Source organism: Dreissena polymorpha, chromosome 1 (assembly GCF_020536995.1).
Source record: "Dreissena polymorpha isolate Duluth1 chromosome 1, UMN_Dpol_1.0, whole genome shotgun sequence".
In the NCBI taxonomy this organism is placed as follows: domain Eukaryota; kingdom Metazoa; phylum Mollusca; class Bivalvia; order Myida; family Dreissenidae; genus Dreissena; species Dreissena polymorpha.
Genome location: NC_068355.1, coordinates 76,059,795 through 76,177,925, shown reverse-complemented (window position 1 = coordinate 76,177,925; position 118,131 = coordinate 76,059,795). Strand labels below are relative to the sequence as shown.

Here is a 118,131-nt window from a genome sequence, read left to right as displayed (position 1 = left end):
TTCTGAACAACATATCAGACATTGACAGAAAACCAGTCTAGACTACGGCAGCAAGAACGACAAAAAAGAGACAAAACAGCCCTTTTCAAATGTAAAATAATAGTGCTATGCAACCCATGCTCCTGATCATATAAACGCTTCTTATTTTGAAGAGTGCATTATAAAAACTTCCAATGACCGACGAGATTATTTGATTTCGCAATATAAAAAGGGTGGCCATTTTTATTATATCCGATTTACAGATCTGTTGGTCTTTAATTATTTTTGTCTCCATTTTAACATGGGGCGCGCTATATGCAGTAACTTTAAAACCAAGATTTTTCCCATGGCAATTAAAATGAATCATTAAACTTTTAATGGATGCATTCCATGAAAACTACATAGCAAAAATGTTTGTATAAACATAAAAACAACAGCAAGCAATGTGTTTATGAAACACGATGTCCCCATAGATTTGACCTTTGACCTTGAAGGATAACCTTGACCTTTCACCACTCAAATGTGCAGCTCCATGAGATACACATTCATGCCAAATGATCAAGTTGCTATCTTCAATTATGGCAAAAAGTGTACGATAAATCAGTGATTTTGACCCATAAATTTGACCTTTGGACCTTGAAGGATGACCTTTAGCGTTCACCACTCAAAATGTGCAGCTCCATGAGATACACAGCGTGCCAAAATATGAAATTGGGCTATCTTCAATATTGCAAAAGTTATGGTAATTGTTTTAATGTTTACAGGTGGTTGCACAAACAAACAAACAACCATACCAACCAACAGACAGAGACAAAAAACAATAAGTCCCCCACTATAAAATGCATAATCTTGCACGACTTACTTGTTTCGTTTAACTGGCGGGAGCACTAGCTGGTCGCTGCATCCGCAAACATTTTCTCTGTCACAATTGGCGTATACTTTTCTGTGCCTTCATCCCCAATCTAGGGTGGCTGGGTCCCACATTGTGGGGGTCTGCATAAACTTGGCATCGATTTTCGGCTTTCCTGCGGAGCTTATGTTCGAGGCAGAGCTGGCCGGCGGCGTTGAACACGGACTTGAACGTGTAATCTGAGTGCGGCAACTTCTGAGTGTATGGTGACGGCTTGGGGAATAAGCACTGAAAACAGGTATGAATTTGGTATGAAATGTTTACTATTCTTAACATTTGTTTTCATCAATAATCAACAAACAAATGAAGTACTGTAACTGTAACAATAAAATAATATATATATGAATATTGTTTTCTTTGCGCACACACTTAGAAGAAAAACATTTTTTCAATAAATAACAAATAAACATAACAAAATGAAAAACCAATTTAAAAAATCAGGCTTAAAAAGTGTAACAGAAGGAAAAAGCGATGGTAAACACTACTGGCGGGTATAAGTTTATATTAAAATATACTGGTATGCTCACTTCCAATTAATACACAACATTAATCTCATCTGAAAATATATTATAAAATTGAAAAGATGTGCGTTTCACAAAATAACAAGATGATTCCTTCATCTCCTGTCAATATTTTTTTAGAGAAAATCTAATCTGCAAAACTGCCATACTCATCAGCTGGTTTTCCTTTCCGCGCGTTTCGCAGCTCGTCCCAGATACTGTGCTATCAGCAGGTCCTCATAACTGACCAATCCACACCTGGACCCCCATGAGTCTGACTCTTCAAATTTACGTGGTTTGTAGATGTCACAAGTTTCTCCCTTGACGGCTTTCTTCCCACTTCCTTTCCGACATTTTGATTTCTTAAAGTAGACAAAATGAACATGGTAATATCACAAAAATTGCTTTTATGATTTCATTCATTGTTATTGCTTACTCATATCTAATAGAATAAATACTATAACTCTTACATGTCACAAAAATATTTTGTACCAAGAACAAGAAAACCCAGTGGCAAAATAATCAATTTTGCTTTTTATACTCAAAAGAAGTAAATTATAGTTGCAATTAAATCATTAAATTTTGTCAAAGCATGTCAACTTCCCATAATTGAGATTTAGTTTTGTTCCTTCATTAAATGAGTTATTAATATAAATTACTATGGATAAATATTATGAATTATAGACAAATATTTTGTCAAAGATGATGCACACAATCTACACAACCAAACATGTATTTATAGTACTCGATCAGATACCGCCACATGAAACTTTCAGTTTTCACGATCACTATAAGCCCAGGGTGGGAAAATGTTAATGGTCGACTCCAATTTTATTTTAGTTTCATACCTGTATGATTTATTATAACAGGCTATTTGAATATTTGTGCAGAGTTTTATGGTCAATTTTCCTTTTGACCTCTAAGGTGTCCTTGACTTTGAGGTAAGGAGAAGGGTATTACAAGTGACTATTTGTTTTTGATGGTTTACATTTTGTGGGAATGTAATTTCAAAATTCATCATTAGATGTTATATGGCAAATCTCAAGCATAGACTAGAAATTCTAAAGTGAATTTTGACTTTGATGTCTAAGTGTGACCTTGACTTTGAGCGAAAGAGACAGATGTTACAAAAGACCCCTCATCTAATGATGGCTGACATTTTTGCATAGCTGTTTCACAATTCATATTTCAATAAAATCTGAAAGCAGACAGACATGAAGTTTGGCGCAAACATTAAGGGAAATAAAATTGAATTACAGTCCTGGAATACCCATTAGGCAACTGCCTATAGGCCCCGTTAGGAAAGATTTTTTAACTTACTTACTTATGACTAATTTTCTTAACTTCTTAATCTAAAAATTATGTCAGCACATTTTTTCTTCTTCAAAAAGCACCTGAAAACGGCACTTTCCCAATGAGGCAAAAACTACAAATGTCCCCATGGCTGTAAAAAAAATCCCAATTGAAGGTTTCTTTTTTTTTTAAAGTGAAACATTCAGTTTACCTATGCAGCTCTATAGCTTGGACCTATGTATATAATATTGCCAACTTGACAATATTAAGTTATCAATTTTAAAGTATTTGTAGGAGCAAAAACTCAAATCCACCAATTTCCCAATGAAGACTTATGGCGCAAATTTCCCTAATTTCAGGGTTTTTCGCGCTCAATTTCCCAATTGAGCTGGTACAGGTACTTTTCCCAGTCGTCAAAAAAAAAATCACTGCATTGTCATATGGTATACGGAATTATATTGACACTTTTTGCCTATGAAAGGATACTGCAGGGGGTTTTCTGCCTATTTTGGGAAAAGGTCAGTATGACCAAATTGGGAATTTTTTATCGACAAAATTGGTCATTTTGGGAAATTTTGCTTCGATGTAACAGCTCATTTGGGGAAAAATTGTGAATTTATCATGCTAAAATAATTCAGTGGTTTAACAAATAAATTGTTTTTATTTGTTATTTTGTCTTTTTATATAAACAGATGCAATATTGGGCATGTTCAACGTTTATTCAAGTACTGCAGTTTTGTTTTCAGTTACACTCTGAGATAAGAACGGTTACTGTACAGTCAAAACCTTATAGCAGATATTTTTTACCAAAACAAACACTGGTTAGTCACACAAGTTATGAGACACACTTCATTCTTAAAAAAAAAAAAAAAATTTTTTTTTTTTTTGGAAAATTGGATTTGTTTTTAAATAATTTCGGTTTGGGATTGAGTCCGTTTGCTTTGGGATTGCCACCGTTTTCCGGAGGCGCAGACAGTGCTGAAAAACCCCTGTACTGTTAGGCTAATTTAAACCGACCAGTGACATTGACTGAGCACTGGCGTTCTAGTTGGCAATGAGTCGACTTGGAGCCAGGGACAAAGGCCCAAAATTTTAACTGCCTATGTGCCTCCATGGTGCTTATCCGGCACTGGTATTACATTACAGGTGCATATGTTATTTTCGGTAAATTAACATTTTACATTGATCTGTTACGGAAAAGTAACATTTGTACTTCCCAGGATAGTTTTGACAAAGTCTGATTTACTGAGAGAATGTGTTTTTAAGTTATAAAAAAACATGCCTTAAGTTTCTTATTTTTAATAGACAAACAATATTAATTTAGAATCAAAATGTCGAATTTCAAACAATAATGCAATAGTTTAAAATTTGTATTTATTCAACTTTCTAAATTTTTCCCAATTGCAAGGCTGAACTACCAATTTGATTATGAGGAACATTTCCAATAAGAATTGACAAACATCATAGCTTAACAATGACAACTACCAAAAATTCAAAGAGGAGTATGCTAACCATTTTCCTTCATACTACTTCTTTTACAAACTTCTTGAATATTAGAAAGTCTCCTCATCTCAACAAATGATCGCTTCTTAACACTTTCCGGAACAATAATGTTACTGTTGAGAACTCGCCTGTTTTACTGATGGACGATTGATTTTTTGTCTGTGGAACACAGGGTTGAGGAAGTTCATGGTGGTTTAACAGAAAAGCCTGATTGGCAGAATAATGTTTGACAAAAATTGTGCATTTTGAAATTGCACAGACTTGTCTCCTTTCTTTGTATCTTCATTTTCTTCATCCCCATTATTTTTACAACATCACTGTCCTCCACCTCAATGATTACATCATTTCCTGGACATATGCTATTATTTCTGTCAACATCAATCTCAAGCATGTTTTTTTCAACTCCTAGTACATGTGTAGCCAATTGTAATGCTGAACTGTGATCCATCCTTTTGTAATATGTGTACTTCCATTTCCATTTTTGATAGTTGACATTCGTCATGACTAAAAGATTTATCTTCAAACTGATTCCTGTTAGTATTTGCTACAATGGGTTCCTTATCAGTAGTTTCCAAGGATCTGTGCAACAAAGATAATCCTCAACATGATTAACAACTGGTCCAAAGGACACAGACTTCTTGGCCGGTAACTCATTTTCATAGATTTCAACACCATACTTTTCTTCTGAAGAATCACTTGATGACCCTCACCTTTTGGTTCATAGCCAGCTGATGATATTTCATGATTATTTTTAACATTTTAGATTCATATTTATTCAATTGGGACCACGACAAGCTGTTCGTGTCAATTTTTCCAGGTGAATTAGCACCTTTCACTGCACATATCTTTTCACTATTGAACATGCTGTACAAGTATATTGGTTCCATCACTTTAAGTCCATGCCAACGGCTTGACCGTAGCTCCAAACGAAGTGAGCTCAACATTGTGATGCCTTTGAAAACTGAATCATATAATTTTACACTGCAATTTCCCTCTTTTTATATGCAATAAATTCTTGCACAATAACCCATGTTTTTCTTTATTGCCTTCATAAAATAAGTGGCTATTTTTATCTTATTTTAACTCTAAAGAACTGTTAAACCCAGCACAATTAATAAATAAAACTATATGAAAAACAACTATCATCAATTTGTAAACCATTTTCAAATATTCATAACTCAAATGTTCACTTTCACAAGGCATGAAATAATGGCTTTCCAATGGACGCCCTGTCAAGTTTGTGCGTACAAGGTATTACAAATTCTATTTCGAAAATCCCTTGCTGGATACATCCATATTGATGTTATTGATAATTCATAAGACAGAAACTTCAATGTGTGTACAATTAATATAAGATAATCAGACTTGGTGATAAACTTTCACCTTTGACATTAAAATCATTAAAAACTTTCACGTTGTAAAATCGCAAACATGAATAGATTTTTACAATTTTGTACGGTGAAATTATTATGTGTAGTGTCTTTATTTCTTGCAAATGCAAACAATTTTAATTAAATTTCAATGGAGAAATCAGTGATCCACACTTAAGAGATGTCATTGTTATCATTCAATGTGGACTCGGTAGGTGTTACTTTGCACCGTGTTGACACATGTCTTAGCAAATCTTGACCAATTCTATAGCAACACTTATAATAAGCCTAGAAAGTATCAAATACAATGCTGCAGTATACGTAAAAAGAGAAATGTCTGAAAATTTTGTTTCATACTTATGATAAGTCTTGTTTGTTAGTTTGTTAATATTCCCTAAAAAAATTGATAATCACTAAGCTGCAAAATATATGGATCAAAACAGAGAAAAGAAAAGGTGACACTTTTTGAAAGTAGGACGTAAAACATGATTTTTTCAACATTTTTTTAAATAAAATGAAGACAAACTAAAAGCAATATATCATAATAATTTACCTGCAGCACTTCTCACAAAAAAATTCATATACATGTTTAAAATCAAATTTAGCAAATCCACCAAATATCGATTTGAAGTACCCACCATTAATAAATGATGCTTAAACAATGGACAAATTTTAAGACAGGTTTAAGACCCTATTAAGGTTCATTACAATACAAAGACCAGTTGCCCAATACTAACGTACTAAAAACTTACTTACATACTCAATACTTTCGGAAACAACTAAATTCTAAACAAGTGATTGCTTCATTGAAGATTATCACATGATTGAAAATTGTATTCACAGTGTCAATAAATTAATTAAATATATACTCCAGGAAACTATTATATTTGCATAAATATTTCATTTAAAGCTGAACTATCAATAACCAAGTAATAATACAGTGACAAAAATGAAGCAACTGGAATTTTGGAAAAAAACTGTTCAAAAATACTCTATTTACGAACTTTGTCAAAACATTTCAATAGAAATTAAGCATATACTTAATTGCCCTGTTTACATAAAAAATTAATTTACAGGTAGGGGGGGGGGTCTAATTTATTCATTACAATGTATTAATATATTATCCTTTAAGCTGGGTTCCCACTGCCGATCACATCAGCTCGATCAAGCCCTACAAGCGGTCGGGTTCTGGTCTGGTTCGGTCGGACATGAGTGGTCGGGTGCGGTCGGCATTGGTCGGGCTTCCTACCCGATATTTTTTTACATGTCAAAAAATATCGCGTAGCGGTCGAGTAGGAAATGGATCGAGAAGCGCTCGGGAAGTGGTCGTGCATTAGTCGAGTAGAAGATCGAGTTGATCGTGAAGCAATTGGTGGCGATCGGATTTACATCTTTACACGATCTGAACCCGATCCGCTCGACCTCTACCTGAGTTATGTTAGATCGCAACATGACCTCACTCTTACCTCTATTCGATTTGATATACAGATTGACTAGACTTGCTACCTAACTGCAACTCACCGTACACGATCACTTCTCGATTGCTATTCGACCTATACACAAGCTCTGTACCCGATCCGCTCGACCTATACTCGAGTTATTTTAGATCGCTTTGAATGACGGTAGTAACGACCATCACAATCTGGTTGTATGAAGATCTGGTGGCGATTGAGCTGAGGTTCACTGGTCGAGCTGAGCTTGCATAGGGCTCGCGTATAGGTTGAGATGATTGATCGTTAAACTCGGAAAGATTGGTTGAGTGGACGTCGTGAATGAGTCGTGTGGGGGTCGGTTTTATCGACAGATGTCAAAGAAGCAGTCGGTATACCTTTTTAGTCGAGCTTGGTCGGGTTGCCGTGGAAATTTCGGTGATGGCATAATGGAGTTGATCAGATCGGCAGTGCACTGCAGTGGGAGCCCACCTTTATGCATTTGTGTAGTTACAAGCCATATGAAGCTTAACGTTGGATCATTTTTGACGATGCTGCTTCAGCCAGCAGCTTGTCCAAGTTTTCATACAATGAGCAATTTCTTCACAATGGCGACCTATGTAAAAGACCACTGATTGAGTTAGCTAAATTTTCTCAATCGGCATACCTCGCTGATTATCATAATGACATTGATAAAGGTAAGGGCAGCTTGGTTCCTGTCCTCTTTCAAATTTATCGAGAGATTCAGGACAGGAACCAGACACGAAACTGCCAGGTTACGCTGGGAAAACCCCAAATGTTACGAGTAATTTTAAGATTTGATCGAGAATGTTACCACCCGCCCTCCCAGTTTCGCTGAATGGGTCAAGTTCCCCAAGGGTACTACTTTCCTGTACCCCCAATTTTTTTTTTCATACCCAATTTTTTTTTTTCGTACCCAATTTTCTTTTCGTACCCATTTTTTTTTTCGTACCCAAGTTTTTTTGTATCCCAAATTTTTTTTTCATACCCACATTTTTTTTTGTACCCAATTTTTTTCGTACCCAATTTTTTTTGGCGCACCCATATTTTTTTCATACCCAAACATTTTTTTGTACTCAATTTTTTTTTTTTGGTATCACAATTTTTTTTTTCCATAATTGTTTGGTACACAAATTTTCGTACCCAATTTTTTTTTCGTACCCACATACGCAATTGTGGTGATGTAGATAAACTTAAATTGATGATTTCATATCATCCTTTTCAAAAGCATTGTCACACCAGTACTGTCAGTACTTTAATTATAGGCAGGATCTACTTTATGATAGTGGTGTAATTTTTAGAATTGCATATTGTAGGTTCTATTGATAAAGTATCTGAGACCGTACCAGAATTATAAATGGAAACAAGGTCTGGATAGTAGGGCTGCAACGGGTACCCGAAATATCCCATGATATCGATCCAACTTCAGATTCGCGGGCTTGCCTGGACCCGGACAATGTTGATATGTTAATTTTTGTGAAAACAAACATCAAACTGTATGAACAGTGAAATGTGTATGTTAACTAGCAAACTTTTAAGTGAATAAGTTGGTTTCGTTTGTTTTTTTTTGATATTGCTACAATGTTAACAAGAACTTTGTTATGTTTTTTGTTTATAAATGTTAAATGTTTTTTAGTCAAATTATACTTCTAAAACATTGTTTTTTTTAATTTAGACAGAAAATTATCATTTCAGTGTCCGACATATCCATTGCCCGGAGCCCGGGGGCTACCAAAATTTTTCATCGGGCTACTAAACTTTTCCAGCTGACGCCCGCCGGGCTTCTATAAATCTATAAGAGCGGTAGCCCGTTTATTGACAGACATACGTAGAATAAACACGCTGACCATGTATTTCTACACTGTGTATTGCTTATAATCCGATAACAAAGTGCAATCAATTATCTAATCAGTCACCGATCACTTGCGGTAATGTCGTAAACAGTAACAGTGTATTTTAATAATCCAATCAGAATCAACATTTGTCGTCTTCTAATAATATAATTAGAGCCGGTTGGATAGTTGGCGCACATGATGCAACATCATTTCGCAGTTTGGAATTCTTTGTTAACCGCAACAATGAGTAATAGCGACAGCGTTTTTGATGTCGTTAAATATCCAAGGACGCCGAACATTAAATAAATCAAAACAATAGCGGATTCTTCAAAACGGTAACGAAACCGAAAATGAATATTAATAACAACGGTGTGAACGCGGTTAACACCTGCTAATTAGTTTGCATTGGCAATTAATAATAGGATTAATTGCCTGTTAATCAATAATCCCATATATGCCCAATTTATATTTATTCAACCAAATTATGGGTGTGTAATGTAGACGATAAGAGTCATAAACACAAAAGTTTGAAATTTTCTAAAGTGTCAAATGAATTTCGGCATATGGTTCTATTTAAAGATATGATGAAATAAGCTCCCAAGCAGGGCCGTTAAATTGCAACATGCATAAATCACCTGCCACGGTTTGCACGCGTTGTGTACAGCTATTCCAGGTTACAAAATTCTACGTTTAATAAATGAATTTCTTTGTCCAGATAAAAAGCGCGCAAAAATTAGCATGGGTGTACATTTATTTGTAAATAAAAATTTCGTAGCGGGTACAACATTGAGATCATTAAATTTCCATTTAAAGTTTCATTGTGAATTTCAACTAAAGTACCAGAGTATCTCGCGAATTATTTGGCATTGACATTTCCTCTAAATAAAATATAATGTAAACACGCTGTATCGTTACCGTTACACTGTATCAGTTCCTTCATTATTGAAACAATTATTGTATTGTATACTGACTGCACACAAGTGTCGTAACATACGGATGCAATACGTAAATTCGGACAGTACTTAAAGACGGACACAAGTAAATAAATGATTTAATACTCTTGATTTCTTGAAATTCGGTATTTGTTGTTAAAAAGAGCAATTGCATTGATTAACACCATACGAGTCAATTGTATTGATCATCTAAACGCTTTATTTACGTTTCCAACTTCACGTGCTGTCCGAATTTAAGTACACATACATGTAATATCTGCATGTAGTATATGATTTTCTTTGTTCCATTTACATTAAAGTACACGGTGCCTGTACTGTAACATTAATTAACGAAATTGACTGTGTACATGTACATCAGACTACTTGCTGTATTATGTATATGTATGTATACATATTATGTATATGTAAATGAAGAAATAAAATAAAGATGAAAACCTGCCTCTTATAATTGTGTAGGAAAATTTTATGGGCTACCAAATATTTTTATTGGTAGCCCAGTGGGCTACCTGAAAAAAAAGAAATTTGTCGGACACTGTCATTTTCTCTTATCTGAGGGATCTGGATCAGAAAAACTGTAAGAAACCATATTTGGTTTCCGATTCGGATCCGAACAAATTTTTTGGATTCGTTGCAGCCCTACTGGATAGTTATTACTATCCCAAATTCTGAATCAATTTTGCCAGTCAACTACAACAAGGTACATGGCCTGTCTTTTTTTTGAATACCGGTGCAACCGGTCCCAGCTCATAGCTCTAACGTATACTTATAAACCATTATACCAAATACATTTAAAACATCTTTGTTTTGTTCTGACTGGCTGGTGAGAGGTTGAACAAGAGTTTTAAAATTCTAAACAAGGCTATTGTCAAGCAATATGGTCCCCTACCGACTCCAAATTTGTCAGAAATTTCACCATTTTCAGAAATTTTAATATTTATTTTTTTTGGTTGCCATAGACACCACAATTTTTTAAGTAAGAACAAAATGAAATGACGTGCATAATGTCCATATTGCCATCTATCCATGTTGCAAGTTTCATGAAAAAATATTAAGAACTTTTAAAGTAATTGCAGGATCCAGAAAACCACCATTTTCAGCAGTATTTCTAGATTATTTGTTGCCATAACAACCAGAATTTTTGACGTAGGAACAAAAAGAAATGACGTGCATAATGTCCATATTGCCATTTATCCATGTTTCAAGTTTCATGAAAAAATATTAAGAACTTTTAAAGTTATCCCAGGATCCAGAAAAGTGTGACAGACAGACTCACAGACAGACAGACGGACAGACATAGCCCAAACCATAAGTCCCCTCCGATGAAACCGGTAGGGGACAATAATAAAGTGAATTACTAGCATTCAGAATGTCAAAACATTTACAATCATGTATTAAAATGATTAATTATTTCATTGAACAGCTTATTTGCAGAGAATCAATCTTTCTACATCAACTTAACATTTCAAGCATACTCAATCAGCCACCAGTTATAGGGTTTTCCTACAACAAACACTTTACCCAGGCATACTTTGTTTGAACAAAAGATATTAATTTTCCAACAGCTCAATACTGAAAGGCCATGCTGATATTGGCAGGTGATAGATGGTTTAATGTTGTAAGCAAACTTACAAGGGTTTACAAATGACTGACCTGTAATAAAACAATCCATGTGATCATCATCGTAACTCATGCAATATTGACAAAGCTAACATATCTGCCCACGGGTGTTCTGTTGAGAACAGATTTATTCATTGTGATTTCTTTCTACAGGGTAACTGCAAATGAAGCATGTTCTTGACACATATGCACTTTACATCTAAAAAGGCACATTGCAAACTAGATGCTAAAATGGTTCACAAATACATGTAATATTAAGTTTTTGAGAGTTTTTTTTCCAAGTTTCGACTTCTTTTTTTGTTTGTGTTTTTAAAATACATGTTGTTGTTTTAGGTTCCAGGCCAAAACACAGTTTCACAAACCATTGAGTTAAGAATATCGTGTCTGTCTAGCTTCAAGGTCACTGGTTCCATTCCCACTGTGAAAGCTTTCTCATCTTCCCCAAAAACATCAAGTTTTGGCTGTGCCCAGGAAAAGGAGTCGAGACCGTTTCAATAAACCTTAATGAGCAGATGAGCAGAACACATTGACAAGCAAACCTGAATAATGTCATAGATTTCTAGAAATACAAAATATTTCAAATAAGGTAATTCTACATATTTATGTGCAGTAAAGTTGGAGCTAAACAATTTAACAAAGCAGTCTTTCCTTTTGTCAAAGTTGGGACCGTAATTAGGCAAAATTCTCAATCTTGAACAAGTCTAATTTTTTCCTAAATGACTGCCCAAACTTCCCAATCAATGGTTTGACTTAAGTATTTATAATATTGGAAACACTTTTATTATCAATTTTATTGTAGATCTATTTGCGAGCATACAAAAACAAAATATTCCCAATTTAAGTAAAAAAAGACGCCATTTTTCCCAATACAAAGGTTCTCAGTCCCATTCTATAGAGGTGAAAAAAAACTGAAAATATAATGTTGTAAGTCTTGCCCCCTTATTCTGTTTCATATCATAAAGAAAGACCATTTTCAAAATTCGAACAATACATTCTTATGTTTAGGGACAGCAAAAAAGCCTCAAAGATGAAATAAAAAACAATTCCAAACCATCAATGAGTATTTCTCTAAATTTCTTTCAAACAACATTGAACAAAGTATTTTTTTTCAAAACAATCCTGCATAATGTTATTTCTTGTTCATTTTTTCAACAATAAATCATAATCTCAGTATATGTCCAGCACACCATATATTTATCATATTGATGGCTGTCCATGCAGAGTCTATATTTCCTTCTTTCTGGATACAATCTACGATGGTCCACAACAACTGGAACAAGGATATGTGTTTCAGCAGCCGTACAGCATTACAGGTTATTGATCCACCTTACACCTAAATTAGAGCAAAATTCAGCTTGTTTTTTGACATTTTAATCAGACTCAGCTATGACTTGCCCAAAACCATCACTGTCCTGCCACAAGTGTGGATCAACTGGCAGAAATCCTTCCAAAAGTTCCATAGTTTGGATCAGTTTCACAGATTTTGCTGATGAATCGTACTCCTTATGCATAGAAGACCTGCAACATGGTCAACTGCACTGTCTGCTAAAACTTTGCTGTGCCAATAAATCCACAGCATTTCTAGCACTTTTTGAAAAGTGGACCCTTTGCTAAAGACATGCCTCCCAAACACTACATGAACTATCAGTTCCATAATGTGGTGCCTACAAGCCAGCATAAAGAGCTCTGTCTCAAGCGTTTTACTTAATTTAAAAACAAAAATTTGCACTATTATTTCATTTATTGGCGTAGAATTCAAGTTCAGTTTACCAAAAGTATTACAACATTTTTAATATGCGAGCCGGACTTAAAACTCTCTATAACAGCTAAGGGAGATCACTAATAATAGAAAACTAAGGGAAGTTACCAAGCGGTGTCCCTGTGAGAATTTACACCTGAAATGCGTAAATTGATTATTTGTTTGTTTATTTTCTCTGATTTTTTTTTCCATCGCAATTCAGGCGATCTATATTCAATTTTTCTATCGCCAGAGCCGAGATTTCATCGCTTTGGCGATCAGGCGATAGGGGAATTTTGCAGACTGATACATTCCCAACCCATATTTCATCAAGATTAACATTCTTGCCGAATTTCATAAAGATTGGAATAAAACTGTGACCTCTATTGTCTACAAAAGTTTTTTTAAACTTTGACCTAGTGACCTAGTTTTTGACCCTAGATGACCAAAATTCAATCCCAACTCAGATTTAAACAAGACAAACATTCTGACCAAATTTCATAAAGATTGGATGAAAACTGTGACTTTTAATGTCTACACAACATTTTCAGGGCCCTCACACTACTTTGGGGGAAGGGGTCCGCAGCCCTAGGGAGGGGGAATTTTTTGTAAATGGGGGAATTTTATAAAAAAACAACAACTGTGTTTAACTGTTATATACATATATTTCTATATGTGACTGTCTATAGGACAGAAAGGTGGACTTTTACTCAATCTATAAACTATATAACAGTAATCTAATTTAAATGTGTGTGGGTAGGTAGGCTTTTTTATCTTACCACAACACTTAATTGAATATTTAACTCAATGAGAATGTCATTATTTTCTGGTATTAGCAGTGTGAAATGCATGACGACATAGTACTAACTTTTAGATATAATTCTTAATAAGAAGATGTTTGATCCAGATTGTCATTGTGCCGATTTTATGGGGTGTGTTTTTCGACTGAAATTATAGATATGGGTATGGTTTTGAGCATCTAAGTACAGCATAGATATGGGTATTGAAATTAGAAATTTGCTTGTATATAAATGCAATGATTTGAAAGTATCAGTATCAAAATGGGTGTTATAAATGTCATTCTTGTATATAAATTGGTATCAAACAGTAAATTTCAGTAACGGGAAAGATGCAGAAACTTGACTGTGTCCACTTTATCAAATTCAAGTATTTAAATGGGTCCAATATATAAAAATTCTTGTATTGAAATGGTTCCACTTTCTCAATGGTATCGTATACAAAAGGGTATGCTTTAAAAAAATCTTGTATCAAAATGGGTCTACTTTATCAGGTTTCCGGTATAAATAGGGGTCACATTTCGGAAGTCTCAGCGGGACACCCCTACCCTAATATTTGGTAAGTTACCCCCCCCCCAGATTGTCTTTCTCTGTAAATTATTGTACAAATAAATATTATTTTAAAACTTAAGACTGCATTTTGAATAAAGCATTTATTGACTAGAATAAATGTCAATGAATCAAAACATTAACAAAGATAACCGTTCTGAACGATCCAGACGTTTTCCGCAGTTGCGTAAAATTTGTACATTTAATTCGGATGCGTATTTTATAACAGAAACAACTTTTGAGTCGGCGTTTTTTTTTTTTTTTACTTATAGTGATGGGGAAAAAAATCAGTTTTAGGGGGAAAAAAATATACTTTTCAGGTGGGGGACCGCAGCCGAAATTCGGCCGCAGATTTTATAGATTGAAGGCCCTGGTTTTTCTATTATTTGACCTAGTGACCTAGTTTTTGACCCCAGATGACCCAAATACAATCCCAACCCAGATTTCATCAAGATAAACATTCTGACCTAATTTCATAAAGATTGGATGAAAACTGTGACCTATTATGTCCACACAAGGTTGTTCTATTATTTGACCTAGTAACCTTGTTTTTGGCCCCAGATGACCCAAATACAATCCCAACCCAGATTTCATCAAGATAAACATTCTGACCAAATTTTGATAAAGATTGGATGAAAACTCTGACCTCTATCGTCTACACAAGGTTTTTCTATTATTTGACCTAGTGACCTAGTTTTTGACCCCAGATGACCCAAATACATCCTAACCCAGATTTTATCAAGATAAACATTCTATCCAAAATTTCATACAGATTGGATGAAAACTGTGACCTCTAATGTCTACACAAGGTTTTTCTATTATTTGACCTAGTGACCTTGTTTTTGACCCCAGATGACCCAAATACAATCCTAACACAGATTTTATCTAGATAAACATTCTGACCAAATTTCATAAAGATTGAATGAAAACTGTGACCTCTAATTTCTACACTAGGTTTTTCTTTTATTTGACCTAGTGACCTAGTTTTTGACCCTAGATGACCCAAATACAATCCCAACTCAGATTTTATCAAGATAAACATTCTGACCAAATTTCATAAAGATTGGATGAAAACTGTGACCTCTATTGTCTACACAAGGTTTTTCTATTATTTGACCTAGTGGCCTAGTTTTTGACCCTAGACGACCCAAATACAATCCCAACCCAGAATTCATCAAGATAAACATTCTGACCAAATTTCATGAAGATTGGATGAAAACTGTGACCTCTACTGTCTACACAAACAAATTGTTGACGGACACACGCACACATGCACGCACAACGCAACACCGGACATCACACGGTCACATAAGCTCACCATGTCACTTCGTGACAGGTGAGCTAAAAACATAACAAAGACTTGCTGGTTTTAAAAAAAGTGTTTGCTGCACATTGGCATTAATGTATCATGAATGTTAGCACAAATATGATGTAATGTGTTAAGCTTGAATTTCATTTTAGCGAGCTTTTTCTATTTAGGTTTAAATATGAAATGAATCAACATTTCCTTTTACATTATTTCCCATACATTTGGACCGAGAACATGGCATTTTCAATCGCCTGTCTTTAAAGCGTTCGTCAAGTCTGATGATCAACACTTTTGGGAGTGTCTTAAAACTCACAGGGTCACGAAACTAATATTTCAATGATATAACAAAAACACATATTAAAGGGGCCTTTTCACGTTTTGGTAAATTGAAAAAAAAATAAAATGTTTTAGATTCACAAATTTTGGTTGTAGTAATGATAATTGTGAGGATACAGTAATCAGGGCCCTTGCTACACATTGGGGATTGGGGCTGGGGCCCTTAGAGGATTTCGCGTCGTTTTGGGCGAAAAGGGGAATTTTAGAAGATCTTTTCACCAACCAGTCAACACTTAAAATTGCTATATTTTAATGTAATTTACATAATAATACATTTAATCAAAGGTTAATAGCAAGATACCAGCTGGCAACATAGGTATAAAAGTAAAAAGAAATAAAAAAAAATTTGGAGTTGGAGGGGGGAATTTTTAGCTGAAATAGGGGGGAAAAAGTATACTATTTTAAGGGGGGTATGGGGCAAAATTTCGGCCCCAAAAACGGCCAAACAAGGGCTCAGGTAATATTTAACATTTACCATGCTCTTAAATATCCATTATATGCATCTGTTGACAATTTCAAAACCTGAAAATTATATAGCGTTGCATCACGAAAAGATTGCATAATTTGGAGAGTTCTGTTATTGTCATTATATTTTGTGAAACTACAAGGACTGCTTATATTATGGGCAAAAGCCCGCGAAGCGGGCGTTGACCGTTCATACATATGGAAATTTAGACAAAATAATATGCAGAGGGATGCATCTAAAAACAAGAGATTTGTTTGTCAGAAACACAATGCCCCCTAATGCGCCGCTTTTTTTTGTTGTTGACCTTTGACCTTGAAGGATGACCTTGACCTTTCACCACTCAAAATGTGTAGCTCCATGAGAAACACATGCATGCCAAATATCAAGTTGCTATGTTCAATATTTGAAAAGTTACTGCAAAACTTTACTGTAAGGTTACAGTTTTGGGACAGAATGACAGACAGAAAGAAAGAAAGAAAGAAAGAAAGAAAGAAAAAAAGAAAGAAAGAAAGACAGGCCATAAACAATTTACCCCCGATCTATCGATCCGGGGGCATAAAAATTTGCCACTCAACATATATTTTCGCGATGCAATTATCTCCCTTGAATACTTATCTTGTCCATGTTCTGCCTCCGTTTGTTTAGTTGCGAATTTATTTGATCCGATTAATACAATATCTTAATGTTATTATTATCCTCACAAATCATAAAACTGTTTAAACAAGGGCTGTTTGTAAAACATGCATGCTCCCCATATGGGCTGTCCATTGTAGTGGCAGCCATTGTGTGAGCACGATTTTTGTCACTGTGACCTTGACCTTTGACCTAGTGACCTGAAAATCAATAGGGGTCATCTGCGAGTCACGATCAATGTACCTATGAAGTGTCATGATCCTAGGCAAAAGCGTTCTTGAGTTATCATCCGAAAATCATTTTACTATTTCGGGTCACCGTGACCTTGACCTTTGACCTTGTGACCTCAAAATCAATAGGGGTCATCTGCGAGTCATGATCAATCTACCTATGAAGTTTCATGATCCTAGGCAAAGCGTTCTTGAGTTATCATCCGAAAATCATTTTACTATTTCAGGTCATCGTGACCTTGACCTTTGACATAGTGACCTCAAACACAATAGGGGTCATCTGCAAGTCATGATCAATCTACCTATGAAGTTTCATGATCCTAGGCGTATGCGTTCTTCAGTTATCATCCGGAAACCATTTTACTATTTCGGGTCACCGTGACCTTGACCTTTGACCTAGTGACCTCAAAATTGATAGGGGTCATCTGCGAGTCATGATCAATCTACCCATGAAGTTTCATGATCCTAGGCGTATGCGTTCTTGAGTTATCATCCGGAAACCATTTTACTATTTCGGGTCACTGTGACCTTGACCTTTGACCTAGTGACCTCAAAATTAATAGGGGTCATCTGCGAGTCATGATCAATCTACCCATGAAGTTTCATGATCCTAGGCATATGCGTTCTTGAGTTATCATCCGGAAACCATTTTACTATTTCGGGTCACCGTGACCTTGACCTTTGACATAGTGACCTCAAAATCAATAGAGGTCATCTGCGAGTCATGATCAATCTACCCATGAAGTTTCATGATCCTAAGCGTATGCGTTCTTGAGTTATCATCCGAAAACCATTTTACTATTTCAGGTCACCGTGACCTTGACCTTTGACCTAGTGACCTCAAAATCAATAGGGGTCATCTGCGAGTCATGATCAATCTACCTATGAAGTTTCATGATTCTAGGCGTATGCGTTCTTGAGTTATCATACGACAACCACCTGGTGGACGGACCGACCGACCGACCTACCGACCGACCGACATGAGCAAAGCAATATACCCCCTCTTCTTTGAAAGGGGGCATAAAAATGATTCCCTGAATTCATGAACATCGGCGTTGATTTCGAGCTCTCAAATTTTTAAGGGGAGCAAACCACTGGGCATACAGCGTCCAGTCAGAATTCGTGACGCATTTTCCATTTGCTCTCAGACAGCAGTTTTTACGTGTGATCATGAGCAATATTCTGGTAAGTTGTGGTTGTTATCCATCAGAAACACATTTATTTACAAAATTTAACGATATTCCGATGTAACTTTTTAGTCTTTTAGCTTATTTTAAGCGTATTTACACCTAGTCTGCTCGCACTTTGCCGATATCCCGAAAGGTTACATATCACTGTATAAAGTTTAGGCCTATAACCACAAAATCTTATGCCGTTGGATTTTCGTACCAAAATCTTTCGTAACAAATCTCCCAGATTCAAAATCAAAAACAAAACAAAGACATTTATAAATTGTCTGCATCATTTATCAAATTTTTAGATAGTTGCTAGTTTTCGTTTTTTTTAGAAGCTGTTCTGCCAATGCAAGAGCTGGGCATCACACAAGCAATTCTATCGAGCAAAACTGACTGTTTTTGTTTCCAGAAATCAACAAAGGAGGGATTCCTGAACTATCAAAGTTTCAAAGCTAGTGCATGAATGTTAACACACAGTTATTAGCTGTGGTGATCTTATTTATTGGTTCTGTTGGTTTGCTTGGATGGAACATGTGTGAAGTTGTAGTATAGAACTTTGAAAGTCTATATCTGTCTATCTATAAATGATCAGCTATGACATTATAAGATCAGATGTGCAAACATTGTCAAAGGGTTGTTAAATTAACAATTTGAAGCAATTATGCTGAAGAAATATGAAGGTTCCCATGCAAATCAATTCTGTACATCAACAAGTGTCTGCCAATAAATGTCAAACTAGTAATACAAAACTTACCACAAGTATGTAAAAGCACTAAGTACCTGTTGTGATCTTAAATAAACTGTTGACTTGACTTGATCATTTTTAATAAGACAGTGTAATTTTAAACAGTAGGAAATAGCGTGTTTAGTTAATGCATAATGCCATTAATATGATTTCCTTTCTATTGTGTATTTAATAAATGGGTTGTTACTTGTTGTTCCATGATAAATGTTTTATGCACTAGTAAAAAACCGGCATTGTAAATTTTGTAAAAGGTAATAAAATGTTACTTCTTTGAAAACACAGTTTTTCAAAAGATAACCTCACTTTGTAATTTCATATATGTAAATATTCTTGTAAGTTGATGACAATGTTTTAGTATTACTGAATTATTGTGTAACTATTATTTTATGTGCAAATAAATGATGTGAAAAGTTTTGTATCTCCACACAATACCACATACATTTTTATATATGTACTGAATATATATATACTAACATCATTTACATGCTTCTTGCGGCTTAGCCAAGATTGACAATGACTGACATTTAAATAAGCTCATATGATTGCTGATAATCTATGTTTTATTGTATGTGTTATTTGAATGTTTAAATAAAAAAATACGGATGATATAACATTTTGTTTATTTGCATTCAAAATGTAACTATCCAATTAGCGGTGTTAAAATTTCCCAACAGCAGAAATCATTCTGCTGATGAAGTCCGTAGTACACGGGCAAAAGCTCCAGGTATGGCTTTCAATACTTAGTGCAGGGGTTTTCAGCCTTATACAACAGAGGCCTATTACAGGCTGCTTCCCAAGTGAAAATTTCTTTAAAATCATGCAGTTTTCCCAAAAATCCTAACTTACACCAGCTTTTTCATTTTCCAAAGCAGTAATTTCAGCGAGAATTATTTCCAAAATGAGCAATTTCTTCCCAAATCCATAGGCTAGGGCCTTTTCCCAATGAAGCGAGGAAAACCCCTGTAGTGTGTTTAATTTGATAGTCTAAAACTTATTGGATAAAAAAAATCCTGTCAATCAAAATTGATTTTACACATAACATTATTTTGATTATGTTAAATCAGTGTATGCTAAAATCAACTGCTTTAGCAAGCTGTTAAGTTGAATTGAGACATTTGATGAAACAAACTGTTGAGGCCATCCTTAAAAAATTGTTTGTTTGGCATAACCCGACCCAGGTAAATTTTGGTGGGTAGGTAGGCAGGAATTTTAATTTTTTTTGTATTTTTTTTTCTGAAATTGAACTCCGACATATACCAAACTGAAAGGTAATTATCAAATAAAGCTCCAAGTCTTCTGCCTCATGAAAGGAAATTGGTAAATATTTTTCTGCACCGTCCGTATCACCACATGTGTATTCGTAAGTCTATTTTTTGTATAAAGATCAAAAATATAATATAATCGACAAAAATACTTTATCCAAAAACGAGAGTCCAAAAAATTGTACGCATTTTGCACATGAAAATGTGCATATCGTTTGACTACAGAAAATGAAAACAAGTAACCTAGCAAATACGTAATTAATATACTATTTGGTTGACATATTACTTTACAATAGCAAAGTTTGTGAGTAAAAAACAACAAAGTAATTATAACATTTTAATTTCAATCAAGAACAGAAAGGTGTAACATCTTCGACATGTAACTAATTATTTAATTATCATCCTTTAATTAAGATCGATAGATGGTAGAAAGTTGTAAAGTGATCAGCTTAAAAATAATTTATTGAGTGTTACGCTTATTTTTATTTGCTTATTTTTTTATACGACTTTTGCCATCGGCCATTATATTGCAGGCAGACGACAATTTCAACTGTGTATCCCATTATCTGCGCATGAATGACCCAATATTACCCCATAGCAAACTCAATGTTGATTGGCCAGCTACCATATGCACTTCAAAACGTTCATGGAAACAATGAGAAAAAAATAGTTAAAAAAAAAAAATCGGATTAAAATGGCGGATGTTTTCAACAAAATTGTACTAGATTTTCGAATTTTCGCAATTTAGATTTTTCTTGAGCCAAATTCGCTATATTTTCGCAAATGGCGAATGACAGCGTGAGCCCTGAAATAGTGAGCATTTATTCCAATAATAACATGTTTGCAATGCTCGTGCTATCGTTCGCCATTTGAGCCATCTGCGCCATTTGCAAAAATATTGAGAATTTGGCTCAAGAAAAATCTAAATTGTGAAAATTCAAAAATCTAGTAAAATTTTGTTGAAAACATCCGCCATTTTAATCCGGACTGGTTTTCTATATTTGTCTCTTTGTTTCAATGAAAGTGTTCGCAATTCAAACAATTAACAAAACCCGGTCTGTACCTGATTAGACATCGCTTGACCCGACCTTAATTTTATTGAAGTGCACATGGTAGCTGGCCAATCAACATTGAGCTCCCTTTCACATGACATGACGTTGTCGAATGAAACGTGAGGAAGGGTGGAGCTATTGGATAATATTGGGTCGCCGGTCGCTAGAGATAAACAAATGAAACAAAAACGTGACAATACCCGTCAATAAATATTTCTAAGCTGACCACTTTTCATCTTTCATCGGAATATTTACCGATCTGAATTAAAGAGTGATAATTAAATAATAAGTTATAAGGCGATAATAATACACATCGCTGCCGATTGCCGAATTAAATTGAACGGTGATAATTAATCAATTTGTGTTTTACACCCAAACTATCCTGAACGACAGCAGCGTATTTTAATTAAAGGGATACAAGAAAAACAGGACCGGTTTAATTGTATTTAAAGTCCAATTAATATGCATATGTCAAATAAATAGGCGACTCAAATAAATATTGGTACGCGTTTTGTTCATTGCTATTCTAGATATCCTTGAAAGAGCATTCAATTAAATGACGCAAATAACCGGAAAGGATAAAAAGCGGAAAGGCAAAATTTAGCGGAAAGAATTTTCAGCGAGCAAACAATTATTTTTTTGGAAAGTGACAAAAAAATTTCAGTCGAGCCGATTTTAGTGGGTCGGTCGGGTTATGCCAAACAAAAGAATTTTTAAGGATGGCCTTACTGGGTAGGACCAGGGTGATCTAATGAATGCTCCCACTTAAGGGATCAATACCAGTGACTAAGCCAGTAAGAAGACACCATATCCACTATAATGCAGCCACTGAACCAGCTTTAAATTCCTGCGGCTATAAAACACAAACAATTATAAGATGCTAGATCTTAAGGAACATGTTACTCGTTTGAAGATTGATTTTTTTATGGAAACAATTATAACTACTATTTTGAACACAATAATGTTCATATAATTATTATAAATACATGGTTATCAAAAAAGCTTTTGCCTGTAAATTAGGTAGCACCCTTTAATCATATTAAGTATAAAATACATCACTTATTGTATAAGCACGGATGACCGAGTGGTCCAGGCGATAGACTTTTACTCAAGGAGTCAGTGTAGTCCAAATAATTAGACGTAAGCTACCCCGCTTACGTCTAAACGGCTACTGTCGTTTTCTTATAGCAAATTGAGTTCAACTTAAACTTCAGTTTTTCTCGTTAAATCTTTGCTAATGCATAAAATTATCATTAAATAAACATAAATGTGAGCGATTACCTCTTAAATGTGTAAAAATTGTGCTTTTAAATCACTTATGTACATTTTTTTAAAATAAACATACACAACACACGAAGTGTGTTTGTCGTTTATAGAATTACATTGAATTATCTTGAACGAAATTATTTTTTGAATAGGTTACACATAACCAATTGTTGTTGTACAACAAACCACATCACTTTTTAGCTTTCTGTACTTTTTAATTAAATGAAACCTATATGTGTGTGTTAAAACTACCAGTTGTATCACATAGTGTATATTGATAGGAGATGAATCGAGTATTTGACCCTTACTGTAGTAAATTCAATCTTATGCAAAAACTATTCATCCGATTTTATTGGTTTATACGTTATCTTGTTGCTTATTAATTCCTCTTTCAAAAAATATACGTTTTAGTATACTCCCGTTGTTATTAATGGATTTATAGCGAGATAAACACAAGAAATACACATTTTATGTTTTACCACCGCGCGTTTTACCGTGTTGTGGCTATCGATCTTGTACAATTAGCGTACAGCGAAGCGCCGAGGTTCTACATTTTGATGTACCCACTCACGTCTTTTGTTGAATTATAGTTTCATTTCTCGGCCGATTTTGACAAATTATATATCATTAGAAAGCTTACGTTACGTAGTAAACAGATATATAAACATATACAGCGATTTTCCTCCTTCTTTATAAAGTACCGGTAAACGGTACTTTCCCAATCAAGCAAAAATTCCCAAATTCCCAAATCGGCATCTGAAAAAAATCCCAATCGACGTCTGAATTTTTTCTCAAAACGACCGAAATTTTCGTAACAAAACCCAACTTTCGGCGAGCGAACAAAGAAAATCGTATAGTTGTGTGTAACCACGCGCTCGATTAATTTGGGGTTTTATTATTCAGCGCGTGCAATCTATAGTGTCGTTACTGTTTCCGGTTCTTTTGTCAGTCAGCCAGCGTACTGTTTTATGTCAGTTTGTAACCTTGCCTCTGTGGAAAGGGTGTTCAGTCTAATGAACAATCTTTGCACAAACAATCGGGACCGTCTATCACACGACACATTGACAGCACTAATGATGCTGTGCAGAGAGGTATGCCAGCAACTTATAGATGATCAAACATCAAAGATTGTTGAAATTTTCAAAAAAATGAAAGACAGAGACATTGCTTAACAAGAGATTAAAACAACTTGTAATTGATTTTGTGTGTTCTTTATAATATTTTGTTATTTATTTCAACTTAATTACTTAATGGTCATTAAGGCATGCCTGCAAATGATTCTTTTAATGGGTATGTTCAATTAAGTATGAACTGTATGATGTATTCAATAAGACCCAAACTTCACGACGCGATTTTCCCAATTTAAGGATTTCACGACTCGATTTTTTCCCAATTTTGAGGTTTTCACGACTCAATTTTTCCCAATTGGACCGGTACGGGTACTTTTCCCAATTGGACAAGGAAAATCGCTGATATATTAAGTTTTTCTTCTGATTTCGACAGCCCGGCGAGTTATAACTTTAACTTTTGCAAATATCATACCGTATTGGAGTTTTAGAATCTAGATTTACGGTTGTTCGTACTTAATACCAATTTGTAGCGTTCTTCTGATTTCGACAGCCCGGCGAGTTATAACTTTAACTTTTGCAAATATTACACCGTTTGGGAGTTTTAGAATGTAGATTTACGGTTGACATGTTCGTACTTAATACCAATTTGTAGCGTTTATATTTGGAGTTCAGTTTTAAAAATTACATCTTGCTTAGGAGAATAGAATTCTGTATACGATAGAAAAAAAATTGTTTAAAAACGTAAGTAATTAAGAAATGAAGGCGGAAGAAAGTAGCGCGCGTTCCTAACGCACTGAACTGATGCTACGGTCTTGGCGATTATGCTTTTGTTTAGTAACCTGCCATTGAATTTCCTTTGCCATGATTATTATATTTTGTATGGAATATATTGTGGTTTTTTGTTCACGAAACATATCAATAAAGCTTATTATAAATAAATCTTAATAAATTAACGATTTCAGCTCTTGTTTATAACACAGAAAGGGTGATAAATTTATGATGAAACAGCGTATATAGCGGACCCTCTCGATTTTATTCGGCTTTGCATGCATACTTAAAATAAAAATGGGTGTCAAAAACATTCATCGTTTGCTGTTAATTATCAACGAGGGAATTATGTATAATTATATGAAATGTTATTTACCTTAAATTATCAATTTATTAAAGATTCTTGAAAATCACGGTCGGTGTTACGCGGGTCATTTCGTATTTTCAGCTGCTGATATTCCGATATGAATACCTAAACTTATTCAGACCTTATTCTTAACCGTTGCGCGTTTTACAATATCGGATTTTAGGCAGGAATACAACTCAGTGAAACTATTCAATTTCGTATACAACATTAAGCATATTAACAGTTATTGAAATTAACAATATCAGTGACATCTTTTTAAAGACTAAACACCTTTTCAAGTATCGAATTTAACATGTCAATAAAATATATTAATACCAAAAAAGGTTTCATTTAATATTGTTCACATTAAACCTTTAAATGAAAGTGTCGCTCTACTATTTTCCATGTCTTATTAAGCCGCGAATCGTTTGCTAAAAACAGATAACAAAAAGGGCTACACGTTCTAATTCTTAATGAAATACAAAAATAAGTATAACATAATTAATAACGTCCATAAACAAACACGGCAGGATCAAAGTTTTAATGGAAAACTAATATGACATTCCACGTAAATTATTATTTTCGTCTAAATCGAATACTATATATAGAGAAACAATGTATTTATAACCGACCAATGAGGTAACATTATGCAACTTTCAATTTACACAGTGCTATATGGCAACAATATGGAATTTGAACAGTGGTAGTGTTTTAAGGTCTGGACTATCATTACTTGTAAGTTTGTATAAACATTTTTCTAATGCAATTAGTAAAATAATGTTTATATTTTATGTTTAATAATTTATTGCATGATTATTCTGCGCTGTTATATGAATTTGATGCCGTTAAAGCTTTCGACATGAATTCATGTTGGAACGATGCTATTGCAAAATAACGTTAAACGATATGAGGTCGATGTAAATCGACCTCATATTTATAGGAGTAGGAGTCAGTGGTTCGAGCCCAGTTGAGTTTTTCTTTCTTCCTTTAATTTTACTTTTTTTTTATTACTGGAGCTTTTTAGATCCAATATTTACATTTATCAATACATATCATTTAATGACAAACTTCAAAACATGCAAAAACTGTGAAAAGACCCCTCTAATTACTAGAAAATTAACACCAATTTTATTTTTAGTAAAATAAACCGTTAGAAATATGTCATTTTCAAATAATTATTTGTTAATATTTCACAAATCAAAATTTAGTTCATAACATTTTGCATCAGAACGTGCAAAAAATTTGCATTTACAACATGTAAAAATAATTTGCAGCAACAAGCACCTGTTAATTGTAATTGACAAATTGTATCAAATATTTTTAAATATATGAGTTGTGTGCATAAATACAATAATTTAAATAAAATGTCATATTGAATAATGTAAGACCTTACTTGATAATTGAAGGGCAGACGATGATTCGATAAAATCTAGGTGTTTGAGTTGTTTTATTTATAATACACATAGGCCGCCATATTGAAATATTTGGGAATCACCTTGGAGATGACGTATAGCCATCGCGAAGAAAATATTCAAGATTGAAATAATATATTTTATTTTATTTCTATACAATTTATAAATAATTCGACAAATCAACGTCAATTAATGCCAATACCAAATTATACTAATTTTTCATCGACTTGATATATTTGTGGGTGTACATTACGGCCTCGTTTTCGCTCCTTAATCAAATTGCAAATGGCTGCCATTTGTGAAGGATGATACACCTCCCACTTCAGCTTTACACATATACACGTTAATTGAGCTGTTCTAAGGATTGTGGTCGATCGTAAAGGTGCGTATAAGGGGTATTGTATCGACTCGAATCACTGGGAATTTTATTGTTAACTATGGGCGATCAAAAACATGACCGGCTTGTTAATGTTATTGCCATTCAATTTAATTGATTGCTGCACTAAATTAACTAATGGGTTGCACGCAACGGAAATTGTGAATTAAAACAGCTAATGGTGCACTCTGACTCGATAAAATTTATTTTCTTTGATAAAGAATTATCTAATTTTAAATGTCAATTCGATATTGTATTATTGATCTAAGTAAATGTTTAATTCACTAACATTAAAATGTCATTTTGACTTCTTTACATTATCGTTTTTATCACCACGCTATTTGAAAAGTAGGGCTGCAACAATATACCGGTATATCGGTATATATCGCAATACGCAATCCGCATATTGTATTGCGATATGATTTTCATCATACCGGTACGAAAATTTTACAAAAATTCATTCACATTTCGTCCAGAAAAGCCATCCGAAATAATGATAAAAAGGTAAACAAAACAAAGCAGTGTAAATTATTTTTTACGTAAAAAAAGCATTCTAAAAAGTGTATTATACGGAGTAGCATTGTTACATGGGAGCATTCATTCGATGCTTTTGAACAGATTATCGTTGAATTAATTGCGCACAGCTGTAAATGTTTCGTTCGATTCTGATTTGAGCATTATTTGTAATCCGAATTTCGGAAACACGCTTCCAAATTTGAATGCTAACGCGACAATAAAAAATTATAGCGTCAAATAAAAAGTGCTTAATCCTTTGTCTCAATAAAAAGCGCGCGAAAATTATGCAGACATGTAGAACGTCGCATGGAAAGTATGGGTGTATTTTGTGTTGTATAAAAACGGGAACATCACGTCAGCTGAATTACGCGTGTTCAGTGGGAAAAACGCCCCGGTTGGACGTTATTTCATCACATCTTTAAATAGTAACAATTGCAAAAATGTATTTGATGCTTAAGAAAATTTGCAAATGTTTGTGTTTCTTATTATTCTTGAGCACATTTATAGTAAATATTTACCAGAATTTGCTTTAAAATTGGAATTTATGGGATTATATATGAATTGGCAAGTTATAATTTTGGTGCAAGTTAGCAATATATTGCGATATATTGCAATACGGGTTTTTGAACTGACAATATATTGCAATACGGTTTTTGGCGTATTGTTGCAGCACTATTGAAAAGCGTGGGGGTATTGTGGTTATTTCCGCCATACATCTGTCTGTCCGCCCTGGCCACTATCTCCTCCTACACTATGAGCACTAGAACCTTGAAACTTACATACATGGTAGCTATGAGCATATGTGCGACCCTGCACTATTTGGAATTCTGATCTGACCCCTGGGTCAAAAGTTATGGGGGTTGGGCAGTGGTCTCTCGCTAGTGGGTGATTTGTTCGCCCAAGGAATATTAATTTTGCACATTAAATTTATGAAGGCGAAGTAACATCTCCCCCTTTAAATGATTTACTTTGTGCCAGGGCCAAAAAAAACCTTCTTCGAAAGGGGCCTCTTTTTCTTCCCCTTAACCAAAAAGGCCCTTTCCGCTACAGAAATTTCTTTAAAATTATTGTGAAAATACTGAGCTCAGGCCGGGTATTGAACCTACCACCTCCAGAGTGGTAGTCAGACACTTTTACCACGTTGCTAAAGAGCTAGCCCAACAGCAAGGCTGTTTGAAGTGACCTTATTTCACTACACTCCTCCCCCTTTTAATGTTTCAAGCATCCCATCCCATCCTCGTCGCCATTACTGTGAAAATACTGAGCTCAGGCCGTTGATTGAACCCAGGACCTCCAGAGTGGTAGTCAGACACTTTAACCACGTCGCTAAAGAGCTAGCCCAACAGCAAGGCTGTTTGGAGTGACCTTACTTTTTACTACAAAATCATGCATTTTTCTCTAAATTTCCAATCTTCCTGAGTATTTTTCATTTCCCAAAGCCAGAAAATTGTGTCTTTTTTCCTCGAAAAAAAGGCTGTGGCCCTTTCCCCAAATTGGTGTTTTGGCCCTGTGTGCCAGACTTTGACTGCAGTGTTTTTTCATTAAAAATCGGGTCCGGTAACCGGACCCATTCCCAATTGAAAATAGTATTTATTTTTCCCAAATGGGAGCTAAAAATTCCCAATGGAAGGTTTAAAAAAAAACAAAAAAACTTTTTTTTTTTAGATGTAAATATTTTGTTCATCTCCCAATTCCATATAAGATCAACCTTAGTAAATATAATACTGGACACACTTGTATGCTCAATTTTGAAGCATTTGTTAGCAAAACAACAACAATAACACTAATTTCCCAATTTTAGTCAAAACGCCGCAAATTTTCCCAATCCAAAGGGACCCGGCCCCATTCCCAAAATGGTGAAAAAAACACTGGACTGATTAAAATCAATTTGATATGGAAAATTAGACAAAGGAGGATTCTCCGCCATAAGTTGCCCCATTTACAGGTCATGCAAAGTTGAACATTCAAAAAACAGTCTTGAGCTTTTAGACTTCTTGAAAATTTTTCATAGATAATGCCTTGATTAATTGCCTTGTGCTGGCTACAAATAACTAAGCTTAAGCAAAGCTAAATGTCCCATTATAAAAACAATACTCAAGAATGATCAAATGGGAAGAGGTAACCTAGCTCTGGCAATAAATATGCCTTATGGGGCTCATTAACAGGTCAGATTTGAAATCTCTGCTGTCAAATGAGATTTTAAATGAATTTTTAATTAAAAACAAATATTTGTAACAAAATTTGAATTTGATTTAATGTTGAATTGCTTAAAATTAACAAGGAAGTAAAACGACTCTGAACATTACTGGTTTGTTACAATTGAAGTTTATTTGATACACCTGTTCAGGAATTTTTTTAATATTAATTTTAAAAGTACCATCATTATCAACAATCAATGAGAAATAAGAAAAATGCAAGTTTTGTACACTTAACATGTCTTAATGTATAAAACAAGTGAAGAGTTGATTGGAGAAGTGACTTCTCCCTAAATGTTGAACTAGTCACTTCTCCCTAAATGTTGAACTTAGCTAGACCCCTGTTGGGGTGGGACTGGGTCAGAGATTTTCACTAATTTTTAATAAGCTTCAAAGGGAGGTAAGTAATGAACCTGCCAAATGATAATTGTTTTATAAATAAATCAAAGCAGTGCAGGAGGGGGCATTGTGTTTCTGACAAACACATCTCTTGTTTTATGCTATTTTACATTAACTTAATCATTTCTACACGGATTTACATCAAATTGATACTGAACATCTCTTATGACAATACGGTCAATATTAACTATGCATGGCCCCATTACCAACCCTGGGGTACCCCTGGGTCAAACATGCGGCGTAGGGATACGCGTCGGCCTCTGCCGCGCCATTTCTAGTTAATTAATAATAACATATTAACATATTTTACAGTTTCAATTTAAAAGTTATGCTTATTTAAGCTTTTATAAAAGCAATATTTGTTTGTAGTTGTATTTGTTTCTTCATACATCTGTCACATTGTCTTGAAAATATTAAATAAATCCATTTGTACTTTTGTAGGTTTCCTTTATAGCTTGTCAAGATGCCTACAGTCAAAGGAGATGGAATGCGTGGCTTGGCAGTTTTCATTTCAGATATAAGAAACTGTGAGTGTTTACATGTAAATGCAATTCTTTAAGTAAAAGTTTTATTTAATAATTGAATAGCATTTGTTTGTATGAGTGTCTACACATTTTAAACATTAAACTGAGTTAAATGAACAATGACAACGCAACATGTTTGTAAGGTGTAATAATACCCCCACAAATGAAGTTTAGGGGGGTATATAGGAGTGAGCTTGTCTGTCGGTCTGTCAGTCTGTCGGTCCTTATTAAGTGTCTGCTCTCTTATTGAAGTTGTTTTCATCCGATCTTCACCAAACTTGGTCAGATGTTGTATCTAGATGATATCTAGGTCAAGTTCGATTATGGGTCATGCCAGGTCAAAAACTAGATCACGGGGTCACTTAGTGCATTTTAAAGATTGTCTGCTCTCTAATTCAAGTATTTTTCATCCGGTCTTCACCGCACTTGGTCAGAAGTTGTATCTAGATGATGTGTAGGTTAAGTTCGAACATGGGCCATGCCGGGTTAAAAACTTGGTCATGGGGTCACTTAGTGGGTTTTAAACATTGAGCATGGTGTTCGCTGTTTTTTGTGAAGACAACATGCAAAATATTCTTTGTCAATGCATCATGTGTGGGAATTTGTCACGTCTGTGACAAAGCTTTAGTTTTATTATAAGAGTCACAATCCGCATCAATTTTGCTGGGTTATAAAACTTTAATTTTTGTAAAAACGGCATATCTTCAAATCTTCAATATTCACACCAAACAACTATTTCATTTTGCTATGGAGGAATGAAAACCTGGTTGTGGAGCTTAATGGATAACAATTTCTTCATTTGGTAACCTGCTAGTCAAAAAGTAGCTAGTGATTAATATTGACAATGTTAAACAGATCATGTTGGGTTATAAGTATTACTCAATCAGAATGATAAGAATGCAGGGTTAGATGAAGATGCAAAATGTTTTATTGTTAATATTTTACTTTTATTTTCTAGTGTAGACTTATAGTTGTAAGCAATTGTAAGACCCATTGTAAGTAATTAAAAAAACTGAGTTTAATAAATTGTGAATACATGTACATGTACTATATTTTGTTTTGTAGGTAAAAGCAAGGAAGCAGAAATAAAAAGGATCAATAAGGAATTGGCCAACATTCGTTCAAAGTTCAAAGGTTTGTAAATAGTGTTGATTCTAAATTATGTTCTATACTTCCCGCTACAAAATCTGAATTAGTAGTTAAAAACATGCTATTTAGAAATTGAATCTCAGAATGCATGTAAATCTGCTTCCTTTTTTAAGAATTCAAGAAGGGCATTTAAGAATTGCAAGCCAAATAGCAATTTAATTTTCCCTTGAATCCCTTTACAATACAATAATGCACTGGTTTGTTGCTGTTGATCTTTCAGGGGACAAAACTCTTGACGGATACCAAAAGAAGAAGTATGTGTGCAAACTTCTCTTCATATTCCTGCTGGGACATGATATTGACTTTGGTCACATGGAAGCTGTCAATCTCCTTAGCTCTAACAGATACACAGAAAAACAGATAGTGAGTAGCACTTTCAGCTGTGCTCTGTGAAAAGATGGTTAAATGCATAAAATGTGTAAAGTATCATCCCAGATTAGCCTGTGTAGTCCACACTGGCTAATCAGGGGTGGCACTTTTCGTCTCAACTCGATTTTTGTTAATAAGAGACTTTTCTAAACGAAAAATATCATGAAAGCAGACAGCGTTGTCCCTGACTGCACAAGCTAATCTGGAATGGCACTTTACGCACATGCATTAAAACCCCTTTCCACAGAGCATGGTCCAGATAGTGAGTAGCACTTTGTATTCAGCTTATGAAAGTCAGAGCCATTTTGCTCACCGTAATGTCAGCATCTGGATAATGCTCCGGTTTAGGTTAGCATGCAATATCTCGATATCAATGTTCCTACTGCAGGTACAGTACACTCCACGCGTTTTCCCTAATTTCCCTCCATACTCCGCGGTGATTGACCTGGAGGGAGATTAAGAAAATCCCGCCAGACGCGGCGTTTGCATGATTTTTGACGCGACGGTTAACGATCGGCAAAACTGATAAACCGACGCGGCGGCCCTCTGCGTTGGCAACGTGGGGGAAACTCCGCGTTTTACGAGATAACGATCAATTTAATTTTGTTTGACTTCCTGATTTTCAAATAAAATTACATTTATAACAAGTACATACATGTACATGTGGTATAATATTTACAATAAAAAAAAACTACCAAGATACATGTTGATCGATCCCGACGTGGTTGTAGAAGTAGTTGTTGTTGTATAGAAAACTCGTTGATTTACGACAAACAAAACGTCGTCTTTTAACTAATACTTACCAATTTATATAAACACAGTTTGCAACATTGTTTTTATTTTGATAATTTAATCCAAAGTTTTCACGTTAGCGGGTGATTTTCTATACTGAACATGTAAACAAATGACCAAGGACCCTAAAAATCTCGCAAATCTGTGTGAATTGACAGTTTGACGTAATCAAAGAAAAGCCGCTTCCTGTCTAAAGGCATAACTTACTCAAGTAAACACGTTCAACGAATGCATAAGGAATGATTTTAATTGTCAGAACAAAGTCAATTCTCTGCTCGCTAAGGCATTTATTTTCTCTTTGAAGTTAGGTTATTCTATTGATTGCTAAGAGAAGGTGGTAACTATTGAGTTGATAGTTGCATTTAATATTCACAGTTGTATTCTTGTTGCGTCGACATTGAAAACAATGTTTACCAGTAATTATGGACCAAATCGGCAGAGTGACATTCACACATGTTTATCCCTTTTGTCAAAACACCGCAGACAGCAGTCTACACAATAGGTCAGTAGACAAGCTTTGCGTGTTTTCATAACGTCTAACACTTAAAATCCAGTTCCGCCCAGATGTCTTCTTTAATCAGTTTATAGTACAATTACTGTTAAAATAATTACTCTACTAAAATACCGTAATGATAAAGATTCGGTGTGTATGAATTGAAATTATTTTGGAGGAAATATCAACTTATTTGCGATATAATTTTGTTAAAAGATACCAAAGAAACTTTTAACCGAAATCAACCAAATTCAATGTTCTCTGCGCTATTAAGTTAGTATAAAAAAAATCAATACACGCACGCTTTGCAGGAGTATACCTTGTACATTGCAGCATAATTTTCGCGCGCTTTTGTCGGGAAATATACATGATGACTGTATATTGGAAGCATTTGTAAACGTCGTGTTAACATTAAAAATCGTATTGTGTTTCGGATTACTAATTATTATTCTCATTTGGAAATTTTACGTAACATTTATTCTTGTCTTATATGTGTTATGATTTAAATATTAATTTGTCAAATGTCATATATTCATTCATATTGTAGACGTACCTGTGAATTAAAAAACATAATTTTTATACGTATTAATTTTCTTTACAATTATCTTTTTTATACATGTACTGCAGTATTTAAACAATTATAACAATGTTTTTATTTTTTAGCATGCCCAGTAGCACACTGCTAACGCGGCGTTGCGCGGCGGTCACTGATAAGAACGGAAATTGTCTGCATTTACCGACTAGACTAGGGAATTAGCGAACGCGGCGTAACGCCGAGCGTTTTATAGAGTTCACCTCGCCATCTCAACGCCGCGTGAACACTCGCTAGCAGAAAAAAACCCGCGGAGGGAGCGCGTTTTTTGGGGAAAACGCGTGGAGTGTACTGTATGCATTTGAAACTTCATGATACATGTATTCAGGATCATTTTTCAATTTTTAGGCCACTGATCAAGGTCAATAACTCTGAATTGCACTTTAGCAGAATAATGCACCTATTTATGCCCCCAGATCAAATGATCGGGGGTATATTGTGTTTGGTCTGTCTGTCTGTCCTTCGGTCCGTTCGTTGGTCCATCTGTCTGTCTGTCTGTCTGTCTGTCTGTCTGTCTGTCTGTCTGTCTGTCTGTCTGTCTGTCTGTCTGTCATTGTATGTGTGTGTATGTCCCAACCTTGCTCATAAAATGAAAACTTGGGTCTATGTTCTTTATTCTTCACATGTGCATGCATCTCATTGAGATCTACAAGAAAACATGGTTTGAGGTCACTAGGTTAAAGGTCAAGGTCACTGTGACCTTAACATTCAAAATAATACCAAATTGTCTTACATAGCTTCTGCTCGGCTTTAAAGTGCAGTAGTGGGCATTGTGTTTCACAAACACAGCTCTTGTTGTACTTAGATTACCAGAACACTGTTTCTGCTTAAGGTATTTACAATGTCACATGTCTTCACTGTCAATGTCATGAGATCAGAAACTCTGATCTGTAATCATGCTTAATTTTGGCCCCTTTTGTATGCATTTAACAACTCCATATCTTTATAATTTATATACTACATGTATTGTAATTACAATTCACATCTAGATGAACATTCACTGATAAGACCTTATACTAATGCAAGTTGAAATTCAGATTAAGCATGCAACATTAGATATAACTGTTATCAAGGTGCAGGATCACATGACTTTGTGACAACCGGTAAGTGGTGCTTTTTTTCAAAAACTTAAAAAAAAAATTCTTAAGAATTTCAACTAGTGCATGAAACAGATTTTTAGCTCACCTGATTGCTCAGGTGAGCTTTTCTGACCAGTCTTTGTCCGTGGTACGTCCGTCCATCCGTTAACATTTGCTTGTAAACACTCTAGAGGCCACATTTGTTGTCCCATCTTCATGAAACTTGGTCAGAAGCTTTGCCCCAATAAAATCTCGGCCGAGTTCGAAACTGGGTTGTGCATGGTCAAAAACTAGGTCACTAGGTCAAAAAAAAAGAAAAACCTTGTAAACATTTTATGTTTAATATCATGTAACTTTGTCAAAATGTTTGTCTTAATGATATCTTGATTGAGTTCAAAAGTGGCTCGGTCTGTTGAAAAACATGGCCGCCAGTGTGCGGGGCAGTTTTCTTTATTTGACTATAGAGAAACCTTGTAAACACTGTTTCACAATTTTTGCCCAATCATCATGAAAGGTGGTCAAAACATTGATTTAATTGATATCCCGGAAGAGTTCGAAAATGGTTCAGATCGGTGAAAAAACACGGCCGCCGGTTGGCGGGGCATTATTCTCTATATGTATATAGTGGCAGTTTTCCCTTTTTGGCTATAGAGAAACCTTGTAAACACTCTAGAAGTCACAATTTTTGCCCAATCATCATGAAAGTTGGTCAAAACATTGGTTTTATTGATATCTCGGACGAGTTCGAAAATGGTCCAGATAGGTGAAAAAACATGGCTGCCAGTGGGCGGGGCATATTTCTCCATTCTATATGTGTATAGTGAAAACATGTGAACACTCTAGAAGTCACATTTTGGCCCAATTTTCATGAAATTTGGTCAGAAAATTTGTTTCTTTGATATGAGAGTTGAGTTTGAAAATGGTTCCGGTCAGTTGAATAACATGACCGGCAGGGGGGGGGGGGGCAGTTTTCTTATATTAATATAAAAGCGTGTGAACACTCTAGAAGTCACATTTTTTGCCCAATCATCATGAAACTTGGTGAAAGGATTGGTTTTATATATATCACATAATTAATGCCATAATTATTTCCCTTAGATTGTCCAAATTTTCATTATATTATACAAAATCCTTGTAAACACTCTAGAGGTCACAATTTTGTTTCAGATTTTATGAATCTTGGTCATAATACTTATTTTTGTAACTAAAGTTTGATGTTTGGTAAGGGGGGTCGACTCAAAATATAGGCCACCAGGTCAAATCTTACAAAAACAAAATCACTCCATATTCCAGAGTTTTGGTTCAATAATGATGAAACTTGACCAGGATGTTTGTCTGGACAATATCTAGGTCAAGTTTGATGTTTGGTAAAGATTGAATGAACTGACTCCTCTCAGGTGAGCGAACTAGGGCCATCTTGACCCTCTTGCTATGCTGCTTATGGCAATGTGAAATACATCAGAATTACTTTATTATGCTCCCCCAAAATTTATTTTGGGGGGAGCATATAGTCGCCGCTTCGTCTGTCCGTGTGTGTGTCTGTCTGTCCGTCCGTGCACATTTTTGTCCGGGCTATTTCTCAGCAACTAATGACCGGAATTCAATGAAACTATATGGGAAGCTTCACTACCAAGAGGAGATGTGCATATTATCAGCAGGTTCTGGTCGGATGATTTATCACATAGTTATGGCCCTTTGAAATTTTCTATAAAAAAGTTTTTGTCCCCCCAACTACTGTGCCCCATTTTTGTTCGGGCTATTTCTCAGCAACTAATGACTGGAGTTCAATGAAACTTTATGGGAAGCTTCACTACCAAAGAGGAGATGTGCATATTATCAGCGAGTTCTGGTCAGATGATTTTTCACAGAGTTATGGCCCTTTAAACTTTAAAAAAAAATATGCTTGTCCCCCCAACTTCTGTGCCCCATTATTGTCCGGGCTATTTCTAAGCAACTAATGACAGGAATTTAATTAAACTTTATGGGAAGCTTCACTACCAAGAGGAGATGTGCATATTATCATCGGTTTCTGGTCGGATGTTTTTTCAAGGAGTTATGGCCCTTTGAAATTTTCTATGAAAAAATTATTGTCCCCCCCAACTACTGTGTCCTCAAGATGTTTCCTTTTATCTGAATATATAGTGCAATATTGTGACAAAAAAAACTTTGGGAGCATCACCCGTCTCTGACGGTTTCTTGTTAAATAAGCATGTGTTCTTGTGCAAAAATTCTATGTGTACTGAACTCATTTATTCGGTTATGCTTCACGTAACATGAAATTTTGTCACCGATTTTAGACGTTATCAAGGATTTATTCTTATACCCTAAAATATCGGCTGAAACTTCAAGAAAAACTGTCTTTTATGCACTAAAGATTTTTGCAAATGAATTTCAGAAATTTGAGATATTTGCAAAAATACAGCTCTTGTGTTAACATTCTATCCAGCCTGTGTCTAAAACCCTGAAAACCCTGTTTATTCTATAACCTGGAAATAACTACAGATATTCTATTGAAAGTTAACACATCTCTTCAGAATCATTTTGGGAGGTTGCTTTATGGGAGTTACATATTAACAATAAAAGAATAACAGTTAATATTTTTTTTACAACAAATATACAGTTTGGTTATTAATTGGAAAATTACTGATGTTTAAGTACAACAAAGTAGAAAGTAAACAGCCTTAAGTCTTTATTGTTGTTTCAGGGCTACTTATTTATTTCTGTGCTGATTGGGGCCAACAATGACCTGATGAAGCTCGTGATTCAGGCCATTCGCAATGACCTGGCTGGTCGCAACCCCATACACATTACACTGGCCCTGCAGTGTGTGGCTAACATAGGCAGCAGAGAGATGGCCGAGGGCCTGAGCGTGGATATACCAAAACTTTTAGTCTCCGGGTAGGCATTTGTTGCTTTTTTGCGTCTATTGTATTTCAGGCTTGTGCTTTGTCAACCCCTTTCAATACTTGACTACTTTTACAAATAGTTTACAAATGGGTCTATTTTAAAATGATGGGGTTAAGTTAGCTCAGTAAGCAGGTGTCAGTATTTATCTTCCCTAAGTTGGTTCCGAATTACCACCTAATAGGAAGGTCCTTATCTTCTTGTCACAGGGAAGACATACATAATGGTATAATACATGGAGGATATTTGTTGGATTTGGTGGAATATCGATTTTGATTCGCGATTGATCATAGAAAATATATGTTTTCTATAAGTGAATTAAAATTGATATTCCACCTATTCCAACAAATTTTCTTTGTATTTTATGCTAACAAATGTTTATTTTTTTAGTTTTTCCATTACCCTGTTATGTCATTGCATGTATGTTCAACTTGAATTGAAGCTAATCCGTATGTTGTTATAAACATTAAATGCAGAGTAGTCACCCTTGGTAAAATTGGGGTTCACAATGGGGAAACAAAACGTATCTCAAAAAGTTGCGGTAAAACAATGAAAATTATGGATAATTTTCTCTTTGTTTTTTCACTGTTTGAAACAATTAATTATCTGTTTGAATTCACTGATATTTCTCTATAGTCCGCAGAAAAGCATAACATTTATTATGGCGTCCCAGAGATCATGTGATTAACCTTAAAAACTAATTTTCAGCTTGGCTGTCATTTCTTAGCTTTATTAAAAATACCTCTTGTATCCTCACAGTAGGCTTATATTGGACAAATCCGATGTGTTTGTACAACTAAAGATTGTTTTGCCCCTCAGTCTTGCCATAGTCTAAATGTCTCCTCTGGTCATTAATAATGTAAATGTATGGGAAGTTGGTTTTTACTTTACAATAATTATGAAAGAGTATAAATTGTGTATTTAAACTTTCTCAAATACGTAAGTAATAATGCACGATGATGGTTTAATGTCTCCACAGTTCTATTGAAGATACATTGCAATATGACCTCTTAATAGAAAGGTATATGTTAGTGAGTTCTTAAACTGTTGTCTAGTTCAAAGTTTCTTATTTGATTGTTTCTAATTTGGTTATTTGTGTTTCTTTACAATATGCGTGACCGAGAAACAACGATAATTATGTGCTTAAATAAAAATTAATTGAGCAGATGCAGGAATTTCATGCTCAATCCTCAATAATGTACTGTACTCAACATTATCAACAAAACATGTTGAATCAATGATATATTAAAAATGTTGTAAACAAAAAAGTCCTACCGCTGTTTGTCTCACTATATGCTATAGTCTGGTTGAGTCGTGGGTAATTTTCATAAAGTTGTTACATCGCAAATATTTTATAAATATATGACCATGAATCATAATGAAAATAATTATTAACCTTCTTTAAGATGTGTTGCTTTTTTCCAAATGTTTATCGTCTTTAAACATCAAAATAATCGACTGTGTTGATAGTGTCAAACTACCATCATGAAAATAAGCGTCCGTTTGATCCGTGGGTTCTGATTGGCTGCCAGAATTTCAAGATTTGCATACTATAAATAGCCTTTAAACTGACCTTGCAGGACAGGTTAATTTCTTGTGAAAAAATGTCAACAGACGATGTAGCATGGTAAATACTCATAAATAAACAATTTTGTGTTACTTTGAAACACTATATGAACAATACATAAATGAGGAAATACTTCATAAGGACCTATCAAGTTATGATGAATTACACTATTTACTTGTTTTTGACGCATTTTTGATCGGAAAAAAATGGTGACCGTGTCAAAACATTTTTTCGTAACGAACTGCATCATGTGCGAACGTTCTATCACGAGATTTCACGTGATTTCTATACCCACGAATCAAACAGAACCCACGACTCAACCAGTAACAACCATATTTGGATGATGTTCTTTAGCAAATTGTAAATGCCTAAAAAAAATTTGTAGATAAAACAAATAAATATAATTATATGACAAAAATAATTATGATGCATATAAAACTTGTTTAAAAGCAATACGTCTTACAAGTTTTAGTATTTTTAGTCCCTGTCTGTTAAGGGTTATTCCCTCATGCACCTTATTACTCTTTCCTTAACATTTGTTTGTCCCTTCATATCTTCATATCTCATACCTTTGAAGAATGTGTATGAAACTATTTTCAAATTGTTGGGTCATTGTCCATTGTTTGTAGTACGCTTATGTCATTCAAATCTCCACTTTGTGGCTGCTTTATTTCTCCTATGGATTTTAAGAATTTTCATTGAACATGGTTTATTATGCTCCCCCTAAATTTATTTGGGGGGAGCATATAGTCGCCGCTTCGTCTGTTCGTGCGTCTGTCCGTCCGTCCGTGCTCAATTTTTGTCCGGGCTATTTCTCAGCAACTAATGACCGGAATTCAATGAAACTATATGGGAAGCTTTACGACCAAGAGGAGAAGTGCTTATTATCAGCGGGTTCTGGTCGAATGATAATGAAACTTTATGGGAAGCTTCACGACCAAGAGGAGATGTGCATATTATCAGTGGGTTCTGGTCAGATGATTTTTCACAGAGTTATGGCCCTTTGAAATTTTCCATTAACTGTACATATAGTGCAATTCTTGTCCGGGCTATTTCTCAGCAACTAATCACCGGAATTCAATGAAACTTTATGTGAAGCTTCACGACTAAGAGGAGATGTGCATATTATCAGCGGGTTCTGGTCGGATGATTTTTCACAGAGTTATGGCCCTTTGAAATTTGAAATTTTCTATTAAAAATTATTGTCCCCCCAACTACTGTGCCCTCAAGACGTTTCCTTTTATCTGAATATATAGTGCAATATTGTGATAAAAAAACCTTTGGGGAGCTTCACCCGTCTCCGACGGTTTCTTGTATGTATAGGTCAAGAAGACAATCATAGGCAATTTTATGGGTCTTCAGCCCTTGTAGAATGTCAATGTCGCACTTCAACTTTATTGTATATTTAGCTGCCATCGTAGTCTGTTTTTCACATCTGCTCTGTACTATTTATTTATTACCCTATGATTTTCACAATACGTGTCTAAAGGTTTTTCCCATGGGAGCATGTGCAGAAGATATGAGTCATTCTTATCAACGCAAGGTAAAGGTCACACTTGAAGGCTGAAGTTTTCATCTGTATATTCAAGTCTGCTCTTTACATGTATCTCCCTTGAAAGGATCTTCCTTAAACTTGTCTGATATGTTTATCATAATGAGACAATGTGCAGAAGGAAAGGGACAGTCTTGCCTCTTCCAGCTCAAGGTCCTTGCTTGATGGTTAAAATTCAAGGTGGGATATACAGCTCTCCTATTGGCTACTGCCTTGAAGCATTTGAGTACATTGTGCTCATTTTCAATTTGGCGTACTGTATAAAAAAATATCACATCTAGAATCTTAGTAAAGACAATTTTGGGTTTACAGGTTAAGAAATGTCTTTCTAATATTTTCTTTTTACGTGAACTGTAGCATTGTTTCAATTCCAGGGACACAATTGACTCGGTGAAGCAGAGTGCTGCCCTCACGTTGCTGCGCCTGCTACGCTCGTCCCCTGACAGCATCCCAATGGGAGAGTGGATGTCTAGAATCATACACCTACTTAATGACCAGCACATGGTAGGTGCTCTTCCAAGTTTGGATACGGATTCTGGGTTTTGATTAAAAATTAACAAGTTGTGAACTAAAATGTTACCGATCAAATAACATTATGGACTATACACCAACTTAGCCTACCTAGGAACAATCCACCCAATTTTTTTTGCACAAGTCAATGGCTTTGTACTACTTATCTGTGAGCAATACACTGGTACATTGGTTCACAGTTATGACTACAGCTTAGCTGAGAAAAAATATTAAAGATAAAAAGTAGTTCATGGTCGTCTTATGTGCAAACCCTTAACTAGTGCCTATATATTTCTCAAAATAAGTTCTACAAGTTGTGTTGAAAATGACTATAATAGTTTTATTGTAATTTTAATAAGTACACGCTGCATGACCTGCATTTGAGACTGTTTAAGCCGGGCTTTCCCACATTCTCTGTATTATATTGGTAGAATTATAACATTTTCATGGCCTGTAGTTGTGTTTGCTTGGTAGTGCAGCTAATGTTGATGGCTGGTTCTACACTTACAGGGTGTGGTGACAGCAGCAGCCAGTCTGATAGAGAACCTGGTGAAGAAGAACCCAGAGGAGTACAAGGGCTGTGTGTCCCTGGCTGTTTCTAGGCTAAGCAGGGTAGGGGATACATTGTATTCCAGTGTTGTTGCTTTTTTATACGCCCGTATAAAATACGGGACGTATTATGTGAAACCCCTTGGCGGCGGGCGGCGGGCGGAAGGCATCACTTTGTCCGGACTCTAATTCAAATTGTATTCATCCGATCTTCACCAAACTTGGTCAGCAGTTGCATCTAGTTGATATCTAGGCCAAGTTCGAATATGGGTCATGCCGGGTCAAAAACTAGGTCATAGGGTCAATAAGTGCATTTTCAAAGGGGCCACTTTGTCCGGACTCTATTTCAAATTGTATTCATCCGATCTTCACCAAACTTGGTCAGCAGTTGCATCTAGTTGATATATAGGCCAAGTTCGAATATGGGTCATGCCGGGTCAAAAACTAGGTCATAGGGTCAATTAGTGCATTTTCAACGGCGCCACTTTGTCCGGACTCTAATTCAAATTGTATTCATCCGATCTTCACCAAACTTGGTCAGTAGTTGCATCTAGTTGATATCTAGGTCAAGTTCGAATATGGGTCATGCCGGGTCAAAAACTAGGTCACAAGGTTACTTAGTGCATTTCAAGCATTTAGCATGGTGTCCGCTCTCTAATTGAAGTAGTTTGCATCTGATCATCACCTAATTTGGTCAGAAGTTGAGTCTAGATGATATGTAGATCAAATTCGAATATGGGTCATGCCGGGTCAAAAACGAGGTCACGATCGGACACATAATGAATTTCAAGCATTTAGCATGGTGCCCGCTCTCTAATTGAAGTAGTTTTCATTTGATCTTCACCAAATTTAGTCAGATGTTACATCTAAATGATATCTAGGTCAAGTTCAAATATGGGTCATGCCGGGTCAATAACTAGGTCTCGAGGTCACTTAGTGCATTTCAAGCATTAAGCATGGTGTCCAAAACCTCCGAACGGGCGTATCTTGTGACAGTTTGGCACTCTTGTTTCTTATTTGGGCGTGTATTCAGCTGCATTCCTTCTGTAGGGGTAGAAAAGTGCAGTGAACCCGCGTTTATCCTGAAACGTCCGTTCCGGGGGAAATTTCCGGATCAACGAATCTTCCGGATTATCGAACCAGTACCGTTTTGACAAGAGTTTGATACTTACCTTATGACATACACCTTACATTTATGTACATTTACATACTTATTTCGCATCAAGAATGATATTTTCTTGTTATGCAGACATTTATTTAGTTTAAAAAATCAAATGTTGTTAAACAATATAAATACAAAAACGCGTGACCGAATTGTAGTACATGTACATGAGAACTGCGTGTATCTTGTGTGATACTGCCGCAGTGAAAAGACGTTGCCATGGGTGGCACGCGAGCTGTAAGCTGGTTAAGTCACAGAGTTGCAAATCAAGGGTGTTGAAGGCAAATGAAAAAAAAAAGAAAACTGCGATATTATTTTAATATCTTTATTTATAACCTGTCTCGGAATGTTGAAATGATTAAACTAGCGACATGTTAAAAATCATAGCGAAAAGTTTTAATGGATTGTTTAAATAATCCTAGCACAACTTTTTACGCATAACAAGTTCATTTTGTAAAAAGTCCGTAACTTTTGTTTGGCGACACTCCTTGATGGTTCGGTCTTGAAGAACAGTCATCATTCCTGTTCCTACGCATTTTAATCAGCGTCTTAATTGGTCGTGTGTTCAGCTCATTAAAGACATTAAAGAAAATCAAACATCAAACCAAGTGTGTCATTTAAGATGCATTGTGTAATGCCGACACCAATTTAAGTTTAAATATTTTTAAAGTTGGAGTCGAATCATGTTTAGGCACGCGTATTAGCTATCACTCATAAACACAGTTATATTTCACGCCTCGGTGATCGCACTTTATTTCAACGACAGGTTGGCCATTAAGCCTAAAACAACAATACTTCACGCCTCGAAGAATGCACGTTTGTTTATTCGGCAGGGGGTCGATTAAGCCCCCATGTTGGGAAGCATCCGTATTAATGAGACATAATTACAGCTAAATACACAGATCAGTGTCGCGAAATATATGTCCGGATCCAGACAGCAGGATTTCGGACTTAACGAGGGAAAATACTGCATAATAAATCCGTTCCCCTTAACTTTCGTCCGGATCACGAGTTTTCCGGACTATCGAGTTCCGGATAACCGCGGGTTCACTGTATATGTTTTGACTGCCTTAAATTCCCAAGTAAAGTCCCCCCACACCTCAAAAGAAAGGGTAAATAAAATGCAATTTTGAAATAATTTCCCTAGGTAGGTCTTTTGGTTGAACCTTAGAAATATAATTTTGGAATTTAAGTCAAAACAACACTGTTTTCATGCCCCGGGTAGGGTGGCTATAGCAGTTGAACTGTCTGTCCGTTTGAAAACTTTAACATTGGCCATAACTTTAGCAATATTGAAGATAGCAACTTGATATTTGGCATGCATGTGCATCTCATAAAGCTGCACATTTTAAATGGTGAAAGGTCAAGGTCATCCTTCAAGGTCAAAATTCAAAAAATACAATCCAAGGGAAGTAATAACCTTTAAAAGGGAGATAGTATCTAAACCTGCCAAATGATATATTGAAATTTTATTTCAAAGTGGCGCCATAGGGGAATTGTGGTTCAGTTAAACACATTTCTTGTTGTTAATGTCACAAGGTGAATTCATAGAATAAACTTGTTACCCATCGAGAAGGCAAATGAATTACTCAATTTTAATGAAACTAAGTCAGAACGTCTATCTTGGCAATATCAAGGCTAGGCCAACTTGACATCTTGGTCAAGTTGAGTCATGAACTAGATGTTACAATTAGTATTCACATTTTTAACTCTTTTAGCTCACTTGAGCACAACGTGCTCATGGTGAGCTTTTGTGATCGCTTTTTGTCTGTTGTGCATCGTCTGTCGTGCGCCGTCAACATTTGCCTTGTTAGCTCTCTAGAGGCCACATTTATTGTCCAATCTTCATGAAATAGTGTCTCAATGATATCTTGGATGAGTTCGAAAATGGTTATGTTTGCTTGAAAAACATTGCTGCCAAGGGGCGGGGCATTTTTCCTTATATAGCTATATATGGCTATAGTAAAATCTTGTTAACACATTTAATGTTCGATCTTCATAAAACTTGCTCAGAAGATTCATCCCAATTATATCTGGGATGAGTTCAAAAATTGTGCCGGTTGGTTAAAAAACATGGCTGCCAGGGGGCGGGGCGTTTTTCCTTATATGGCTATTGTCAAACCTTGTTAACACTCTAGAGGCCACATTTATTGTCCAATCTTCATGAAATATGGTCAGAAGATTTGTCTTATTGATATCATGGATGAGTTCGAAAATGGTTACGTTTGCTTGAAAAACATGGCTGCCAAGGGGCGGGGCATTTTTCCTTATATGGATATATATGGCTATAGTAAAATCTTGTTAACACTCTAGATGCCACATTTATAGTTCGATCTTCATGGAACTCGGGCAGAAGATTCATCCCAATAGTATATCTTGGACGAGTTCAAAAATGATGCCGGTTGGTTGAAAACATGGCCACCTTGGGGGCGGGGTATTTTTCCTTATATGGCTACAGTACACTGCACGCATTTTCCCCCAAAAAAGCGACTTTAGGCCTTTCAGGCCCTCTTGTTTGAAAAAAATTGTTCAGATTGTTTATGCTTACTTTCAAATTTAGGACAGATGGGAACAAAGCGAGGTCAACAAGTCAAACCTTATACACCCTTTTAGCCCGACTATTATATATTAAATATATATATAGTGGAGCTATCCTACTCACCCCAGCGTCTGTGTTTGCGTTGGCGTTAGCGTGCAAATGTTTAAGTTTGCGTACTACCCCAAATAATTTCAATGTCCCTTGACATATTGCTTTCATATATTGCATACTTCTTTACCAACATGACCCCAACCTATATACAAGAGCAGACGACTCTATCGAGCATTTTGTAATAATTATGGCCCCTTTTCCACTTAGAATATGCAACAAATGTTAAAGTTTGCGTACTACCTCAAATATTTTCAATGTCCCTTGACATATTGCTTTCATATTATGCATACTTCTTTACCAACATGACCCCAACCTATAAACAAGAGCAGACAACTGTGTCAAGCATTTTGTAATAATAATGGCCCCTTTTCCACTTAGAATATGCATATTATTGATAAATCTATGTTAAAGTATGCGTACCACCTTAAATATTTTCAATGTCCCTTGACATATTGCTTTCATATTTTGAAAACTTCTTTGCCAACATGACCCCAACCTATAAACAAGAGCAGACAACTGAATCAAGCATTTTGTAAGATTTTTGGCTCTTTTTCCATTATAATATGCATATTACTTTAGTTACATTGCCATAACTTCTTTATTTATGATAAAATTTTATTAATACTTTGACAAAACAACACTTACCTGAATACCACAATGGATTCCACCCAAACAATACCCAAAACCCCAACCCAGAATCCCTGCCCCCACCCCTCTCCCCCCCAAAAAAAATAAATAAATACATTTTGTTTTCATTTTTTTATTTTAAAGATCATCTAATAAATGACCACACCCCACATTATACCCCCTCTCAACCCCCCTACCCCCCCCCCCAAAAAAAAAAAATATAATATTTTTTTTCCCTTTTTTAAGTTTTGAAAGATTGTCTAATAAATTATTGAATATGAACAATTTCCCCATGATGGCTTACGTTATGCTGCCAAACACTCGAATAGTCGAGGGCGCTGTCCTCTGACAGCTCTTGTTTGTAACCTTCTTACCTTGAAACATGATCTAATTGTTCATCTAGATAATATTTAGGCCAAGTATAAACCATTGTCACATAAAGTCCAAACTAGGTTACCATATCAAATGGCCTTAAGAGTTAGTTTTGTAACTCAAATGAGCACTTTTGTGCTTATTATGATTTTATTTTAAAAACTTGACTTCCTTGGTGCCCAACTGCTTATAGCTGTTGTTTTGCTCTAGCTTGGCTTTGGCATATATTTTAGTATTTAGCTGTCAGTATGTGCTCTATTTGTGCATTTCTTAAGACTGCCTTATACAAATATTAAGGAAACAAAACAGATACCCTTGTGTTTTAACAAGTATTGTTGTGAAGCTAAAGAAACGAAAGCAAATGCATTTATAATTTGTCTTGCAAACGTTTATCTCATTTTTGAACATTAAGGAAGTTTCAATTATAATTATTGACTTGAGGTGTTCTTCTTCAGATTGTGACCTCATCCTACACAGACTTACAAGATTACACATACTACTTTGTACCTGCACCCTGGCTGTCTGTCAAACTCCTGCGACTTCTACAAAACTATCCACCGCCTGGTAAACATAACAAGTACCATAATTACTCTTTAGTTTTCTGACACTAGTGTTCGGATATCCCCGTTTTTGGCCTTGGACTGTAGATGACCCCTGCATAAATTGGGGTCACTAGGTCAAAGGTCAAGGTCAACGTCTTTATAAGTGTCAAAATCATTTCTGATCAATAACTCCTCAACCAATTGACCGATTGGCTTAATACTTCCCATGCCCATTGGCCTTGGAAAGTAGATGACCCCTTTTAAATTATGGTCACTAGGTGAAAGGTCAAGGTCACAATAAGTGTGAAAATCTTTTCCAATCAATAACTCGTTAACAAATTGTCTGATTCTTATGTGCATTGGCCTTGGACAGTAGATGACCCCTATTAAAATTGGGGTCACTAGTTCAAAGCCCTGTTTTTTTTGGGGGGGGGGGGCATATGTCTCCGACCGCGGAACTCTCATTAAATAGAGTGTGTCTATTTTTTCCAACTACTATGTCTTTGTCTTTTAATTACTGGACACCTGTAAAAACGGCAACCTAAATTTGTTTAATACAGGTAAAATAAAATCGAGGTTTTCAAAATTTAAATATGCTGATGTGTAGGATATGTTTACCAAATAAATCAATTACTTTTATGAAGGATATGTTTGTTTAACCAATATATCAATATCTGTTATGAAGGATATGTTTTTAGAATAAATCAATTGCTGTTGTTTAGAATACTTTTTCAAGATAATAGCAGACATAATTATTTTAAAATTATATTGAATAAAAAATAATATTATAAAATTGAATTTAACAATACCACCAATAATATTAATATGAGCCGCGTTCTAAGAAAACCGGGCATAATGCATGTGCGTAAAGTGTCGTCACAGATTAGCCTGTGCAGTCTGCACAGGCTAATCAGGGACGACACTTCCCGCTTTTATGGTATTTTTAGTTTCAAGGAAGTCCCTCCTTACTGAAAATCAAGTTTTGGCAGAAAGTGTCGTCCCTGATTAGGCTGTGCATATTGCACAGGCTAATCTGGGATGACACTTTCCGCACATGTTTTAAGCCCGGTTTTCTCAGAACATGACTCATATGTTAATATTTGCGTGCACAGAGGATCCTGCTGTGAAGACGCGGCTGTCTGAATGCCTGGAGACCATCTTGAACAAGGCTCAAGAGCCGCCCAAGTCCAAGAAGGTGCAGCACTCTAACGCCAAGAACGCAGTGCTGTTTGAGGCAATCAACCTCATCATCCACATGGACAGCGATCCAAACCTTCTAGTCAGAGCTTGTAACCAGCTCGGCCAGTTCTTGCAGCACCGCGAAACAAATCTGAGGTATGAACGTGCAGTGATAGTGTTAGTGTAGTTTTTGTTGCTCTGGTTAATCATTGGTTATGGTATTCACATGTTGTTTTCTGAAACCGGACTAGGCCAGATGGCCCTCTCATACATAGGATAAACCTTTTGGCTTTCAGGTCATTACTTTTTATCTTTTTTACTGCAAAATGGCTGTTATGTTAGAAGTCCTGTGACAAAAAGTGAATGTTAATTACCTTCAGACTTATCTAAACAAAGGTTTTAAAAAGGAGGGTTTTTGGATAAATATTAATAAATATCAAAGTCACAGATGCTCTTTTTGACATAATAAATTACTGTTAAATTAATTTTAATAGTATCTGTCTTAAGTTATTCAAGTTATTAGAATATTCAGAAATGTATGCATTATTCTTAAACAAGGACTGTACCCCGTGTTTGCCTTTTTCAGATATTTGGCATTAGAAAGCATGTGTTTACTAGCTACATCAGAGTTCTCACACGAAGCTGTTAAGAAACACCAAGAAACTGTTATAACTGCTCTGAAGGTAAAATCTTCTTTTTTATTGGCCCATTTCTTAGCTTGACTATTAATATGAAATATATATAGTGGAGCTATCCTACTCATCCCGGCCTTAGCATGAGCGTGCAAATGTTAAAGTTTGCGTACCACCCCAAATATTTCCTATATCCCTTGACATATTGCTTTCATAGTTTGCATATTTCTTAACCAACATGACCCCAACCTATAAACATTAGCAGACAACTGTATCAAGCATTTTGTAAGAATTATGGCCCTTTTTCCACTTAGAATATGCATATTATTGATAACTCTGTGTTAAAGTTTGCGTACCACCCCAAATATTTCCTTTGTCCCTTGAAATATTGCTTTCATATCTTGCAAACTTCTTTACCAACATGACCCCAATCTATAAACACAAGCAGACAACTGTATCAAGCATTTTATAAGAATTATGGCCCTTTTTATGTCCCCCACCACTATAGTGGGGGCATGTTGTTTTTGCCCTGTCTGTTGGTTTGTTGGTTGGTTTGTTTGGTCAAACTTTAACATTTGCCATAACTTTTGCAATATTGAAGATAGCAACTTGATATTTGGCATGCATGTATATCTCATGGAGCTGCACATTTTGAGTGGTGAAAGGTCAAGGTCATCCTTCAAGGTCAAAGGTCAAATATATAGCTTCAAAGCGGCGCAAAAGGGGACAAAGTGTTTCTGACAAACACATATCGTCGCTGTCATTCGCAAACCTCATAGCTCCAAAATTTTCAAAATATATTTTTCGTTTTTTCCGAATATATGAAGTCTGGCGCGTGTTTTGTGGTATATCTCGTAGCTCTATGCCAATCAGAGCCCTTGAAAAAGCCACGTGACGTGACGAAATGTTGTAGAATGATTGTTGGCTTTTTTCCCAGCGAAAAGTCGTAGCGACGCCATTTCACCTATAGGTACGTCGTTTCGTTTGGACAAATTTGACAAAAACGTTTTTATAAAAAAAAAAATTTGCAACTACGAGGTTTCCTATTAAAAAAAATGATACGGTTTTTTTCTCTTGGAAAACTCGCTAACTATCATAAGGGGACTGTACAGGGCAAGTTGCATAACTCTGGTTGGCTTTTTAATGGAATTATGGCCCTTTTTTGTCTTTTAAAATTATTTAATTTTGTTAAAGTTTGTGTTTAGATCCATTTTACTTCTAAAAAATCAATGCTTTCAAACTTCAAATACTTTCTTACTATCATGATGTTACTGTACCTGGCAAGTTGATTTTTACCTTGACCTTTGAATGACCTTGACTCTCAAGGTCAAATTAATAAATTTTGCTTAAATTGTCATAACTTCTTTATTTATGATCACATTTGATTCATACTTTGACAAAAAACACTTACATGACATACCACAATGGACTCCACGCAAACCATCCCCCACGCCCAACCCCAGAATCCCCCCCCAAACCCCCCCCCCCCAAAAAAAACAACAATTTTTTTTTCTCTTTTTTTTAAATATCATCTATTAAATGACCACACACCCACATTATACCCCCCTCTCCATGATGGCTTACGTTATACTGTCAAGCACTCGAATAGTCAAGCGTGCTGTCCTCTGACAGCTCTTGTCTATCAAAACCTTAAATAGATTCCAACCATTTTTATTAGGAATGATCAATATTGTCATAAATAGATAGAAAAGATTGTTCAAGCTTGCTATCTGATGAAGCTGGACATGAACAAGGTTTTAAGGACACAGGGCTCAACATTAACCTAAAAATCAACTTGTCCTGGCGGGCAAGTACTTAGAAATTCTACTTGCCCTAAACGTAAAGCCACTTGCCCAAACATGAAATATCACATTAACTGAAAACCTCATATTTTTAAATAAAGTTCAAAATGATAAACCACAAAACCTGTTTTATTTTTGCACATTTAACAAAATGATTACAGCAATTAAAGTCTAATTAAAGTCCAAATGTAGATTTGTGCCAATATTTGATTATTAATGAAATAATTAGTCATTCTCCTCCACGTCTTCGTCAGCAAACAGGTCTAGGTTGCCATTCAAACTCACTTTTCCATTTTGGTAAAAAGTTGAGTTTTGCTTCAATTCGTACTTTTTGGCACTTTCGGATGATTTTTCTGTGCATTTTTCATTAGATTGTGCAGAGACTGTTACTTGTAAAGCCTAAGCTAAATAAACAAGACATTTCTCGTCTGCTACAGTACAGGCAACGTGTACTTTGACAAACGCCACTCGTCGCGGTGTTCATTTTACGGTGTTCGCTTACCAAACGACCCCCGCGATGGGTGTTCAGATCAAATATTCGCGGGGGCCGTTTTCAATAAGGTGGACGTCGCGAATCACCGCGGACCCATTATATCTACCGCGGTGTTCATCGTGTTCGCTAAAAATAAAATAATTAAATATAAACGTAAATTATTGATCCCTTTCATTTTAAGCGGGTATTTACGTTGTTGTCAAATATTTATGAATTTATATAAAATGTGTAATAAACTTATTATATATATATATTTAAATATAAATTAAAATAAAAGTAAAGAAGAACGTGTCGAAAAATGCGAAATAAGCCAGATATTTAATTCTGAAATTTAAAACGGCTGTACAGCCGAATTCGCTAGCATGTAAACCAAACATGTACGATGTGAATCTAAACTTAGTTTAACGGTTTATTTGAATTCCTGCAACGATATCTATTCATACGGCGCACGAACACTAACTCCGATCCTAATGCAAAGACGAATGCTTCGGTTATTGTAGGAAAATATGTACGTCACAATCGACTCGGGGCGCTAATTTTCTTTGCTGCATTTTATGAAATTCGGCTTTAATGTGTAATTTTTCTTGCCTATTTTGTGTTATTGTAACATATTTTATCAATGTATTACAATTACAACTAAACACATATAAAAATCGTATATACCCGCTTTAAAGCGATAATGAATACAAGTAAATATAGTCTATTTTTATGTACATGATATTTTAAGTATTTAACGTAATATTATGCGCATCTAACAATATATGCAATGTGTATAGGTGTCTATCGCAACCGTCGGTTATTTTTTGGTGTTGTCACTTTACATAAACTTATATCTATGAATGCAGCATCAACATTCTAAAACGATATCCCGGAAAAATCAAAAAATCATTTGAATATCAATTGTACTTTCGTTATGATTCGGGGTACGATGTGAACCTAAATTTCATTTTAGTGCAGATTCATTCATACGTCACAAAGACACAAATTTGTTTTACGGATCATTTCGGCTTAGAGGACTGAACTGTCATGAAAAATATCGAATATTATATTTTTTTATTAACCACTGGAAGCAAGACGAGTTGTAGATAATTGGTCAGTTACCATATTTTAACTAAATATTTTGACCAGTTTCCCTTTTTCAGCTCAATTCAACAGTCGAAAATGCGCATAATATCAATCTAAAACATATTGGCGACAACAAAATGCGGTGTGTTCTATCCAGAAGCCCTGGCGGAAAATGTATGGCGTGACAGTGTTGTGCCTAAGGTTAATGAACTTCTTCGCCGCCAGGGTAGAGAGGAGAGACGAATGAGGAGAGATGCGGGCACATCTGCCGACATCAACGGGTACATGGAGGACCTGCACGGCATGCTTCCCGAGATAAACACCTCATGCGACACTTCGCTTCTGTCGCTTCTGAACAACAGCATGTGAATACTTCTACTGAATGTAAATTATGTAAATACTGTATATATTTTTCTGTCGCTTCTGAACAACAACATGTGAATACTTCTACTGAATGTAAATTATGTAAATACTGTATATATTTGATATTCACTGTGCATTTCGAATAAATACCGACTTTATAATGTTGTTGTTATTACGTACATACATGTATATACAGGATTCTATCTATTAAATAATGCAATGTTATATGCTAAGGGGAAGACGCAGGAAAAACAAAAACATACAATTAATTCAACATGAACGAATATCACGAGTTGTTATCAAATATTCATAACCTGATATGTAAATTTATAACCGGTAACAAATCTTTATAAATAATAACTAACTTGAAAACGAAGGATGACATGGGCTACGTTAGAAAGTAAATATTGATTAGATCAATATAAAATATCTTACATCAGATATTGTTCACAACTCGTCATGCAAAGCATTGAGAACAAGCGGAAATGTCAGCAGAAAAAGTCGGGAAGAAGCACAAAAAGTTACAAACGAACAAAACAACTCTAACGAAAATACCGCATGAAAGAGAATGATCCGGAATATCATTCTCTATATACATGCTATATTTACTAATTTTGAACTTCTTTCAAAGATCTTAAAGAACTTTATTTCAACAAACGAGTCCAGTGCTGAAATGGAAGAAACCTGAAAGACACAAAATATAATCTGTTAAAATACATGTATATGAATAGAAAAACCCAACAGTTTACGATTGCAGTCGTTGCAATCGACAGTTGACAATTTTTAAATTTCGTAGCATACTGATGCAGTACGTTATTTCAGACAGTACAGGCGGACGCAAATAAATTATTTAATACTCACTTTCTTTATAACTCTATATGTGTTGTTAAAAAACGGCGATTGAATTGCTTAACACCATACCAGTTAATAGACTTGATGATCTAAGCGCTTTAATTACGTTTCCGACTTTACGTGCTGTCCGAATTTAAAGTGATGGGCATTTTGTTACTGTTGAATTGAGCTGAAAAGAAACGGGTGAAAACAATAAGTTATAATGAATGTGGTATCTGAAATTATCTACAACTCATCTTGTTACCGGTTGTTTATAAAAAATATATATTATTTTCGATATGTTACATGACTCACCCATCCCTCTAAGCTGAAATGATCCGTAAAACCAAATTGTGTCATTGTGTCGTATGAAAGAATCTGCATGAAAACTACATTTAAACTCGCATCGTACATCGATTCATTTCTGCCGTAAGTTGTCAAAACGAAAGTACGTTGATATTCAAATGGATTATTTTTCTTTTCGGGATATTGTTTAATTATGTTGATGCTGCATTAACAAATGCAAGTGTATATCGAGCGAAAACACAAAAAATAAACAACGGTTACGATACACACCTACATTGTATATTGTAAATACTGTTAGTTGCCCATAATATCACTTTAAGTACGCATACATTTGCACATACATGTAGTTTATTATGTTCATTTGTACATTGTACATGTACATGTAAATTTAAAACTCTTGAATGACCATCGCAGACAGGTATTACATGTATCAATGGCCGCGCGGCATTGCGGTGATCACGGGTGTTCCAGTTAATGATGACGTGCAATCGCGGCGATTTCGGGTGTTCACCGAACACCGCGGTCAGTAGCGTGTCCGCCCCCCGCGAAATGTCACCCATCGGCAAAATTGAACACCGCGGACACGCGTTTTTGTCAAAGTACACGTTGCCTGTACTGTAACAGTACTGTAAACAACACGTGAACCGTAACAAAAATGTCAATTGACGTAAAGCAAAAGATTGAAAATGTATGTTGCAAAAAAAAGAAATATATATATACCAAAGCTATTTGTTGTTGTTTTTATATAGTTATATAATTGTAGTAGTTTCTTCATTACTGAAAACACCAACTATGCTTTTTGTAACTGAATAGTAATGAAAAAAATAAACACAATAGCATTTGAAGCCGATTTTTGGAATTCCAAGCTATTTACGGCGTTTCTAGTTTGGAAATGCATGCGCACCATGCATATTTAGTTCTGACTTCTTCAAACAACAATCGTCTAGGTAAACTCGTGCATTAGGAAAATAATTTGTGATTATTTGTACTATTTTGTACTATTAAATCACAGAAACACGTGTTTTTCTTTGTGTTTTTTTTTGCACTTGCCCGGGTGGACAACTAGATTATAAAATAACTTGCCCGCACCCAACTTTTACTTGCCAGGGGCAATCAGACAACCGTTTATGTTGAGCCCTGGGACATTTCGACAGTGTTTAGCAAGTTGAACTTGTAGAATATATGTTATTTTCAAGTTACTATGTACACTACCATGATTTTGTATTCTGAAAGGCATGGCCTAATGATAATTTTTTTTTTATATAGTTCAAAATGAAAACATCTTCGTTTAACCCAAAAAAAAGTTCATTGTAAGATTCTACAATTTCTTGTTTTAAAATTTGGTTTAATTTGTTTTTTGCGGCCTGAAAACATTCCTATAAAAGTTAGTGTTGTGAATGTTTTCTTTTTAGCGAGCTTTTGTGATCGCTTTTTGTCCGTCGTGCGTCGTCCGTTGTCAACAGTTTGCCTTGTGAACACTCTAGAGGCCACATTTATTGTCTGATCTTCATGAAATTTGGTCGGAACATTTGTCCCATTGATACCTCGACTGAGTTCGAAACTGGGTCATGCTGGGTCAAAAACTAGGTCACTTGGTCAAACATAGGAAAAACCTTGTGAACACTGTAGAAGTCACATTTGATGCCCAATCTTCATGTAACTTTGTCAAAATGTTTGTCTAAATGATATGTTGGTTGAGTTCAAAAATGGTTCCGGTCCGTTGAAACATGGCCGCCAGGGGGCGGGGCAGTATTCCTTATATGGCTATAGAGAAACCTTGTGAACACTCTAGAAGTCACAATTTTTGCCGAATCATCATGAAACTTGGTCAAAACATTGGTTATATTGATATCTCGGACAAGTTCGAAAATGGTCCAGATCGGTGAAAAAACATGGCCGCCAGGGGGCGGGGCAGTTTTCCTTATATGTCTTTAGTAAAACCTTGTTAACACTCTAGAGGCCACATTTATTGTCCAATCTTCATGAAATTGGTCGGAAGATTGGTCTCAATGATATCTTGGATGAGTTCGAAAATGGTTACATTTGCTTGAAAAACATGGCTGCCAAGGGGTGGGGCATTTTTCCTTATATGGCTATATATGGCTACAGTTTAACCTTGTGAACACTCTAGAGGCCACATTTATTGTCCAATCTTCATGAAATTTGGTCAGAAGATTGGTCTCAATGATATCTTGGATGAGTTTGAAAATGGTTACGTTTGCTTGAAAAACATGACTGACAAGGAGCGGGGCATTTTTCCTTTTTACATTTATGGCTATAGAAAAATCTTGTTAACACTCTAGAGGCCACATTTATTGTCCGATCTTCATGGAACTTGGTCAGAAGATTCACCCCAATAATATCTTGAACGAGTTCAATAATGATGCTGGTTGGTTGAAAAACATGGCTGCCAGGGGGTGGGGCATTTTTCCTTATATGGCTATAGTAAAACCTTGTTAACACTCTAGAGGCCACATTTATTGTCCAATCATCATGAAACTTGGTCAGATGATTTGTCCCAATGAAATCTTGGATGAGTTGGAAAATGGTTCAGGTTGGTGGAAAAACATGGCCGTCAAGGGGGCATGGCATTTTTCCTTATATAGCTATAGTTAAACCTTGTTAACACTCTAGAAGCCATATTTATTGTACGATCATCATGAAACTTTGTCAGAAGATTTGTCCCAATGATATTTTGGACAAGTTCGAAATTGGTTCCAGTTGCTTGAAAAACATGGCCACCAGTGGGCGGGCATTTTTCCTTATATGGACTTGTAAATCTTCATGAAACTTTGTCAGTATATTTGTTTAAATGATATCTTGCATGTGTATGAAAATGGTTCTGGTCTGTTGAAAAACGTGGCTGCCAGGGTGTTCACTAGTCATGAAAGTTGGTAAGAACATATTGTTCTAATGACATCTTGGGCTGCACAGAACAGGTCAGTTCCTTTGAATCTCAGGTGAGCGACTTTGGACCTTTCAGGTCCTCTTGTTAAACTTTCACCTTTATTCACTAAACCAGATCCTTCTTGTTACTGATAAATATCAAACAATGCTTTCATGTTCAGACTGAGCGAGACGTGAGTGTGCGACAGAGGGCTGTAGACCTGCTGTATGCAATGTGTGACCGCACGAATGCAGAGGAGATTGTGGGCGAGATGCTGGAGTATCTGGAGTCTGCAGACTACTCCATACGGGAGGAAATGGTGGGTTCATATTGGGGTAGTATTGTTAAGTTAAAATGTATGCTCAATTACTTCAGTTTCAATAGAGGAATTGCTATGCAACTGTTTGTGTAGGTAGCATACATGCAGACTGAGTTAGGGAGTGAATTTGTTGACAGTGAGGTCAAAGGCAAGGTCACTGTTACTTAAAATAGAGAATAATTTCCAGTTATAAAATAAATAGAATTGCGACACCTGAAGGGTTTTGCGGTATGAAATGATTAGGAAGATCAATATTTGTTAAAAAACGAATCCTTCTGTGCGTTTGATTACAGTAACCATAGTGCTTGAACAGATTATATGCATGTCACTATTTCAATGTGTGCCATTGTAACATGTTTTCAACAATTAAAATGTTGTATAATAATGATTGATGAAAATTACATAAAATATAAAAAATATTTGTGTATGCTTTAACATGTTTATTTAAACTTGATGAAGTATAATAAAACTTGGGCTTGCTTATTGAAACACTCTAGTCTAAGGGCCTAACCTGATTACATGGTGTTGTCGTGTTTTGTGTTATTCCATGGAAATCGACTAATTCTAAGAAAAATTGAAATATCAATGCCCAGTGAGTATGGTTTCCAGTCCAAGGTTGGATTTCCTCTCTGGGACCCTCTCCAACAAAAACACCAAGTTCAAGTGCTTACCAATAAAAGGAACTCAAATCTCTTCATAAGGCAGAGGGTTTGTTACACAATCAAGCCTCAATTAGATATGGGCCTTGCTCTGTGAAAATAGGGTATAATGCATGTGTGTAAAGTGCCGTCCAAGATTAGCCTGTGCCGTCTGCACAGGCTAATCAAGGACGACGCTTTTCGCCTAAACTTGATTTTTGCTAAGAAGAGACTTTCTTGAAACGAAAAAAAAAAAAAAGCAGAAAGTGTCCTTCCTGATTAGCCTATGCTGACTGCAGAAGACACTTTACACACATCCATTCAACCCTCTTTTCACAGAGCAAGGCCCATATGTTTAAACAGTACTAATGCTTTACAATATCCTCCTTAGGTTCTGAAAGTGGCAATATTAGCAGAGAAGTATGCTGTCGACTACACCTGGTATGTTGACGTGATTTTAAACCTCATTCGTATTGCGGGAGACTACGTAAGCGAAGAGGTGTGGTATCGAGTCATACAGATTGTTATCAACAGAGATGACGTACAGGGCTATGCAGCTAAAACTGTTTTTGAGGTAGGATGCATCAAATTTTTCATTCGAATAGGCCCCTATTTTTTTCAATCTGAAAGGTCTAATTTAGTTGGGTTGAGTCTCACATTACCTTTGTACAATTTGCACATTAAATGGATTTTGCTGCTAAAAAATTATTTACTTTTCACATATTATTTTAATTTAAAGCTTGTTGTCCCTACTGGTGAAACCGGAGGGAACTTATGGTTTGTGCTCCGTGTGTCAGTCTGTTGGTCTGTCCGTCACACTTTTCTGGATCCTGCAATAACTTAAAAAGTTTTTTCATAAAACTTGAAACGTGGACAGATGGCAATATGGAGATTATGCACGTCGATTCATTTTGTTCCTACGTCAAAAATTGTGGTTGCTATGGCAACAAATAAAAAACTAGAAATGGCGCGGCAGAGGCCAACGCATATCCCCACGCCGCATGTTTGACTCAGGGGCGCCGCATGGTTGGTAATGGGTCCATGCATAGTTGAGATTGACCGTATTGCCATCAGAGAAGTTCAGTGTCAATTAGAATTTAATCGGTGTAGAAATGAAGAAATTATAGTAAAAGACAATTTTGGGTGGGTGTGGCCTATTATGGGTGGGGCGCCCCAGGGTTGGTAATGGGTCCATGCATAGTTGAGATTGACCGTATTGTCATCAGAGAAGTTCAGTATCAATTAGAATTTAATCGGTGTAAAAATGAAGAAATTATAGTAAAAGACAATTTTGGGTAGGTGTGGCCTATGTGGGCGGGGCGCCCCAGGGTTGGTAAAGGGGCAACACATAGTTGAGATTGACCGTATTGCCATAAGAGATGTTCAGTATCAATTTGAAGTAAATAGGTGTAGACATGAAGAAATTATAGTAAAAGGCAATTTTGGGTGGGCGTGGCCAATGTGGGCGGGGCGCCCCAGGGTTGATAATGGTGCCATGCATAGTTGAGATTGACTGTATTGTCATAAAAGAGGTTCAGTATCAATTTGAAGTGAATCTGTGTAGAATGAAGATATTATAGTAAAAGGCAATTTTGGGTGGGCTCGGCCCATGTGGGCGCCCCAGGGTTGGCAATGGGGTCATGCATAGTTGATATTAACTGGTATTGTCATAAGAGAGGTTCAGTGTCAATTTGAAGTGAACGGTGTCAGGGTTTTTTTCCTACTTTTTGGGAAGATAGCCCATGGCTTTGGAATTGGGAATTTTATCGGCATTTTCATGAAATTGGGAAAATAAATTCATTAGCCTGTTTTTTTTCACACTAAAAGTCCTTTGATTAGGGAAATACAAATTAAAAGAACAAAATCATATAATACTTTGTTAGATGTTATTGAAATAAAATTAAGATAAAATACGCATTATACACTTCTTTCCAAAAAAAATAAAAAAAATTTGTTTTGGTGGAAATTGGGAATTTTTGCCACATTTTGGGAAAAAAGTATACTTTTTGGGATTGGGAACATTCGGCTCTAAAATCGGGCCAAAAAAAAACCTGGGTGTAGAAATGAAGAAATTATAGTAAAAGGCAAATTTGGGTGGGCGTGGCCTATGGGTGTGGCCTATTATGGGCAGGGCGCCCCAGGGTTGGTAATGGGGCCATACATAGTTGAGATTGACCGTATTGTCATAAGAGAAGTTCAGTATCAATTGGAAGTGAATTGATGTAGAAATGAAAAAATTATAGTAAAAGACTATTTTGGGTTGGTGTGGCCTATTATGGGCAGTGCGCCCCAGGGTTGGTAATGGGGCCTTACATAGTTGAGATTGACCGTATTGTCATAAGAGATGTTCAGTATCAATTTGAAGTAAATCGGTGTTAAAATGAAGAGTTATAGTAAAAGACAATTTTGGGTGGGCATGGCCTATGTGGGCGGGGCGCCCCAGGGTTGGAAATGGTGCCATGCATAGTTGAGATTGACTGTATTGTCATAAAAGAGGTTCATTATCAATATGAAGTGAATCGGTGTAGAAATGAAGAAATTATAGTAAAAGGCAATTTTGGGTGGGTGTGGCCTATGTGGGCGGGGCGCCCCAGGGTTGGTAATGGGGCCATGCATAGTTGAGATTAACTGTATTGTCACAAGAGAGGTTCAGTTTCAATTTGAAGTGAATAGGTGTAGAAATGAAGAAATTATAGTAAAAGGCAATTTTGGGTGGGCGGGGGCGCCCCAGGGTTGGTAATGGGGCCATGCATAGCTGAGATTGACCGTATTGTCATAAGAGAGGTTCAGTATCAATATGAAGTGAATCGGTGTAGAAATGAAGAAATTATAGTAAAAGGCAATTTTGGGTGGGTGTGGCCTATGTGGGCGGGTTGCCCTAGGGTTGGTAATGGGACCATGCATAGCTGAGATTGACCGTATTGTCATAAGAGAGGTTCAGTATCAATTTGAAGTGAATCGGTGCAGGAATGAAGAAGTTAATCTAAAATAACATAAAAAAATGAGTGAAAATCTCTGACCCGCCCCCGCCCCAACCCCCATAACTTTTGACCCAGGGGTCAGATCAAAATTCCGTCACTGTCACCGTCGCACATATGCTCATAGCTACCATGTATGTAAGTTTCAAGGTTCTAGTGCTAATAGTGTAAAAGGAGCAGGTGGCCAGGACGGACAGACGCACATCAATACAATATCCCCACTTTTTCTTCGAAAAATGTGGGGATTAAAAAAAAAATTACTGACAAGGGTAGAGTTTCACCGGTAGGGAACAATATTGCTTGGCAATCTCTTGTTATATTTAAAAGTTATATTTTTGCACACTATTTGAATGTGAAAAAAAGTGAGTTTAAACGGACTTAATTAAGGATTTTCAAGAAATGGAGGCTAGGGTTTTGATTTATTCTCTGTTTTTTCCTTTTCCTGGCAAATAGTTCGTAATTTAAATGGATTAATCAAATAATAAAGATTTATCAAATAATCAAGAGTTTACCTTGTTTATTGGGTGCACAAATTTTCCTCCAATGATGAATTTCTTTAATAATATTTTAGAATTCACACATCAGTCATATATTGATGATTTTTGTTTATTATTACCAATATTTTCATTGACTGATTTAAACCATGTGTGATTCCAAAAAAAATATCACAACTACATGTATATTGTATTTAAGCAAAGGGCATTACAAATGTTTATGCACAACAATTGCTTCATTATCATTATCTTTTGTGACCACCTTTTGTCCGTCCTCCGTCATCAACATTTGCCTTGTTAACACTTTAGAGGTCACATTTATTGGCTGATCTTCATGAAATTTGGTCAGAAGATTTGTCTCAATGACATCTTGGGCAAGTTTGAAAAAGGTTCTTGCTGGGGGTGGGGCAGTTTTTCTTATATGGCTTTAGTAAAACCTTGTTAACACTTTAAACGTCACCTTTGATCTAAATATATATTAGGCTGCACAGAACAGGTCAGTTCCATTGTATCTCAGTTGAGAGACTTTGGGCCTTATAGGCACTTTTGCTATAATATATTCTCTCCAAGTATCTGGTTTTAAGATTAAAGCCTAAGTAATGGTTTTAATATAGCCTACAAAAAATAAAATATTGAGAATAGCTAATAGTTATTCAAGTTTTGGATGTAAATTACAGAATGGTAATTTTTCACATTTTCTTGAAACCATTTTTTTTTCAAAATGACAGATATAAATCAAATTTTGTTCTTGGCTTCTTTGTAGTATATTCCTATCATTTAGCTCTAAAGGGATTTGTTTCTCTTCCACCAGGCCCTACAAGCTCCTGCCTGCCATGAGAACATGGTGAAAGTGGGAGGGTACATTCTTGGAGAGTTTGGAAACCTTATTGCAGGAGACCCCAGATCAGGGTATGTAGTTTATGTAGCTCTGTTTAATTATCCCTTTCCCACTAAGAAGCAAAGTGGCAATGGCTATGTGCAAACAGCATAAAACCAGAACTGCCTGCGAGTAACTTGCAGTCTGTTCTGGTTTTATGCTGTTTGCTGCTCATCAGTATCTAAGGTTTAGAGTTTAAGCCTTAAAAGCTTGAATCTAGTTAGATGGGTATTTTATTATGCTCCCCGAAATATTTTCGGTGAAGCATATAGTTGCCAGTTTGTTAATCCTTACTTCCTTCTTTCCTTCCTTCCTTCTGTCGCACTTTTGTTACAGTTTCTCATAGCACCTTCAATACTTTACCGATCTCTTTCATATTTGGCATGTAGGTACTTTGTATGGACCTCTATCTTTTGATGAGGTTTGAGGTCACTGGGGTCAAGGTCAAGGTCACAGAGGCTAATAATATATTTTTTTAGGTGGTTATTAACACATACATTGACAAAGCGAATCATCGGGGAGCATCCATCAGTTTCACTGATATTCTTGTTAAATGTAACTTTCTAAGGGGCTACAAATGTGTGAAAATACGTATCAAAGTGGTAAAGGGTTATTAGCTGTTTTGCATGATACCTTTAACGAAATAAAGGTCATCTAGGCTGTGTTGATGTATTTTTATTCTGATGTCTTGCCTGTTGATATTACATGTTTACCACTGGTACCAAGATATCGCAAATTAATTAGACTTTTTGGGTAGATTGTGAAAAAAACAACCAAATTTTAACAGTTGCACACCAAGCTTACCAATTGAAAATATCGCCCCATTGCAGTGTTCTACATAAAAATTTCATAAGCCAGTTATATTTTAAAAGTAGCCAGTGACTAAGAACTGATATTAGCCACCATTACCCTGTCTTGAATTGATATTTTGAGGAAAAGTAGCCGGGGCAAAGATTGTTAGTAACCGGTGAAATCATCTGCTGCTGGTGCTTGCAGAGAACACTGCCATTTGTGCCATGCGACATTGAAATAAGAAGGCAAATGACTCCTTTTTGCACCAATATGGCAATATTGTTAAATCACTTACAATACCATGCAAAATATATGATGGAAAATTCTATTGGTTGATACCATGGGTCTGCATGTCTTTTTACGTACGCATTTGGTGGGTTTTAAGTGATACAATCTATTGTTTGTATTGCCAAACTTTGCACAGACCTAGTACACAATTTTATTATACCACCGCATTGATATCTGCCTGATATAACGTTGCCTGATATATTTTTATGCCCCCCTTCGAAGAAGAGGGGGTATATTGCTTTGCTCATGTCGGTCTGTCGGGCGGTCTGTCGGTCGGTCCGTCCACCAGGTGGTTGTCAGACGATAAGTCAAGAACGCTTGGGCCTAGGATCATAAAACTTCATAGGTACATTGATCATGACTCGCAGATGACCCCTATTGATTTTGAGGTCACTAGGTCAAAGGTCAAGGTCACTGTGACCCGAAATAGTAAAATGGTTTTTGAATGATAACTCAAGAATGAATACGCCTAGGATCATAAAACTTCATGGGTAGATTGATCATGACTCGCAGATGACCCCTATTGATTTTGAGGTCACTAGGTCAAAGGTCAAGGTCACGGTGACCGGAAATAGTAAAATGGTTTCCGGATGATAACTCAAGAACGCATACGCCTAGGATCATGAAACATCATGGGTAGATTGATCATGACTGGCAGATGACCCCTATTGATTTTGAGGTCACTAGGTCAAAGGTCAAGGTCACGGTGACCCGAAATAGTACAATGGTTTTCGGATAAAACTCAAGAACGCATATGCCTAGGATCATGAAACTTCACAGGTAGATTGATCATGACTCGCATATGACCCCTATTGATTTTGAGTTCACAAGGTCAAAGGTCAAGGTCACGGTGACCCGAAATAGTAAAATGATTTTCGGATGATAACTCAAGAACGCTTTTGCCTAGGATCATGACACTTCATAGGTACATTGATCGTGACTCGCAGATGACCCCTATGAATTTTCAGGTCACTAGGTCAAAGGTCAAGGTCACAGTGACAAAAAACTTATTCACACGATGGCTGCCACTACAACGGACAGCCCATATTTTTATATCATGGTCAACAGGAAGTTCTTATATCAGTCATGTGTGGAGGATAGTCATATTACTCGGAATCAACTATAAAGTACTCATTTTTAGTAAAATCCAATCATATTACACAAAACAAACAATTTGATACCAAGATGTAATATATTTGAAACACAAAATGCAACATAAACAGCAAAAAACAGTTTTTACAAATATTGGCACGCGTGCTCATGACGTCATTATTAACACGTCAAACGACAAAAGTCATATTCTTTCCCGCTAAAACTGCAGCTTTTTAGCGATGTTTTATTATTTCTTTAAAATTGGGGACGTAGAGGTATGATAAACAGAAAAACAGGTTACTGTCTGATCTTTTTGTAATATATCAGGCTCAGCGCGAATAAAATAACGGCTCAGCAAGCCTCGCCTTTATATTATTCTAAGCCTTGCCTGATATATTACAAAAAGATCAGGCAGTAACCTGTTATTCTCTATTGCTAGTATAATTATCTGCAGCCCAAGTACCACTGTGCTCTTGCCCATTTCAGGTCGGCGGTACAGTTTCAGCTTCTGCACTCCAAGTACCACTTGTGTTCACCAGCCACCCGTGGTCTGCTGCTCTCGGCATACATCAAGTTTATCAACCTCTTCCCAGAAATTAAGCACATAATACAAGATGTAAGTGCTGATTTTTGCTGTCTTCTTGGTACTATGTCACTCCATTTATAATTGAGCAGCACTCTGAGAAATGGGGGCTTAATGCATGTGCGTAAAGTGTTGTCCCAGATTAGCCTGTTCAGTATGCAAAGACTAATCAATGACAACTGTTTCCGCCCTTTTTGTTGAAAAAAATCTAATTAGAAAAAAATGAAGTTAAGGGGAAAGTGACGTCCCTGATAGGCCTTTGCGGATTGCTCAGGCTAATCTGGGACGACACTTTACGCACATGCATCAAACCCCCTTTTCATAGACCGCTGCTCAGTTTTGTGATGTGATCATGTAGACTCAGCTTTCTAGACTGTATTTACACTTACCAGATTGTTCTATATAAATGATCTTCCAGGAAGTAAGGCACTGTTTCTCAAATTATGTTTTCTTCTTGAGTAAAAATTATTTTTTTTTATGTTATTTACAAAATATATTCTCCAGTGTATCTTCTTAGAATAAAGCATGCTTCACATGTTAAAAGTGCTATACATGTTCATATAATGCTTATACATGTATTTGCTGGGTATTAAATTACTCAGTTGTCGTATATAGTATAAAGTTGTTTAGCTGGAAAATTTAGCCTGAGTATTCAGTTAAATTTCATCCTCGATCTTTCAGGTGCTGAGAAGTGATAATAACATGAGAAATGCTGATGTAGAATTGCAACAAAGAAGTATAGAGTATCTACAGCTTAGTTCAATAACAACTGCTGATGTGTTGGTGAGAATCTCATGAAACTGGGTCAGAACATTTGTCCCAATAATAGCTTGCCCTAGTTCAAACTGGTTTGATTGGGGTCAAAAACTTGGTCACTATTTCAAATATAAGAAAAAAGCCTGTGAACACTTGAGAGGCCACATTTTTTGCCCATTCTTTATATTACTTGGTAAGAACATTTGTCTGGATAAATCTCTGCTGATTTAAAAGTGGTTCTAGTGGAGTTGAAAACTAGGTCACTACAAATTTAATTTAAAAAATACTGAAAACTCTAGAGGCCACATTTATGGCCCAAAGTTCATGGAATTTGGTGAGAACATTTGTCCCTATGATATCTTGGTTGAGTAGGAAATTTTGTCACTTGTGGTCAAAAACAAGGTTGCAAGGTCAAGTTAAAGAAAACACTTGTAAACACTCAATTGGCCACATTAATTGCCCAGGCTTATGGACACTCTGGACGCAACATTTATTGCACAATCTTAATGAAACTTACAACTGGTATCATGGCTGAATTCAAAGCTGGGTCACATGGGGTCAAAACTTGGTCATTATGACAAATTATAGAAAGAGCTTTTGAACACTTTAAGTCACATTTGGTTGCACAATCTTCATGAAACATGCTAAGAACATTTGTTTTGATGATATCTCTTATTAGTTAGATATGATTCTTATTCATCGAAAAAGATGGCCACCATAATGCAGAAGTTTTTATGCTCCCCCAAAATTTATTTTGGGGGGAGCATATAGTGGCCGCTTCGTCTGTCCGTCCGTACGTCTGTCCGTCAATGCACAATTTTTGTCCAGGCTATTTCTCAGCAACTAATGACCGGAATTCAATGAAACTTTATTGGAAGCTTCACTACCAAGAGGAGATGTGCATTATATCAGTGGGTTTTGGTCGGATGATTTTTCACAGAGTTATGGCCCTTTGAAATTTTGTATAAAAAAATTCTTGTCCCCCCAACTACTGTGCCCTCAAAATGTTTCCTTTTATCTGAATGTATAGTGCAATATTGTGACAAAAATCCTTTGGGGAGCATCACCCGTCTCCGACGGTTTCTTGTATTTTTTTAGAAATTGGTTTGCTGCATCAGGAAACTTACACATTCTGTGCTAATTGGGACAAATTAGCGTCAAAACCCCTAAAATTGGGAAAATTCAAGTAGGGAAACTTACGATTTAGAATTATGGGTCTTTTTATGTCCCCCAGTCTATACATATATTTATTGTTTTTGCCCTGTCTGTTTTTTGGTTTGTTTGTTTGCGTCAAACATTTACATTGGTCATAACTTTTGCAATATTGAAGATAGCAACTTGATATTTGGCATGCATGTATATCTCATGGAGCTGCACATTTTGAGTGGTGAAAGGTCAAGGTCATCTTTCAAGGTTAAAGGTCAAATGTCTAATATATGGCGTCTGTCCGTCCATCCGAAAACTTTAACATTAGGTAGCAACTTGATATTTGGCATGCATGTGTATCTCCTGGAGCTGAACATTTTGAGTGGTGAAAGGTGAAGGTCAAGGTCATCCTTCAAGGTCAAATGTCAAATATTCCTGCCGTCCGAAAACTTAAACATTTGCCATAATTTTTTAAATATTGAAGATAGCAACTTGATGTTTGGCATGCATGTGTATATCCTGGAGCTGAACATTTTGAGTGGTGAAAGGTCAAGGTCATCCTTCAAGGTCAAAGGTAAAAGATAAATAAAAAAGATTTATTTCTCCATTCAATTTCTTACTTACTTCTCATGGAGCTGCACATGTTGAGTGGTGAAAGGTCAAGGTCATCCTTCAAGGTCAAAGGTCTAATATATGGCTTCAAAGCGGTGCAAAAGAGGGCATTGTGTTTCTGACAAACACATCTCTTGTTCTTATAAGTTTAATATGAAACTTTTTGAACACTATCTGCTCAGACAATTTAAGTTCTTCGGGTCTCAGTTGATCGCCTTAGGGTCTTTGGCTCTCTTGTTATACCCCCACTAAACGAAGTTTAGGGGGGTATATAGGAGTGAGCTTGTCGCTCTGTCTGTCTGTCGGTCAGTCCATGTCCGCTCTCTAATTCAAGAAGTTTTCATCCGATCTTCACCAAACTTGGTCAGAAGTTGTATCTAGATGATGTCTAGGCCAAGTTCGAACATGGGCCTTTCTGGGTCAAAAACTAGGTCACGGGGTCACTTAGTGCGTTTTAAACATTCAGCATGTTGTCCGCTCTCTAATTCAAGTAGTTTTCATCAGAGCTTCACCAAACTTGGTCAGAAGTTGTATCTAGATGATGTCTAGGCCAAGTTCGAACATGGGTCATGGCAGGTAAAAAACTAGGTCACTGGGTCACTTAGTACATTTTACACATGCAGCATGGTGTCTGTTCTCTAATTCAAGTAGTTTTCATCCGATCTTCACCACACTTGGTTAGAAGTTGTATGAAGATGATGTGTAGGTCAAGTTCAAACATGGGCCATGCAGGATAAAATACCAGGTCACGGGGTCACTTGGTGCGTTTTTAACATTGAGCATGGTGTCCGCTGTTTTTTGTGAAGACAACATGCAAAATATTATGTGTCAATGTGTCATGTAGGGGTATTCGTCACGTCGGTGACAAAGCTCTAGTTTTAGGTATGCCATATTGAGTTTCTGATTACTTATTCATTCATGCTACGCTAATTCAAATTAGCCTAATTAAATAAATAGATTGATATTTAATTCATTGGACAAATAATCAGTTTTAAAGAACAATGTTTTTGTTATGCCAGAGAGTGTAAAAGTGTTCAAAGACCTTTCCACATTGCAGAATATAGCTGTAATATATCTAAAAAAAAACATAAATAACATAACAGATATATTGGAAAATCTATTTAATTAGAAGAGAATATATATTTGTTTTGATTATTATGGAACAGATAAATCTTATGTTGAACACTGAGTCAGTTTTATCTTTTTCAATTGCTAGGCAACGGTGTTAGAAGAAATGCCACCATTCCCAGAACGAGAGTCTTCAATTTTGGCCAAACTGAAGAAAAAGAAGCCATCTAGTGTGCCAGAGGGCTCGGAACAAAAGGAGACAACCGCCTCTAAAATCCCTGCTGTGCAGATGTCAAACAACGTTGACATAGCCCCTCCCACCTCCATTAACTTGATGTCTCAGGTAAAAAGAACAGCTTAGATGTCACTTAAACCACACAAAATAATTGTTGGAAACTAAAACTTAAACAAATATGAGCAGCCAGGGCTAAATATATGTGCATTAATTGCCGTCCCTGATTATCCTGCGCAGTTTGCACTGGCTTATGGGGGAAGACTCTTTCCTGCTTTAAGGTAGCGCACCCCTAATGGGCACATTTCCAAATATAATCTAATTAATTATTTTCTTAATCAGCATCATTTCACTGAACTTCATGCAAATTTGTAGGTAGGCTTTCCATGCTTTTTAAAAAAATATACCTATTTTTTCAAAACCACCCCACACTCGGCTTTTGACCAGTTTATTTTCACCCCTGGGCAGAGCTCCAGATAAGGTTTTGTGAAATTCTTAAATTACTACCAGATTTTCAAAAAGAATTCTTAACTCTAAAATTTTATTTTTAACGTTACTACTAAGTTTTGGAAAATAATTCTTATTTTTTCTAAATGACCTAAAAATAAATAATAATGGTTATTTTCATGCGAAAAAAATCAAAATAAACATACTAGCAACTTTATTTATACCCGTCGTTTCGCGTTTTTGTTTAGCTTTTCCGACTGTGTAATTGAACATACAACATTGTATAAGATCTTTTCTAGTATGTCTTTCTATACATTTTACTTCGGCTCACTTTGCGTACAATATGTTAAAGCGTGATTTTGGGCGCTTTGCAGTTTTTTTAGGACGCTCTATGGGTGCCGCCATTGTTTTTTGACAGATAGACTGTATACGCCGCTTTTATTGGAAAAAATGCGCTTTGTTAAACAAACCCGATAACCTTTCTATATAAGCACCGCAAAGATCTTTAATACGCGAAAATAACTCGATAAAAATCGATACGAACCGATGTAAAAATAATATTCGTAACTTGATTTTGTAATTCTTAATGGTACGACAAGATTTTAAAATATATACGTAACGGACTTGAAAATAATTCGTAATTACGAAAATACGATCCTTATCTGGAGCTCTGCCTGGGGTATATAAAAGTTCCATAATTCATTCAAATTTCCAAATATGGGCATGCAGTTGGTGTGTACAGATGCAGTAAAGGTGCTTAAAGTTTAAACAAGATGAAATGAGTATTCTTCTTTTACAGACATTTATTTTTTACAAATTTTTAGCTCATCTATTTTTTGAAAAAAAATTATGAGCTATTGTCATCACCTTGGCGTCGGCGTTGGCGTCGGCGTCCGGTTAAGTTTTGCGTTTAGGTCCACTTTTCTCAGAAAGTATCAATGCTATTGCATTCAAACTTGGTACACTTACTTACTATCATGAGGGGACTGGGCAGGCAAAGTTAGATAACTCTGGTGTGCATTTTGACAGAATTATGTGCCCTTTTTATACTTAAAAAATTGAAAATTTTGGTTAAGTTTTGTGTTTAGTTCCACTTTTCTCAGTAAGTATCAATGCTATTGCATTCAAACTTGGTACACTTACTTACTATCATGAGGGGACTGGGCAGGCAAAGTTAGATAACTCTGGCATGCATTTTGACAGAATTATGTGCCCTTTTTATACTTAGAAAATTGACAATTTTGGTTAAGTTTTGTGTTTAGGTCCATTTTATTCCTTAAGCATCAAAGCTATTGCTTTCATACTTGCAACACTTACTATCATAAGGGGACTGTGCAGGCAAAGTAATGTAACTCTGACTGGCATTTTGACAGAATTATGTGCCCTTTTTATACTTAGAAAATTTGATTAAGTTTTGTGTTTAGGTCCACTTTATTCCTACAGTATCAAAGCTATTGCTTTCATACTTGCAAGATTTATGAACTATCATAAGGGGACCGTGCAGGCAAAGTTATGTAACTCTGACTGGCATTTGGACGGAATTATGGGCCCTTTATACTTAGAAAATTGAAAATTTGGTTAAGATTTATGTTTTGGTCCACTTTACCCCTAAAGTATCATAGATATTGCTTTCATACTTGGAACACTCACAAACTATCATAAGGGTACAGTAAAAGGACAAGTTGCATAACTCTGGTTGTCATTGTTATGGAATTATGGCCCTTTTTTGACTTAGTAACTTTTAATATATGGTTAAATTTTGTGTTTCGATTCTTTTTACTTCTTAAGTATCAAGGCTATTGCTTTCAAACTTCAAATACTTACATGCTATCATGAGGTTACTGTACCTGGCAACTTGAATTTTACTTTGACCTTTGAATGACCTTGACTCTCAAGGTCAAATTATTAAATTTTGCTAAAATTGCCATAACTTCTTTATTTATGATTAGATTTGATTGATACTTTGATGAAACTACTCTTACCTGACATACCACAATAGACTCCACCCAAACCATCCCCCGTGCCCTCTCCCCCCCCCTCCCCCCCCCCTCCCCCCCCCTAATTTTTTTTTTTTTTTTTTTTTTAAGATCATCTCACAAATGACCACCACACCCTCACACTATACACCCCCCCACCCCCCCCCACCCCCCCCCCAATTTTTTTTTTGATTTTTTTTTTTTTTTTTTTTTTAAGATCATCTCACAAATAACCACCACACCCTCACACTATACCCCCCCCCCCATTTTTTTTTTTAAAACGGTTATGTTTGAAATACCGTCCAACCATCACACCCAATCAACCCCCCCCCCCCCATCGCCCCCCCAACCCCCCCCCCCCCCCTGATTTTTTTTTTTTTTTTTTCGCTTTTTTGGAAGATAATGTAATAAATGTCCACAACCCCACACTATACACCCCTCTCCACTCCTCCCTCCTTTGTGATTGAAAATGAGAGTCCCATCACCTTTTTAAAGAAAATAGATGAGCGGTCTGCACCCGCAAGGCGGTGCTCTTGTTATCTATGGAAGAGCGCCATGAAATGTAAGTGATTTCAGCCAAGTAAATATTGGGTCGGTTAAGAACAAAGTGTCATAAAATTCAAAATAGTATAATTTAAGTTAGCTTTGAAACTTAGTTTTTATAGAAACACTATATACAGCAAAAATACAAAGAAATAGACAGATTTACCATTTACTTTTTGAAATAAAAATGCAACATGCATCATTCGTATTTTCAGCAGTAAATCACCCAATTTAGCCATAACGTTGTTTCAATTTTAAAAAATGAAGGATGTGCATAGAAACTTCAACATATTTAACAATAAACATAGCTTTTATGCTATATTAAATCAAATTACGTTAGGCAAGAAATAAAACGCGTCGCAAAAAGTATGCGATGTCGGCAGGATTCTAACCTGTGCGGGAAGATCCAGAAAAAGATATCTAGTCTATCGCCTTAACCACTCGGCCACGACAACTTCACGTCAGTGCAAGCTTAAATTAGATATCCATAAGTAAACAGGTAAAAAGGCTCTTCCATCTTTGAAGAAATCGTATTTTTCAGATGATATTTGGATCAAAGTCAATATTTATTGTGAAAATAATGTATTCTAAAGGAATTACGTAAATATATATCAAATTTCGAAGTTTGAAAAAAATGAAATGCATCTCTCGGAAAAAACTGATCATTGAAGATCGGCAATGATCGTAAAATAAATCGCAGGAAATCATTAGGGGTGCGTTACCTTAAGGGTATTTTTTGTTTTAAAAAATTTACTAGCGAAAATCAATCCAGTATGGACGGAAAGTGTCGCGTCTTATGAGCCTACAGCAACTGCACAAGCAAATCTGGGAAGATACTTTGCACATGCATATAACCCAGAGCTAGGATCATATGTGAAACTAAAGCACATTTCAACATTTATTGAAAATCTCAAGGTTAGTGTGTGGTTAACTTGTTTTAAATGATAATTTTAATACGCTTAATTCAATACCATGGTTTGTATTGAACTTTTTTGCTGGCAGATTTCAAGCATCTTCACTGGATTGTTCTTACCATAAGGACTATAAAATGAGATTATTTTGTTTTCCTTGTTTTTTTTGTCACTGCAACTTTAATGGACGCTTGCTGAATGTTCATGTTTCTTTATGATTGTTTCTTCATTTGTAGCTTATTGAATGTGCACTAATCTTTCTTCCAGTGATCACAAATAGACACAAATACGTCCTAACAAATTTTGCATACATGTATGGGTGTTTACTTACTTATAAATTAATTGTTAACATTTTATTCAATGCATTGTATGCTATATAATTATTATGCCCCCCTTCGAAGAAGAGGGGGTATATTGTTTTGCACATGTCGGTCCGTCGGTCGGTCCGTCCGTCCGCACAGGCTAATCTGGGACGACACTTTACGCACATGCACTAAGCTAAGTTTTCTCAGAACAATGATCAAATAATCAAAACCGAGTTTGTGAAAAGAGTACTTCAATGCAATTGTGTAGAAATTAAGATTACTGACCTTTGATGTTTTTGTCACAAAATTCTTGGTCATTGGGTGATCTTGCAAATGGCAAAGCATTGGTTAGTCATAATAGTTGCACAATAGTCATGTAGGCATGATGATTAAATGAATAATATTATTCATCATACAAGATTTATGACTGTAGACCTGTATTTTAAAATAGACTAAGGTTTGAATGCTGTTATTATCTTTTTTGTTCTTGAAAATAAAACACATGTTTAATTGCCCCTCTGAACTTTCGGCATTTGTTAATATGAAGTATGTTGAATCTGTAGGAGGTTGTTTTAAAATCTTGAAAATAAAACACACATGTTTAATTGCTTATATATAATTTCTTGATCATGAAAAGATGAAAAGATATAAAATATTTAATCAATATTATCTAATTAAGAAATATTGCAAATGAAACCCATGTTTGAAAGCTATCATGTACTTTTCAAATCATAAAAATATTACACATGTTTAATCCTTACTCGGAAGGCTGACGAATTGGTCTCGTTCTCTGAGGCCCCTCCCCCATCGGTGTTTACGTTTGACAGTGGCCCCGCCCCCTCAGCGGGAGGCCAGTCCATCACCCTGCAGGGATTTGACGTCGTACGCATACACCACATTTACCGCCGCATTTAACCCTCACTCCTTGTTTATCATGGCTGTCAGGGGTGTGATCAATGCCATAATATGTGTTTAAAACCACCAATTTAATGGTCAATTTGAAAGGGGAATGTGTTATTGTTCAAACCAGTTTGTTTTTTTCTATTCAAGGGATTTGTTGTTCTTCACGATTGTTCATGACTGTCAAATCCTCAACAAAATTTAACGATTTGTCTTCAGAAAATCTTGTTTAAAACACTTTGTTTGGCAATAAACTGAAAAGACAATCTAAAACCTGATGGCCTTCATCAGTTTTTATGATTGTTAGTCTGGTCCACTGTTGTTAGATCAGTTTATTCCATGGTCACCCCCCTGATAATCCCACAGCAATGCCAAGGATCACTCACAATGCCAAGTCACAGATGAAAGTTTAAGAGCTATTTCATAGGCAACCATTGTCTTACATGCAATCATTCTTGTGGAGGTAGTGCATTTCTCATCCAAGAGACCCTTGCAAGTATGCAATAGGTGGACTTGGTCAATAAATTGTCTAACATGCAATCATTCTTGTGGTAATAGTGCATTTCTCACCCAAGAGACATTGCAAGTATGCATTGGGTGAAGTTAGTCAATCATGCAATCAGTCATGTGGTAATGGTGCATTTCTCATCCAAGAGACCCTTGCAAGTATTCAATAGGTGGAGTTAGTCAATCATTGTCTAACATGCAATCAGTCATATGGTAATTGTGCATTTATCAACCAAGAAACCTTTGCAAGTTTGCAATCAATCAAGAAGTGTTGGCCAGGGTGAGTTTTAACATGTGGCACTTGCGCATCCTTAATGATTAAGCCAGTAATTATCTGGTCATCACACAATTACATGGTTATTGTGTCATGCTATCATAAGTTATGACCAGAAATGGCTTGCAATACACAGTGCAAAATATTGAAAAGATGGAAATAAGTACTCTAAAATTCCTTATGAGGTGCTTACAATTTTACCTGCAAAAGCTTTTGAAAAGTTCTACATTGCATGCTATAGTGCTTGCAAGCGTATTCAATAAAAATGCAGCATTGATATGAGGGGTATGACACAGAAATTCTTGTTTGTCCCAACCAACAGTAGTTTCTTGTGTCTTTAAGGGTATGGGTTATAACAAATTTGGTACAAAATGATGATTTGTCTAGAACTTCACATGATAATTAATTGAAACAAAAATTAGTAAATTGCAAAAAAAAAATTGTTGAAATGTGTTAAAATTGTTACTACGGTCAGGAATAAGGAAGTTCATATTGCATGTTAAATGTTGTGCATGAGCTTTATAAGAGCATTTGGTTAGAAATTGGTTAAGGGCACCCTTCCCATGTATATGGTCAGGTTAAATTAGTTTGCATTATGTCTTTTATAATATATAGATTTGGAAAGGAACTCAGTTAAACTTAATATTACAGTATAAGAAGCTACCCTTACTTCTGATTTTAAAATGGGTAAACAATGTGTACCATAAGATTAAAGGCACACATTATAGTAATCTATTTATATATTTGTAGTCAAGAAACAATACAATATGTGATGTTCTTTTGTATATGTACACCAATAGAAAAATATTGACAGTAATATTAGTTACAAATGTATCCTCCCACCAATCCAATGTCCGTGTTATTTCTTCTTTAGCAGCACTGTATATACACATGAAATGTTTTGGATATTTTATGCAATGAAATTATTATGCCCCCCTTCGAAGAAGAGGGGGTATATTGCTTTGCTCATGTCGGTCTGTCGGTCCGTCCACCAGGTGGTTGTCAGACGATAACTCAAGAACGCTTGGGCCTAGGATCATGAAACTTCATAGGTACATTGATCATGACTCGCAGATGACCCCTATTGATTTTGAGGTCACTAGGTCAAAGGTGAAGGTCACGGTGACCAGAAATATTAAAATGGTTTTTGAATGATAACTCAAGAACGCATACGCCTAGGATCATGAAACTTCATGGGTAGATTGATCATGACTTGCAGATGACCCCTATTGATTTTGAGGTCACTAGGTCAAAGGTCAAGGTGACCGGAAATAGTAAAATGGTTTCCGGATGATAACTGAAGAACGCATACGCCTAGGATCATGAAACTTCATTGGTAGATTGATCATGACTCGCAGATGACCCCTATTGATATTGAGGTCACTAGGTCAAAGGTCAAGGTCATGGTGACCCGAAATAGTAAAATGGTTTTCGGATGATAACTCAAGAACGCATACGCCTAGGATCATGAAACTTCATAGGTAGATTGATCATGACTTGCAGATGACCCCTATTGATTTTGAGGTCACAAGGTCAAAGGTCAAGGTCACGGTGACCCGAAATAGTAAAATGATTTTCGGATGATAACTCAAGAACGCTTTTGCCTAGGATCATGACACTTCATAGGTACATTGATCGTGACCCGCAGATGACCCCTATCGATTTTCAGGTCACTAGGTCAAAGGTCAAGGTCACAGTGACAAAAATCGTATTCACACAATGGCTGCCACTACAACGAACAGCCCATATGGGAGGCATGCATGTTTTACAAACAGCCCTTGTTAATCATTAATTTCATAGCTCTCTCTAGATGACATTATATATTCTTGTTTTATGATTTATTGTTAATATGCATTGATTTAATCAATAGGCAGATAATGACGTGACTTTGTAATTAAAAGCCAAATAGCTTATTAGCCTCCTATTTACATAAGGTGACAAGTTATTTTGGCTTTAAAGGTACTAAACTTAAAATGGGAAACTTAAATTTAAGAAGTGGGTCCAGCAAGAAATGTTGAAAGATTCCATTGAATATTTTCAAGAATATATTAAAAATTCAAAAACGATTTTCAAACTTTCGAGTGCTTATTTTTATATAATTACTGTTTTAACCCAGTTGTTTTTTGCCCCATGTTTAATGCATTTTGACACTAAAACTTAACTGGTTCTGGTTTGTGTTAATTCTTTTTTCATATCCTGCTTCTTGATAACATGTTTGTGTATCTAAACTGTTAATTACTTGGTTTGAATGTGTGCCACAGAAACCACACCATTTCATGTCCTTGGATATAATTAACAAATTCCGGTACTTGTGGAGTAAGTGCCTATAATAATTAACCATTAAGTATTCCTTAAGATTGTTTAGTTGTCATTTGATTGTGAAAAGGATAAGTACTGGTACTTGTGTTTAAGTTCTAATTTACTCATTACAGGATTAAATGGTTTAATCATGACCAATAAAACAGTAACTGATCATGTGCAAAGTATTTTTTGAAAAACAACATGTTAGTGTTTTAAAATTAGATGTTTTCTGTACTTGAATGATTTTTAGTTAAAATTAATATGCATTGGATAATTCAAAATAAGGCATTAACACAATAATGGCATTTGTTAATAAAATTACACATATCTTAAATGCTAAAGTCCATCAAAGACTATTAATAGGAACATATAATTAATTTTAATTTCTTTGTTGGTAAACAATTATGAAAGTGCCATGTTTAAGTACTCTGAGGACATGAGATTGAGTGGTTTCTCATGTAACCTGCTTGTTATTTACTAATCCTTTTTATACACAGGGGGAGAGCAGCACTGATGACTTTGTAGACCAAGTATGTCCTTGATTATCTCCCTTCTCTTAGCTGTAATATGTAATCAGGCATGCCTGCTCTCAATGTTCCTGGCCTTCAACATGTGTCTCTTGGTATCGGTGTTATGCCAACTTTCAGCAAATTACTTGAATACAAATAAAAGAAATGCTGTTCTTAGGACAATAACGTCACATTTGTTTACATGTATTACTTACAATAATTGCTAACTTATTGTTTGTGTTGTTTTTTGCGTTCGAACGGTGTTTTTAATAGCTTAAGTTTATGTTATAAAATATTGTCAAAGTACCTGCCATAACAAAAATTTGGTATTAACAGTGGAGAAAATAAAATTAATAATATACTAGCATTAATTAAAGTTGTTTTTACTTAATTGTTATGAAAAATTAGCACCATTTTGACCTTAAAAGTAGGCCAAGTCAGATTTTTCTGTGAAGTTTTTTGAATCCTTTCTGTTGTAAAGGACCATCCTCTTGGAGGAATTTTCTTTGGAACAAGGGCCTCATGCATTCCGGCTGCAAGAGGATGACACTTTTTCCTCATTTAAATGTCCTCAACTGTAAAGCAATGCACATATGACACTGAGACATTTATAATGCATGCTGGACACTACTTTGCACATCTTCAGTTGTCTGCCTTTAAACATCCTGCAGCTAAATTAGCTCATATTTGTTGGCATTAATTTAGACTCCATTGTTGACACCCACAACTGTATTCTTAGCAGGTCTTTTAATTTCCGTGTGCTACATATTCTTAGACTGGAAGCAAAATAGACCTCTTTGACTTGATAAGTTCATGTCCAAGACTTAACGTGAAATAACTTGTATTCTCCTGAACCTCAACTTTGTGATATAAATCTTATTTTCTGATCTTTACTTCTGAGTCTTCAAAAAAGACTATTGACTTATCTCAAGCAGATAAGTCTTAGCTGTGCTTTATGGTGTTATGTAACCTACCATGAAATTTATTCTTTGTAGTGTGACTCTTGCTGTGCTTTGGTGTATGTACTCATTTACTGCTCATAAATCCCTCTTAAGTTTTGAGTCTTTTTAGTCCCCTACTGATTTCACCGGAGGGGACTTATGGTTTTGTCTCCGTCCGTCAGTCCGTCCGTCACACTTTTCTGGATCCTGCGATAACTTTGAAAGTTCTTAATGTTTTTTCATGAAACTTGGAACATGGATAGATGGCAATATGGACATTATGCACGTCATTTCATTGTGTTCCTACGTCAAAAATTGTGGTTGCTAAGGAAACAGATAATAAAAATATTCTGACAATGGTGAAATTTTTGACAATGGTGGAGCTGGTAGGGGACTTTAATTGCTTGGAAATAGTCTTGTTAAATATCTCATTAATTTTGTGCTCACCTGTGCACAATGTAGTACTAGAGCTAATATATATTTAATAATTAAGCCTTTAAAAAATCTCTGAACTTGCAGATGTCAGGGTTTAAAATGTGGTGTGTGACATCATAATTATAGTGTTTCTCTACTAAGTTTGTTAAAATTATGTATCTTGGGTAAAAATGTCTATGCCCCAGGTGTCTTTTTTAAGTAGACTAAACATTTAAAAATTCATTCTTAGATCTTCCAAAAGGGTCAGAGGTTTAATATTTGACCTGTACCGGTAACATCAAATCATCATGAAACTAGCCACACCTTTAGTGTTTTTCCCAGGAGGGCAAAGGGGCATGGCGCATTACTTTCAAAAAGGGCATTTTAGCGCGCAGTTTAGGCAAAAAAGGGCAAAAATGTTCCCTGAATACCTGAATAACGGGGAAACATGTAATCGCATTAGAAGCAGTTGTGGAAAAAATAACATATATACAAGCACATTTAATGGTAATAGATGTATTTAACTTACTATGATTTATATTAATATATTTACCTTGCAATTTACATTTAAGTTCCATGCTATTTCAATAAACTGTACAGCACGACAAACATAATAAAGCAATATATGCATATGAATCTGATTATACACAGATCCACTAACATACAAATAAAACCATGTTTGTCTTATCCCATTTTCTAACAATAATCTTGACAGATGTTTAAAATAACATTGCAGGTAAATTGATCGCTAACAATATGCAAACACTTGTTTCCGTGACATACATCCACCGAGTAGATTACAAATAAATGAATAATGTTGTTGCTATCTAAAAAAAATTTATGCATCGTTGATTATCACAGACATTTCATTAATTCCTTCTTAATGTATAATCTCTATCGTTAATTTGATCGTTTACGACGTTATTTGCCATTTTTGCCGAGTCACAATTTAATTCTGTATAGTCTGCCATGTTGATAAAATGTCAAATGATGTAAGCGACAGGTGCGCATAGCAACGTTAAATCGTATACGCGATTCGCATTTTGTTAAATTAGTATACGTCTCAGTAATTATTTCAATAATTAGATCTAAATATCTTAAAGACGAAAACGATAAAGAATAAATTAGTTTGTGATTTTAAATGTAATTATGCGTAAAAATATATGTTTTGATATAACTGAATAATGAATGCAATGCACAATTGCCACGAGAATAACATCGAGTTTTTCATCAAAAGTCTCCAAAGTGATGATTTTATCGTGGAGGAGTACACATTGCCGATCGAAAAGTGCGTTATCGATAAGGGCGCGTGGCGAAATTTGCCTTTGAAAAGAAGGGCGCGTGGCGAAATTTGCCTTTGAAAAGGGCAGAGTGGCGATCCGGGAGGGCGGCGTGGCTTTTCGCCACGCTAAAATGGCCTGGGAAAAAGCTAACCTTAGGGTCACATAACCCCTAACCCCTATTGATTTTCAGTTCACTAGGTCAAAGGTCAAGGTCACGGTGACTCAAACCAGTAAAATGGTTTCCGGATGATAACTCAAGAACGCTTAGGCCTAGGATCATGACTCGCAGATGACCCCTAATGATTTTCAGGTCACTGGCTCAAAGGTCAATGTCACGGTGACTTGACACAGTTAAATGGTTTTCGGATGATAACTCAAGAAACTTCATGAAACTTCATATGTACATTGATCATGACTCGCAGATGACCCCTAGTGATTTTCAGGTCGCTAGGTCAAAGGTCAAGGTCACAGTGACAAAAAGCGTATTCACACAATGGCTGCCACTACAACTGACAGCCCATATGGGGGGCCTGCATGTTTTACAAACAGCCCTTGTTTTGCAATTGGCTTCCGATTGTAAGACATACAAAGTCAGCATAGTAACACTTTTGTTTTCCCCTGCCATAGGCAGAGGGATTTTGTTTTGGCGTTGTCTGTCCGTCCGTCCGTCCGTCCGTCCGTCCGTCCGTCCATCTTTCCGTCTGTCTGGCATTTTTGTGTTTGGAGCCATATCTTGGAAGTGCTTAGGCGGATTTCATTGAAACTTGGTATGAGTATATATATGGATAAGAGGATGATGCACCCCAAATGGCAATGTACACCATCTGTTTATCACAGAGTTATGGCCCTTTGTACCTTGAAAAAATGTTTTTTTTGTGTCCAGAGCGATATCTTGGAAGTGCTTTGGCGGATTGCATTGAAACTTGGTATGAGTGTCCAGATTCATATTGACGGGAGGTATCAATTCAACGAATTTGCTTGTTTAATTTAACAATTAGAATATACCTTCAAATATGTAATCCATGTATTTCAATTCACTTTAATGAAAATTTAATTAATAGGTTCCAGTCTTATAATCAAGTAAATACGAAACAAGTTGGAGACCTTAGATATTTTGTATGAAACATCACGTAATTGCCCTGTACAAAGTTTGTTAAGATCATGCCCTTGGTGTCAAATGGTTGATATAGACTTCTGTAAGATGATAAGTTTTTCTTTGAAACCACTATACCAACAGATTTGATATATTGCATGTGATGTGGCTGTCACAAACTAGGTCAAATTGAAGAAATAGGAGAACTATAGAAGTCATGTTTCGCGTCAAATTACTTTTCATTTGTAAAGTAAAAACATATTAACTAACAAATCAATATAATTTGCAAACTCATACACAAAATCATGTGAGTTTCCTATAGCCCCCATGCTAAAATAAAATAATGATTTTAAAAGGCCTTTCTTGTTTATCTCAGGGTTTGATTACTGGCTCTATAAGCTTTTTATGCTCCCTCAAAATTTTGGGGGGGAGCATATAGTCGCCGCTTCGTCTGTCCGTGTGTGTGTGTACGTCCGTGCACAATTTTTGTCCAGGCTATTTCTCAGAAATTAATGACCGGAATTCAATTAAACTTTATGGGAAGCTTCACAACCAAGAGGAGGTGTGCATATTATCAGCCGGTTCTGGTCAGATGATTTTTCACAGAGTTATGGCCCTTTGAAATTTTCTATAAACTATACATGCTAAACCATCCATCGTATTCTTTTGTCCAAAATTATGCCCCTCAAGACGTTTTCTTTTATCTGAATATATAGTGTAAAATTGTGACAAAAAAAAACTTTTGGGAGCATCACCCGTTTCTGACGGTTTCTTGTTATTCAGGCAACCTGAGTGGATGTTACATGCAAATAACAAATTTAAACACTTTACTAAAAGATTAATTTCCACAAGTATATTATCAAATCAATTGCTTTTTACATTATGAAGTTTATCAATCAGGAACACTTAGGCTATGGTGACTGTTAGGAAATTATTATGCTGCAGTTTTGGGGGCCTTCATTAGTAAATGCTTAAAATCTTTTATCGAGTTTTTGCATAATGTGATAAATAATTTATAAAAAAAACATTCTGACTGAAATATAAAATATAATTATCTCCCAACTAGATTTTAATGGCTGTATGTTTTGTTTTGAACAAGTTTTAAGCAATTACCCCTTGTTAAGTGTACCAAGTCCCCATTGCAATCAGTGTTTCATGAAAGCTACCAACATTACCATGAGCCTGGTTTCCATTCCAGGGATCACCACAGGGAGGGTCAGCGTCCGTTGACCTACTTGGACTGGGCTCGCCCACCCAGCCGACCGCCCCATCTGTGGGGAGTGGGGGGCTGCTCGACATGTTTGACACCCTGACGAGCCACTCGTCGGCCCCGGCAACCAATGGGATCGACCTTGGAGGACTGAGTGGTGGAGCTGAAGAGGCTTTTAGAAAGTAAGCAGATTTTTGGAGTGAAAATAGAATGCACATATATCTTTGTACAAGCATCCAGGGCTTTATATATTTACCAAGGGACACATGTTTGTGGCTTTTATTTAGATATGATTGTCATGTAATGGGAAAATGGGTCTTTTGCCATATGCTACTGCAGAAGTGGCTGGTCTTCAGCTACCCTGGAAGCATTTGACATATGAGCAATGTTCGCATGCTGCAGCAAATATAACATGTACAGAAAATATTATGTGTCATTTTTGTTTATTCTTTATCAATCTCATTAAAATATTTTCAACATAAGTTAGTACAATGTGCAGGATGGATAACTCTGAAATATATGGCAAAAAGGTCAATAATGTGTGGACATTTTATAACAAGCATTTTATCACATGCCATACCCTGTTTTCCATGTAATATAACCATTACATATATTTTTATCTTACACATGTGTAATATACTTACTAACAAAATTCCTGAACTCGTTTAATTAAATATGGTATGATATGACAACTCTTGCCAGATCCTTTATTTATGCAAGTTTAATACACATTGTGCTCTATGTACGAAGTGGGTGATATGGAAAAAAGTAAGAATATGATAGTCTAGTATGACATAAAGTAAGAATATGATAGTCTAGTTTGACATAAAGTAAGAATATGATAGTCTAGTTTGACATAAAGTAAGAATATGATAGTCTAGTTTGACATAAAGTAAGAATATGTTAGTCTAGTTTGACATAAAGTAAGGTCAGATAGTCTAGTTTGACATAAAGTAAGAATATGATACGTCTAGTTTGACATAAAGTAAGAATATGATAGTCTAGTTTGACATAAAAGTAAGAATATGATAGTCTAGTTTGACATAAAAGTAAGAATATGATAGTCTAGTTTTACATAAAGTAAGAATATGATAGTCTAGGTTGACATAAAAGTAATAATATGATAGTCTAGTTTGACATAAAAGTAATAATATGATAGTCTAGTTTGACATAAAGTAAGAATATGATAGACTAGTTTTACATAAAGTAAGAATATGATAATCTAGTTTTGAATAAAGTAAGAATATGATAGTCTAGTTCGACATACAGTAAGAATATGATAGTCTAGTTCGACATAAAGTAAGAATATGATAGTCTAATTTGACATAAAGTAAGAATATGATAGTCTAGTTTGACATAAAGTAAGAATATGACATGCAAGCAATGTCATGGCGTTATAAGCTATACAAATAAAACTATACATGTTTTGCCTTTCAGATTCATCTGCAAGAACAATGGTGTATTATTTGAGAACGACTTGCTCCAGATCGGTGTGAAGTCCGAGTACCGAGAGGACCTGGGACGCCTTTGGGTATTCTACGGCAATAAAACTACATTCCAGTTGAACGCTTTCCTTGTAGACGTGAGCACCCCAGGAAATCTGAGTGAGAGTATCCTTTGTTTCTGAATGATTGCCACCCTAGACTGCCAGCCAATCCTTTGTTACTGAATGATTGCCGCCCTAGACTGCCAGCCTATCCTTTGTTACTGAATGATTGCCACCCTAGACTGCCAGCCTATCCTTTGTTACTGAATGATTGCCACCCTAGACTGCCAGCCTATCCTTTGTTACTGAATGATTGCCACCCTAGACTGCCAGCCTATCCTTTGTTACTGAATGATTGCCGCCCTAGACTGCCAGCCTATCCTTTGTTACTGAATGATTACCGCCCTAGACTGCCAGCCTATCCTTTGTTACTGAATGATTGCCGCCCTAGACTGACAGCTTATCCTTTGTTACTGAATGATTGCCACCCTAGACTGACAGCCTATCCTTTGTTACTGAATGATTGCCGCCCTAGACTGCCAGCCTATCCTTTGTTACTGAATGATTGCCGCCCTAGACTGCCAGCCTATCCTTTGTTACTGAATGATTGCCGCCCTAGACTGCCAGCCTATCCTTTGTTACTGAATGATTGCCGCCCTAGACTGCCAGCCTATCCTTTGTTACTGAATGATTACCGCCCTAGACTGCCAGCCTATCCTTTGTTACTGAATGATTGCCGCCCTAGACTGCCAGCCTATCCTTTGTTACTGAATGATTACCGCCCTAGACTGCCAGCCTATCCTTTGTTACTGAATGATTGCGGCCCTAGACTGACAGCCTATCCTTTGTTACTGAATGATTGCCGCCCTAGACTGACAGCCTATCCTTTTTTACTGAATGATTGCCGCCCTAGACTGACAGCCTATCCTTTTTTACTGAATGATTGCCGCCCTAGACTGACAGCCTATCCTTTGTTACGGAATGATTGTCGCCCTAGACTGACAGCCTATCCTTTGTTACTGAATGATTGCCGCCCTAGACTGACAGCCCATCCTTGGTTACTGAATGATTGCCGCCCTAGACTGACAGCCTATCCTTTGTTACTGAATGATTGCGGCCCTAGACTGACAGCCTATCCTTTGTTACTGAATGATTGCCGCCCTAGACTGACAGCCTATCCTTTGTTACTGAATGATTGCCACCCTAGACTGCCAGCCTATCCTTTGTTACTAAATGATTGCCGCCCTAGACTGCCAGCCTATCCTTTGTTACTGAATGATTGCCGCCCTAGACTGCCAGCCTATCCTTTGTTACTAAATGATTGCCGCCCTAGACTGCCAGCCTATCTGACATTTCTGGTAAAAACGTCAAAAGATTGACACAATTCCTCTATCTTGTTCTCAAAGTTAATAACCTCATTTACTCTTTTGCTGCAATATTTTGTACAGTCTGTGGTTGCTGTAATTTCCTTACAGTACTCTGGTCAACATTCATAAATGCACTTCAGTCATGGATGGGTAATGCTAAGGGAATAATAATGACACCACCTTAGATTTTAATTCACCAAACACTCCAAGGTATGCACATCTTTTGCAACCTAAGTTTATTGAACAATTATTATGACAAATTATCAATATAGGAACCGTTATATTTGTTGTGCCCCAAATAAACCACATTCTCAGTCCATAAATTTTAAAAAAGGTTTTCTTTGCCGAAAGTCCTAGTTATTTTGTTGAGGTTTGTCAGGTGATTAGTTAGGAACAGCGTCAAACAATTGATTTTGGGTCAGTGATTTTATATTTACAATTAACATATGTGATTCCTAGGACTTGTTGGTCTAAACATGTGTGAGTCCCAAACTTAAAGTGTGAGTCCCAAAACGGTCCAAACCCAATTGATTATCTAATGATTTGGCGTTGTGCAATATAAGATGGAATACCCTAATAACATACATTTTATTCCGCACGGAAATTGCAATAACAACAAAAATACTTGAAAATACTGTGCGTCATGTTGATGCAAATACGTTAAAACAGCAATTGTTTTGCCTACAGGACGAATTGGTAACAAATAACTGTCCTGTCAATATTTTTAAGTGTGCATGAACTTATATATGTGACTTTTTGGATAAAGCAAGCTTGCATTAAACCTTTCTTGGTATTGTATTTGGGGCATGTTGAGTCAAGGCCACTGATACTATAAATAGAAAATTGGTATCATAGATGCACCAAAATTGTTAGAGCCCATAGCTTACATGAAGACCATTTCTTCGTGCACAATATTCCTTAACCAAGTCCCGCAGGTCTGAGTATCCAGCAGAAGCCAGTGGGCGGGGAGGTGGAGGCAGGCGCCCAGGTGAAGCAGCAGTTTAACATGGCCTGTGTGCAGGAGTTTGCAGAGGCACCCGTCATGACCATTCAGTTCTTGTAAGCATTCGTGTGACTTGATATGTGCTTGTTTTAGTGAATGATGTATAGTGGTTTGCATATGTCAATGCTGAAATAGTGAGCTGAAAAAAACTTTGCCATTCAGTGAAAACAGGGTGTATTGCATGAGCTTTAAGTGTTGTCCCAGATTAGCCTGTGCGGTCTTTTCAGGCTAATCAGGGACGTTACTTTCAGCTCTTATGGTATTTTTTCTATTAAAGGAAGTCACTTCTTATCAAAAATGCCTTTTATAACGAAAGTGTTGTCCCTGATAAGCCCATGCGGTCTCAATAGGCTAATCTGCTACATTTTGCACACATGCATTAAGCCCAATTTTCACAGAGGGATCCTCAGACGTGGTATCTTTTAATTAATCTTGATTGGCTAACGCAAACTATTATACAATCCTTTTTCGACTTTGTATTCCAACAGATACAGTGGAGCTCAACAGAAGATCAGTCTCAAGTTACCAGTGGTCTTGAATAAGTACATCACGCCGGCGGAAATGGACGCAAACACTTTCTTCACGAGATGGAAGGCACTAAACAGGTGAGCTTGCCTGCTCTGTTACATCCAATTAATTCAATGTAGTGACAGTATTGCACTATGACAGCCAATTACATATCTAGCAGTAGACTGGTTGGTTACTCTGAGGAAGGCGATAGCGGCTGACGGCCTGTTTACTGATGAATGAAATACAACATGCCATAGGATTTATTATGGGGATGGAAGTAGCCTTTGGCCCCTTAATTTTTTTTTCGGTATCTAAATGTTCTGAGAAAACTGTTCTCTGTGCAAGAAGTGCTGAATGAACAAATTGGGGAAACTGTGGGAAAAAGAAACGTTGACCTGAACTGGAAGACTTATGGAGTAGTCCACAAGTTGTCTTTCTCAGAAAACAATTTTTTTTTTACAGGACATGCAAACTAGAGAATAAGATCTACCCTCCATTATGGCTAAATGTGTAGTCAACCATATTTCATCACAAGAGTATAATCGTTTTCAACTCCCATTTTATAGTCTATGGCATTTATGTACCAAAATTCTGTGGAGTTCTATGCCAGGAATGGTTCTTCTGTTTCAGTCCTTCGCAGGAATGCCAACAGATTATCAAAGCTACAAGTCCAATTGACCATGAACAAGTTAAAGCAAAGGCAAGTGGTTATTGCGTCCTGTGAAATACAATGTATATCAAAGAAAGAATCACAAAAGGCTGTTAAATGTTAAGCATGATTATATTTTATATGGCAACAGCGAACATCATCTTGCCATAAAACATATGTCATGAATTAATTTCTTCGACCATTTGCTATTTTTATACCCCCTGATCTAATGATCGGGTGTATATTGTTTTTGGCCTGTCTTTCTGTCAGTAATTCATACATTCATTGTTTGTGCCCATAAACTTTAACCTTGGTCATAACTTTTGCAATATTGGATAGCAACTTGATATTTGGCATGCACGTGCAACCCATGCGAAAGACAAAAAAATATTACAAGACAGGAGGTCCTATAACTTTTAAAATTTACAGGACCTCACCAGATTTTACCGGACCTTGTTGGTCTTTAAACAAACACTAGAGAATACCTTTTATACAGTTGTCTGCTCTTGTTTATAGACATTTCCGATAAAATTTGCTGAGGTACGGTATCTATCCCAAAACCCGCGGTCCTCGTGTCCGAAACGAAAAAAATAAATAAGTTAAACTTCGTTTTGGTTGGAAATGAAAATGAAACTACAAATATATAAAAAAAATACTGACTGGTATGAATTAATCTACTTTGTTTGATGATGAAATAAAAAGGTTTTTACAAACCAGTCGAACTTGCTATCTTTGCTTGTGACGTAACAAACTTGTAGTGCTATTCTTTGAACCTGTCAAATACTGCGCGTTGTTTTGTGACGTAAGAGACACAACAAATTTGTTATTGTTTTAAATGAATTTTACTGGTTTCAATCCTTGTGATGATTGTAAAACGAAAGCAGGGAACCATACAACCTTTGCCTGTTCCGTGTAAACATTGAAAATCAGCACTTCAACCGGTTGCGAATACGAGGATTTTTTATCAGGTGGTTTTATTTCATATTATAACTGTTTTTCGTTTTTGCAATACCTTTTATTTGTGTAAAGTCTTAATCTTTTAATTTTTGAGCCTGATTATTATTTTTTTTAACTAAACACTAAAACTAGCTGTTAAGTGTGTCACTGTCAGACTCATGTCATTTTCATTGCTACGTTATTTTGACGGGGCTAAGTCTGGCGAAAAAAGAAAAAGCCAGGTGAGTATTGACCAAAGAGCAGAGGAAAATAAAAAGAGGTGGAAAGATTATGAAGTAGAAAAACATGACGAAAGAGGATTTCAAGAGGTTTGGAAAAATGATTTTGATGTGAACTTGTGATGTGTGTTTTTTTCCATTGATCATTCATACTGTATCCAGTGTTCAAAAGAACAGGTCTACATTTAGTTGTTATGTAACTCTATTTTGAATTGTTAAACATTGTGAACGAACTTATGATGAAAATTAATTCTATAAAAGGTCCTTCGTGTTTGTTTAAAGACGAACAAGGTCCGGTAAAATCAGGTGAGGTCCTGTAAATTTTAAAAGTTATAGGACCTCACGTCCTGTTATATTTTTTTGTCTTTCGCATTGGTTGCTGAAGAAGTGTGAATAGGTAAACTAATATGACTGAAATACTATTTACAACTGTGACAAATACTAAAGAACAAACAGAATAGCAGAAAAATAAATTAACAATTAAACTTTTAACGATAAAAGGTCGTTGTGGCATAGTGGATAATTTGTCCCAAACACAACTTGGAAGTCTTTGGTGTTATTGCAGGAGAATTCTTTATATCTCTCCAATGATGTCAAGTACTGATTCTATATAGTTAACAGACCCCAGAGCGTCTGATTTTTTGCGATGCAATCAAGCTAAAATACATAGGTTTTCACTGGTGACATTACAAAAACAAAAAGTCCTAATTCACAACACAAACTTTGAAAAATGGAATATCCTTTTTTACTGCAGCTGATTGGATTCAGTGTCAGTGTTTTGGAGAAGGTTGATCCAAACGCAGAGAACTTTGTGTCTGCTGGCATCCTCTATACACGTAACCAGCAGGTGGGGATACTCCTTCGTCTGGAGCCAAATAAGCAAGCTCAGGTAAGGTCCCTGGCAATGTTGATTTTTTGTCTAATTATACCACCATTACTGGTAATGGGGGCTATATAGGAGTAACTTTGTCGGTCGGTCGGTCTGTCTGTCTGTTGGTCTGTATGTCCGGAAAATTTCATCCGATCTTCACCAAACTTAGTCAGAAGTTGTATCTAGATGCTGTCAAGGTCAAGATATAATATGGGTCATGCTGGGTTAAAAACTAGGTCACAGGGTCACTTAGTGAGTTGTTAACGGAAACTTTGTCTGGATCATATCTATGTCATTTATCGTTAGATTTGAAAATGACTTGGTACATTTGTTCACCATCATTAGACGGTGTGTTGCGAGAAAGAATTACGTTGATATCTCCTGAAGGTCAAGGTCACACTTTGAGTTCAAAGGTCAAATGCTTGTCCGGGCCATAACTTTGTCGATTATTGTGAGACTTAAAAATCATTTGGCACATTTGTTCACCATCATTGGACAATGTGTCACGTGAAAGAATTACGTCTATATCTCCAAGGTCAAGGTCATCCTTTGAATTCAAAGGTCAAAAATGGCCATAAATGAGCTTGTCTAGGCCATAACTATGTCTTTCATTGAGAGATTACAAAATCATTTGGCACATTTGTTCACCATCATTGGACAGTGTGTTGCGTGAAAGAATTACATCGATATCACCAAGGTCAAGGTCACACTTTGAGTTCAAAGGTAGTAAAATTGGCCATAAATGATCTTGTCCGGGCCATAATAATGTCATTCATTGTAAGATTTTAAAATCATTTGGCACATTTGTTCGCCATCATTTGAAGGTGTGTCGCGCGAAAGAATTATGTTGATATCTCCAAGGTCAAGGTCACACTTTGAGTTCAAAGGTCAAAAATGGCTATAAATGAGCTTGTACGGGCCATAACTATGTTGTTCATTGTGTTATTATCCCCCGCCATAGGCGGAGGGATATTGCTTTGGCGTTGTCCGTCCTTACATCCGTCTTTCCGTCCTTCTGTCTGTCTTTCCGTCCGTCCGGCACTTTTGTGTCCAGAGCCATATCTTGGAAGTGCTTGGACAGATTTCATTGAAACTTGGTATGAGTATATATATGGATAAGAGGATGGTGCACGCCAAATGGCATTGTACACCATCTGATAATAATGGAGTTATGGCCCTTTGTATCTTGAAAAAATGCTTTTTTTGTTTCCAGAAGTATTATGGCGTGAGATATCAATTTAACGAATTTGCTTGTTTTAAAATCATTTGGCACATTTGTTCACCATTATTGGACAGTGTGTCGTGCGAAAGAATTACATCGATATCTCCAAGGTCAAGGTCATTCTTGAATTCAAAGGTCAAAAATAGCCATAAATGAGCTTGTCCTTGCCATAATTATGTCTTTCATAGTGAGATTTTAAAATCAATTGGCACATTTGTTCACCATCATTGGACAGTGTGTCACGCTAAAGAATTACACCGATATCTCGAAGGTCAAGGTCACACTTTTGAGTTTAAAGGTCAAAAATGGCCATAAATGAGCTTATCCTGTCCATAACCATGTCATTCATTGTGAGATTTTAAAATCATCTGGCACATATGTTCACCATCATTAAAAGGTGTGTCTCGCAAAAGAATTACGTCAATATCAATATCTCCTAGGTCAAGGTCACGCTTGAAGTTCAAAAGTAGAAAATGGCCATAAATAAGCTTGTCCGGGCCATAACTATCTCATTCTTCGTGAGATTTTAAAATGACTTTGTACATTAATTGTGTTCATAGTTATTTGACGGCGTGTCATTTGAAAGAATTAAAGAGTTCAAAATGGCCATAAATGATAATGACATAATAATTCTTAAAAATCGCCATGAATTAGATTCTGTTTTTTGTGAGGACAGCATGCAAAATAGTCTGTGTCAATGCGGCACGTGGGGGTATACGTCACGTCTGTGACAAAGCTCTAGTTCATGCAATATGGGTCTAAATGGATGGTAAAAAACAATATGTACAAAGAAAGAACAATTAAAAGATCTCTTAATATTTCTGATTTAGCGTCTTAATAAAAAAAGGTGCACACTTTTACTTTTTGTTATTTGCATGTTTTTGACGGGAAAAAAAAAATTATTTTGTGTGTCTTTATGAGAACAATGTAGCATCAGTTTGAAGAGCTCTAAAAGTTGCTGTTTAACCATTTTAATAAAAAATGTGCTGGTCTGCCTTTTTGGTAAATGGCATTTTTAACACAAAAATGCCTTTATTTGTATGTAACTATCTGTAAAATGTAAGATCAATTATTAGATCTCTTCATATTGTCCATTCAGCATCTAAATAAAAGGGGTGCAGATCTTCAAAAAATGTATTATGCCCCCCTTTGAAGAAGAGGGGGCATATTGTTTTGCTCATGTCGGTCAGTATGTCCATCCACCAGATGGTTTCCGGATGATAACTCAAGAACGCTTAGGCCTAGGATCATGAAACTTCATAGGTACATTGATCATGACTCGCAGATGACCCCTATTGATTTTGAGGTCACTAGGTCAAAGGTCACAGTGACTCGAAATAGTAAAATGGTTTCCGGATGATAAGTCAAGAACGCTTTTGCCTAGGATCATGAAACTTCATAGGTACATTGATCATGACTCGCAGATGACCCCTATTGATTTTCAGGTAACTAGGTCAAAGGTCAAGGTCACGGTGACTCAACTTAGAAAAATGGTTTCCCGATGATAACTCAAGAACGCTTGCGCCAAGGATAATGAAACTTCATAGGTACATTGATCATGACTTGCAGAAGACCCCTATTGACTTTCAGGTCACTAGGTCAAAGGACAAGGTCACGGTGACTTGACACAGTAAAATGGTTTCCGGATGATAACACAAGAAAGCTTAAGCCTAGGATCATGAAACTTAATAGATACATTGATCATGACTCGCAGATGACCCCTATAGATTTTCAGGTCACTAGATCAAAGGTCAAGGTCACAGTGCCAAAAAACGTATTCACACAATGGCTGCCACTACAACTGACAGCCCATATGGGGGCATGCATGCTTTACAAACAGCCATTGTTAGTTTTGAAATAATTCTTGAATCTCATATTCAAGTTGTACAATTAAAAAATGTTGTTTTCTTTTGCAATTTTATATATAAAAGTCTTGAACCTCTTTATTTTCAGATGTATCGTTTAACGGTGCGAGCAAGTCGCGACAAGGTGGCCAAAATACTCTGTGACCTTATGCAGACACAGCTTTAATGTGCTCACTTGCTTAGGGAGTCCCAGACCTAACTGAGTTTACATGAACCATTGCTTTAGTCTCAGAGAGAGAGAGAGAGAGAGAGAAAGAGAGGGGGGGGGGGGGGGGGTTGACAAGTAGTATAATCATCTTCCAAGCAGTTTGTTACCTGTGTTGCAGTATCCATGGTTACTCATCAATCATTGACAAGATGATTCATTGTAAAGTATTTATTTAGAAACACTTTTTATTAAGCCTAATATTTTTCTGCAAAAGATATGTTTGAAAACATGACTTACCGTTACGGGACGGATTCTTTGTGTTAAATTGAGATATAATGTGCAAAATGCATGGGTGTTGTACCAAATGCATCTTTAGGTGATGTTTGAGCATTAAATTGCTGCTATCTTCATCGTCATACTTGCGTGTTATTTATATTTTAACTAATTGTTACATTGTAAGGTAGAGTCAATAACATTTTATTTGTTATCCTGTCATTTGCCAAAATCTACATTACGGTGTCTATGTTTCTATATGGGACCACTATGCAGATTTATCCATGATTTCTGTCCAGAATATAGATTTAAACCTGCTATTTATTGTAAACCAATCTTACATGATCAAATGTAAATTGCTGTCGTACAAACATAAAAAAGTGACATTTGTTAAATGAATTTCATTAAATCACAAATATTTACAAAAATTATTAATATAAAAAATACATTATAATTTAATTAAAAAACATATTGTACTTGAACAAACAATGAAAATGGAATCATGTGTCTTTGAATGAAACAACTAGACTGCTTTTCAATTGCCAGTGTTCATATGTTTATGTACATGTAGGTATTTTAAATTTAATGGGAAATCATTGTAACATATGGTGTTTTTGTGCAATCTAATAGTCAGGTTTTCCACATAGTTTTTTCTTGTGTATAGTGTTTAATGTAGAGGTTTCAATATACATATAGAGTGCTCATGTAAGTATATTAACGTATATTGTTTTTTCTGAAGTAAAATTAAATTATTAGTGTAAAATATGTTATGTGTAATTCAGGCAATATAGGGATAAAGTGGTCATTGCATTCAAAGGTAGAGCATGGAATTGTCCTATCAAGTGCTTTTCTAAAATCTGTGTACATGTTATTTGGATGTTTTAGGGGTTGTTTTGCACATTTTATGTGAATTAGATGAAAATGTTTCAATTAATAAATAATTAGTAATTAGAAAAGTAGTAAGTAGATTGAGATGGGTCGTGACACAAAAAGTACTTTACTTATTAAATAATACACTTACAGTTCATTGAAGCTCAGCATTCTATTCAAAATTGTGAAAGGTTGTTTATGTGTATACTCCCAAGTTATTGAGAACAAGTGTGTTATTCCCACATTGAATCAAATATTTAAACAGAAGCATGTGGTTTCACTGACAACCTTTTTATGCCCCCTAATTATGCCCCCAAAGGAGGGCATATAGGGATTGCACTGTCCGTCTGTCTGTCTGTCTGTCCGTCACACTTTGCGTTTAGGTTTCGAAAAATGCTCATAACTTCTATGTCGCTTCAGATGTAACATTCATATTTGGTATGCATGTGTATATGAACAAGGCCTTTCCACACGCACACAAATGTTGTCCCCTTTGACCTTGAACTTGGGGTCCGCCTTTAGGTTTCGAAAAATGGTCATAACTTCCATCTAGGCGTTTATCGGAGGCATATGTCATCCTATGGAGACAGCTCTTGTTTAGAATGGATTGAATGAGCTAGCACATGCGTCTTCATAAAATGTGTTCAACGATTTTGTTAAAAGGTTAAAACGATACAGCTCAGCTGATCTTGAAATTATAGAAAACGGTGACCAGGGGTACAATTAGAGACAGAGATATTAATAATCATTCTTAAGTCATGAGTAATGTTTTCATTGGATATCAATGGGTTTTGATTGATAAGTTATGATGAAAGTATATATTTTCTTGGTTAGAAATGCGTGTGAAATCACACCAGATTTATTGCATGATTCATTGGTCAAAGAAAGTATTTGTTATTAATTATATTAATACATTTTGACTGGTTGAGTGCCCATGATATCTTACTACTATTTTTATGCCCCCCACCACTATAGTGGGGGACATATTGTTTTTGCCCTGTCTGTTGGTTGGTTGGTTTGTGTGTTTGTTTGTTTGCTCCAACTTTAACATTTGCCATAACTTTTGCAATATTGAAGATAGCAACTTGATATTTGGCATGCATGTGTATTTCATGGAGCTGCACATTTTGAGTGGTGAAAAATCAAGGTCAAGGTCATCCTTCTAGGTCAAAGGTCAAATATATGGGTCAAAATTTCTAATTTAATGTACACTTTTGCAATATTGAAGATAGCAACTTGATATTTGGCATGCATGTGTATCTCATGGAGCTGCACATTTTGAGTGGTGAAAGGTCAAGGTCATCCTTCAAGGTCAAATATATGGGGACATAGTGTTTCAAAAACACATCGCTTTTTTTCAACAGGAACAATAAGAATACCTTAACCATGTACCAAGTAAGTTATTTAAATTTAGGTAAGGAGAATTCTGGCCTGCTAAATCATGTGTTCCCTCATTTGAAATGCATTCCTGCTGTATAGTGCTATAGCTGTTGCTTTGTGAGATTGATTGGTTAGGAGTCGTAATTAACATTTTTTCAGTGTGTATTTATAGCCCAAGAATACATGAAGTCTTGGGACTATAAAATATGTATTAGGAAATTTACTGTTTATGTTGTGGATGTTTATGAACAGTCAACCCATTTATTTGTTCTTTTCTATGTTTTGTTTGTTAAAATAATGACCGACTTGTTTGATACTCAGTTTTGTTTGTGCATGAACTGTTTTTAAAGCTGTAAATATATATATTATGGAAAGAAGCAATTGTGATTATAATGAATTTACATTATGATTTGCTGCATTAGGTCTCTGTTGCAGTGAATGTTTTAAAGATTATTTGACTAGTATCATGTGAAGGCACAGGATGTTTGTACTAATAGCTAAGTATGCATGAAGATGGAATTGTGTGTGTTTTGTAAAATACGGATACTATGAGCCTTATTCTCTGATAACTTGACTTAATGCATGTGTGAAAGTGTTGTACCAGATTATTCTCCTCTCACAAGCTTATCTAAGACGACACTAAACACATGCATTAAGCCCAGTTATCTAAGAATAAGGCTCTTATTGGGAGTTCTGTCATCGGAAGAGCTTGTAGTGGTGTGCTGGGTTTATCATGTATAAACTTTTGTAAATCTGTATTCATGTATATTAATAGACCCCCTCCCACCCAAGCTAAAGTAGTCACCCATTTTGGGCCATGAATTGTTACTACAACTACATGTATGTTAATATATGTTCCCTGCAATATTTTGTACATTCACGACAAATCAAATATAGAATAAATAATGTATGAATAATTTGTCCACTTACTTTGTCAAAGATGTTAAATAGGTATTTCATTAAAACATATTTATAGTTACAATAAGCAGAATTAATTAACTGTTAGACAAAGAAGCATTTGAATTATACAATACAATACAGGTATGTTTACATTTGGTTGTGACTTGAGAAGTATTAACTTGTAATGATTACAACTTGTTAGGACATTACAAATGTATAATTACTTTGTATAATAGTGTTGCTCTGATGGTAATATATTTGGAGGATAAACACAATTCATTAAGGCTATCATTTGTTAATTGCCTGTAGCAGTAAGTGTATACTCACCTGTCATATTGTAATGTTGTTTACACTTGTGCAGAAGTCGTGATGTAATTATATTGTACATGTGTATTTGCAAAAGTAATGATTATATAGGATATTTAAATTGTGTAGACATTATTAAGATCATACCTTGATCATTTGTTTTTAAATCACTATGTTATAAGCAAGTAAATTGTCTATATATGATATACTTTCTTAATTTCCTCATTTCCTTGATAACTTTCTTCATTTCTACATTCCTTTGATTTACTTTCTTAATTTCTTCATTCCTATGCATTCAATCATGCACAATTGTTTTTCCCATACAAGTATCAGTGCAACATGTTACGTGAGTATTTGGGCCTCATTTTCACACACTAGTATACGTAAACCGCGTTTACCAGGCTAACTTTCGTATTACAAGTATCAGTGAAACATGTATTTGGGACTCATTTTCACATACTAGTATCAGTAAACCACGTTTTAAAGTCTCAATTTCACATACAAAACTTAATTCCACATGAGAGTATACGTAAAACATGTATCCAGGACTCCATTTCACATACGAATATCAGTAAAGCATGTCGTTGATTACTTTTTCTGGTAGTTTGTGTGGCAATGTATAAACATACTTATGCGTTTTAGAACGGATGATATGATTTTTTAATTTTTAAAAGGACACAATATGCCAACCAGCACATCGTGCTAGTTACGTTTTATCCCGCACCGAAAAGTTGCGAACTAGAACATAATCTCGGGCCTTTGCCTCTTATACGCACCTAAACAATTTAAGGGGCGCCTCCGTCGCTTTCCCGAGTGGCGTCAACTCGCTGGTGCACGCTTAGCTTCGCTCTCGTTTAGACTCCATTAGTAGGTTACTTGCGACGCTAGTGTCGGCCTACACAATTAAAGCTAAAATAATTCATGTTTATACATTTGTTCCAGTACACAAGGAATGTATTGTTTTTATTAAAGATTTGCATATTTTACTCGATATTCGACTTTGCATTGCTAAATATTTAGACACATTTTCGTGTCTATGTATATTTCCAAAGTACGAAGCAAATCATTCATTAAAAGTAGAATTCGATCCGCTCTGTATTTTAATAACATTTCAGTTGTGTCGTGCCCATCGAACCAAAATGCCTACTTAGTGTAGCTGATACTTATGTGGACTACAGATACGTATTATTAGTCCTTCAGCCAAGTACCCAAAATTGAGATGGGGTGTTACCAGTAAGGGGGGGCAAAACTTCACATATATATCTTGGAAGATGCATGCCAGTAGCATATGATAATGGTTGATAACAGTCTGGTACTGGCAGCTTTTGGTATTTTTTTCTCCTTTGAAGATGGGGCCTCAATCAGCTTTATTTTCATAAATTGTCTGGGAGAAATTGAACCGAAGTAGGGCCAAAATACACTTTGACCACCCAAAGAAAGCTAGAAAACGTATTTTAACTGATCCTGGTATGTATAAGGTCCTTAAATACATATTAAACGTTTACTTCAATCGGACCTCCGGAAAGTTGTGTTATTTTCAAAATGGCCGCCAAGATGACAATTTTTGAAGCTCTTGGGCAACAGGCTGCCAATGACCTTTTCGACAATGTATATGATGAAATCGTCAATATTGAATACGAACTGACTGTGAATATGAACCGCAATCAATAAGTCCAACCTGTAACTAAAATTGAACTTGAAAAAGCAGTTAAAACTCTGAATACTGGTAAAGCGCCTGATGTTTACAACATGTCAGTCGAACATTTATTAAACTGTGAAGACAGCACCTTTGAGTATCTTTTAAAGGTTGTATCCCATGTATTTGCTAATGGACTGTTTCCTGCGGCTTTGAAGAGAGGTGTGGTGACTCCCATTTTCAAAAACAAAGGTGAACCCAATGTTTCAGGGAACTATAGGGGCATAACAATTCTACCGGTGATTGGCAAGGTCATTGAAGCAATACTGCGTGATAGGATAGCACCAAACATAAAGAGCACCCAGAATATATTCCAACGGGGCTTTACTAAGAACTCTTCACCACTAAATTCAGCTTTTATAGTAGAAGAACTGTATCGTGAATGTCATGACAATAGATCCGAAATGCATTTGATCTTTCTGGATGCAAAATCTGCGTTTGATGTGGTAGACCACAAACACCTTATGCGACGACTGGGTCACATTGGAGTATACGACAAACATTGGTCCCTAATCGATAGCTTCCATAGGGACTCCACTAGTGCAGTTAAGTGAAAGGGGCGTGTCTCGGCTGAGTTCAGTGTTCAGCAGGGCGTTAGGCAGGGTGGAGTACTGAGCACCGACCTTGACAAGGTCTACGTTAACCCGCTGCTTGATCGCCTACAAGAAGCCAGGGTGGGATCCACTATTGGTGACGTCAAATGTTCGGCCAGTGCTTGTGCGGACGATATATGCTTATGTGCCGAGACGGCCAATGAAGCTCAGGAACTGTTAAACATTTCAGCAGAATTCGCCAATATGGAGCGATGCCTGTTACAACCTACCAAGAGCGTGCATATCCATGTTAGTCACCAACATAAAAAGGGCGTGTCTACTCTCCTCTTCATGAACAATGACGAAATTCCATCTGTGCAAATAGCTATACATCTCGGTATTATACGAACTGACTCTATGCTGAACAACCAAAAAGCTAATGTGGATGAAAATTTAAAAAAAGCAAGAAGAAAAGCATAAAGTATATTCGGTAGTGGTTACAAAGGGCAAGCGGGACTAAATGTACTGTCCATTATTCATCTTTACAAATGTTATGTTCTTCCCGTGCTTTTATATGGATTGGAACTGTTATTACCTCCTGAACGCATTATAAACTGTCTCGAAGCATTCCAAAGAAAGTTTGTTAAAGAAATTCTTAGACTACCAGACAACACAGCCAATGCAGCAGTATATCTTCTATCCGGACTTTTACCGATCGAAGCACAAATTCACATACAGGCACTGACTTTCTTACATACAATATGCTCGCAAGATAGAAACAGTATTGAGTGGGCGCTACTTGTACGTCAGATTAGCTTTAAATCAGTTGACAGCTCATCCTGGTTCATACAAGTGCAGCATATAATGTGGAAGTACGAGTTGGGGACTGTTGCTGACTTAGCTGACAACACACCCACGAAGGGAAAATGAAAGACACGTGGACTCAAGGCGGTTCATAGCTACTGGAGTGATCAAATAGACAGTTTAACACCCTTATATGCCACATTGTTTTCTCTGAGACAAGATAAGTATGTGCCTGGTAAGATTCTCCCTTTGCTCTCATTGGAATATACGGCCAGAGAGTCGGAACGGTTAAAAACGAAGGTACGGTTACTCACAGGGACTTGCATGCTCCAAACAAAACGTAAGAACTTTAACCAGTATGATATAAACCCAACATGTCAGATGTGTGGTGAAGAGAACGAAACCGCAGAACATTTTGTGCTCAAGTGTAGTGCCCTACATAGTGTTAGACAGTCAATTATGGCAGACATAGAACGTCAGTGGGGGGCGATAACAGAGACTTCCTTTAATACTTTACCCGTAGACGAACAGCTCTACATGCTCATCAACAGTTGGCCAACTTTAAAGACTTTCCTGAAAACCCATTTGTCTACAGAATTTCACGAGTTTGAGAAGCATTGTGGACGGTTGTTGTACGGTCTGGACAGGACACGTCAGTTGCTCTTGGTGACCAATGCAAGCCAGCGACCACCCCGTACCAAACACAAAAAACAAAACTAAAGAAGGGCATAATTCTTAATTAAACTGGCAATAGTGTTTATTGGGTATTTTTATTCAAGGCAATACAATTCTAATGTATGTACAGAAGCACTCTCCGACCTTCCGTAAATTCACTTAATGTTTTATTTTTATCTCATTTAATATTTTAACAACTAATGAAAAATCGCGCGTACAGTTCTAAGTCGCATATATTCGCGATTAGTGGATAGACTTATATTCTAGTGAAAGGTGTGTGATTTAAGGAGTGAATAGTGTGAACGTGTAATATAGTGTTTATATTCGGTGGAGGATTATTCACTGTCTACAAACGATTGTTTGGTTCCTCTACAAAGGGGGTTGAAGAAGAACACAGAACAGAACAGAACAGAACAGATGGCCGCCAAGACCTATTAATGATCATAACTATGCAACTATCCAATCAAATTTGATGAATTTGGTGTCTATACCTAGGTTTCAAGGGGCAAAGAACACATAAGCATCATCAGAAATTGTTTAAGTTTAATTTAGTACTACACGCAAATTCAACATGGCGTCGAAAGGGCCGCCAAGATGGCCGCTAAAACCTATTTATGATCATAATTATGTAACTATCAACTTAAATTTGATGAATTTCGTGTCTATACTCCGGTTTCAGGGGGCAAAGAACACATTAATATAATCAGACAAAGTGTAAGTTAATTATGTTGCACAGCCAAGATTGCCGCAAAGATGGTCGTCCAACCTATAAAATGTTCATAACTATGTTACTATCCACTCAAATTTGACGATTTTTGGTGTCTATACATAGATTTCAGGGGGCAAAGTACACATTAAGATGATCAGACATTGTTTAAGTTTATTATATTACACACAAATCCAACACCTCGTCCAAAATGGTCGTCAAGATGGCCGCCAGAACATATTTATGATTATAAAATATAACTTTATAACTATCCTCTCAAATTTGATGAATTTGGTGTATATACCCAGGTTTCAGAGAGCAAACAACACATTAATATCACATATCATCAGACAAAAAGTAAGCTAATTATGTTAACACAGAAATCCAACACGGCGTCCAAAATGGCCATCAACACAATAGGAAGGACCACAAGTCCATAATTTGATACTCAAACGTTATGGTTGTTATGTAAATTGCCATAGTTTAGGAGACAAGAAACACTTTAATCGAATTGAGGTTATCACTAAGGAGTTGAATAATCATAAAATCCAATTTACGACATTTAGAAGAGAGAATGAACCAGCACATGACTTCATGATAGGATCAGGTTTTACTAACTTCTGAAGACTTGATTTTTTACCGTTGCTGAAAATCATTGAAGATTAATTACAGCCTGAATAGGCACGAGTTATTTCAAAAGGTTGATATTATACACTTTGCGTTCCTTTGACTATTTATTTACATAAAAGTGGAAGTAGATGGTCTTATTGTCCCTTTCGGAGTAATGCACGGTCAAGATGAGCAAATCTGTATCCTCGCCCACCAACGTTGTGGTGCTACGACGGGATCGTTATACTGCATTTAACAATTTGAACGTCTGCATCCCCTGAAGACAGAACAACATAGCATCCCATTTTAGTCACAGTTGTTTTGATCGGAGCAATCATGCCGGCCTTGTTTCTGTCACGAGACAAAAAGTCTTCCTTTTTTACATGCGCATTCTGTTTCTTTGCTGAAACTCACAATATGATTCACATTTCTGGTGCGTTTTGTCTTTGTTATAATCACCGTCTTCGTAGCCATCGAACCCCACTGTCGCTTGTCCGTAATGCCTTTCACTGGATCTACATATGACTCGGCTATTGCGTTATATGAGTCGCCCTGCTCCATGGTAAACTATGCATCAAAGTGTCACCATCATGCATCTGTTTCGTGAATACAGTTCACCACAGCCTCACATGATGTGTCTACAGCATACTCTCAAATTGCCTGAGCGATCTGAGGCTTATCTGCTGTACAAAGTATGTTCTTGGCTTCAAAGAAGGCAGCAGGATGGGAGCTCAGCTCAGACAATACGACTGCAAGGGAAGGATCTCCATATTTTGACACCACCAGAAAACGCTGGAACAGAAGAGAATGATCAAAAGCACTGTCAGAAGCGATCTTACCAGCCAAGCTATTCCAAAGAGATTTGGCTCTGTATTTTCTCGTGAATTTATAAGCAAAGACCGACTTCCCTATGATATCTCTTATGATCGTTTTCCCAACCGCCTCACTTGCATGAACATTCACATATGATCCAGCCACTATCCCATTGACCATGTTTCTGAGAGTAGGGTCAGGTGTGTATGGTGATCAGATTGTAATCTGTCTGCATTTTCTCTAGATCAGAAGAATCCCCTTTGATGCACGCTTCAGTTGAGTCTTTGTGCTGTGGACTTGTAGTATTAGTCAGGTCTGTGAAATCCTGCATCGCACTGTTGTGCTCGGATGTTGTAGATAGGGTCCAAGGGGTTTGCATTTCCTCAGTCATTCCACTGCCGCGAGTTAGACCACATGTGCTTTATAACAACATCATCAATTTTTGCTCAATAACAAGATCAAGTCCTAGCCCAGCCCAGCACTGATGGCTCCTACAAACAAGGTGAAAACCAATACCGAACTTTCGATAAACGTCCGGGCGCGTTTCCTCTAGGTTGATTATTTGCTGCAGATATATGCAGTAATACGCAGATTGCAGGTAATGTATCCAGCAGCAGCAAAAATGGATAGCAAATAAGGCACTGCCTAATGCATCGACCAACACCCAGTACGATATGCTTCAATCAACACCCTTGAAACTTGTTAATCATAAGCTAATAATGCACCCATACTATGCTTGACTTTGAGGTCGGGCAATTTCATGTTTCTACTTCACTGTAGCCCGCTCGAGTTTGATCAAAATCGCATAACATATCATCTGCTGGCGTCGTTTTGCCCCTCAAAAGGGAAGAGTACAAATCCTTGGCATGATCCAGCAGCATATGAATGTCTGGATATTCCTTTGTCATTTCGGCTGAAAGCTGGCTGTGTATGCACTTTTCAACAAGATGGTCCCGTGAAGCCCTCTGGACAGCTTTTCGTGTCACAATGTGCACAATTGCATTTCTCAATAGACAGCCTCAAGTATGTTTTTGAGAGCCGTTTCTCCCCCCCCTCCCCCCCCGCAAGTTCATACGTTTATGAAAAATCCCAAACTCTGAACAACATTTTCAACTACTTTGTGATGCATCAATGATGATTTCGGCAGCTTTCCAAAACAAGGGTTGGTCAAACGTTACAATGGTGTCAAGGTTGTTGCAAGGTTGAAAACTAAAACTTATGTTGACATAATGCACGCTTTGTCCCCATTGTACATATTAATCATAGGCAAGAATTTGACTGACAACAGCTCAGGGTACTGGCTTTGCTGATGCAAGATACGCATCATTCCCTGCCAATTCAGTGTTGCCTGAAGCTGAAAAATATCGATCCACTTGTCAAAATCCAGAAATTGCGGCAAGTCCAAACTATGGCGTTTCACATAACAAGCATCACGTCAAAAGTAATGGACTTGCGGTCCTTCGTATAGTGTCATTGGACGCCATGTGAGTTTTCTCTAACATAATAAACTTAAACTATGTCTGACAATCGAAATGTGTTCTTTACCGCTCGAAAGCTCGGTATAGACAACAAAATCATCTAATCTGAGCGGATAGTAACATAGTTATGACCATTAACCTGATAATCTGATAATCTTAATGTGTTCTTTGCCCATTGAAACCTAAGTATATCCACCAAAATAGTCAAATGTGAGTGGATATTTACATAGTTATGATCATTAATAGGTTTTGGCGGCAATTTTAGGCACCATGTTGGATTTGGGTGTACTATTGTTAATTCAAACAATGTCTGATGATCTTTATGTGTTATTTTCCCCTTTAAACGTATGTATAGACACCAAGCCCATTAAAGTTGAGTGGATAGTTACCTAGTTATGGTCATTAATAGGTTTTGGTGGAAATCTTATCTTATTTTAGATTTGGGTGTACTATAATAAATTAATACAATGTATGATGATCTAAATGTGTTCTTTGCCCCTTGAAACCCATGTATAGCCATCAAATTAATCAAAATTTGAGTGGATATTTACATAGTTATGATCATTTATAGGATTTGGCGGCCATTTTGGCGGCCATTTTCGACGCCATGTTGGATTTGTGAGTACAATTGTACACTTAAACAATGTCTCATAATCGTTATGTGTTCTTTGCCCCTTGAAACTTGGGAATATACACCCAATTCATCAAATTTGATTGTATAGCTATATAGCTGTGATCATTAATAGGAATTTGCGGCCATCTTGGCGGCCATCTTGAAAAAAAAACTTTCCGGGGGTCCGATTGTGGTAAACTTTTGATATGTTTTAAAGAAGCTTCTACCCTACCAGGTTCAGTTAAAATACCTTTTGTAGCAATTTTTTGGTGGTTGGAGGTATTTTTTTTTTCATATATTGACCCTACTATTGTGGAGGCTCGCTAGTTTTTAGGAACTGTTCTTGCAATCTCATTAATATTCAAAGATATGCAAATGTACTAATTTTACATATTTAACTGCAGATCATACTAGGTAATAATCATTATCTTCATTTTAACACCAAACTGTTTTGTCTAGAACCAATTTTGAATAAATATATGAGAATTATACTAGCTAAACTAGCAATTTAGTCAAAGCCTGACGGTTGTCATAGAAACAGCTCAATAATAACTTATAGCTGCCCAACTGAGATTGTTATCACACATTTTGTTTCTTTATATTGAGTATACAATCAAGTAAAATATGTGTCGTTTTGCCCCCTGAGTGTTACACCTCAACCCATCTGGCTGATAGACTAAATGTTATGCCCAACACGCAAGCATGAAATAACGAGAAATAATAACATCCAGAACGACAAAAAAGGGCGATACGAAAATATTATTTGAATTTACTTCGATAACTAAATCACATTTATATGCTTTGAAATAATGGCAGAGTGGGTTTTGGTTGTTTTTAAATTTACTTCGATAACTCATGTTTTGTTTCAAGTTTCAGATCATATTTGCACAATTTCTTCTAACATTAATAACAATCTTCAATTTGCAATACCGGTAGTGAAGATTCTCGATATCTGATTTACATATATATGCCTTGAAATAAAGGCTGTTTGAGCAAGTTTCGACACTAAGCAATGATAAACTGAACACATTGTATGCACGTACTTGCGTTACAATAGCGTTAGTAAATGAGTCTTCGCCATCCATTTCTCGCAAATAAATATCGTTGAACCCATTTATGCCCAGTGGACTCTCCCATCCTTCTAAATTTGAACAATTTATTTCCAAAATTAGGGGTATCAAGTATATTTATTTCTATATTTAGAATATTTCATAACGAAATTCATTTAAGCAAACAGCGCAGACCCAGATGAGACGCCGCATTATGCGGCGTCTCATCTGGGTCTACGCTGTTTGCAATGTCCTTTTTTCAGGACGCTAGGCATAAATGGGTTAACCCTTACACACAGTTTAACTCATAGACGCACAGTTTAGCCCATAGACTTCTCCTGCCATGTGTCTTCAGATTACTCTTTTTGTGCCAAGGTCAAACTTGATTGCATGCAAACACGGCTCTACAAATTATTTCTACCATTTGAAAGACCATAGTCAGCTTGCCCGAGTTCATGCTGTTGTCTGTAATACTTTTACCCCTGATACATGTAAAAGTGGCTTATTTATTCCATGGATATTGTTCTAGCGTGTTGTGGTGGGTTTAAAGACGGTAACTTTATTGTCGTTTTGGTGTGTTGGCGTGCTTGCGACTTTTAAAACCTACCGCACGAAGATACGTAATAGCAGCAAATATACCATACTTCCGCCTACGGTATTGTCAGACGCAAACGTTTGTTTCAGTGCAAAAAAATCTAGTTTTAAAGTGATTTATATGTGTGGATTATCATATATATCTGGATATATCAAAATAACGAGTGAGTCTCAACATGAATTAAACAAATTGTGCTAATAACATATAACTCGTAGAATAAAACATTGTTTTTTTTTTCTTTGTGTTGGACAATATAAGGTTGATTATTCAGGAAGTTATCTCGCGCCAAATATACGGATTAACGGATTGACAACTGCTCACTATCTTGTCCGCCGGATCGTCACGCATGAATGCAACGCATGTTTATACTACTGCAAAATTGGATAAACGCAAACCGTTACTGTTAGATGAAAGCCGTGATCAATTAATTTCGTACACATGGGAGGAAATAAAAATCGTGAAAAATCACAGAAACGAAAGAAAAGTAGTACTACGACCCAGAATGAAAAGGGATTAAAGCAGCAGCGTCAAGGCTCCAATACAAAAGACGATGTTACTGTCAGTGATATTCTATCACAAACACACTCTATTCTTTACCCATCAGAAAGTGATAATAGCTTGCCTGTATTAGATTCAGAAGTAACGCCGCACACATCAAATACAATGGCCGAATCTTCTGCCGAAAATGAAAATTTTGAAAAATACTTACGAGAACAATTCAAGTTTCTCAGGATATCGGTCTCAAACGTTCTTGAAAAACAAAACATTATAACAAAGCGCCTTGATGAATATGAGGTCAGAATGGAGCGCAATGAAAGCATGTGTAAAGAACAAAGCAAATCTTGAGATTTTGCCCACAATGAAATAACTGAAATTATGACTAAAAATACAAAAATGAGTGCACAGTCAGTGTGAATCCCTACAAAAATCATTGAATGTTGCAAATAAAATAATCGAGGATCTTCAACGGCGACAATTAGACTCTGAGCGCCAAGCCATTAATACAATCTTAAGCTGGTAGGTTACCACGAAAAGGAAGGCGAACATGCGGAAGAAGCTGTGAAAATGGTCCAATCGATTTTAGAAACTGACTTTAAACGATCAGATATTGTAGTGGAAAATGCGTACAGAGTAGGAAAAAAAACAATCTGGAAAAGTGAAACAAAAAGTGTTTAGAGTAAGATCATTCAATCATAAACTTGCAAATTTTCAGCTCAAAGAAAACAGCTCTAGACGAACGCAATTATTACATAAAGGACGATTTAACGGAGTTCGATCGTGAACACATATTCAAAAACACATACACAAACATGCACGCATATACAGGCGAGAAAAGAAAAAACATATGAAAGTAAAAAACACAATATAAAAATAAAGAAGTAAACATTTACATTTCTCTTATGATAAGTATACTTCATTTCTCACATATGTTCATATACACACACAATTACACGCACACACATATCACGCACACTCTCGCTCACACAACATATATTCTATTACATGTTTAACAGTTTGTATTATGGATAAATATAACAAAAATAGTAGTTTTTAGTAAAAGAGATAAATTATTTAAATTATATAGCGCACATCTAATGACACATCAAATGTATATAACTATAAGAAGCATTCGTGAATTTGATAGTCAAAATTCAAATTTATTCTTGTCTTGTATAGACACATGTCAAAATAATAAACAATGTTTCCGAATCGTCGCGAATAATCGCATGCTACTTTCTTAGTAATTAGTGGCAATAAACATAAAGCATTTAACCTCCTCGCGCAGTTCAAATCGTAGAAAAATGTTGACTACGTTCTTCACGTGATTACTATTTCTGCACAGATTGCTGGTTTGAAAAAACTTCTCAATCCTGAAAAGAAATTATCCGTTTCTGTTTTTTGATATATTCTGGGTTAAAACTTTGACTTGATGTGCCTTATTAAGGCGATGACGCCAGCTTAAATTGTATTGGTTACTCGCCTTTAGAAATAATTTTAAATTATTGTTCTACTCAAATTGATTTTGGGGTTTGATTTTAAAGACAATCTACCTTTGAAGATATTATTGTTATAATTAAGAAACTTGAAATTGTAAACATATAAAATAAATATATAATTCCCGTTATGATTTCCTGGCATACCAACATACGAGCCCTATAACATTTTTTGTTTTGTTCGTTGGTGACTCCTAAATTAACAAGTTGATTACAACCAAGCTTTTTTCATATTGTGTCATAATCTGAAATTTATGCCGTGCCTCAACATAAACTCCATTATGATGACTATTGGTATCTGCCTCGTCCCAAACAATGTCTTTATTCACAAAGCAAACTTGTTTAAGTTTGTTACCAGTTAGCGCAATTGAATAAATAATATCACGTTGATTTGCGATTTAGTTTATATATGGTTGTTGTATGTGTGTCCAATTTCGGTCTAGGAAGATGAGCTCTTCTGAAACAGAAATGACCGTTGTTATCGCATTAAAAAGTGAATGTTAAATTTGTGTGAAAGAATTATGCTGTTTGGGCGCGCACGTCAACTGAATCAAATAATAATTAATGTGTCTAAGGCAAAAACATTGAGACAAATAGAAATAAAGGCTAAATGAAAATTTGAAATGTGCCGACTTTTGCAGATGAGTTCTAACATAAACAGCCATACTGGCATAAAGCGGATCTTCAAATTGCATTCACTCCTAGGTAAATTGTGGTGAAATCCATTAAATTGCACTTTAATCATGTTTTCTTTTTCTCGTTTAGACAGTGTTTCGCACACACAAAAAACGTTCGATATGAAAATTATCACTTCACTTATGTTATTTATGTTATTTGTATTTAGTTACCAAAAATGTAGATATAACACTCACCTTTAAGAAAAACTTCACCACATTTATTTTCCATAAGGTTCACCGCATTTATTTTCCATAACCATATGGTTGTGTCCATCTCCAGCCTCCCCAACTGCGTCTCCATCTGGCAGGGTGTGCCCATCCGCCCTTATATTCGTCACTGTCACTCGAACTCGAGTCGCTCGATCTGCCACCTCTGTAGAATGTGGCGTTTGCTACCGGAGCACTCGCCAGAAGCACAGCGGCCGCCACCAACAGACACATCAGCAGTTTAGTGTTCATCGTATGATCTCCTTACTGGAATTCATAGTCCAACATATACCGAAGACAACTAATTGTGTACAACAAAATTAACAAAATATATTAACACATGTTTATGACGTGAAGAAAAATACAAAATACAAAGTAAATTATATATATAATATGAAAATATTTAATGCGCTTGTATCAATAATAATTAGGGAGCCAACGTTCATGTACTGCATATAATGTAATTATTAAACTTAACAGGTTTCGGAAATTGTGCATCTTACTCGTGAACGTATAAGCCCAGAAACTAGACATTTAATGAGTAGACATTTGCGGATACTAGTTATTCAGAATGGAAAAACAAAACTAATGTAACGATAAAAAATGTACACAGTCACTTGCGTTAGAAAATAAATCAGTTAAGCAAACACCGAGTCATGTATCAAGTATAATACTAGTTCCCGAAATTGCTTTGGCAATGATATAGAATAAAAATTCATAGCCTGAGCAAATCGTCAAAACTAAAGGACCAAATCTGACACAAGAACTGAATGCGAGTAAATTTATGTATGTTTTTCTTTTCCGATAAACCTAAGTTAGCTCTTTTTTTAAAGAGAGAGACACAAAATAAACGAATTGGAAAGCACAGCACAATAAAGCTATGGAAACGTCCGTTTTTAAATAGGTTTTTATTGTTATATACATTCAAGACGTTTCTCTGGACAGTTTTGTTTCTAATATTCTGGATACCGGCACAATATCTTATTTCAGGCCCTGATTTCATGTAAAGGAAAATCTTCATTAATAATAGTGATTCCCTTAAAGAGTATTTCGCTTAAATTATATCAAGATAGTGGTGATTAAAAGGAGTTGCCGATCAAATACTCAAATTTTCTGCAATAATTAAAAGATAAGAATATTTAATTGTTGTGTTAGACGAGAAACGTCGTATCACACGTGGTTAAGAACAGATCAATACACACATCACTAGTATACAGTTTTAAACATAAGACATATTTATTAAATATAGCACACATAATTCAACATTACCAACATTAACTAATGCTTCGCCCGTTTATTTTATTTTTTAAATTTGGAATACATATTTTTTTTTTCCGACAACATGTGTTTTTCTGACCTTGCGGTGACAATACACGATATCTGATGAGTTAAAATATAGTTTGATTGATGGTTTGTGGTTGATCGATTCAATATACTTTCCAATTTAATCCGTTTCTTCTTACCAACATATAAAAACTGGTGTAGCTCCTTTCAGAAGAAATTAATAGTTTCTATTTATATTTAATAATTAATTAAAATGTGATATTATATGATCAAGTCAGTACCTAACATAAATAAGTCTGCATTAGTTTCTGCCACTTCTAAAATAAACTGCAATATTAATTTTCGTTAAGCAAAAATCATCAATTACGAAATGTATAAAGCAGCAAGAGGAATGTCAATATAATGGTAACATATCAATTATATTAATTATTTTTATTTTATGCTTTCCGGTGGTTTATAGAGAAATATCAGTGAATTAAAACTGATAATTTCATTGTTTCAAACAATGAAAATTATCAGTGAAAATTATCGATAATTTTCACTGTTTATGTTAAATGACGTCATTTTTTTGACGAAATGACGTCATTTTCTTAAGGAAATTCTTTGGTTTAACTCTTCAACAATGTATAAAAACTGTGAAAAACAGTATAAAATAAAAAGAAAATTTGTTGGGTTCGGTGGATTATCGATTTTAATTCACAAGTGATCATATAAAATAAATATTTTCACTCGTGGCTGCGCCACTCGTGAAAATATTATTTTCTATGATCACTCGTGAATTAAAATCGATAATCCACCGAATCCAACAAATACCTTCTATATTATGTGTTTGTATCAAATTGTTCAATATTGGACACACATTTTGTTTGATAAAACCTGCGCGCGAGCAAGGAATGAGACCTGTTGTTGTTAAAAATTTCAGCACTAAGCATTTACAATTAAATACATGTATTTTATGCTTTCCGGTGGTTTATCTAGAAAAATCAGTGAATTAAAACTGATAATGTCACTGTTTCAAACAGTACCTAACATAAAGACAGTGAAAATTATCGATAATTTTCACTTTTTACTGTGAAATGACGTCATTTTTTTTGACGAAATGACGTAATTATCCCAGCAAAATTCTTAAATTAAACTCTTTAACAATGTATATAAACTGTGAAAAAAAAATGAAAAGAAAAAGAGAATACTAGGTCGGTGCCGAATAAAGCAAAGTTTATTTTGCGAGGCTTAGAAAATCTGAACCACGAGCCTTGGCGAGTTCAGATTTTCGTGCCGAGCAAAATAAACTTTGCTTTATTCGGCACCGACCTAGTATTCAATTTATCCCATCAATTTTCTTAGTCGTAAATTATTTCTTTAAAAATAGAATAGGAAAATCGAACTACACGGAACATCCCAAAGTTATTTTAAGCAAACATTGTTTCATTATTTTAATCGTGCCGAGTCTAATACATTACAAAAAGATAAGTAACTAACCTGTTTTTCTGTTCATCATACATCGACGTCCCCTATTTTTAAGAAACAATTAAAAAAAAAAATACTAAACAACTGCAGCTTTAGCGTGAAAGAACATGCATTGTGTCGTATGACGTGTTAATAACGACGTCACGAGTACGCGCACTTAATATTTGTAAATAATGTTTTTTTTTGCTTTTTGAGTTGCATTATGTGTTAAAAATATATAACATCTTGGTATCAAATTGTTTGTTTTGTTGAATTTGATTCGATTTTACAAAAAATGATTACTTTATAGTTGATTCCGAGTAATATGACCATTCTCCGCCGCGCGTGACAGCTATATTTCAACACTGCCGAAATAGAGGAAAATTTATTCCACAGTGGTTTATTTCGACAATGCACATCTGATGATGGGATAAAATTTGTTGTATTCGGTTGAATATCGATTTTAATTCACTCGTTATGATAGAAAAATCCAACAAATATCCTCTATTAATTGTGTAGATGTTGTATCCAAAATGTTTTGCAAGGAAATACGATACTATATGGATGAAAACATTCTTACAATATCTTCAATATAAATGGAATATGGGTAATGGTTGCAGTGTATGTTGCACGAGAAATTCTATAAAAAAAACGTTTTGATATTATTGACATGATTAATGGCGCATAACATTTATAAATTATTTTAAATTATATCATCAAGGTTGAATATAGAAAACGCACTTTATGTCATTTATTGACCATATTACTGACAATAATATAAAAATTCTATACGTCTTTTTGAGAAAAAGTGTACGTTTAACAAAACGCATCACCAGAAGACGTTGTTTAAATAATCCTCAAATCGTCTTCTTGTTCATACTTTCCTGCAGTATTAAGTTCATGATGAGTGTCAAACCAACTGAGAAAAACCATAAAAAGTAATTTAAAACAAATGAAACATTTAAAAACACGACTCACCTTTGTCGTTACTCGTAGGATTCTGAGTATTCAGTAATGAAGATGAAATGCAGACGTTTATATATCTTAAGAAATCCTGCATGTCCAATCAACTTCCACTTCGTTAACTTTCAAGCTTAAGTTCCCAACATGCGCGGAGGTCACATAGTCTGCAGCTTACGTGTAATCAAGCATACAAGGATTATCTTTATTTTCGCTAAGATCGATAGCAGGAGTCGTTCAAAATTACATGTTATTTGACCATTCTTAAGTCTGTTGTAGAGATGAAACCTAACTCTATATTAAATGGTCGGGACTGATTTTTGTAAATGTATGTCATAATATTTTTTAAGCGCCACTCACATACAACCCCGGGAAATAAACTCCGAAGAAAAGCAAATTCAGAATCTGATTAACACTCTGTTAATAAAGTCATATATGCAGTTTGTTTTAATGTTTGTAATTACAAACATAATTTTAATAATTGGCACCCAGAAATAGCCAGGTATATTACTTAACATTGTATTCTCTATTAAGTATAATTGATATCTTATTCCGAGGTTTTCCTTTTTATGTTAATTTCTTTTTGCATAAACCGCGACCATGGCAGGAACCATTTATTTATGCGCTTGTTTGAATCGCCCGCGATAAATTACGTTCATCCATCAACAGCATTTTAACAAATCCGTCGTAAATAACGTGTATGACATAAGTTTGTAATTTCTATGTTAACATGAAACCAGAATCGCTTTATAAGATGTTTATATATTAAATTAAGATACTCTATTTTGGCGACCTGTTTATGTTTTAATATCACGAAATGTTTACTATGGTTATTTGAATGAAGTAGTAAGAGGATACGAATGTAATTACACGAACGGCTAAACCTCATTTTAATAGCAGAAAAGTAAAACAGCACACTCTCTTTTATAAGAATTGTTTCTAGAATGCTCCTAGACAAATGGCGCTGGTATTCAAATAACTTACTTAATGAAGTGATACATTTGGCATTGTAAGCACGTTGTCTTCCAACACGTGTTACTTTTTTATCATATAAGTCCATGTTAATTGGATGCTAATAACGTCGTTACAGCGAATACTTTATTTCGCTGGACAATCATACATGTGTTAAGTCTATTTACCATTGATCTTCACCCAAACAGTTCAATAACCACGTGGTTACAATGAAATACTGGATGTTGAGATTGTTTTTTTCACATGGAATCTAGTACATACATGGTTTGCATGGTCCAAATAAAAACCCACTATTTTTTTTCTTTTTCTTAAAAGAAGAGCTATTGTGTATCAACATATATAAATTATTATAATTGAAACATTACTAATAGAAACAACTTTCATTATGCAAATGTTTCATTTGTCAAACTTCGATATAACGTGATCTTGATCCACACACGTTTTTGTAATAAAATAACCGATATTATTCACTCCACATGCAAGTAAACGATAGTTATTAAAACCTAGTTTTATTATGTAAACATACGTTTTATTACATTATATGTCTGCTTCTGTATATTTACCTTCGGACAATATTACAAATAAGCCATTTTTATATAAAAGTAAACTGAAACGGATTCACACGATTATTTGTATAAACATATTTGAAATATTCAGTTAATATTTTACTAAAATAGCATATTTATTATTTATTTAAATGTCATGAAATGCAAGAAAACCCCACATATTTATCTAACACCATTGCCAACAAGCCAGAAACAAAACATATAGATTACAATGCAAAACAATACCTGCCGGCTTAGAAACACCTAGCGCCGCGACCTTGATGCAGATGATTAAGAGACTGAAAGACGTGGGGGAAGCTAGAGACACTCGCCGGATATGAACATGTGGTATACATTTAAAAAAAACAATTGATATTCTGCTGAGGTTTGTTTTTCTTGGAAATGTATAGAAAAAAAATAACATTTTCAATTTATGTAACACGTTTTAAGCAAGTATAGCTTATAAAATTACCGCTAATTATTACTGACAATTTTGAGGTAGTACTTAAATAACTATGGATGGATTTGAAAAAAAAACATCAACACATTTGTCTGGTCATTCTTTAAAGTTGCTTTTAATTGTACACCTAACTTGTACATGCTATCGGAATAATAAATAAAGAATTAAAACGAGTTGTAAACGCATTTAATCTAAATTACTAAATAAATTATTAAGAGTCACAGTTTCACAATTAAGATATAACGTATAACTCTTAAGATGACTTTTAAAGAATGAATTTGTGAAAAAAATCATGTATTGTGTTTGAACGTTAAATAAAAGAAATCACATGGTTAAGCATCCTGACCAGCATCAATACGACATGAACCAAATTGAATAGATTTATTTCGTCCTCTCTAAGTGTTTTATGTCACACGAAACTATGATTTTCACTTTAATGCACATAATACGACCGGCAATATACATGCTGAACTCATTGCGTCCGAATTAATCGCCTGTTTAAGTATAATAATTGTGTGGACTTTCTGTGAGATATTGATGAACTTATAAAGTAAACTAGATTATTATTTGTACACACAAGTTTAGCAACCTACATCGAGTAACTGAAAGGTTATAAATATCTTCATGGCACATTTAAGACTAACGTCAGTTATGTCGTTATACGACCGTATCAAAATCTGGCTGTATACAATGTATGATTAGTGCTGTATTACAACATCCGAGCGTGTACGTGGTAGGTACAGAACTTCGTATAAACAAAAGGCCATATAGGACGCATTCACAGTGCTTCATATCTATCAGGCACCATCTGTATAGGGGTTGACTGCATAGGGGTGGGGAGATCATGTATGGTGGGATCTACCTTTCAAGGGACATCATCATGTGTACCTGTTAGATGAACTGATGGCTTCGGGGCACTATTGGCACTGCAGAGACTATTGACTTTTCACACAGTTTTTATCAACGAGTGTTGAGTCAAGGTTATCGCCATAGGTACTGCTGTTCAACATTTTGTGAACTGGGACAGCTATATGGGATTCATAGGTGCAATGGGTAGAAAACCGTGCGACACTTGATCCGTCAGTGCTCAATGATTCATGCTCAAATTCTATATCCGTAGTAAATCTGGAATTTCTGTTGATTTTCGGCTTTTCAGGGGAGACAACTTTGCGTTTTTTAGTACGGATCCGCTTTGTTTGTGTTTTATTAGGACTATTTTGATCGCTGGTACGAAAGGCAATAGACGTTTAATAACCATAACCCATTAGACAATTCTGCTTTATGATTCAAGCGAGGTTAACTGGGTCGAAGGCACAAATTACAATGTTTACGAGAGAGATTCAAAATTTGACTTGTTAACACCAGAAGCCGGAATAGTTTTTTTACTATATTTTGACTGTAATTAAAAATGTTAACGGACACAGACTGACTTGTAGAGATGTTAGCATACTTTATTTTATTTAAGCCTAATTAAGATTCCGCTTCTCGTATTTTTAGTGAATTAACTATTTGGTTTAGTTGAAAGTAATCGTTTCAAGCAGGACTGCAATCTTAACGTAAGTTGCCTAATCGTATAAACACAATTGTTGAGCATTACTTTTTTGATAAAGTTAGGTATTTAGTTATTGGATATATTGAGTATATGTTGGGTGTATTTTGCACAATATGTTTCATTTTGATTGCTGACTTCATGACTGAGTTGGTTCCTTAAATAATATATTATTATCGTCATGTTGTTTTGAACGTGTTTACTAGTAAGTTATGTATTGATTTGGGTTTACGTTTCTACGTTGCAAAATAAATAAAAAATCCCATTACAAATTTTCTATCAAATAAATGTCATGGGATGATATTATTGTGATGTGATTGTTAAATCAAATATCATTTATTTACGCGACCTCCTGTTCTTAGCGCCACGTATTTGGCAACGGCGACATCTCATTGAGAAGAAAGCATACTTTATTATCTATTTGGTCGGCAAAATACAATGTTTCTGTGCATGCAACAACTTGTATATGTTAAACGCAATCGTGTGATGTCGTTAGCGATTTAATTAAATGGACATTTGCTTGTGAAAAAATGGATTTGCTTAAAAGCATTGAACGCGAATATAGAGACAATTGCCAACAAATAATATGGAACAATTTGCATATATAGTATTTGACAATCAAATGTTCTTCTGTCAGGAATGAAAAAACAGAGGTATGCAATGTAAAGAAAATATTACTGGTTTTCAAAATATTACATTTTATTCAATTGAAAAATTCCCTGAAATATTTTATTTTAATACAAAATATTTTTAAACTTTGGGTATAGAGCTTCATATAAGAATGGAAACAATGTCTTTCGCTCGGATCTATATCTATACCGAGTTAGAGATCTGAAGAAATTTGCATGAAGGAAAACTAGCAAACGAATTATTTAGTCAATGCTTTGCAACACGTTTCGATTATTGCAATTAAAGAAATTGCACGTCGTAATCGTCTTCTGGTTATTGGCCGAGTCGCGTTCTGACAAAACTGGGCATAATGCATGTGCGTAAAGTGTCGCCCCAGATTAGCCTGTGCAGTCCGCACAAGCTAATCAAGGACGACACTTTCCGCCTCAATTGGATTATGGCTAAGAGGAGACTTCATTTAAACGAAAAATGTAATACAAGCGGAAAGTGTCGTCCCTGATTAGCCTGTATGGACTGTACAGGCTAATCTGGGGCAACACTTTACGCACATGCATTATGCCGAGTTTTCTCAGAACGCGACTCAAACTATCTTAAATGTATAATTTACGCGTTAGGAGGACCATATGCTGCCAAATATGGTGTGCAAACTGTGCGTATCTTGTCCTATGTCTTCACACGATTCTCTCCCTATGCAAAGGTCAAATGTTTACTGCTTGCAAACACGGTTCTACAAGTCATCGCTAAGTTTAAAAAAACATTTTGGGCGTGGCTGTGTTGATTTTGTTGTTTTTAAAATACGTTTTACGTTTTACCTATATAGCGTATAAGAAAGAATATATATTAAAGTAAAACGTTAGCAACAATAGTTTACATCAGCTAATTTGTTTGAAATATAGGAGCATACAAATATTTCAAGATTTGGTCCTTTAAATAAAGATTCTGATTTATTCCAAGAAGAAGGTCGCATTTGTTGTCATTCTTTCGTGTTTATAACTTTTAAAACGTATTACACGAATATACGAAATGACGATTAATATACCCGACGGAACCTTAAATGGGCATATAAACGACAATTGAAACATGTGCCCTATTGTTTCGTTTTTGGCCTTTATAATTGTAACCCTCGCGTGTTGTGGTGTTAGTGATGTTTTAACAGGACAACATACTTAAAAGATATGGCAGAAGTCAGTATATTTAGCAGAAAAGATCGATTTAAGCAAAGCAAAAAACACACCCAACTGTCCTTACGTTGTAACTCAAGCTTGGTCGAGGTATGCCGC

At 35.8% G+C, this 118,131-nt stretch overlaps 1 protein-coding gene and 1 long non-coding RNA gene across 5 annotated transcripts in view; one reads left to right on the top strand and one right to left on the bottom strand.

The window, feature by feature from the left end:
• LOC127835879 (uncharacterized) overlaps positions 1 to 940 on the bottom strand; it is an 8,637-nt gene extending 7,697 nt beyond the window's left edge. The window contains exon 1 of the long non-coding RNA XR_008028566.1: positions 842 to 940. This is a non-coding gene — a long non-coding RNA (uncharacterized LOC127835879). The remainder of the gene's footprint in view (positions 1 to 841) is intronic.
• Positions 941 to 26,813: 25,873 nt separating this feature from the next.
• On the top strand, positions 26,814 to 97,542 carry LOC127835587 (AP-2 complex subunit alpha-2-like). Of its 4 annotated transcripts, none has more exons than XM_052362033.1 (25): positions 26,814 to 26,947; positions 30,493 to 30,578; positions 31,641 to 31,709; positions 31,945 to 32,087; positions 37,754 to 37,947; positions 41,447 to 41,576; positions 42,093 to 42,194; positions 47,398 to 47,506; positions 48,597 to 48,819; positions 49,250 to 49,346; positions 57,224 to 57,361; positions 58,391 to 58,573; positions 62,283 to 62,380; positions 65,007 to 65,136; positions 65,785 to 65,886; positions 68,834 to 69,028; positions 73,868 to 73,981; positions 77,579 to 77,611; positions 82,520 to 82,713; positions 83,969 to 84,141; positions 86,320 to 86,443; positions 86,876 to 86,992; positions 87,528 to 87,597; positions 89,476 to 89,610; positions 92,768 to 97,542. In XM_052362033.1, exons 2-25 carry the CDS (start codon positions 30,515 to 30,517, stop codon positions 92,843 to 92,845), a joined length of 3,015 nt encoding a protein of 1,004 aa, XP_052217993.1. In that variant the 5' UTR covers positions 26,814 to 26,947; positions 30,493 to 30,514; the 3' UTR covers positions 92,846 to 97,542. The 4 variants fall into 4 exon arrangements, with proteins under 4 accessions (XP_052217993.1, XP_052217985.1, XP_052218000.1 ...); XM_052362025.1 differs by having other exon boundaries at positions 86,317 to 86,443; XM_052362040.1 differs by lacking the exon at positions 73,868 to 73,981 and having other exon boundaries at positions 86,317 to 86,443.
• Positions 97,543 to 118,131: the final 20,589 nt, after the last annotated feature.

What these genes read in the sequence shown, in the direction of transcription:
- LOC127835587 (XM_052362025.1), top strand. Translation starts at nt 30,515, where the DNA reads ATGCCTACAGTCAAAGGAGATGGAATGCGTGGCTTGGCAGTTTTCATT. An exon ending in GATACACAGAAAAACAGATA is followed by an intron (nt 32,088 to 37,753) that starts GTGAGTAGCACT and finishes TTGTTGTTTCAG; the next exon opens with GGCTACTTATTTATTTCTGT. An exon ending in TTAAGCACATAATACAAGAT is followed by an intron (nt 65,137 to 65,784) that starts GTAAGTGCTGAT and finishes TCGATCTTTCAG; the next exon opens with GTGCTGAGAAGTGATAATAA.